This window comes from Pipistrellus hanaki (assembly GCF_964339955.1).
Source record: "Pipistrellus hanaki genome assembly, chromosome: 18".
Classification (NCBI taxonomy): Eukaryota; Metazoa; Chordata; class Mammalia; order Chiroptera; family Vespertilionidae; genus Pipistrellus; species Pipistrellus hanaki.
Genome location: NC_140520.1, coordinates 14,451,942 through 14,590,656, shown reverse-complemented (window position 1 = coordinate 14,590,656; position 138,715 = coordinate 14,451,942). Strand labels below are relative to the sequence as shown.

Below are 138,715 nucleotides of genomic sequence, written 5' to 3'. Positions count from 1 at the left end.
ACGGGAGGAAGGGATCGAACAAAGGGGGAGATGGGCACATGCACAATGAAATTGGGGTGATGTAGGGAAGGTGCTTGTCTGTCAGTCTAGCCTGGGGAAAAAAGGTCATCCGTGAGGAGGGTAGAGCCACTGCAAATGTACAAAATCATGGAAGGAGCCCTAACCGGTTTGGCTCAGTGGATAGAGCATCAGCCTGCGGACTGAAAGGTCCCGGGTTCTATTCCGGACAAGGGCATGTACCTTGGTTTCGGGCACATCCCCAGTGGGTGTGTATGCAGGAGGCAGCTGATTGATGTTTCTCTCTCATCGATGTTTCTGACTCTATCCTTCTCCCTTCCTCTCTGTAAAAAAAAAAATCAATAAAATATATTTCAAACAAAAAAACAAAATCATGGAAGGATAGAATCCCCAGAGTTCCCGCTCCCTTTTCCCTCTTGCTACATGGCCCGCACTCACCCACCACGCGGCCTTTCGCAGCTGCATGGCCCACGGCCAGGCGGACCCCACACACACACAATGGGCTGCAGTGGGAACACGAGCCACGCCAGCCAGATGCTGGGCTGGCCGGGGCTTGAATACGGAGCCGAAGTTCTGGGCAGTGGCCTTCCTCCTAGCCCCGCTGAAGACAAGATTGGACTTCTTTCCCGGCAAGATGGATGGAGACGGGACCTCGGAGGGAAACCCTCCTGATTTTACATCGTCCATAAAGCTTTCCGTGAAAGCCCATCCTCCCCTGGGGGCCTCGGGAGATTATCTTCCTTCCAGCACCCCACGAGCGCCACTTCCACCGGTAACCACCTCGGGGGCCGTGGAGAAAGCCACTTCTCGCTCCTCCCAACGCCACGGGCCCCGCGCCAAGGCTTTTCCAACAGCCGCCCAGGTGGGGAAGAGCAAGAGTTAGCGCTGTCTGCTCTGGAAAGCGGGGCTTGGGCCCCGTGTAGAGGGGCCAGCCCCAAGGACAGGGTCCTATAATGGAGACAATGTGCCCTCGGCCTTCCCCCTCCTCCTCCTCCTCCTCCTCCTCCTCAGTGGATTGTGGTCAGTGTGACCCCCCACATTTCAGGCCATGCTTCACGGTCACTGTTCTAACATCTCCCGTTTCCAGGGGATGCACTCTGCATGTTAGACAACAGACTCAGGTGGAGCAGAGCTCCTCAGCACAGCACTACTGACACTTTGTTTTTGTTTGTTTGTTAGTTAGTTTGTTTTTTTAAAAAATATATTTTATTGATTTTTCTACAGAGAAGAAGAGAGAGGGATAGAGAGTTAGAAACATCGATGAGAGAGAATCATCGAGCAGCTGCCTCTTGCACAGCCCCAACTGGGGATGTGCCCGCAACCAAGGTACATGCCCTTGATCGGAATCGAACCCGGGACCCTTCAGCCCGCAGGCCGACGCTCTATCCACTGAGCCAAACCGGTTTCGGCACTACTGACATTTTGGGCGGCAAAATTCTTTGTTGTAAGGGGCTGTCTGTACATTCTAGAATGTTCAGTATATCCCTGGGCCCTAGATAGCAATAGCACCACCCCAACCCCCACCTTTCCCAGACATTGTGAAATATCCCCTGGTGGGGCAGAAATCATCTCTGGTTGAGAATTTTATTTTTTTTTAAAGCATAGTTTATTGATTTTTAGAGAGAGAGGAAGGGAGAAGAGAGAAACATTGATGTGAGAGCGTAGCATCATTGGCTGCCTCCTGCATGCTCCCCACTGTGGATCAAGCCTGCAACCCAGCCATGTGCTCTGACCAGGAATCGAACCAGCAACCTTTCCATGCACGAAGGACACCCAACCAATTGAGCCACACTGGCCAGGACAGTTGAGAATCTCTTAAGCAGAGTACATACAGGCTTCAGCAACTCAGTTTTGGCCAAGAGCAGACCCAAGCGCCACAGAGAACTGTTCGTTTCCACATTGCAAGAGTGCCCTCTGGTGGCCAGAGTTAACATCAGCGATAGGAAGAGCTCAGAGCTCGGGACTAGCCTTGGCGGGTAGATCCCATGGAAAGCACTGTTTGAGGTGAAGGGGTGAAGGGCATCTTGGAGTCTTCTGCAAACAGGAAGCAAGTTACAGGATAAAAACATTTCATAATAGTCCTGCTGTTTTAAACTCCTTTTGCAAGTCGTGGACTAGTCACCCAAGGCTCAGCAGGTCTAATGTGTCAACAGACTGAGGGTTGTCAGTCCCTCTGGTGCAGTCGGTGCCGCTGTCAATTCCAGACCACACTTTCTGGTCATCTGTGGCCATGAGCCTCCCCTGAGAACACTGAGTGACCACTCAGCCTTCTAGGCAATGGGAACTGTGGACCCTGAGAAAGAAAACACCTCAGTGACTTAACTGGGCTCAAGTTTAAAAAACAGAGCCTAGCAGCCATTTCTACACCCGCAAACCTCTCAGGAAAACTGCACTTCAGGGAAAAGCCTGCACTAAACTGCCTGCCTCCTCCCTGAAGTGCCTGCCTGCACTGTTCCTGTCAGCTGAACCAGCCTTTATAAAGGAGTTCCTATTTCAACCAATAGGACTGGGGCTTTCCCCATCCCATTGGTGCTATGCAGCTGTATCTCCACCAGCATATTTACAGACCAATCAGGGTGATGCCTTTGGGGCCAATCAAACTGCAGGGATTTGGAGTCCTCATTTGCATGAGGAGCCATCAGGGACCAGGGGCAGGACTTCTGTCTATATAAGTCAGCTCACCTTTGGCTCTGGGACCACACTTTGCCTTTCCACCATTGACTGTCTCCTTGCTGGAGCTGAAGCAGAAACACCGAAGATGTCTCCGCAGACCAGGGCAGGAGCAGAATGGAACTATCCAGCCTGGTAGCCATGGTGTTCCACAAACTGTCCTGCGTCATCATTGAGTGGTAGCACCATTGGACTGCTCCGCAGCCGTGCTCTCTTCACAGCCTAACTGTGTCACAATTCAGTCGTCTGCACTGAACAGCTTCCTTCTTCACTGCACCCCAAACTAGGGATTCCTATTGGTGTGGAATTGACACCAACAACCATCAGTTGACGGAACCAAGACAAGACTCGGCTTAGTCAGCTCACCAACCACCCCTGCTCCTGGGCCCTCAGGTCTATCATGCCAAAGACAAAGGCGGAAACACTCACGCAGAATTTTAGGGAGCCAGACTTCCGAGCTTCATTTATCTTAGACAGTTGGGAGCCAGAGGGATCTTTGAGATCATCAAGTTCAACCCCCTAATTTTACAGGCCCAGAGAGAGGAATGGACTTGCTCAAAATCCACAAAGAGCCAAATTTAGAATGTAAATTTCCTAATTATCAGTTAATGTTCTTTCCATCTCACCATAATCACTTGGGTTGAGAGTTTAAGAGGTCCTTAAAATTCTTTAGAAATAAAAAGCACATTATATATTGAGAGAGAAATTTAAAAAGTCATTTCTTATAAACTGATGAACCAAAAGATAGATATAAAGACAGTAAAGCAAACAAGCAGACTGTCAAATTACAGCGGGGAGGGGAGGGAGATCTGGGGGAGATAAGAGATCAACCGAAGGACTTTGTATACATGCATATAAGTACAACCAATGGACACAAAACTCTGGGGAGGGAAGGTATGTATGGGAGGAGGGGCAATGGTAAGATATGTACACAGATAATAATTTAATTTTAAAAAAATAAAAATAAATAAATAAATAAAAAGTCATTCCTGTGTGATATTTTTATTGTTGTTAATCCTCATCCGAGGATATTTTTTCCATTGACTTTTAGAGAGAGTGGAAGGAAGAGAGAAGGGCGTGGGCTCTATTGGGGATGGAGATCGAACCTGCAATCCAGGTATGTGCCCTGGACCAGGAATCGAACCAGTCTGCAGGTCGATGCTCTAGCCACGGAGAAAACGGACCAGGGCCTGTGTGATTTTGAATACGACCATAGTAGCAAATATTTCCCTTTCTGTGTGCATTTTGGCATTGGATTACTTATTGTCTGGTGCTGCTCTCTAATAGTATAGTGTCCCTGCAAAGCCATGTTGTCAGGTGAGTGCAGCACATTCTTGTTAAATGGAAGGTGTTGTCACCAGAGCACGTGGAGATTTAAAACCAAAACAAAAGTACAGCATTTGCTGCTCTGAGGATACTCTCTACCCTCTCCCCACTTTTTTCCCCCAGTGAGGACCTTGGCCAACAGGGGAGGAAAATTCAGGAGCCATATATGATTTACACACACACACACACACACTTCAACAAATATTTCTTAAATGCCTACTACATGCCAAACGTTGTGCTGCCAGGTAATGAGGTGCAGGGATCTGTCACAGGGAGCATGACAGAAGTCAGTGCATCGTATAGGACGTAGTGAGTTTGCATTCAAGATGGAGGAGGGGTGGGCGGTGCAGGTACTGTACGTGGCCGTCAGGGGACTGAGTACAGAGCACTTGAGAGGCAAGTTTTCTTATAAGTGTTTAACTCCTCATTTGAATATAAATTTTGTTTATTTTTCGTAGTCAATCAACCTACTTTGAACACCTACAGGTAATTCTTAGGAAGCCATTTCTAGCCCTTGCCCGTGTGGCTCAGTTGGCGGAGCTTCATCCTAGGTAACAAAAAGTCACCAGTTTGATTCCTGGTCAGGGAACCTGCCCAGGATGCAGGCTGGATCCCCAGTAGGGGGTGTGTAGGAGGCAGCTGATGGATGATTCTCTCTCATCAAAATCTCTCTTCCTCTCTCTGAAATTAATTTTTAAAAATTTTAAAAAATAAAAACAAAGTAAAATCTCAAATGTCTATTGCAGCAATGTTTTTGCTGATATAATTTTGAGGGCAATGGAAACTCGGAAAAGATAAATGGTACTACATCAAGCTAAAAAGCTTCTGCACAGCAAAAGAAACCATCGACAAAATGAAAAGAGAACATATTCTGTATGGAAGAACATAGTCACCAATGATATATCTGATAAGGGTTAATTTCCAAAATATATAAAGAACTTCTAGATCTCAACACAGGAAGACAAACAATCCAATTAAAAAGCCACATTTGTGCACCCCTTACTTTGAGCCAGCCGTGTCATAAGTGTTTCACACACATCAACTCATCCGAGGCCCACCAGAGTTTTAGGAGATAAAGACAATTTTCTTCCCATTTTACAGACGTGGACATTGAGGCACAGAGAAGTAAAACAACTTGCTCAAGGTCACATTCCCAGCAATACACTCTTTATAAGCAGTTGTGTCTATAAACTGGCCCTCACCCACTGGCCTATGATTCCAGCCGTAAAGTCTGAGTTCTCCTGGAGCCTCCGCAGCTGCCTTCTCCCGCTTTTATTAATAAGAGCAAACTGCTCTGTCATTACTCCTTTCCGGGGTATGTATTTAGTAAACAGAGAGGGCAAGTGAATGGCTGTGTGCTGCTCATTTTCTTCTTATAACCTTGAAATCATACGAAGGGAGCAAGAACTACCTCACTAATTCCATATTTAAAAGACATTTTAAATTTATATTGTGGCCAGCTAAGGATGGAAGGAGGAAATAGAGATAGGTAAAGAAAGAGGAAGAAAAAAAGAGAGAGCTCTTTAGGAAGTTTCAAAAAAGAGGGGTGCCCTAACCGGTTTGGTTCAATGGATAGACCATCGGCCTGCGGACTGAAGGTTCCCAGGTTCGATTCAGGTCAAGGGCATGTACCTTGGTTGCCGGCACATCCCCAGTAGGGGGTGTACAGGAGGCAGCTGGTCGATGTTTCTCTCTCATCGATGTTTCTAACTCTCTATCCCTCTACCTTCTCTGTAAAAAAAAAAATCAATAAAATATATATTTTTTAAAAATAATTTTTTTATGGCGCTTTATTAGGATGGCTGGTGATCTGAGAAGATGATGGGTTATGTACCCTAAAGACGGTCTTATTATACATCTCATCTCAAGCTGACCTTTTTTATAAAGAGAAGAAAAGGGTAGGTAAAGGGGTTGGGATTCCAGAAAAAGTAGGTAAGGGGTTTGAAATTTAGGGAAAAGGTTAATCAGATAAAAGCGATTTTCTTCACATCCCTTCCTCTGCTGACCTGCGCTGCGATTCTTTATCTGTGTCCCAGGCAGGGGGTGTTCTCTCCCTGGAGCACAATGGCTCAGATACCATCTTGATTGCTTATGGCTCTCCTGGGGCACAAAGGTCAAACTGCTGGTGGGTGTCCGGGAGTCAGGGTAGGTCTGGTCATACACTTCAGTTCCTGGAACAGTAGCTTTCTACACGCATTAATTGCCAAGCCTAATCAATTCCCGATCACAAACACAATAAAAGCAAAAGTTGATTCAGAAGATTAATAAAATGTATGCATCTGTAGTCAGACTGGCTAGGGAAAACTTACAGATATCAGTAGAGAGTATACATCACTACATGTTTTGTACATCTTAAAAAGATAATAAAGGGAGATCATAAACAACTTTATGCCCATATAGTCAACAACTTAGGTGAAATGGACAGATTCTTGCAAGACTGGATCTATCAAAACTCACTCAATAAAAAAAAATAGATAATCCAGATAACCTTATACCTATTAAAAAAGAGTGATTTTTATAGTTAAAAACTTTCCCACAAACAAAATTCCTCCAAATGCCTTCATTGGGGGCAAACATTTAAAGAAGAAATAATGCCGATTCCACACAAACTCTTCCAAAAAATTGTTTTCAACTCATTCTATAAAGCCCACATAACTCCAAACCAGACAAGGACATTACAAAAAAGAGAAAATGGCAAAGTAATGAACATAGGTATAACAATATATATATATATATATATATATATATATATATATATATATATATATATATAATTATTATTATTATTGATTTCAGAGAAGAAGGGAGAGGGAGATGGAGAGAAAGAGATAGAAACATCAATGATGAGAGAGAATCATCTACTCACTGCCTCCTGCACTCCCCACACTGGGAATCGAGCCCATAACCAGGGTATGTGCCCTGATCAGTAATTGAACTATGACCTCTGGTTCATAGGTTGATGCTCAACCACTGAGCCACACTGGCTGGGCACAGCCGTAACAATTCTTAATAAAATTTTAGCAAATCAAATAAAACAATATATAAAAAGGCTAATACATCACAACCAGTGGCATTCATCCCAGAAATACAGGGCTACTTCAACAATGAAAATCTACAATATCAACAGACTAAAGAAGAAAAATCATACAATCATCTCAATCAATCCAGAGAAAGAATTGATAAAATACAAACATTTTATCTAACAACAACAAAGCTTTTCAGAATACTAGAAATACAAGGGAATTTCCACAATCTGATAGAAATGCATCTATGAATAATCTGCATATGACATCATATTTTTTAAATATATATTTTATTGATTTTTTTTTTTACAGAGAGAAAGGGAGAGGGATAGAGAGCTATTTTCCTGCATTGAGCGACTGGTTGTTAGACCATTTGGTCGATTTTTATATTAGGGTTTTATTATATAGGATTCACTTTAGTGCAATGTTCTGGAAACTCAACTGCAATGTCTCTGAGTTATGCCTGTAGTGATAATACCCAAAACATATATAGTGCTTCCTATGTGAATACTGTTCTAAATAAACCGCAAGTATTAATCATTAGGTCATCTCAGCAACCTTTTGAGGTAGTTATTATTATTGTTATCCCCATTTTCAGCTGGGAAACAGAGGCCCAGAGGTCCGGTAACTTGTTTAGGGTCACGGAGCTGGTAAGCCAAGCAGTCTGGCCCCAGAGTCTGTGCTTAGCTGTCAACAGTACTGCCGCTATGTTATAGTTGCTAAGTCAAGTGCTGGGGGGAAAAGACAGAATCAAAGAACAATGCAGAGGCAGAAACTTCTCAGAAAGATGAAGAGGGGCAGGGCTCATGGAGGAGACACGGGGGCCAGTGGCGCTGGAAGGAGAAGTCCACGGTGTAATGCTTCAGCTCCTCGGAGAGTTCTTTTTCCCAGGGTGCGGTCACCAGCAAATCTCACTGCAGTGCTCTCAATTCTTTGTCTCCCCTCTCCGTGTCTCTTGAAATATTACCCCCAGAAATTTGCCCCCTCGTGGCTTTTGAGGATCTCAAGGCACTTCCTGGAGAAGGGAGGAAGTCACGGAGGGGAAGTCTGTGTTGTCTGAGAGGTCACCTCCCAGGTATGCACCTTGAGTCTCCCAAGCTTGTTATCTTCCTGTCTGTGGTTACCTTAGAAACCAACTCGCTCCCGTCAACACCCTAGGATCTGACATGAGTTGAATAACAGGGAAGGTGCCAAGATAAATAAGGAAAATGTGCGAAAGAAAACCAGTTTTAGATTGAAGGCTACTATTTTAGGAAGTTGGGTGTGTATGTGTGTTATTTTTTTTCCTTGCAGATAAGAAAGAGTTCCCAGGATTAAATGTGAGATACCAAAAAGCTGAAATGTCAAAGGGGTGGTCAGTGCGTTCCCGCAGGGAGAGCGCCCCTTTATCAGAAGCCAGGATCACAGCTGGGGAGCACAGCCGTGGTGGTGGGAGCCTCTCCCGCCTCTACTGCAGGCAGGCGGTAAGAAGTGAGGGGTCTAGACTACAAGAGGGATGTCCACCTGCCGGCTTAGGCCTGATCCACCTGGGGATCAAGCCTAAGCCAACAGGCGGACGTTCCCCGAGGGGTCCCGGCCCGCGAGAGGGCACAGGCCCAGTGCACAGATCTCACGCACCAGGCCTCTAGTGTAACAATAAAGTGAGTCACATTAATTTTTTGGTTTCCCAGTGCACGTAAAAATTTATGTTTATACTATAGTGTAGTCTAAGTGTGCAATACAGCATTATGTCCAAAAAAAAGCAGTGTACACCCCAGGCTGTTTTTGCTCAGTGGTTAGAGTGTCGGCCTGTGACTGGACCAAAGGTGGCAGGTTTTATTCCAGGTCAGGGGCATGTACCCCAGTTGCAGGATTCCTAGCCCCGGTGGCACATGCGGGAGGCAACCAATCAATGTGCCTCCACTTTCTCTAGAAGTGGACGGAGCGAATATCCTTGTGTGAGGACTTAAAAAATAAATTTAAAAAATTAAAAGGAGCCCTAGCAGGCTTGGCTCAGTGGATAAGCATCAGCCTGCAGATTGAAAGGTCCCAGATTCAATTCTGGCCAAGGGCACGTGCCTGGGTTGTGGGCTCAGTCCCTAGTAGGAGGCATGAAGGAGGCAGCTGATCAATGATTCTCTCTCATCATTGATGTTTCTCTCTCGCTCTCTCTCTCTCCTCCCTTCTTCTCTGAAATTGATAAAGAAATTTTTTTTAAAAAAAATTAAAAGGCCATGTACATACCTTAATTTAAAAATATTTTATGGCCAAAACCGGTTTGGCTCAGTGGATAGAGCGTTGGCCTGCGGACTGAAGGGTCCTGGGTTCGATTCTGGTCAGGGGCATTTTTGGTTGCGGGCACATCCCCTGTAAGGGGTGTACAGGAGGCAGCCGATCAATGATTCTCTCTTATTGATGTTTCTGACTCTCTGTCCCTCTCTCTTCCTCTCTGTAAAAAAATCAATAAAACATATATATATATATATATATATATATATATATATATATATATATATATATATTATGGCTTAAAAATGGTAACTATCATCTGAGCCTTTAGGACGTCATGATCTTTTTGCTGGTGGAGGATTTTGCCCTGAATTTGTAAAAAAATTCAATATTGAGAAGAATGGCAGCATCGAGATCTCCTCGGCTTCTCCCCCTGAAACTTCAACAAGTTAATCAACTATAACTCAACAAAGGGTCTCCTGATCCATATGAAAGCACACCTGAGAGATCCGCACACGGAAGCATCTGAAAGTGGGCAGCTGGGAATAAACGGGAGATGAGACGGGAGGAGAGGCAGCCCTGGAAAGGAGAGGAAGCTGTGGCAGCAGGCGCCTCTGTGGGCTGGGAGAACAGAGTGTCAGGGGGCTCTCCAGCGTTGGGGATGGTGCAAACAGCTGCTGAACACAGAACAGGGGATCTTCTGGGATTGTTCACTGATGGGCAATTGAGTTTCAGAGAAAGAAATGGAGCCACAGAGCCCTGCTGTCCCTTGGAGAGCCCACTGAGACTCTGTTCCAGCTGCCTTTGGTGTTGGGTTAAGAAGTACGTTATCTGGAAACAAGGAACTATTGCAGTAGAATCGCTGCTTTCCCTCTGTGATCGATGCCCAGGTGGGGCACACTGGGGCACCCCCTGGAGGTCCCGGGGTGGCCATTATGGTGAGGGCAAAACAAATCCCATTACAGAGCACATGTACTGCCTGACGGGAGCTGAGGAGGGCAGCTTTGGGAGGTCACAGAGGAAAAAAATCTTGTGATTCAGTGCCACCTAGTGGAAAATAGTAGGAAGACCTTTTTACAGAAAGCTGCTAGAGGAAGGTCAGTAATAAAATAGATGCCTAGACAAAGGAGACCAGCAAATACCATGAATAACCGTGATAATGAGGAAACTCGGAAAGATGAACAATCCCCAGGAAGCAAGCTGGGACACATGGAAATATGTGATATATATGACAGAGAGTTCAAGATAACAGTTCTGAAAATACTGAATGAGATGCGAGAAAATAGACAGGCAATTGGATGCACTCCTGTAGAAAACAAAATAATGAACAAAATGAGCACTTTAACAAAGAGATTGAAACTTTTTAAAAGAATCAATCAGAAATCCTGGAAAGGAAGTATGCAATTAAGGAGATTAGGAGTAAACTACTGAGTATGGGAAACAGAGCCGACCAGATGGAGGAAAGGATTAGTGACATCAAAGGTAGGAATCTAGAAAAGACACAGAGGGAAAAAGAGAGAGACCAGAACATTAAATAAATAAATAAATAAATAAGCTCTATGAAAACTATCTGACTCCATCAGAAAAAGCAATATAAGAATTACAGGCGTGCCCTAGCTGGTCTGGCTCAGTGGATAGAGCATCAACCTGAGGACCCATGGGTTCGAGTCCAGTCAAGGGTACATGTCCAGGTTGTGAGCTTGATTCCCTGAGGGGAGCATGCAGGAGGCAGTCAATCAGTGATTTTCTCTCATCATTGATGTTTCTAGCTCTCCCTCTTTTTTCCTCCCTGAAATTAATAAAAACATATTTTTAAAAAGAATTATAGGTATACATACCAGCAGAAGAAGAGAGGGAGAAAGAGAGCCTATTCAAACAAATAGATGATGAGAATTTCTCAAACCTATGAAAATAACTAGATCCTCAATTCCAAGAAGCAAACCGAATACCCAGATACCTCAATCCAAAGAGGACCTCTCCAAAGTTCATTGTATTAAAACTGTCAACAATTAATGACAACCTTAACCAGTTTGGTTCAGTGGATAGAGCATCGTCCTGTGGGCTGAAAGGTCCCAGGTTCAATTCCAGTCAAGGGCATCTACCTTGGTTGGGGGCATATCCCTAGTAGGGGACATGTAGGAGGCAGCTGATCGATGTTTCTCTCTCATTAATGATTCTAACTCTCTATCCCTCTTCCTTCTTCTCTGTAAAAAATCAATAAAATATATTTTAAAAATAATTAATGACAAAGAAAAATTCTCAAAGCAACCAAGGAAAAGAAGGAAGTGACCTACAAAGGAAAACCCATTAGAATATCATACTACTTCTTGGCAGAAACTTTACACAAGCCAGAAGAGATTGGAAGCAACTATTCAAATGACTGAGAGACATTACCAGTCAAGAATAATATACCCAGTAATGTTATCCTTTGAATATGAAGGAGATAGACTTTCCCATATATACAAAAGCTGAGTGATTCTTATCAATAGAAAACCTCCATGCAGGAAATACTCAAGGGAGTTATTCTACCTGAAATAAAGAGCATAAGGTTACAACACTATGAGTAAGATCACCAAAAACAGACAGCATAAACAGGGATGATTTGTGATGACAAAAACATAAAAGGGGAAGGGATAAATGCCTCAACAGGGAAATGAGGATGGAGATCAGATGTACTCAAAAGAAAAAAATATTATTGTATATGTGCAACTTTATTTTTCAAAAACCTAAAACTAACCACACCAAATAAAACCCAAGCCAAAACTGTGGATAGAGCATCGGCTTGGGGACTGAGGGGTCCCAGGTTCGATTCCGGTCAAGGACATGTACTTGGTTGCGGGTACGTCCCCAGTGGGGGGTGTGCAGGAGGCAGCTAATCGATGATTCTCTCTCATCGATGTTTCTCTCTCTTCCTCTCTATAAAATATCAATAAAATATATTTTTTTAAAAACACCCAAATTAAGAAACATAGTTTTAAAAGTGAGGGAAAAAGTATGAAATACCACAAAACAAAAGCAACAGACAAAAACACAAAGGAAAAGGGCCAATGGATGCACAGAGCTACCAGAAAACAACAGATAAAATGGCTATAGGAAATCCTCGAACATCAATAATTACTCTAAATGTGAATTTGACTGAATTCACCAAAAAAGAGGCACAGAATAGCAGATTGGTTCAAAAAACAGAATCCAACCATATGCTGCCTTCAGGAGACACATCTAAGCTGCGAAGACAAAGATAGATTCAAAGTGAAAGGGTGAAAAATTAGTCTCCAAGCAAATAGCACCCACAGAAAAGCAGGTGTAACCATACTCATATCTGACAAAATAGATTTCAAGATAATAAAGGTAATGAGACAAAAATTAACATTTTCTAATGATAAAAATGATACTACATTAAGAAGACATAACACTTCTTTTTTTAAAAATAAATCTTTATTGTTCATATTATTACAAATGTTCCTCTTTTTTTCCCCCCCTCTATTGCTCCCCTCCACCAGGTTCCCACCCCACCCTCTGCCCTTTCCCCACCCCCCCATTGTCCTCATCCATAGGTGAACAGTTTATGTTCTTAATATATATGCACCCAACCAGGGAACAGGATGGTATTGCCTGGCCATGTGGCCCAGTGGTTGAAGGTCAACCCAACTATGATTATGTTTTGGCCTATTTCTCCTCTAATTCTGTTAGTAGTTGCTTTATATATTTCGGTGTTTCTATCTCTCTGTCTCCCTTTCTCTCTCTCTCAAAGCAATAAAAGCATATTAAAAAACAAAGCAACAAAAAACATCATGGGATTGGCAGAAAAACAGACCTATAGATCATTGGAACAGAACTGAGAGCCCAGATATCAAAACATACGTATACGAGCAGATTATTTTTGACAAAGGAACCAGAAACACACAATGGAGTAAAGAAAGGCTCTTCAGTACATGGCGCTGGTAAAATTGGAAAGCCACATGCAGAAGAATGAAACTAGATTATAGTTTGTCCTTTTATACAAAAAAATTAATTCAAACTGTCTCAAAGACCTGAATATGTGATCTGAAACAATAAAGGACATAGAAGAAAGCATAAGTACTAAACTAATGGACCTTCGTCATAGAGAACATATTATGAACTTGAACCCAAAGATGAGGAAAGTAAAGGCAAAAATAAATGCGACTTATATCAAACTAAAAAGCTTCTGCACACCAAAAGAAACCAACAACAAAACAAAGAGGAAGCCCACGGTGTGGGAGATGTTTGCAAACAATAGCTCAGCAAAGGTTTAATATCCAAAATATACAAAGAACTCATAAAACTCAACAGCAAACAAACAATCCAGTTGAAAAACGGGCAGAGGATTGGAACAGACACCTCTCCCAAAAAGACACGCTCACAGCCGACAGAGATATGAAAGGTTGTTCAGCCTCACTAGCAATTAGGGAAATGCAGATAAAAACTATAATGAGAAACCACCTCACACCGGTTAGGATAGCTATGATCAACAAGACAAGTAATAACCGGTGTCGGAGAGGTTGTGGAGAAAAGGGAACCCTCACTCACTGCTGGTGGGAATGGAGATTGGGACAGCCGCTATGAAAAAATGGTCTGGAGGTTCCTCAAAAAATTAAGAATAGAGTTACCATATGACCCAGCAATCCCTCTTCGAGGTATGTACTGAAAAACTAAAAAAAAACGTGTATTTGCAAACATATATGCACCCCTATGTTCATTTAAGCATTATTCACAGTGGCCAAGACAACAGAGGTGACCTTCAATAGAGGGTTGGATTAAGATGTGCTACATAGCCTTAGCTGGTTTGGCTCAGTGGATAGAGCATCGGCCTGTGGACTGGAGGATCATGGGTTTGATTCTGGTCAAGCGCACAAGCCCAGATTAAGGGCTAGATCCCCAATGGGTGGCATGTTGGAGGCAGCCGATCAATGATTTTCTTTCATCATTGATGTTTCTATTGCTCTCTTCCTCTCCCTTCCTCTCTGAAATCAATTAATACACACACACACACACACACACACACACACGTGATACATATACACAATGGAATACTACTCAGTCGTAAGAAAAGATGAAATACTGCCATTTGTGACAATACGGATGGACCTTGAGAATGTTAGCTAAGTGAAATAAGTCAGGCAGAAAAAGCTAAGAATCATATATGGGATATAAAACTGAAACTCACTGACACAACAGCAGTGTGGTGGTAGCCAGAGGGAAGGGAGTAGAGGGTTGGGAAGGGTGGGGTCTAATATATGGTGATGGGAAATGATTTGACTTTGGGTGGCAGGCACACAGTGCAATACACAAATCTTGTAACAGAAATCCACACCTGAAATCTATACGATCCTGTTAACCAATGTCACCCCAATAAATTTAGTTGAAAAAAAAAATTAAAAAAATTAAAAATGCAGTATCTGCAAAACACAATAAATCGAGGTGCAATAAAACAAAATATGCCTGTACTTCATATTAAAATTTTATTGGGAACCCAACAGGTTGAATGAACAGAATATTCTGAGTGACAATAAAATAATGTCTGTAACCCAGGCTTAATATTCTAGCTACCTAGAAGCATTCTGGAGAAATCTAAATCAGCTACAAAATAAACCAAAAAAGCATTCTCAGCCTTAGGACTAAACGATAATTAAGCAAGCTTTTCCACATCATTTTTCCAACTGATGAAAGTTAAAGAAAGAAGGTGAAGGATCTCCAAGAAACAGGAGCACTGTTCCTCCAGTCGTGACTATTTTGCCAGGCCTATCCCCTAATTCAGTGATCTGCAAACTCATTCGTCAACAGAGCCAAATATCAACAGTACAACCACTGAAATTTCTTTTGAGAGCAGAAAACCAACTCCTGAGCATGGGCCATGAAGTTTCAATCGCACTGTACGTGCATGCCCAGACGTGATATTTTGTGGAAGAGCCACACTCAAGGGGCCAAAGAGCCGCATGTGGCTGGTGAGCTGCAATCGCACGCCAGGAGAATGACTAAATAACTGCAACCTGAAGTCCGTTTTTCTATAAAATACACGTGTTTGGGGATATTTACCCATGCGTGAGAAGCTCCTTCTCTAGAACTCACAATGTGAACCATTCCAGTACCCCTCTGCTGTCCCTCAGCCACCCAGTTAAATATGCAGCTTCTAGAATCTGTCAAATAAAAGTTGGCCATACCTGTTTTTTCTTTTGCTTCTCACACTTAAAAATGAGGAGGCATGCATTCCATCAACTAATGGGATTTCATGCAAAGCACCTAAGATTCTTCCCTGCCATTGATTCCTGAGTGTGAATGAACTTAACAACTAATGACCATAAGGACTAATGTCTTACCACAGGATGTTGGGCAGAGAAAAAGATTCATTTGTAAAGAATTCTGTCGCAAAAAAAAAAAAAAAAAAAGTTAAAAGTGATTCAAAATCACTTCTTAACATTTATCCTGATTTTCCTGCCCAGGACTATAGTTGACAGAGGCCAGGCTTGACCTTAATGAATCCTTAGGTAACAAAGCTAGGAAAGTATACAGCCCAAAACAAATGCACTCAGTTCTTTGGACTCCTTGTTTAGTGCTCTTTCCATTAGCCAATAGCTGCTCCGAAATTCCTACCCATGTAGTCTGTGATGGGGACAATATAATCTTCCTTCTCCCTTACCTTGAGACTTGCAATTTGCTTACATAGCCAGCTAACGTCAGGGAACTCTATCCGGCTAAAGCCACCCATCCCCTACGCTGCAAAGCGGAGTGTATGAAGAAATGCACTCATGTTCTTGAGGAAAGTATTAAAGAATGCATTTACAATTGTATTTAACTATAGTAAAAGCAATTAGCTTTATTAACACTAATCTTTAACATACAGACCGACCAAGCACGCTTTCTGGGTCACCACTTTAGAAGCCATCTGTCACTGAAACCGGTTTGGCTCAGTGGATAGAGCGTCCGCCCGCGGACTGAAGGGTCCCGGGTTTGATTCCGGTCAAGGACATGTGCCTTGGTTGTGGGCACATCTCGGGGGGGGGGGGGGGTGCAAGAGGCAGCTGATCGGTGATTCTCTCTCATTGATGTTTCTAACTCTCTATCCCTCTCTCTCTGTGTAAAAAATCAATAAAATATATTTTTTAAAAATTATTTAGAAGCCATCTGTCTCGTGCAATTTTCCCAGGAAAATTGTGAGATTTCCCCAGGAACCAGTGGAAATGCCATTCATTTTCTTCATAATGCTCGCTCATCCACTGGACAAAATTGAGCCTATTAATTGCTACAAACTTTACAGGTCTTAGTCAAGACAGGGAGAATGACCATGAAAATCTCGATTCTACAGAAATTCATTGGTTATCTCCTGGGGAAGGGCCTCAAAAGAGATATTGAGCATTAAGGAGAGACACGTTTTTATTTTACAACCGGGGGCCCAGTGCACGAATTCGTGCACCTTGAAAAGGACCGTGGGCCTTCAGGCTGCGGAAGGCACAGGGGCGAATATGGCACCCATGCTCACCTGCTCCACCATCCCACCCAAGCCAAGCCCGCCATGTTCCGAACATGCTCCCTGGTGGTCAGTGCATGTCATAGCGACCAGTTGTTTGGTTGTTCCGGTTGTTCTGCTCTTTGGTCTATTTGCATATTAGCCTTTTATTATATAGGATAGTTTATTGATTTTTACAGAGAGAAAGGGAGAAGAGAGAAATGGCTATGAGAGTGTAAGATAGGTAGGTTGCCTCCCGCAGGCGCCCTCCCGCCCCCCCCACCAAATCAACCAAGTGAAGGTCTCTTTCCCCAAAGCCGCTGGGTGTTAGACGTGGGGAGGGCCCCAAAAATGGGAGGAAACAAAGAGCTCCTGACTCCCAGGAAGGTGAGACAAGTTTAAAAATATATATATATACTTTTACTTATTCCAGAGTGGAAGGGAGAGGGAGAGATAGAAACATCAATGATGAGAGTCATTGATTGGTTGTCTCTTGCATGCCCCCTACTGGGGCTCAAACCCACAACCGGGGCCTGTGCCCTTGATCAAAATCGACCCCGGGACCCTTCCCTCCGCAGGCCAATGCTCTATCCACTGAGCCAAACCAGCTACGGGCCGTGACAGATTTTTGAAAAATAAGATGAAAACAGAGGTGGAGACGGGGTGAGCAGTGGCGGTGGGAGCGCAGGGTGATGCTGAGGGACGCAGAGGCAGGACCGGGACCGTGGGGAGTGGGCGTGGGCCCGGCGGGGGCGGCACACAGGTCGGGTCTCGGGCGCAGGGCAGGAAAGGGGGCACCTCGGCCGCGGGAGAGGGCGGCGCGGCGGTGAAGGCGGCGGGGTCGGGGCCGGGGTCGCCGGCGGGGCGGAGCGGACGGGGCGAAGCGTCGGAAGCCGTGACACCGGGACCCGCTAGGCCGCGCCGGCCATCGTGGGCCGCGGAGGGGCGGGCGCGGGCGCGGGCGCGGGGTCGCCGGGCAGAGCGCGCAGGGGCCGGCCCAGCGGCGGGCGGCGGGGCGCGCGGTAGCCGCGGCCGCAGGCCCCGCGCAGGGAACGGCGGGCGGCCGGCGGGCCGAGCCGGGTCCGGCCGCGGCGCCGGGGGCCAGGCCGGCGGCCGCGCGGAGGAGGCGGAGGAGGAGGAGGAGGAGGGGGAGGAGGGGGAGGAGGGGGAGGCGGAGGAGGAGGAGCCTGCGGCCCCGCCCCCGCCGGAGCGAGGGAAGGAGAAAGGCTGCGGGGCCGGAGGGCGCGGAGGGGGCGGCGGGCTGGGCCTGCGCCGAGCCCGCGGGGAAGGGGCCCGGAAGGAGGCGAGGCTGAGGGAGCGCAGCCGCGACGCCGGGAGCCGGACGCCCACCGAGCCGGACGCCTCCTGCCGCCGCCGCCGCCGCCTTCCCGGCCGCAGCCGAGCGGGAGCCGCGGCGCCCAGGCCGAGCGCGGCGGGGGCGCGGGGCGAGCGGGGCCGGAGGCCGCCGCCGGGCTGCGCGCTGAGGCCGGGAGAAGCCGGCGGCCGGTTCTCCGGGAGGAAAGCCCCCCGGACCCAGCTCCGCGGTAATCGCCCCCGGGCCGCAGGCTCCGGGCGCTGGTCCCGGCGGGCGCGGGGAGCGGAGGCGGCGGCCGGCGGGAGCCGCGGAGGCCGGTTCATGGAGGCGGAGGCCGCGGACCGGCCCGGAGCCTGGACGCGGACCGGCGGCGCCGCACACCCCGCGCAGGGCATGGCGTCCAGGAGGCCGAACCCGGGCTGGGTCTGAGGAGCAGGCTGGGCAGCTGGAAAAAAAAGAAAAAAAAAACCCTGCAAGTTTCAAGGAAAAAAGGAAAAGGAGAGAAGGTTTTTTTCCTTCTGGTTGGTGGCTTATTGCTACCATTGCAAAGGTAAAAAGCATTGCATTTCAGGTGTTTTTTTTAAAAAAAATTTTCCCCTGGTGCGATTGGCTTCACTTGAAGAATTTCAGAACCTTTCATGTAAAAGCTTTTTTTTTTTTCTTCTTCTGGAAAAAAAGGAAATTCATCATTTTGATTCCAGGGTTATACTGGACTTGGAAGGAGTGCTTTTGTTTACATACTATTGTATGGTTTAATTTTTTTTCCCCTTTTTCTCTTTTTCTTTTTTTGCTGTGCAAATCAGCTGGAAGGTATTTTTTTTTCCAAGTGCCAATTCGGATTTATTCATTTTCCTTCCCCCCCGCCCTCCTCCCCTTTTCTCAAATGAATCTGTTGTCGTTTTAAGCATTGAAGAACGCAGAATTTCCCCCCTCTTGGAGCTGGAAGCTCTTGCCCACAGAAGGACAGCTGGGAAAACTGGATTAAAAGGATGGTTTTTATCTGTGTTTTGTAGTAAGACTGATATTTTTTAGGGCATATTCTTTGTGTTTCATTTTTTTTTTTTTTTAGCCTATAGCGCTAACCTTTTAGAGATTTGTGGTTGAGTTTTTGGTTTCTAAGGTCATAGTTTTTCCTTTTCCTTTTTCTTTTTCTTTCTTTTTTTTTTTTTTTTTTTTTTTTTTTTTTAAGAAGGGGAGGGGAAAGGGGGACTGAGAAAGCAGACCATGTTCACTGGTAAAGTAGAAGCGAGCTTCAGTTACTAGGGTCCTGAGAGCCGGAGAAGAAGAATTCCATCTTCAAGTTGGGAGGCCCTCCCTCTCATCTTTCTTAAAAATTGCAAGGATTCAGTCCTGATCAAGACACCAGCCCTGCAAGATTCTGGAACCGTGGAGACACCGAGAAACCATGAGTGTAAGGTTGCCCCAGAGTATAGACAGGTAGGTTTGCCAATATTCCACACTTTAGGGCAAGACTGGGAGGGAGGGTGCTGCATTTTGATAAAAGGTTGCAAAAGAAGGGCCGGGGAGGGCAGACTGGGAATGGTGGGGTAGGAGCATGCATTGATCTCTGGGGACTGTCTGGGCATGTGTGTTTATCTTCCCTGTTGTGTGTCCATATTCAAAACATCTCCTGATTCAGTGTGGTGGTGTTTTTTTACACAAGCAATAGGCAGTGAGGCCAGGAGTGGGGAGGAGGGGCAGATGCCTCCAGCCAACTTTGGCTTTTGCCAAGCTGGAGGCCCAATTTGCGTCCTTCACTTGCCAGCCCAGAGGGCAGGGAATGGGGAGAGCCTGGGTGAGGGTACGGGGATTTGAAAGGGTGGATTGGGACTGGCTTTAGGCGTTGGACTGCTGGAGGAAAGGGCCCCCACCGGACTGGTTGTTGTGGAATGGTGGGGTTTGGTGATGGGATGGATCCCATGTCTAGAACGGAGAGGATGTTGGTGGTCTGAATGATGGGACAGAAACACCCTTTGCACCCCAACAGGGCTGGATTTTTTTTTTTCCCCCCCTCTAAGGGCTCCCAAATGAATAGGTCACATTAGAATTTTTTCCTCTCCAAGGTTAGGGTTTAACTTGAGACTTGCCAACTGGCTAATGCTCTAGATTTAATCTTCCAAGGCATTTTTAATAAGCTTGACTGCAAAATGGGCCTTCCCTCTGCTGAGAGCCGGAAGGAGTTGTTTTGGGACCAAAGGCCTGATGGGCAAATAGATATGCAGTGGCCCTCAGAGGGTGAGCGCTGGATGCCCCTCCCCCTCCCCAGAGTCCGCCCAGCCTCCCCATTCCTGCTCATAATACAGTTTACAACTTTGTAAGGTGTGTCTGTCTGCTCCCTTTTCCCAGCCCCCCTTTAGCCTTTCTCCTGAGGATCTTGAGAGAGGGTTGTTTTTTGGGTACCGCACATCCATCCTAACAGGATGGAGGACTGAACAAGCAAATGGAAGGCCTGGGCCTGGAAAACATATGAAAGAGATAGGCAAGACTGTTTGCAAGGGAGCAATTGCTTTCTTCATGTCCAATTAACTGATAATTCATGCTAAAAAAAATAATATATGTATATATTGTTTTTTTTGCTATGGGATGTGTCCTAAAGTGCATATAGTCTCTTTCTCCCCCAAACAGTAACTCCTATTGCCTCGGAGTCCTGTTTAGCTTAGTTCAGTAGTCCTCAGAGGACTGACTTTGCAGTGAAAAGGAAAAGGCAGATAGTCGCAAAGAACAGAAAGGGTATGTCTGAGCCTCCATCCTTTACCTTTTATTTTATTTATTTTTAATATGTTGTTATTGATGTTAGAGAGAGAGGAAGGAAGAATGAGAGTGAGAGAGGGAGGGAAACATTGACCTCACATGTCCCTGACCAGGGATTGAACCCACAACCTGGGTATGTGCCCCGGCCGGGAATTGAACCAGCGACCTTTCGGCGTGCTAGGGCAACGCTCAACCAACTGAGCCACACTCCATAGTTGGACTCTTATAAAGGGAGAACAGGCATGTCAAGGCAAGGAGCTGAGATGGTTTACATGCTGCCCTTTTCCCTCCTCTTGGAATTTGCATTTTTGCGGTGTGGATGGCGGATGACGCCTCTGAATTCGGGGATATGAGAAGATGGGAACACGTGTTGAGGGAATACAAGGAGGAGGCAGGGAGGGCTCCTGGATGGAGAGATGCTCCTCGGGGAGTTGGTGTATCCTCCCTGTCCTCTCGGGGTTTGCAGAGCTCAGTTGTTTTCCTCAGTGCTCTCACAGAACATCTGCCATTAGGTCCTCACAGTATTTCCGTGAGGCAGATAAATCCGGTTATTACTCCATCCTACAGGGTAAAATTGAGGCTCATAGAGGATTCCTGGCTTGCCCAGTGCCATCTTGCCTGACTCTCAGCAGAACCTGGACTCAAACGCAGATCTTCTGATTCTGGACCCATGGCTCTTTCCTTGGCCCCGCTCTGTCTCAGTAGTTCCGTATGCAGTGGGGCGCCGTTTCATGCTGCTTTGGGCAGTGCGTAAGATGCTCTTCATCATCCTGTGGTTAAAGCCCCATTTTCTCCTGCGGCGTAATGCAGCTCTGAGAGTGAGAGTGCTCCTCACTTTTACTCCTGTCCCGAATCCCTTCCCCAGAGGATCGGTTCTGGGGCCTTTGCCTCCTTCAAATAAGTTATCTCCAGTTGCTTTGGATCTTACCCCCCCTTCCCTTTTTTTAAAAAAAATATATTTTATTGATTTTTTACACAGAGGAAGAGAGAGGAATAGAGAGTTAGAAACATCGATGAGAGTCACCGATCAGCTGCCTCTTGCACACCCTCTACTGGGGATGTGCCCGCAACCAAGGTACATGCCCTTTGACCGGAATCGAACCTGGGACCTTTCAGTCCGCAGGTAGACGCTCTATCCACTGAGCCAAACCGGTCTTGGCTGGATCTTAGCCCTTTTGCTGTAGATTCATCATGTTGGACTGTTTGACATCCCAGTTTCCCGACCCTGTGGATTTTAAATAATTCGCCATCTGTTGGAAAGCATGTACCTGCCCTGCATTCCTGAACTGAAGGAGACTGAGTCCCCCCTTGGACTTTCATGACCCCCATCACTGGGGACTGTTCATATGATGGTTGGTTTTGCTGCGTTAGGTACTTCTTTTTGCTATCATTTTGTGACATATGCTGATCCTTTCCCGTCCCCTCCTTTCCCTGGGAAAATAAAATGAATAAATAAAGACTTATCGTGCTGGATAAATGAATAAGTAAATAATTCACAATCTTATATCATCCTGGAGGGATGGAGTTGGAAGTAAATGCCCTGTTTACGGAGTTAAGGATTCTCTTAGTTTATCAATTTGCTGTGTAGAGAGCTTAGTGTAAGGTGCCATAAGAGCGATTTAGAAAATTAAAGTATGCAGTTCTTGCTCACAAAGAGCATGCAATCTAATCGGGGAGCTAGGAAAGGTCTCTAAGACTATTGAAAACCACTTAAAAGCAACATTAGACTACAAGCTCCATAAAGGCTGTGTTTGGTTTGCTCAGGTATATCCTGCGTGCCTAGCTTAGCACCTTGTAAGTGTTCAGTAAATATCGACAAGTGAATGTTAGAATGAACGAACATGGCAGCAAGTATAAATTCTTCACTTTCAGACTTTACATTCATGTATTAATTTCAGATGTAGTTAAAGTCGATTAGAGAAGGCTCTCCAGGTGATGAATATTTTCTAGGAGAGATGGAAGAGAGATGTCGTGGCTCAAAGGAAAGAGGGAATATTTATTTGACAGAGTCTTTCACCCCTTCTCGGGGAGTGATTCCTGGGTTCAAAGAAACATGGAGTATTTGTGACTATTATTTATCTTTAGTGTTAATCAGTTGTTACTGGAAAATGGGTTACTAAAACATACCTGTTCTTATTCCTTTCAGCTTTTGTCCATGAACAGCCCATTGTCCATTAGTATATAAGGTATTCTTCTCTAGAGTTTCTAAAAATGTGTTTGATATTGCAAGCAGAGGTAATGATACTGAATTATTTTTATAGGAATAGTGATGAATTCTACTGTCATCTATATCCCCTGGCCTCATTTTCAAAGGCAAATGTTTTGAGATGGTCAGATGGGTTAAAATTTTAATCCATAAAACAGCTTTTCTCTGTGCAGTTAGCTCATGTGAGGACCAAAACAGAGAAGTACTAGATTTAAGCCAAGAGTTTCTACAATAATTTGAGCCTGGCATGCCCCTTAACTGTGTGACCTTGGGCAAGTCACATACTGCCTCTGATTTCCCCATATGTAAAGCAATAGCTCATTCATATGAAATGCTTTCCAGTTCACAAGCATAGTGTGTCATTTGAGGATTATACCATTTATTGCATCTCTCTCACGGGGCTGTTGAAAGGAGTAAATCAAATAAGATAATATATTTCAAATTGTGTTCTAAATCGTAAAACTGTATATAAATTTTAGATGGTAAACACATGGACTTGATTTAGCTTCATGCACTATTTTCTGAAGTAGCCCAAAACAAATTAGGAGTAACTGAAAGAGCTTTCCATTGTTTTGGAGAATTTAACCGGAGTGAACGGGGTTTTTTGTTGCAGAAGCAGAGAAGTTAGAAGGAAGGAATGCTTTTGCAACGGTAAGGGTTGGGTGATAATACTAGAACATGAGAGGAGGTTATTGAATCTCCTTCCCAGCAATTTCGATGGAGGCTTCAGCTGTCTTGGCCCCTTTCGATGGGGATAGGAAAGATTTGTTTTGTGACCTCTGGGTGTTCCTTGTTTCAGAAGCATATGACTCTCCCTGATTCAATAAATCCAGACCAGTAATAGGGATCTCAGATTGAATGCAACCTTTCTCCAGTCTGTAGCCTTTTTTTCTAAGAGGCAAAATTTCATAGAAGGTGTGTGGAGGAGGGAGAAGGAGAAGGCAGAAGAGGGAGGGGAATGGAAGGTAGGCCTTTCCTAGGAAAGAGCCTCAGGCTGAGGGGAAGGTTGGTAGCTGAGGCTGAAGGGATGGCTTATCCGAGCAGGGGCGGGGCGTGGTTCCTGGAACGCTTCAGGTTCTTCTTGTTGAGCCCTGGAACCAAGAAATCGCCTTTCAGCTGAGTTTCTACCTAGTTTAGAAGGTTGGCTTCTCAGAACAGTGACAGCTATCCAGAGCTGCACAGAGTAAGTCCCCTGAAATACTGAGTTCTCTCCAAAATGTGCTCTTGTCCTATATGGGGATGAGATAAAAGATGACGGGATTTGCAGATGAAGCATTTGGCAGTTAATATCCATTATGAGCAGGAGCAAGCTAAGCTTAATTTTAGATACTCAAAAGCATTTCTGAAAGTGCACCCTTTGATTAACAAATTTATTTTTAATGGTCTTAAGTACTATCAATCTCTGCCTTCCCACTTAGACTAGACAAAAAAATATGAAAAGTTAGCCCTAGCTTGTTTGACTCAGTGGATAGTGTCAGCTGGGACTCTTGAGGGGTCCTGGGTTCGTTTCCAGTTGGGGGCACATGCCCAGTTTGGTTGGACAGCAAATATTGATTGAATAGCTCCATGCTCAGCTCAGTTCTTGATGGTCTGGGAAATAATTTGTAAGAATGTGGAGCTTGCAGTCTTGTTGGGAAGTGTTAACAAAACAATAAAAAGATAATTCTTTTTATTGCTGAATCTTGATGTATACAAAAAAGGTATATTTTGAGAAGAGTAGAAAGTTGGTGTTCATGAGAATAGTCAGGGAAGGGGTAGTCAGAAATTGTTTAGGTGAAAGAAGTTGAGTAGGGCATACCAGACAAGGGGAACAACATAAGCAAATGTTCTGGGGCAGAACCAAATACGGAGTGTCTCTAGATGGTCTTTGTTAAGCAGAGAGAAATTATGTTGTCAAGGTATGGGAGTCGATAAAGCTATTCACTGCACGTGGTAGGAAAAGGGGAGCCAGTTAGGTTTATGTAATATATGGTGATAAAAATCATGTTTAGAGAGATAATTTTGGTGTTAATACATATATGCGAAGAGAGCTTGGGGCCAAGAGGGCCAGCGAGGAGTTTTTGCAGCAATCTTAGCAAAAGATAATTGGGGGGGGGGGGGGGGAAGAGGGGCAGGATTAGAAAGGGAGTTTGGAAGGAAAATCAACAAGGCTGAATCCAATTTGATTCCCAAGTTGAGACTGACTGATGAGAGAAGGGTAATGCTGTTGCTGGAGAGAAGACCAGCATTAAAAAGTCACTCTGTCTCCCATGGTACCCAGCAACTCACTGAGTGCAGCATATCAAATGGTACTTAACTCGCCAAGCCCCTCAGGTTAGGCCATGTCTACCAGAAAGTTTTAGAGCTCCTCACTGCAGCCTTTTAAAGAGAGGAGAGAAGGGGAGTGAGTCCTGGGATATCCCTTAGGGATTTGAATCATGATTTGAGGAGATTAGCATATATTTGATAGATTCTGATTAATCATTCCTCTGTTTCACATAGCAGATCAAACTATTAAAGGAACCATCATAGTAGCATGATTTTTTTATTTATTGATTGATTTTAGAGAGAGAGGAAGGGGGGTGGGGGAAGAAACATTGATTTGTTGTTCCACTTGTGTATGAATTCATTTGTTGATTCTTTGATATGACCTGACCAGGGATCTAACCTGATGCTTTAATCAACTGGGCTACCCAGCCAGGGCCCCTCGTGGCATAATTGTGAAGAGTTTAGGATGTTGAGTAAGATCTTTGTGTGATTCCCAGTTCAGCCACTAACTAACTGTGTGATCAGAATGATTTGTGTAAAAACGTTTCGTGAATTTTATAGTGTTGTTAAGGCATTTAGTTTGACAAGGACTCCAGATTGGCCTGAACGCTCCTCAGCTGTGTTTGCGTGCTCAGGCCTGTGCTGGTTCTGAACCGAGGACTGCAAAGGCATGGCTCTGGGGACATAGCAAGCAAACAGAGTAGGTAAAAATCAGGTGCTTAAGTTCTCATCCTAAAGTCATCCTTTGCTGGAAACCCACAGTGTCTTTCCTTCTCAGCCTAGTCGCCCCGGCCTGGGATTCGTGATTTCTCCTTCAGTTCAGCCCACATCTCACTAATTCTAGGTCTGACAACTGCACCTGCCACCTCCTTCGGGTAGACTAACCTGCTTACGAGTGTTCTCCCCCTTCCCCAACTCCTTTCTGGTCATTACCATCAAACTATATATTTTATTAGTCAGCATTTCTTTGGCACATCACATAGCAATTCAACTCTTGTTTTGTTTGTGTAAAATCATTTATGTAAAAGTTCTAATAGAATGTCTAGCATGTGGTGAACTATTATAAATAAATGTTGGTGCTCTTCCATTCTTTGTATGTTTTTTTGTTTTTGTTTTTTTAAATATATTTTATTGATTTTTTAAGGAGAGGAAGGGAGAGAGATAAAGAGCTAGAAATGTCGATGAGAGCGAAACATCGACCAGCTGCCTCTTGCACACCCCCTACCGGGGATGTGCCCCCAACCAATGTACATGCCCTTGACCGGAACGGAACCTGGGACCTTTCAGTCCCCAGACCGACGCTCTACCACTGAGCCAAACCGGCTTCGGCCATTCTTTGTATGTTTTATGTTGGTAATTATATCTTGTTACTCAGGGTTCAGAAGTGACGTCTCTTTGTTTTTCTGGATTTCCTTCTAGTGCCCTATTTAGTTCTCCTTATACAAGGTATATTTCTACTGGCTGTTTCCTGACTTGAACTCTAGCTCGTTTTTGACATTTCAAATTCCCTCCATGTCTCCAGCCGAGGGATTGCCAGAAAGCAGCTCTAAACGTCGCTGCCAGGAACTGAGATCACGAATCCCCCTTGTTCTTCCCGGGTGCTAGGTCTCTGCGCACTTGGTATTTCTTCTAGGGACAGAGCGGCCTTGTTGGGGTTGCTTCTCTCCAGCGTCTCCGGGCTGGGGGGATTTCCCATTGGCAGCCCGATTTCCTGACTGCTTTTCCCCGCAGGAGTGTGAGGGCAGAGGGCCCACCCTGCTGTTGTCCCGCCTGCCCCAGGCTGGCCCCGTTTCTTTCCCTCAGAAGTTTCCCTCTAAGAGACTGCTGGGCAGAGAAAGGCCGCTGTTGTTCTGCGGGAGGTGCTAGAGAGAGTGTAGTAAATAGCGTTGTGAATGGGATCTTTTATGAGGCTAGAACCACAGACCCCTTTCTCCTCAGAGCCCTGAGGAGGGAGAGGGGCAAAAAACCACTAGGGTTTCCACGTCTTCCCAGGAGCAGGCTCTGAGGTTTCGGGATATTCACGTTACCCATCATATAAGAAGATGGGTCCATTTAACAGATGCTCGTTGGTGTGTTGCCGTTTAGGGCACTGGATTCCATGGGAATGAGTTATCTTCCCTGCCCTCGAGGAGAGTGTGGTTTGTGAGGGGAGGGAAAATGAGCGGGAGCACCCCAAATTCTCTTCTGTGAAGCCGTGAGACCAGCGTTAAAGAAGGCTTCCTGGAGGAGAGGACCCTGTGGGTGAGGCCTAAAAAGGATAGCCAGGTTGGAGAGGGAGAGTCCAGGCAGAGGGAATAGCACATCAGAAGAATGAAGACAAGAAAGGACATGGGGTGTGTGTGTGTGTGTGTGTGTGTGTGTGTGTGGCGGGGGAGGCGACGTGGTCATTTAAAGTAGCTTTGATCAGATGGCAAGATCATAGAGCAATTAATTAAATGAAACTTAAGAACAGGTAGGAGCTGGGGCCATAGGGCATGTAATCCCCCATGTTAGGGTTTGGGCTTTATCCTCAGGGCAGTGGAGGACCATTGCAAGACTTTAAGTAGGAGGTGACAGGATCAGAGGCTAGAGGGGATGTGTGACAGGATTAAAGGAAAGATGAGTCAAGGGGAGAAGTCCAAGTTTTTTTCTTTAGAATAATGATTTTATTGTTTCTATAAAAACAAGACATTCTTGTTAAAGAATATAGCGATAGAGAAAAGCGTGAGGAGGACAGCCGTGTGCTGTCAGCAGTGGTGCCATGCACGCTGCTGTGCAGGACTCCGAACATGTCTCCTGTTGACATGGACACTTTCCAAGAATGTGAACCTTGTCACACATGAGTGGCTGCTCTGACTTTCTGACCCTGTTTTTCGGAAGTGCAGACCCGTCCTCTCTGTAGTCTGCCAGCAAAGCAAGTGCCAAAGATTTCAGAAAAACATGGATTTACCCTCAGCCCTGAAAAACGCCACCAGTGCCAAAACCGGTTTGGCTCAGTGGTAGAGCGTTGGTCTGCGGACTGAAAGGTCCTAGGTTCGATTCCGGTCAGGGGCATGTACATTGGTTGCGGGCACATCCCCGGTAGGGAGTGTGCAAGAGGCAGCTAGTCGATGTTTCTCTCTCATTGACGTTTCTCGCTCTCTCTTCTCTCCCTTCCTCTCTGTAAAAAAAAAAATCAAAAAAAAAATCAATAAAATATATTAAAAAGAAAGAAAAGAAAAGAAAAACGCCACCAGTGATTGTGTTCCTGTGGATGCTTAGAACAAACCCCACCGTCGTCCGAGAGCAGGAGCCCCAGGGCGGAACTCACTCTTGGGCACAGTCATGCACTGAGCTCCTCACCATCCAGCTGTGCAGGGCCTCCCCAGCCTCGGCTGGAGTTCTTCCGTCGGGAGAGCTGTGGTCAGCAGAGGAACGACCCGAAGAAGTCCATGTCCTGGTCCCTGAACTTGTGAATCTGGTTTTGAGATTTGGTCCTGGATGACCCAGGGGGACAGGGACATCTTAGGGATCCTTATGAGAGGAAGGCAGGTGGGCTCAGGCAGCAGATGAGGTCAGGGAGGCAGGAGAATGCTGTGTTACTGTCTCCGATGATGGAGGACAAAGCCGCCGGCCAAGGCACGCGGGCGCCCCCAGAAGCTGGAAAGGGTGTGAAACAGGTGTGAGAAGTCAGCTGGTCTTCATGTTGTCTTGGCTGGTTCTGTAATTTAGTTGTAATTTTGATGTGGTCGTGGGAGGGGACGAGCATCGCGTTTATTTGTCCCATCATCTTGATCAGAAGTCCCCAGTGGTTTTTCATGTTTTCACAGAATTGTGCGATCATCACCACTATCTAATTCCAGAAATTTTTCGTCACACCATAAAGAAGTCTTGTACCCATTAGCAGTCATTCCCATTGTGCCTTTCCCAGTGCCAGGCCACCACTCACTGCTTTCTGTCTCTGTGGATTTGCCTATTCTGGACATCCCTGTGTGACTGGCTTCTTTCACTTAGCCTATTTTCAAGGTTCATTCATGATGTATCTGTGTACACGTATGTGTTTGCAGTCTCTTGGATATATACCTAGTAGTAGAATTGCTAGGTCATAGCATAGTTCTGTGTTTAGCATTTAGAGGAACGGACAGACTTTTTCAAAGTGGCTGCACCATTTTACAGACCCACTAACAATTTGCGAGGGTTTTTCTATTTCTCTACATGCTCCCCAACTCTTAATTATTTGTCTTTTTAATTATAGCTAATAAAAAAGGTACACTGTAAAGTATCTCATTGTTTTGATTTGCATTTCCTTAGTGACTAATGATATTGAACATCTTTTCATGGGCAGTTGATCATTGTATATCTTCTTTAGAGAAATGTCATATATTAAACCAACTTTGCATTCCTGGGATAAATCCCTTTGTCATGGTATATAATCTTTTTTACATAGTAATGGTTTGGTTTGCTTGTATCTTTATGAGAATTTTTATGCATATAGTTTAATTTTTACAACAACCCTATGACTTTAGGGTACTCATGGAGAAAACGAGGCATGAATTAAGCAGTTTACCTGTGACAACAGAGTGTCAAAACTGGAATAGGAATGGAACACTTTTTTTTTTTTTTTAATTAGGCTAATTTTCTTTCCCATACTTCACTTTGCCTCTCTTTTAGCATAGATTACTGACAGTTGATTTCATTTATTTGGCTCTTTATCTTCCCTGGCCCCCTTGTTTAATTCTCTCCCAAAGATCTTTTTGTTTTTGTTTTATTTATTTTAGAGAGCGGGGCAGAAGGGAGGTGGAGAGAGAGAGAAACACTGATGTGAGAGAGAAACATTGATCTGTTGCCTCTCTGCACTCCAGCCGGGGTTGAAACTGCGACCTTTCGATGTATGGGATGACACTGTAACTAACTGAGTCACACTGGCCTAGGCTGGGCTATTTTCCCTTCTTTGAGACCTTATCATTCTTGGCTTAGATTGAAAACTCCCAGAAGGTGGTCTCTCATCAGATGGCCACACAATTAGGACTTAATATTGGATACATTTTGGATGATAATGAAATATATGTCCTTGATGGTTATTCATTTGATTTTAAATGTGTCCATGTCATTGTCTTTTTTTTTCTTTTTTCTTTTTTTTTTTTTTCTTTTTTGACTCAGGAGCATTACAGAACAAAGACATATGTGATTTTTTTTTTTTTTTAAGTACTCAGCGTTTGCTGTGTCCAAGTAAATACTTAATAAAGGCTTTAGAATTGGAAGGATGCATCTCTATAGTGCCCTCTTTAAAGTGTCTAAGGAGAGTGTATACTGCTGGCTAAGTGTTTGTGTGGCCTGAAATCTCAGTATCTTTCTCTTCTACCTGAACTGTATACCCATCGCTCCTATCTCTCCCTCCTTCCTACATAACAGCTGGATCATCTGAGATTGCAATTGCTGAGGATTTATAGACAGAATCTCAGCATTAAATCTTTTGCTTTTTCCACCTTTTCTGATGTGTGCATAGGCAAGCTATAACACATTTTGCATGGAGGTATAAGCATTTAGAGGTCCAAAACACTCTTTGGGGCTGCTCAAAAGAGTTAGTGGGAAGCACATGGGCAGACGTTTAACTGTACGTATGTAACATTGGTAGACATGTATGAATGCTTTAGAAGTCTCAATGTCTACATGTAACTCAGTTGCTGTATTGATGTCAGTATTGTAATTTACCCTTGCCATCTGTGAACTCCTTGGCTCCTGCTCTAGTATAAAATAGAAAAAAGAATGACTATTCATTTTAATGTTAGTCAAAGACTAAGAATGTCTTCTGCAAAACAAAACCATGTATTAAATTGCAAAAGCAAATGAAAATGCTTTTTGGGTTTTCTGGTTTTGCTGATTATTTATGCTGTCTCTTCGTTGATGTGGGTATTTGGGACTTGCCGTGCACTCATTGATTGAACTATCATTTGTATGTACAGAAATATAGAATATGAGAAAGTGTGTAAGCCTTGTGGCTTTCCCCTGTTTTAAATCCAAAGGCCATTGCCTTGTTTTATGATCTGGCAGAGCTATGACCTGCATAATGAACAGAATGTCTTGGGACAGACTTGTATTACCAGTAGAAAGAGTCTGTGCCTGCATCTCTGTAATTAAGAAGGGCAATGTTTAGTTTCTAGTGTGGGCCTAGAATACTTTTCCCCTTCCTTAAGGCTGTTTTGTCTTTTTAAATAGTTTTATGGAGGTATATTTGATGTACAATCAATGTGTACATTTAAAATATATAACTTGATTTACTTTTTCACATGTATTCATCTGTGATGATATCACCAATGAGATAAGCAACATACCGATAATCCCTAAAAGTTTTCTTGTGTGGCTTTGTAATCTCTCTGTCTTCTCTTCTCCCTCATCCCCAGGGAAACCTCCTTGGGATTTCTTTTTTATCACTATAGATTAGTTCACATTTTCTATAATTCTTTATAAATGGAATGTCCTCTTTTCTTGTCTGATTTCTTTCACGCAATTTTGGGTTAATCTCTGTTGTATGTATGAATAGTGTGTTCCTTTTATTGCTGAGTAGCATATTTTCTGGATAATTTGTGTATCCATTCTTCTGTTGATGGACATTTGGGCTTCTACAAATAAAGCTGCTAAGAGCATTCATGTACAAGTCTTTGTGTTGATATGTTTTCATTTTTTCTTGCGTAAATCCGATGATAGAAATTGCTGAGTCCTGTGGTAAGTGTATGTTTAACATCATAAATTGCCAAATTATTTTCCAAAGTGGTTTTATAATTTTACATTCCCACTAGCAGTGTATGAGAATTCCTGTTGCTCTACATCTTGTGTCTTTTTAATATTAACTTTTTTAGTATGTGTGCACTGTAATGTCTTATTGTGGTTCCAATTTGCGTATCCCTGATGACTAATGATGCTGAACATTTTTTATGTGCCTATTTGCCATGTATATGTTTTCTTTGATGAGGTGTTTGTTCAGGTCTTTTGTTTATTTTTTAATTGGGCATAATTGCCTAGTATTAACTCAGTTATTAAATTGTAAGGGTTCTTTGTGTATTCTACATACAGTTTTGTTGTCAGATATGTTTTGCAATTGTTTATTTCTGGTCTATGACTTGCTTTTTCATTTTCATAACAATGCCTTTTAAAACTTGTTTTAAATTTGTGTACAGTGTCTTTTGAAGAGCAAAGGTTCTAAGTTTTGATGAAATCTAATATATTGCTTTTTCCTTTTATAGTTTGTACTCTTTATATTTAGTAAACAAATCCTTGCCAAATCTAAAGTCAGTAATATTTTCTCCTAGAAGTTTTATTGCTCTAGCTTTTCCCTTTAGATCTATGATTTATTTCTAATTACTTTTTGTAGAGGGTGTGCGATAAAGTTTAAGATTACTTATTTATTTAGACATATGGATGTCCAATTGTCCTAGCACTATTTGTTAAAAAGAATATTTTTTCCTGATTGAATTGCATTGGCACCATTGCTGAAAATTGATCATATATACGTGGTATGGACTCTGTTCCATTGATCTATATCAGTAACCCACTGGTTTAGTTATTATAACTTTATAGTAAGTCTTGAACTCAGATAATACAAGTTTTTCAACACTGTTCTTTTGTTTTCAAAAATGCTTTTAGTTATTCTAGGGCTTTTTCATTTCCATAAAGATTTTAAAATCAGTTTGCCCGTTTCAACAAAAAATGGCTTCTGGGATTGTGGTTGAGATTGTGTTGACTCCATAGATCAGTTTGGAGGAAATTGTCATTTTAACAATATTTTGTCTTCCAGTTTATGAACATGGTTTAGTGTTCCTTTAATTTCAGTCTTTAATTTCTCTCAGCAGTGTTTTGTATGTTTTAGTATACTGGTCTTTTATATCTTTTGTCAAATTTACCCCTAAATATTTTATATTTTGATAATATTTTAAATATCAATTTTCAATTATTTTTGTTTACATATAAACATAATTGATTTTTGTTATATTGACCTTATATCATGTAACCTTGCTAAACTAACTCACTAATTCTTGTAGCTTTTTTGTTAATTTCCTAAGATTTTAGAATTTGTTTGCCTGACAAATAATGACAGTTTTATCTCTTCATTTCTAATCTGTATATATTTTTAATTTTGGAGAAAACCTGGGTTTTAGAACTTTTTTCCTAGACCTGTGAAGCAGATTTTGGATTTCCTCATTAGGAATTCTTGAAAAACAAAAAAGATTATTAAATTCTGTATCCATTCCTTTATTCATTCAATGAATATTAGTGTATGCTGTATGTCAGACACTATCTAGTGACTAAAGGAAGAGAAAGACATATAAACAAGTAATTACAACTTAACTAGTGAGTATAGTAAGAGCCATAGTTATGCTTTGGGAACTTAGAGGCAGGACTGTTGGGAATGAAGGGGGAAGAGGCTCTCTGCAGGCCCTGCAGCCCTGGATGGGAGAGACTGACTCATTGTTGATAGGAAAAGGTTTAAACAACTCTGTTCTGATAAATTCTACATCCCCCCATCCAGGCTGTCTGTATTTACCTGATTATATTGAAAGCCTGAAAGAAATACATACATCTTTATAGATGTTTCCTTCCTTTTCCTTTTCCTTTTAATCTTAGATGGTATGGCCACCCTTTGCATCTATCCTTAAACCTCACTTACCTAAGGCCAGGGGCAATGCAAGCAAGGCTATTTGACCTGCTGTTAGTACTAAAATTTATGCTGCTATACTTATAAGAGTACTATGAATTGGGTACTGTTGCCCTATTTCTACAGTATTTTGTTTTGCTTTTTAAAAAAAACATTTTAGCTTGTATTCTCTTCCCCCTCCCCCTCATAGCAACCTTTGAAGTCTTTACATTTCTCCTGCCATATACATTTTAAAATTTTTCAATTTTAGAAAGAGAGAAAAAAACGTGAATTTGTTGTTCCACATATGTATGCATTCGCTAGAGGCCTGGTGCATGAATGTGTGCACCAGTGGGATCCCTCAGCCTGGACTGTGGGATTGGGCTGAAACTGGCTCTCCACCATCCCCCACGGAGTCTCGGAGTGTGAGAGGGCACAGACCAGGCCAGGGACCCCACCAATGCACTATTGGGGCCGGAGAGGGACATGGGAGGGCTCCAGGGCATGTCTGGCCCACCTTGCTCAGTCCTGAATGGCCGGACCCCAGCAGCAAGCTAACCTACCAGTCGGAACATCTGCCTCCTTGTGGTCAGTGCATGTCACAGTGACTGGTCGACCTGTTGACTATCTGCCTCCTGGTGGTCAGTGTTCATCATAGGGAGTGGTTGGGTGGCTTTACCATATCATTAGCATATTAGGCTTTGATTGGTTGAATGGATGTCCGGACACTTAGCATATTAGGCTTTTATTATATAGAATTGGTGGACTCTTGTATATGCCCTGACCAGGGATCAATCATGCAATCTTGGCATATCCAGACACTGCTCTAACCAACTGAGCCACTCCGCCAGGGTCCTGCCATATACATTCTGAGGGGGAAACATGCTTTTGACTTTGTAGCCCCAGGATATTTACCAGAGTCTGGCAAGTTGGAGGTGTGAAATAGACAATGTGTATGTTGGTATAATTGCTCTTTAGCCCTAGTTATCAGGCTTTGGGTTCCTCTAGGTAATATAATTAGATAATATTTAATTTTACAGGTAAGGAAATTTCTCCAGGCCACCGGAGAGTAAATAATTTTTCCCTTTGTGAAATCAGTATCCCCCCCAATTCAGTATTTTATTGGTTTGTAAAATTGTATAATTTTGGAAACACTAATCTAGACCAACACTCTTCATTTTAGAGGAATCTTGCTATCATAGAGGAAGATAGTTTAAAACAGTAATGTTAGGCCCTAACTGGTTTGGCTCAGTGGATAGAGTGTTGGCCTGCTGGCTGAAAGGTCCGAGGTTCGATTCCGGTCAAGGGCACATCCCCGGTGGGAGGTGTGCAGGAGGCAGCTGAATCGGTGTCTCTCTCATAGATATTTCTAACTCTCTATTCCTCATGCTTCCTTTCTGTAAAAAATCAATAAAATATGTTTTCTTAAAAAAGATTTAAAACAGTAATGTTAGAAGTAACTGTTTTATTGATTGCTTACTATGTGCCAGGCCTGTAATAGGTGCTGTGGATGCATGACTTCATTCAGTTTTCATGAGCACCACGGCTGTCTTATTTTTGAGGGGCTGGGTGGGTCATGGTTTCTGATAAACATATTTACTACTTAACCAGCTCTAAGAACCTAATCAGAAGTCTTCCTTCGTTGTTTTTCTTTAGTGATTGAAAACTTAGTTATCCACACTCTATTTATAGTTTCTAAAGCCATACTCACTCTTGCCGTCACCTTATTTTAAAAAGATTCTCTCCCCTTTCTGAACTGAGAATTCCAGAAGGTAGAGACCAGTATAGCAGAGCAACATGGTAGGAATTGAGTACGTGTTCTTGACCTAATAAATGAGTGTACCCAGCTCATCATGGGAAACAGGCCTGTCAGGCCAGCACGCTCAGTAGTATTTCTACTTCAGTGTTTCTTTCTCCTTCAGTGGCAAAAACTGACCTGCCCATAACTGTGCTGCATGTGTTACAGTTCTCACTGATCTCATGACTATTAGCAGACACGCCCTGCACATTACTGAGTGCCTAGAATGCAAGCTTGGCATTATGCCTTCACTTTGCAAGAATGAATAAGGTAATCGCTGCCTCAGGTAGCTCATAGATGATTAAGTAGATAACTACAGTGCACAAAGAATGCAGTGACGGGTGGGGATTTTCACTGTGAGTTCGTGGCATAAGGTAACGATAGTTCGCCCAGCAGGGGGAGGGAGTGGGCGGCACTGTTCTAAGCCCTTTGCACATAGCAACTCTTTTAATCACACAACCCTGAGCGTTGGTACTGTTGGTGTCCCTGTTTCACAGCGGAGATAATGAGAGGGCGAAGGTCAGACAGCTGGTAAGTTGTGGAACTGGAATTCAAATGCAGGCAGTGTGGCTCTAGTGTCTGCTCTTAACCACTGTACCATGCAGTCCCTTGCAAGTCTTGAAGTAAAGGGGAGAAAATGAGAAATATCAATATTTGTATCGGAGTGGCAGGATTTATTGTTTAACTGGCTATGTGGTCAGAGAGAAGGAAGAGTCCAGATTAGTTGCTAGAGGAAAGGTGTGGGGTTTACAGAGATAAGGTTTTCAGTGCATTCGATTTGAGTATTACAGGTTGAAGCACCACCTTCCCCAAGTTACAAAGAGGAGTCAGGAACTTGAGAGATACTCGGCACTGAAAACACGATTCGGGAGGAGTCAGCATTAAAAGCGTTGGCGAAAAGCACCAGAGTAAATATTGTCCCCTGCGAAGGGAGTGTAGGGTAAGAGCAGCAGGCCTGAAAGATCAGCATTGTCAGATGTGGGGAGAGGTCTCCTTAAATGAGATCTGGAAAAGAAAATCCTCTTCATTAGCATATTTCTCAGTCTGCTCTGCCAGCCGCCATTCCGGGGCCTCCGGAATGGCCTCAAGAAATTGCCTTGACAGCTTTCAGTTCTGGCCTCTGAAAAGCTCTATAGGACAGCAGTCGCCAACTGGTGTCCGAGAGGTTCGAAAGGTTGGTGACCACTGCTATAGGATGTTAAAGTCCACTCCCTAGGGTGTCAGCCCCCCCGTCCTCTGCACTGTCCAGCATTACAGGGTACTCCGGCCCACTGAAGTCCTCCGGCATTATGGTCATGGGGGTTGGGAACGACCCCGGGAGCAAGAAGGGACAATATTCTGTTTTGTAATTGTGTGTCCAGGGCAGTCATTGGAGCTAACCTGAGCGAATCAAACACCCCTCCCCCCTCCCCCCAAGTAATGGATAGTATCTGCAAGAAAGGAGGAAAGCACTGCACAAAGTCCCCCTGTGCTGGAACATGAAATAAAGGGAACATCAGTTTTATATTTCATGGTAGAAGAGCAGCATATTTAGTAAAGAAGGCAAGGGCTGGCATTCCTTCCCGTTAGCCCAGATTCGGAGGAGCTGTGCCAGGTAAATATCCCGCAGGACCCCTCCAGGATCTTGGAGATAAGAGAGGATCCTAGATTCCTTTGGATTTCTAGGTGTCACCTCTTTCCTCCCATCTGCAGCCAAGATGGTTCCCTGTCTGGAGAGACTGAGGTTGCTGTTTCTGGTTAGACCAGATCCCTTTCATTTTCACATTTGGGAGTCTCTCCCAGGAACCCCCTCATGATGTCATCTTTGTGGGAAGTAGAGAATGTAACGGAGGGAGGGGAGTCAAGAAGGCTTCTTTTCCGGTCAGTCATTTCCATCTCTTGCTGCCATTCAGTGTGTTCTATCCATGAGATGGCTTCTTTCCTCCCTCACCCCACCCTCCTTTAGTTTCCTGGAAATGGAGTAGGGTCTGGAAGAGAGAAAGGATGGAAATTCCCATTGCATCTCTCTCTGCAGCGGTTGAGATGAGGTTTGAGTGGGGGGGAGGGGAAGGGGAGCTGTAGAGAGAGGGAGTCAGCCCTGTAGGGAGAGGCCAAGAGACTGCTGAGCCAATGGTATGGGCCTAATTACTCCTCTGCCTTGAACTTGACTGTAATTGTGGTTTCTGGGAGCCAGCGCATCCTGGAAATCTGCTGGGACAGCGGAGATTGGGGATGGAGTTGAATTTTCCGCTTGGACCAGCTTGCCCAGCACCCATTTTTGGTTGGAAGATAGGGTGAGTTCCTAACGCTCAAAAGGGACAGTTAAGACAGCCAGGACTATCAGGCCTTGCTTTGGAACTGGATGAGAGGTTGTATACTCTGAAATCCTGGACACTTTAGAGAAGTTCAGAGAGGCAGCAGATGGCAGGGTCTGGGGAAGAGTTATATAAGCTAGAAGTTAGATCAGTTCTAACCTTGAGGAAGGGCCTTCATGTTCCTACACCTTAGTTTTACCATCTGTCATTTTATTTGAGCATCTGTCTTTATTTACAGGGATATTCCTAAACAATAGATGGGGAAATGCTAGACTAATATAAGAGAGCAGCTTAAGTCCCTTTTTCCCCCATGGTGTTAATAATAAAATAGCTAATATACATCACATTTGTTGTGTACCCTGTGCTTAATATAACAATCTAGTGAAGTTGTTCCCAACCTCAGTTACAAGGAAATCTGAGATGGAGAGATTACATATCTTGCCTAAGATCACAAAGCCAGTGTCAGCATCAGGATTACCAACCCAGTGACTTGATTCCAAAGCCTGTGCCTTTGGCCCTCAGACATAAATGGTAATCTGCTCTGTGTGTTACACTTGTTCCCAGAAACACCCAGGGCCAGACCGGCTTAGTGAGGTTTGGCTGTTGGACTTGGAGTCACTAACCCTGGGACCTCAGGCAAGTCCTTTGTCTTCTCTGAACTGCAGTTTCCTCATCTATAAAATGTGTATGTTCAGAGCTGTTCTGAGGATCAGGTGAGATGCTGCCCAGCACAATACCTACCACCCAGCAGATGCTTAATACATGTTAGCAGAATCTGAACTTACATAAGGAGAAATAGCAGCCAACCCCTGCCACCTTGAATTTGTGATCTGATATTTCAGAACGCTGACATGCTGTAAGAGTTGATCTATATAGCAAAGTAAAATGAATGGTGAGGACTCTCTAGGCAGGGAGCAAACGCATTAGCAGGGAAAGGGCTCTGCTTGGGTCCAAATACCAGCTTCATCTCACTCACTGGATGCATGAATTAAGCAAGTTCCTCAGCCTTTCTGTAGCTCAGTTTCTTCATCTAAAATTATGACATTATTAGTATGATCCCATGGGTTTGTTTTGAGGATTAAGTAAAATAAATAAGAATGGCTAATAACACTGAGTTCTTACTGAGAACCAGATCCTGGTCTAAGCTTTTTATTTTTATGTTCTTAATAATTTGGTCTTAATAATTCCATGAAACGGGTACTGTTATATCCCTGTTTTAAGAGTGAGATGCAGAAAAGTCCAGTAACTTGTATAAGATCACATACCTGATAAATGTCAGAGTCAGCATTTCTGTCTGGGCAAGGAGCTCAGAAACCCATATGCCTAACCATACTATCTTATCTCAGTAAGAGCTTAAAAACATTCTAGTTCTTTTCCTCATCATTAGTGTCCATCTATCAGTCAGTCACAGTGCTTCCTGAGAGTACCTGACCGTGCTAGTCATTGTGGTCTCTGTCAACAAAGCATGTGGCCGGCTTTCTGCTCTGACGTTCATTATTTTTTAGAGAGAGACAAGATCAGTGTGGATGGCATAATTTGCAAACAAGTGCTAAGGGATACAGTGTGGATTCAAAATGCAGTAGAAATTACTTTAGTTACTAAAAAGATCACTGGAGAAGGTGGACTAGTTCAGAAAACTTCCTAGAGAAGGTAGTGCATACTTGAGTTCAGCCCTAGAAACTGGGCCCATGGGCAAGAGTGCTTTGGAGTGCTTGAGTTGGGTGAGAATTTTAAGGTTGTCATTCATCAGTCAACAAGTTTTTAATGAGTGTGTACTCTGTGCCTGGCCCAGTGGAGAGGAAGATCAGTATTGATTGCTCAGTTGCCATTGTTTTTCTCCCGGTCAGTCCAAGTGTGTTTCCTAAAGACTATGTCTTGCAATCCAGTAATACCTATTGATAATTGGAATACTTTTATTGCTCTGCCCTAGGCGGCCCCTTGTTGACATAGTAAAACCCCATATAATATGATAAGGTGGTTTGTGCCTGGATATAACCAGGGCGCATTTTCCAGGTCCCCGGGAAGGAACTGCAGGGACCATCTGGTTCATCCATTCCTGTCCCCATCGCTTTGCCCCACACCTGACCCCATCACTCTGCTCCACACGCACACGTGCGCGTGCACACGCACACTCCCCATCATCCTCTTTATTTATGAGGAAACTAAGGCCTAGAACTAATCCACACCTTCAAACCCTGGGACACTTTATTCAAACTACTCTGTGCTGCCAGATAATAAACAATAAGCTCTGAGCCAGAGCAAGTGCTCCGAAGTGTAACTGCATAGAACAAATGCTTATCATTTCTCTTCACCCGGAACGGGGGTATAAGCCTATCTTCCAGCACCAGTCATTTCTGTCTTAATATTGCTTTCGCTGTTGTGCAGCCCTCTCGGTGTGAAAGACTTAATTTACCAGGAGAAGTAGAGAGACAGCAGCACTTGCTGGAAGTGGCGAGGGCCACTGCTCTGAAAACTCCTGTCTTCCCACAGAATGTTCTGGCACCTCCCCCAGTGGAGAAGGCTGCAGCTGGTTTACTCTCTTTATTTGTGTAAGCTCGATGGGCAGCCCCAGAAGCATCCCGATAGGCAGGGCCAGCGGAGCATTCTTTTGGTCTGTGGCCACTCTGCCTCCTGTGGGGGAAATGTTTGTGGGCTTGTTGCTTGGAGTTGCCTTAGGCGAGTGTATGTTTTAACAGCTTTGGCTGTCCAGCAGTCTTAGTCCCATCCGTCAACAGGAAGGATGGAGGGAGGGTCGCATGGTGATGAAACCGTAGTGACAGCTGCAGGGGTCTCTGGCTGTTAGGGAAGCCAACTCAGATTTTCTCTGGCTGGCCTTCTCTCAGTTTCCTAATCCCAACAGTGTCTGTCAAGTATACTTTGTAGAGCTCAGATTATTGAGGGAATTGGGGGGGGGCAGGGGTAGGCTAGGGGCTGGAGATGTGGGTGCTGAAGAAACACAAAATAGAAGACATAAGTCCCTCCTTCAGAACAGGTATTTTATTAGACAGAACACAGAATACTTAATGTGTGTATAGCCCAAGTCAAATGCTTGAGGGGTAGAAGGATGCAAAGAATAAGTTGATTACTCCTAAGTCATCATTGGAGGGTTAATTGAGGAAAGCTTCCTGAAGGGTGGGAGTTTCCAGGCAGTTTTTACAAGGATGGAACAAGGAATTTGTAGGGAGCCTTTTGCAAGCTGGGAAAGAACCTCCTCCACCCGCCCATCTTTCCTCTCTCTGTTTCTGGTAAAGCTTCCTGAAGTTACAGCTAAGAATAGCGAGGGTAGGGACACTCAGCCTGTGACACTTTAGGTCCCGCACCCCCATTACAGATGTTGTGACTAGATTTGCATCTCTGAGCTGGAGAAAGGGTGCTGCCTCCCTGAGGTGGGAAAGGGCTTACAGAAAGAGCAGCCATTCTATCTGCTCAGGTTACTGCCGCGAGGTATTGGCTTTATGGTTTAACCTCAGCAGTTTTAAAACTAACCCTTTGCACTCCGCTGCCCCCTCTCAGTGTCATCAGAATTCTAGCATATCACTCGGATGTCCCCTCTCAGGGGGGATATTGCAGTTTATTAGTGATTACAGGAAATTGAGTTAATTCAATGCACGTTTCCGCCACAAAGTAGTGTCAAGTAGCTGGTAGCCAATGTCCAGAATGGTTCGGAGTGCAAAGGGTAAACTTTCCTCTGTCAGTTTTGGTATGAAGTTGAGGGAGGCAACTAATTTAAAATCTACCTTAAATTAGAAGGGTCAATCTTCTGAGCCAAATGAAGACATCTTAGATTGGCCATTAACTCTGTGTTAATTATTTTATAAATTATTCTTTATTTGTGCAATAATAATAAAAAATGGACTCAAATAACAATTCTGTTTATGCAAAGTATAAAGCAAGGTATGCCTTGCTGGGATACAGAGATGAATCTAGCATGCATCAGCTCTTCGGGAGCTCACTAGTCCAGCAAGCAAGGGAGAAAAGTCAGCACCCGTGTGGGAAATGCTTTGGCAGAAATATGTACGAGGTGCTATGGGAAACAGGTTACTGGAGGAGCCGCTCGGAGCAGGCTTCTAGTTTCCTCTCAGGTCTGAGGGCTGGAGTCCTTGCCATGGGAAAGAAGGAAAACTGGGATAGCTGTGACCAAAGGAAGGAAGCCAGGCCAGCACTGTCCAATAGAGACAGAATGCAAGCGACATTGAACATTTTCTAGGAGCCACATTAAAAATAAAGAGAAGCAGCCCTGGCCAGGTAGGTCAGTGGTTGGAGCGTTGTCCCATACACCTAGGTTTCGGGTTTGACCCCTGGTAGGGATGTATACGGGAGGCAACCAATGGTTGTTTCTCAGTGGCAACCCCCACACTGAGATATTTCTCTGGAACTTCAGCTGCTGTCTTTGGGAGCTCGGCCAGCTCTTTTGAGCCTCCTCCCGTCCTACCGGTCTCTATGCGGTCTCCACTTTCCATCCTTGGTTATCAGGGTTCTCTCCAGCTAGTCTTCAGTTGATTATCAGCTCACATTATCTGTGTAGTGGATGTTTCACTGCTGAGTGTACAGAATTGAATACTGGAAATCTGGGAAATTGGAGGCTTTAGGAGCTTATTAACCTGTTCTTATAGACAGGTTAGGATGTTGCTCCCTGCTGTAAGTCTACAGAACAGGCTTAACCCCTTCCCACTCCAGTTAGTCTTTGCTAAAACTATGAAATTGTGAATTTAATCCTAACTTACATGCATTATGGAGGTCACTCAAAATTTCCTCTTGATGGCCGAAACCAGTTTGGCTAAGTGGTAGAGCGTTGGTCTGCGGACTGAAAGGTCCCAGGTTCCATTCCGGTCAAGGGCATGTACATTGGTTGCGGGCACATCCCTAGTAGGGGCTGTGCAAGAGGCAGCTAGTCGATGTTTCTCTCTTATCGACATTTCTAGCTCCCTATCCCTCTCTCCTCCTCTCTGTAAAAAATCAATAAAATATATATTTTTAAAAATTTTCTCTTGATAAGTGTATGCTTATGATATTTGAAGTCTGCGAAGTTTATTTGCATAAGCTATCTGATTTTATCTTTCAGCACTTACGTATTGAATATCTACTGTGTACTAGGTTCTGGAGCTGTTGCATGCTCTAGAGAACAAGAGACAATGAAGCTTGTCATTAAACAGGGAAAGCAGACATTAAACAAAAAAAAAGCACCGAGTAATTAGTTGCTATTGAATTAGGCACTGCAAAGGGAAATTAAATTAGAAGGGAGATCCAGCCTGGGGGGTGTCAGAGTGTTTAGCACAGGGCCTTCAGATTCTTTACGCTCTGTAGTAAAGAATGAGTATGAATGGCCTTGGCCAAGGTAGGAGAGAAGGCCTCTAGGGTTGATATATGGTGAGCAAGGAGGGGAATGGCAAGAGATAATGAGACTAAAGAGTAAGCATGAGGATGTCACAGAGGACCTGTTAGGCCATGTTAAGGATTTGGAACTTTATACAAGGCCAGTGGGAAACCACCAAAGGATGATGTATGTTCTGGTTTATTTTTTCTTAAAAAGATCGCTCTGACTTTGTGTAGAGAATGAGTGGGTTCTGGAAAAGTGGAAGCTGGAGAAGATGTGACACTAGTTGTAGGTAAGAGATAATGGTGTCTTACACCAGCCTGTGATGGGGAAGGCAGATGTAGGTAAATTCCAGAAATATTCACGAGTATTATCAGCAGGTCTTGGCCGTTGATTAGATCAGAGGAGGGGGATGTCAGAGATAACTCAGATTTCTGGCATGAGCATTGCATTGTTTCCTGAGAAGGAAATATTTGCATGGGAGAACAGGTTTGGGATGGGGAAATAGATTTTCAGTTTGAACATTTTCGCTTTGAGGTATTGCTGAAGGTGATTTGGTCATCCCAACCCCTCTTTGAGAAAAATGGGATAATACACATTTTTCATTGAGAAATTTAGGCTTGGAGAGGTTGGACAGCTTGCCTGAGATGACATATCCAGGAGGAGGCTGAGCTGAGCTTGAGCCTATACAGCAGTTCCTTGAATAAAGTTATTTAATTTGTTTGGTTACAATGTTGATAAGATGCTATAAGATCTTAGCTCTTATTTAGATCAGTCTGTGGTAAATTGGTTTAGTTATACATCGTTTCACTGTAGTCCCAAGAAACTATCAATAAGTAAGTCCTTTATGTGAGGACTTACTGTGTTTTATTCCTAAAGTCCTGCTTGCCAAACCACACCACACAGGCTAAGTATTAAATGTTAACTCAGGCTACCCAGCCCTCTTAACATACCAATTCCCTCTTCCTCCTGCACACACACCTGGCTGCCGAGTTGTCTGCTCTGACAGTCAGACAGTCCTGGACTCTCTATTTCTCGAAGAGGCCTCCATGGCAGCAGGAGAGAGCATTCCTGGCTCTGCCCTCCCTAGATTTAGAACACGCCAGGGATCGTCCCCGCTTTCTACTTATTGCTCACTCGTTCTCGTCCCACCCCGACACATGTTGAGCATAGGTCACCCCCATGGAATGAGCATTTGCACGGGACTGTACTCTGCTGACCGATGGTGATTGGTGCCAGTTCGATGTCAACATGAATTCTCACTGTCAGGTACAGTGAAGAAGGAAACTTCATTCAGTACAGACAGTTCAGCTGTGATACAACACAGCTGTGGGACAGCTCAGTAATGTCACAGATCGGTTATGAAACACTGTGAAATGGCCCCGAGGCGAGGTGGCCCTGCCCTGCTCCAGACTGCCCCACCTCCCGGCTGGTGTGTAAACCCTGCTGTGCTCTGCTCTGCTCTGCCCTGTTCTGGAAGCACTGGCTTTGGTGGGAGGGGAAAGAGTGCTTTCTCAAGCCAGAGGGGAGCTGACACATATAGAGACGTTCCTGCCTCCAGGCCCTGGCTGGTCAGTTCTCATGCAGGTGAGCTTTCCGAATCTTCAGTTTTATTGGTCTAAAAAGCTCTGTCGTAATTGGTCAGAATGGAGTAGTTCTGATTGTTCAGTGAAAATTCTGATGGGGCTCTGATTTGACAGGAAAAGTCTGTGTTTTGGTTGAAATATAATTCCAGGAACTGCTTTATAGGGGTTGACTCCAAATCACCTGCAGGTAGACTGGCAGTTGAGGGCAGGCTTTTCCTTGAAATGTGGCCTGTGTGAGAGGCCCCTGTTTAGAAATGGCTGCTGGGCTCTGTTTTTGTTGTGTGTTTTTTTGTTGTTGTTTTAAATTTGAGTCCAGTTAGCCACTAGGTGTCCTTGGTAGGTCTCTCCTTTGTCAGGCCCACAATACTTTCAGAGAATTTAACAAACATTGCCTCTTTGGTCCTCACATCAGCTCTGAAAGAAAGGACATGTATGTTCCTTCAGCAAACATTTTTGGAGCAGGCACTTGCCACGCACCAGTCACTATGCTGGAACTTGACTGGTGATACAAGGATGAATAAGATTCTGTCCTCATTCACAAGGAGTTTTAAGACTCATAGGGAAAACTGATGATAGACTCAGAAGTGAAGGGACTTATTTAGAGAGTTCCTTAAAGTTGTGGCCCTCTGAACAAGGAATCCCTTGGGCTGCTCGTTAAAATAAGAATAGATCCCACACCACAAACCTGCTGAGGTGGATCCCCAGGATTGGATCCACCAGTGATTCATGCACTGCTCTTCAGCTAGCATCGTCCAGTGGAGATATGAGCTTTTCTGGCCACATTGCCAGAGGCTTTTCCCCTCCATTTGTCTTCCCTTGTTTTACAGATGAGAGAGCTGACGCAAGTGGAAGTCAAGGGCCCACAGTGAATTAGAGACAGAACTGGAATTAGCGCCTGAATTTCCCGGACTCCTAAATCTAACCTGTTTCTATAACTCCATCTAGAGTGTTAAGTTTGCACTCTGGATCTTATTGAAACTGCTTTCTGAGTCCTTTCATTTCTAACTAGAGGCCTGGTGCATGGATTCGTGCACTGGTGGGGTTCCTCGGCCTGGCCTGTGCCCTCTTGCAGCCCAGGACTCCTTGGGGGATGTTGGATAGCTGGTGTCAGTCGATCCCTGTAGGCCCAATCCAGAGAGGAGGGAGCCCGATGCTGAGCATTGAGCATCTGTCCCCTGGTCAGTGTGGGTCATAATGACAGGGGTAATGGTTGTTCGGTTGCTTAGGCTTTTATATATAGAGATTGTACTCAGTAGTATAAGCTCTCAGGGAGCATTTGTGTCATGATCTATCAGGAGGGATTGTCTGCAAACAGGCCTCTTTTCTGTAGGGATATACAGGCCCAGGAGGCTGTTTGCGAGCCTCAGAGCACAGGGAAAGTCCTACCCAGGGGCAGAATCCTTGGAGAGTTAGGGTGCCAGGAGGCTGCCTAAAGCTCCACTCTGGTAGATAAGGGAAACCAGAGCAGTAAGGCTGGGTCATGGTTCAGTGAGTGTGGATTTTATCTGGATCTAAGGTCTTGGCAGCGTGGCTCCTTCCTGGTTAACTGCTGCTCCTGGCTTTGGGGAGGGACTCAGGAATATTACTCTGCTCCTAGGCCAGTCTTTGTATAGTATGCTTTTTGTCTCTATCATCTGCGTTCTTTATCATCTCTATATACACATATGCTGCAAGTATTCTATATGTCATGTATGTCATGTATGTGTGTGCACATGTGAGGTACACAAATTATGTGTGTTATGTGCATGTATGTGTGTGTATGTATGTTAAAAAGAAAATAGGAGAGAAGTTCTAATAAAGACCAGTTAGATCTACACATGGACACAGATCATATAACTTTTTGTTAAGGAGCACAGACCTTGAAGTCAGACCAACTTTTTGCACTTTTTTTTTTTTTTTTGTAGGATAACATTTATTGTGTAATCACAGAGGTAGATAAAGTAATTCCCAGAAGAAATGGGCTTAGGAAACAAGTTATAGAAATAAAGGAGGGCCCTTGGAGCTCGGTAGCGAGGAAGCTAATTGTAATGTACGGGGGGGGGGGGGGGGGGGGAGGCATAGATGTGCTCCTGGGAGGAGAGCGCCCTTCGTGTACACCTTAACCCTACTTTCTAACCTGTCTCTTCACCTATCTGAAAACGGATGTACTACCTACCTCACCAGCTCTTATGATGGTTAAATGAGGTAATGTATGTCAACTGTTTAGCACAGGGCCTGGAAGGTAACAAGAACTTAATCATTGTTATCACAGAACAGGATATTCTATACCTTTTCCTCGTTTACACATTTGTGGTGGGACAACGGTAAGGACAGAGAGCCCAGGAACCTCTGTTGAGGGGGTTGATACCACCCAGCTCAGCCAGTTGGCACCACGTGAAACTACAAGCCCTGGTGCCAGAGCGTGTGTAGCGATGGCAGTTTTATCCTTGTTGTGCAGCACAGTAGTCACTAGCCATCGGTAGCTACTAAACAGTTGACCTGTGGCTAATACAACTGAGAAACTGCTACCTGTGGCTAGTGGCTATTGTGTTAGATAGCACAAGTCTAGATTCTAGAACTTTTTTCCCATTTTTATTGAGATATAATTTACATACAGCATTGCACAAGTTTAAGATATACAGCATGACTTATGTATATTGTGAAATGATTACCACATTAAGTTTCATTATTATCCATATATTCTATTGATAGAACACTTATTAAATGATGATCTAAGCTGACTATTTACCTGGAATGAAGAGGAGGGAAGTGTGATCAGGAGTGATGGACAGGGTAATTTGAAAAAGAAAAAGAAAGCCAGAAGCTGTAGCTTCGGAAAGTTTACCTTCTTGTCTGGCTTATAGATGCGGTAATGAGGAGTAGAGTAGGAACGACATCTGGGAGAAGGAACACTGGGCAAAGACAAGAGCCAGAAGCCATAGCGAGTGAAAGGAGAACAGTGAAAGGCAGGACCAGGAATAGGACGGAGCCTGACACGGGGGACCTGTTCATGGATCCAGAACTTCATCTGTACAAGCCTACAAACAAGCAGTTCCATTGGGCATTCGTGCTGCAGGAAGCACAGGGCCTGGGAGCTGTGGCAGGCATGGGAGGCTGACCGGCATCAGGCAGCCTCTTCGATGCCATGGTCTAATGGCCTAGCTTGAAGACAGGAAGGCCTTTCTCTGGAGTGTAATAGGGAAGCCCTAAAAGGTTTTAAGCAGCAAAGTGATGGGGCAGATTTGCATTTTAGTAAGCTCACTCTACTCCATTGTGGTCAGTCTCCATACCTGGGTCCATGAAAGCTTGATTGTGGTTTTTCTTTGGAACTAACCATTTCCAGTGTCTTGTCTGGTTTATGTCTTGTCTTGGTTTTTTTCTTTCTTTTTCTCCTTTCCTGTGTTGCTCTCTCCTGGGCCCCACGCTCTCCTCTTCCTTGATGTCCTTCTCTCTCTGATCCAAAGATCAGCCAGTAAAAAGCAGTCTCACCTGTCCAGGTAAGAGGGGTGCCATGGTGAGGGAGGGGAGACACACCCCCCCTTTCTAAATCTCAGTTATTTATTTGAATTATATTTGTTATTTGGATAGCCAGCACCTTCACGTGGTTCAGGACTTAAAAGTTACACATGAAAACTCCATCCCTGTGCCCCCGGCACTCAGTTTTCCTTCCTCGGAGGCAGCCAGTGTACAAAGGGCTTGCTGTGTCCTTTCAGAAATATTTTAGGTATTTGATGCATGTATAAGCAGATACTTTAACATATAAAATATAATTTCCTTTTTTTCTCCTTTAGCCACTTTTTTTTTTTTTCTGTTCACGTAATTCTGCATCCTGCTTTTTTCACTCACCAGCGTGTCTTAGAGACCATTCCTTATGGTATATAATGAGCTCTCATTCTTTTGTAGGCTGGCTACTGTGTCCTCACATGGACGTTCTGCAGTTTATTTAACCAGTCACCCATTGTGAACCGTCAGATTCTTCCCAGGGTTTTGCTTTCACTTTGCTGTCGATTAAATAGGAGCTCCCCTGCAGAGGGGCAGCAGCTGTTGGTTAGGAACCGGCCGTTCGGACACTTCTCTAGAAAGGAGAGGCATAGCAATGATTTGAGCTTCTCATGGTCCTGCAGGGATCCTATTAAAGAGGAGATAGAGCAATAAATCTTCTAGTTTGATTATCTGATTGGTACATTGAGGTTTTAGGATCTTAATCGTATCTAAGCAAGCTGCCTCAGTCTGGTGGTAGGAATGGGGCTGAATGTGGGGTTAGCATACTACCACCAAATAGATAAGATTCCTGTTCTCCGGTGGTACCCACAAGATGAATGGAATTTTCAAAGGTTTTAGTCATTTCTGTCCCCTCCTTTCTAGAAAAATGTACAAGTTGCTGGTTACCCAACAGGTGAGAACCAAATACCCAGGGACACTGGAGAGAGGAAGTGAAGCTAGCGTGGGGAAGAGCCTCTGTTGCCACCGCTGCAGTCCTCTGCTGTGCTCGTGCAGCTGCTGTGTGTGTGTGACTCGCCATGTCCTTGCCCTCGTCTCCCCCTCCTTTACCTAAAACTAACTAGCTGTTCATTTTCCCCTGCCTTTTTCTTGCATTCATTTTCTCTGGCGCTCTGTTCTGTTCCATCAGCCCCATTGCAGCCTGGTAAGACCCAACAAGTGTGTGTATTTGTGCACATCTCGTTCTTGCTGTTGTCTCTCTGTCTCCTGACTCCAGGAAGGGCTGTTTCCCTTCTCACCTTGCTGAGTATTAAAGAGTCATGTTAGCCCTGCAGCCTGGGATGCCAAATAGGTGGTATTGCTAGTGGTGTGGACATGGCTAATCTCCCAAAGGTGGAGTGGGTTTCAGGTAGAGGGTTGGTGTCTTAGTGCCCAAAACGTGGGGCTGCTTTTTACAGGGTTTTTCCCCCCACTACTGTGGTCCCCCCTGCCCCCCTCACTGATGTGCTTTTATTTCTCCTTCTCCAGGTTAAGCAGCCTGTCTTTGGGAGATTCGGCACCTGAACGCAAGTCCCCTTCCCACCACGGCCAGCCCGACTCCTCTGAGGCAACAGGTAACCTCCCTCGTGGGGCATTCACACATTGACACAGGTGTGTGCTCATACAGACTAATCGGTTTACCCCGCTCCAATACCCCGTGTAAAACTACTTAGCCTTCATATGCGCTCATACTGTGTGCCAGGCATCATTACATGGTGTATGTAAATTTAGTCCTTATATCAACTGTAGAAAGTAGATTTTACTCTCCCTGTTTTATAGATGAGGAAGCTGAGGTTCAGAGGGGTTAAGAAACTTGCCCAAGTGCACAAGCTTGTAAGGGACAGAATCAGGACCTGAAACCATGCTTTATCCATTGCAAGAAGCAGTCACATATACCTGCACACAGGCACAAAGCCTAATACACACCCACAGGATGGAGATAGGTGGGAGTTATAGCCTTTCTTATTTTCTATGTTTGTGTATGGATGTCCATGTGAAAAAAGGTTTTCTCTTGACATTTACTCTTCCCTGGACTTGGCGAGGGGCCAGCCCTGGTCACCCTGCATGAGTTATCCAGCTCTGCAGTCAGCAGGCACCGGTGAGCCACCTGCTGCATTCGCTGGCTGTAATTCAACAGAAAACCTGCAGTCTCACTGGGCTTCAGTCCTGGGATTGCTTCTCTGTAACGTTAGTCTTCAGCCTGGAGTCGGCCCTGCCCTTTTTTCAACCAGTCTCACCCAAACAGAGAGAGACAGGCTTGTACCAGAGAGACAGGTATCTCAGAGAAGGCGATTTCTTGTACGGAGTACAGAATTGATCACTGAGGGAGGCATGCCGTTGCCATGGCATTTGGACAGGCTAAGTCTGGGAATCTGGTTAGTCTGGAAAGCCTTTCTGGAGGAAGAAACATCCGGGCTCTCCTGGGATGGTCTAGGCTTGTATGCACTGATCTTCCCTGACAGTGCTACCTAATCCCTTCTTTCTCCTTACCACTCCCAGGTCTTGTTCAGCGCTGTGTCATCATCCAGAAGGACCAGCATGGCTTCGGCTTCACCGTCAGTGGGGACCGCATCGTTCTGGTACAGTCTGTGCGGCCTGGTGAGCATTGCATCCCTCCTGCCGTGGGCAGTTCTCACACAGCCGCCCTGTATGTGACAATGCTGCATAACGTGGAGAACTTTCGTGTCATTTCTCTGAGGGCCTGGGACATCCTTGGGGGGGGCCCATTTGAATTACTCTAGAACTGGTTCCCCAGGAGCATTTGCAAAGGTCTCCACAATGTTAAGCCACAAGGCAGAGTTTCTGGGGTGACACTCTATGCTCACTTCCCCTCTTGGGAAGTATAAAAAATAGCATCAGTTAGCTGCCTGGCTGCCCTCCAAGGGAGCTCTTCACACTGTGTCAGAATCAAAGACCTGCTTTCTTCCTCCCCGCCTTCACATCACCTACCCAGTACAGAGGCCATCACCTCTGCAGCTGTTAAAATGGGATAGACACACTGGCCGAAATGTATTTGCAAATACAATGAACATTAAATATAAATTGCCAAAATGTGTACGATGGCTATTGGACAGCACAGGAGAGGAAATGGTGTTTGGAGATTTGTGGTTGGAGGTATATTTTTCTTTTAATCAGTTCCAGAAAAAGAAATAGGATTTTGCCCTGGCTGGTGTGGTTCAGTGGTTAGAATGTCGGCCCACACACAGGCACAGAAGGTTTGATCCTTGGTCCCTGTCAGTGGCGTGCGGGAGGCAATCAATCGATGTGTCTGTTGATACACATTGATGTTTCTTTCTTTCTCTGTCTCTCCTCCCTACTCCCTTCTACCCTCTCTAAAAATCAATGGAAAAAATATCCTTGGGTGAGGATTAACAAAAACAAATAAATGAAATAGGATTTCAGGAGTAGTTTGAAAGACGGAAGTGAAAACCACATTGGCAGGTAGGAATGGGGAAGTGAAGAGTGGGAGGACATGGTAAAGCAAATCAATCAAGTAACCAGTTAGGTATGAAAGAACTTCAAAAATTTCAAAGCCTGTTTATATGTCAGGTGAGAGAATCATTGTTATTAGAGACCCAGGCCGAAGAAAACAGGAAATGAGCACAGGGGAGAGTGTAAAGCAAGTGTCCCAAAGAGGGGCAGACAGCAGTGTAGCAAGTGGTTTTGAGCCCGGGGACATTGTTTAAAGAAGATAGGAGGAAAGGGTAGGAAGCAGGCTAGTGTGTCACCTTAAGTACAGTGCAAAGTGGGAAGGCAAATACATGCTAAGTAATTTTGGAAAGATTTGGGATTTGTTTATGGGAAAGACAAAAAGAGGACGTCAAACTTATGACCAAAATGAGGTAAATGAATCATGCAATAATATAAACAATTATTGCGACTTATCAGTGGGAAGTTTGTTTTTCATATCCATGGCTAGAGCTCTGAAAAGATACTTTTTTCTTTGCTTCCCTTGTTCTCTCAAGGTTCCTGGACTGGGTGAACAGCTGGTGGGACTGCCAGTAACTTGTACTTTGCCTTTGTGGTCTCTTTGCTATAGAAAGTTTGGAGATCTCCTCCAGCGAAGTAGGAATTCAGCACTCCTTCAGTTTTTCTTCCTCTTAGGTCTGAGTAGAGTCAGACCCTGAGAGGAAAGATCAAAAGGATGGGTTGTAGCAAAATAGTAGTTTTGGAAAATATGTGCATGTATGTAATTTTGGGGATGAGAAAGAAAGAGACTTAATTTGGATTGGCATTGAAATCACAAGGGTAACCCAGCATTATTGTTTTTTCAGATATTAGGTTCCTCTGGTTCACTCTTTCTCAGAGTGTAGTCTTTGTTCTGCCTGTATCAGAATCTAGAAAGGTTGAAGTCTGCAGTCCTGGACCCAGCCTCAGAAGTACTCAATCACTTTCTGGCAAGGAGGCCAAGGAATAGGCTTTGTAATAAATTCCCCCGGTAATTCTTGTGCTTAACTCTGAGAACTTCTGCTCTAAATAGTGACCCGATGCACATTGAAAGGAAGTTAATTAGAAGGTGGCCAGTGGGGCAGGACTGACACGCCCCAGTGACTACAGAGTGAGTTGGGTCCCTCTGCCAGGTGGGGTCCCTTGGCCTGGCCTGTGGGGATCGTGCCAAAACCAGCTCTCCGACATTCCCCGAGGGGTCCCGGAGTGCGAGAGGGCACTCTACAAAGTTGCCGTCATGCAGGGTGTGGAACGCAAACACAAGTGTGCAGTCAACCAGATTTGGGGCCAACAATGCCCCAGCAACAACGTAACCGACAGCTGAAGATGGAATCGTACGGCCCCACGAATCGGGCTCCTTCCTCTCTGGTTTCGGGGTGTGTCACCCAAGAACCGCTGCTGCCAAGTCCCTGCAGCTCGGCAGTTCCTGCCTTGAGTGTCTGCCCCCTGGTGGTCAGTGAATGTCATAGTGACGGTTGGAAGGTCGGACACTTAGCATATTAGCCTTTTATACTAGTATATATAGATTCCTTAACTCTGAAGGGTTCTTTTTTAATCACAAAGTTATTAGAAGTGACTTGCATTTCATACGTTCTGGCAAAATGGCTTTCTTCCACCTAGCTCAGACGCCAGACTTCGGAAGGCCAGGCCACAACAGGTAGAAGGGCCGGGCTCTGGGGAGAGTGTGTGTGCTTTATTTAAATGTTCTTGGATGCATCCCAAGATCAAATAAGAGTTACTTCTTATCCAGTGGGGAAAATGAGTTTACTATAATAATTATAATTTCTAATGTAATAATTCCTAAGAGAAATATAGAGAAAAGGATTAAAAGGAGTTTTTATTTTTTATTTATTTATTTATTTATTTATTTATTGTGGGTTTTTTTTTACAGAGAGGAAGTGAGAGAGACAGAGAGCTAGAAACATCGATGAGAGAGAAACATCAACCAGCTGCCTCTTGCACACCCCCCACCAGGGATGTGCCTGCAACCAAGGCACATGCCCTTGACCGGAATCGAACCCGGGACCCCTCAGTCCGCAGACCGACGCTCTATCACTGAGCCAAACTGGCTTCGGCTAAAAGGAGTTTTTAAACAGTGGCTCATAGGTTCTGAGAAGTTCATAAAAATACTTTGGGAGTTCATCAAAGACGATAATGATAACTTTTATTTTCTGTTATAAGAACTGTTTTAAACTATTTCCATTGTCTTCCTTTTAAAAAAAAAATGTATATATATATATAATTTTATTGATTTTTAAAGGGAGAAAAAGAGAAATATCAATGAGAAACATCTATTGGCTGCCTCCCGCACACCCCTTTCTGGGGGTCAAACCCGCAACCCAGGCATGTGCCTGACCAGGAATTGAGCCAGCGACCTCTTGGTGCATGGGTCCACACTCAACCAAGGCAATAGTTTCTTCCTTTTAAATGGACCAGATGAAGATTGTGATTGAAAGCCTAGGGCTCAGAATGTGCTCTAAAATTATTTAGCTGAAGACTGCAGTGGTTTTGACCACTATGTGGATTTAAATGACCTAGAGTTTATATCCAGGAAGCACAGGAACACTAACACAGGCAAATTAATGAGAAGCATAAAAATCAGATTTTTTTGTAAGTCAGCCCCCAAATGATCATTAAATCTGTAAGTTGCATTTTTCTGACCAAAACAAAACTCTCACAAAGCACAGCTAGATGTTTCTAGTCTTAGTGAGAGATTTCAGTGTTGACTGCATGCTCAGTTGGTTGAGCTTTATCCTGTGCACTAAAGGTTATTGGTTTTTTTATTCTGGTCAGGGCACATACCTGGGTTGTGGGTTTGTTCCTCCAGTTGGAATGATGGGCAACCAATCAATGTTCCTCTGTCACATCAGTGTTTCTCTCTCTCCCTTCCTCTTTCTAAGCATGTCCTCCGGTGAGAATTTTTAAAAGAGAGAGAGAGAGAGAGATGTGACCTGGTATAGTCCACTCTAGTTTAAAAGTGGTTTTGTCCCTGGAGCAAAGTAGGATGTACACATTTGAGGTATTTAACACAGAAAGGTGAGAAGAAGGTTTGGAGGGAGTGATCTAACAGGGACCTTGGTGTGCACTCAGTGACATCTGCAGGATGTTGGGCTCTGCTGACCAGGCCTTCTTCTTACAGGAGGTGCAGCCATGAAAGCCGGTGTGAAAGAGGGGGACCGCATCATCAAAGTGAGTGACCGTCCCTTTGCGCATTTCCATTTCAATACCAGCTGGTAGGTAGCCATGGAGTCAGGGAGTGGTACCATGAGAGTGAGCACGGTAGTATATGGTGACAGAAGGTGAGGGCTAATATATTCTAGCCCTTCTTGACTTTATAGCAGCCATGCTTCTAGAATAGGTTTTATTATTCCCATTTCACAAATGACAAAAGCAAGATTGAGAGGGAGGTGTTGAGACCAGTGAAGGGCCCAGTGCCTTCGGATTCTTGGCTTGCTGTTCACGTCCTTTATACAATGCTCACTTGGGTCCTTGCCGGTTCTAAACTACCATCATCTTCCCTGTGCATGCAACGTTTTCTTCTGGAATAGAGTCCTAGAGCCGTTAAGTCAGTTGACACGTGTACAAGGCTAATGGTTGAAAAAAACATGTACTAAAACTTTTAAATGAATGAATGAGCAAACGAATGAAGCTGCAGGCCTTATCCTTGCAAACTTACAGACTAGCTGGGAAGACAAAACACATGGCAGATGTGAACAGGAATAAATTCATAATGTGAATTTTGAGTAAATAAGTGACCAGAGGTGGTTAAAGAACCCTGGAAAACAGCTTGCTAAAGGAGTGCCGTTTTGAACTTGTACAGGGATCACCTAGTGTCCGTCTCCGTTACTCAGTATCATTTGTTCCCCCAACAGGTGAACGGCACCATGGTGGCCAACAGCTCACACCTGGAGGTGGTGAAGCTTATCAAATGTGAGTTGGAGAGAACTGACGACTAAAGAATTGAGGGGAGCAGCTGAGCTAGTAGGGAATGGGGGAAGGGCAGGTCCTGTTGACCCTGGAGGCTTCCTTTGTGGATGTGGGCAGCAGCTGAGGCCACATCTTTTATTTTGATGTGGAATGGCCCACTTAGACTGCCACCGCTTTCTATTATCATTTCAGATGGAGACACTGCTAGTCTCTCATCAACATCTTCATCTGCATTTTTACACCCATCTCTGCACTCACATTTAGACCATGTTTTACTCAGACCAGGTCTCACTCAAATACCATTGGCTCTCACTCACAGACATTCTTCCTCATTTGTTTATTTTGGTGAGGAAAGCAAAAATACATTTGCAGCTAGGAAGATACAACAATCGAGTCTTCCCAGGTAATCAAACAGAAGCAACAAATCATAAGGAAACAGTTAAAGGGTGTGGGAAGTTTGAGGAGGGTAGAAGGCTAGAATTTGAGTGCCTTCCATGTAGCAAGCGGGCAATATACTCGGGGCTTTATATTGTCCACTTAATTTAGTGAGACAAAGGAAGAAACGAGACTGATCAGGCAGACTGTCGGGAGAATTCCCAGGTATCTATGGGTGGAATTTTGGTTGAGGTCTCTGCATGAAGAAAGGAAAGAAAGGGTACTTGTGTTGATGCAGGGTAGATAAGCAGGAATTAGAGGGGGCGGGGGCATGGTAAGTGAGGAGAACTTCTCCTACAGAATTATAAGCTTAAAGAGAGGAGAAAGGGAAAGAAGCCCTCCCTTGTAGTTTGAATGTCTGCTGTCCAGAACAGGACCATGTGAGCAAGCCTTCTTGTATCTGTCCCTCCAGCGGGTGCCTATGTTGCACTAACCCTCCTGGGTTCTTCACCCTCAACTGTCGGTGTCTCTGGGCTCCAGCAGGACCCAGACCCAGCAGGAGCTCCCCAGGTCCCCCCTGTGATCCCTCCACCACCACCTCCTCCACCTCTGCCACCTCCACAGCGCATCACAGCACCCAAACCTCTGCAGGTATGGTCCTCCTGCTCCTCTCCTCTCCTCACTCTGTTGTCCCTCTAAATAGCTCCCGTCAGGGGAAAGCAGGTTAAATTGAATGATATGCTGATAAACAGAAACAAACCAAAGAGATGTTCTTCCATGTAAACGCATGTGTAGTTGTATCAGACAGCAATATACTGTGCATTTCCAAAATGTGTGGAATACTCAGGAGGCCCTTTGAGAGTACTCCTCCCACCTCTGCAGCACAGACAGAGGCACCTGTTAAACACTGCCAGTCATTGTCGGGAGGGCGTGGAACAGGAGCAGAAGGAAGGCTTCCTGAAGAACAGGCTGCTTGGAGGAATGAAATATGGAGCCCATTCTGTAGGGGGAGAGGGTCAGGAAAGGGAACACACACATAGGAAGAGAACCCGAGGACCAGGGGAAGCTGTGTGAGGTGTTAAAAGAGATCGAGATGCAGATAGAATGGGGAATGGGATTTCCCGGTTGGAAAGAAGGCTGAGCCAGCAAGGCCTGGGAGATTTTAGAGAGCAATTTGATACCAGAGGTGATTATAGCAAGGTCTCTAGGAAGTTCAGATAAAATCAAAATAAGATGATATGTTTACTGAATTCTAGCAAGGTTCCGAGTGTTAGACTTTTATGACACAAGCTCAATTCTCATCGCTTTCCTTGCCCATGAATCAGCTGGTAGAAGAGAATCAAACTGATACCCTGTTCTCACTACTGTCATGTTTTTCATTCTTAGGATCTTGAATTTCAAAAACATGCCACCCAGATCCTTAGGAATATGCTGAGGCAGGAGGAGAAGGAGTTACAGGTACGGTCTTTGCTGAGGGTAGACGGGCCATTGCCTTAATGAAATAAGAAACTGTTAAAGCAGAATGTGACCAATAGAGTGAATAGGGTAATAGCTCATAGATAATATATAGAATAGTTTTGTCTAATACGTAGACAAAACACAAACAAGTGAGGAGACAAGTGGACTAGATTAAAATGAGGGAACATTAGAATTGAGGAAAACGGAGTCAGTTGGAATTGATCTTGATGGTTTCCAGGGAAAGGAAGGGTCAGGGAGAAGGAAGGTGGGTGCATAGGGGAATGCCCAGCAGGCTGACAGAGAAGGGGGCAGTGTTGGTGAATGGTATGCAGAGAGACTTTCAGGCCTGGAAGTGACGTGCAGAGAGAGCAGTGAGATCCCTTTAGCTGGAGTGGAATCACCAGGTTCCGGTAGTAGCTGTGGCTTGCAGCAAGCTCCTCATTTCAATTCAGCAAATTTCGGAAAGTGCCCAATGTATGTGAAGTATTGTTTTAGTCCCTATGGTATACAGATATGAAAAAGTCTTGCCCTTAACATGGAAGAACCCTGAACACATTTTACTAAGTGAAAGAAGCAACTGTGGGAATATGCTCAAAACCAGTGAATTGTACATTTTAAAGTGGTGATGTTTATGTTATTGAAATTTTTAAACGCTGTGGGAGCCCAAAAGAAGGAATAATTAATTACGCAATGATGAGAAAAGTCCTCATGAGGTGATGCTTGAGTTGGAATCATTTTGTTTCCCTCTGGAAAGTACTTTGGGCCTTGATGGGCTTAGAGCTTCTTCTGGTGACAGTAGGAATTGATCAAAGGATCTTTGGGTAGGAGAGTGAACATACCTTCAAATCTGTGTTCTTAGTGTGTTAAGTGGATTATGCATAAGGAAATCATCGAGGAGGCTATTGAAATATAATAGGTAAAAATGATGACAGGTTTAACAAGAACAGAAATAAGAACAGAAAGTTGGGGCTGGCAATGGGAGACATAGCAGAAGTCATATCAGTAGAACTTATTGTTGGAAGGAGGGGTAAAGGAGAAGAGAGAATAAAAGCCTGGAAGTTGGGTGCCTGGGTAGATGGTGATGCCATTGAGAGAGTGAGACAGGGAGATGAGCAGGGTTTAGGGGAGAGAAATGAAGGTCAGCTTTGGGTGTCCTGAGTTTAAGGTGCCCCTGGGACACTCAGATGATAAGATTATCACAGAACATATGGAGGGAACAGGGCTGGACCTGGGTTGAAATAGACTTTGGGTATCTCAGCACTAAGGTGGCAATTGAGGTTGGAAATTAGAAGATATCACCCAGGGCACCAATGCAGAGAGAGAGAGAAGAAAGCTGAGGATGGAATTTTGGAACTTATTTGCTCTGTAGCACAGGGCACCAACCTCTAACATCACACCAGTTGTGTTATATTTCCTTCTTTTTTTTTTTTTAAGTATTTTTTTTAATAAGTTTTTATTTTTCATATTATTACAAATGTTCCTCCCCCCCCCCCCCACCATTGCTCTCCTCCACCAGGTTCCCACCCCACCCTCTGCCCTTTCCCCTCTCCCCATTGTCCTCATCCATAGGTGCACAGTTTATGTTCAGTCTCTTCCCACGCCCCCCTCTCCCCTTTTCCCCAAGAATCGTCAGTTCACTCCCCTTCCATACCTCTGATTCTATTATATTCAACAGTTAATATTGTTCATCAGATTTTTTTAATTTCCTTGGTTTTTAGATTCACTTGTTGATAATTACGTATTTGTTGTTCATAATTTTTATCTTTGTTTACTTTCTCTTCTGAAAGAACCCCCTTCAGTAATTCATATAATTCTGGTTTGGTGGTGATGAACTCCTTTAGCTTTTTTTTATTAGTGAAGCTCTTTATCTGGCCTTCGATTCTGAGTGATAGCTTTGCTGGGTAGCTTATTTTTGGCTGTAGGTTCTTGCTATTCATCACCTTGAATATTTCTTGCCATTCCCTTCTGGCCTGCATGGTTTCTGTTGAGAAGTCAGCTGACAATCGTATAGGTGCTCCTTTATAAGTTACTACCTTCTTTGCTCTTGCTTCTTTTAGTATTCTCTCTTTATCTTTTGCTCTTGGAATTTTAATAATGATGTGTCTCGGTGTGGTCCTCTTTGGATTCCTTTTGTTTGGAGTTCTGTGCGCTTCCTGGACTTGTAAGTCAAATTCTTTCACCAGGTGGGGGAAGTTTTCTGTCACTATTTCTTTCAGTATGTTTTCGATATCTTGCTCTCTCTCATCTTCTGGAACCCCCATAATTCTGATGTTGGTTCGCTTGAAGTTGTCCCAGAGGTTTCTTACATTATCTTCAATTTTCTGGATTCTCTTGCCTTCTAGCTTCTGTGGAGGAGTGTCTTCTGGCTCTTTATGTTCCAAATCTTTGACTTGATTCTTGCGATCTTCCCTTCTGTTTTTAGGACTCTGTAGAATATTTTTTTATTTCAGACAATGTATTCTTTATTTCTTGTTGATCCCTTATCATTTCTTGTTGACTCCTTATTAATTCTAGTTGATCTCTTTTCATATCCTCATAGGCCTTATCCATCTTTTCTAGGAAATTCTTGAAAAACCTTATAAGCGTAGATTTGAACTCTATATCCAGACGCTTTTTGTCCTCCATTTCTTTCGTTTGTGATCTATTTTGTTGTCGCATTTCGCAGTTACAGATGGGACGGGGTTTCAGGGTGGAGCCTGCAGCTTTGGCTTCCGTCAGCCCCGCCCTATGCGGGTCCTTCAGTGCTCGCTGCCGGCGCCTCTGAGAGAAAGGTGCCCTCGATTTTCGCCTGCTGCCAAACAGTCTATGCTCTCCCCCAATGAGCCCGGTATTGGGGTTCAGTTCAGTTGGAAGTGGAGTTGGAGGTGGCGTTCACAGCAGTCTGGAGCCCCAGTCTCCTTCCCGTCAGGGCAATCCCGCGGCACAGCCGACCGTCCCTTCTCTGGGGGCAGTGTGTGCGCCTCTGGGACCTCCTTTCTCCGCTACCCCGGGGTTCCGACTTACAGCCCAGCTTCCTATGGCTGAGCCTGAGTCCCCGGGGTCTGGCCCAGATCTGGGGTTCAGAGCAGTCAGGGGCCCAGCACAGTCGGAGTTTTATCTCCTTTCCGCTAGGGAACGCCCGCCAGGCACTCGGCCTCCCTCCTCTCCGGCTCCGTCCTCTCCGCACGCGCCGCGTGTCTCCGTACCTTGGGCTTTTACAGCTCCTCCGCGCTTCCTTCTGGTTTTCTCCTTGCTTCTTGTTGTAGGATTTCCAGTCAGTCGACTTTCCTGTAATTCTGGGTAATGCCCATTTTATATTTTAGTTGTATTTTATTAAAATTGTTGTGTGCGGCTGCGGCTAGTTGCCTACCGAGCAGCCATCATCTGTATTTCCTTCTTTCTTGTTAATCCTCACCCGAGGATATTCTTTCCCCATTGCTTTTCAGAGAGTATGGAAGGGAAGGAAGGAGAGAGACACGGGGGGGGGGGGGGAAGCGAAGCATTGATGTGAGAGAGACACAGAGATTGGTTGCTCCACGCACATGCCCCAACCAGAGCCAGGGATCAAACCTGCAACCCAGGTATGTACCCAAGATCCTTTGGTGCATCGGCAGGCACTCTAACCACTTAGCAACACTGACTAGGGCTTGGACTAAGTTCTTAAAGACAAGGACCTTGCCTCTATTTCTACATTTGAATGTATTTCCTGCACAGCTGGCACAGGACCTGGCATATATCGGGCCTTGTAAATGTTTGTGGGACTGAAGGCTCACCTAGATTTCAGAGATGAGGCAGGGATAAAGATATAGTTGGGGAAAGAGTGTGAGGCGACCCAAGATATAGTGTAGAGTTAGGAAATCAAAAGAGGGCAGCATTTTGAGAAGGACCTAGAAGAGACCATTGGATTTGGCAATTAGGTCATTTTGTTCTGTAGCTGTTTGAGATACTAGGGAGGAACTAGATTGAGGAGTGACTGGAAGGCAAAGCCATTTGGGGGTAAGTGTAAACTCCTGTTTTAAAATATGTGGCCACGAAAGAAGGGAGAAAAACCTGAGGCAGTGGCTTGAAGAGTAATCAGAGTTGAGCCCTGGCCGATGTAGCTCAGTTAGTGGAGTGTTGTCCCATGCACTGAAAGGTCATCGATTTGATTCCTGGTTAGGGCACATACCCAGGTTGCAGTTCAATCCCCACTCGGAGTGTGTACAGAAAGCAACTGATCAATATTTCTCTCTCACATCAATGCTTCTCTCTCTCTCTCTCTCTCTCACCCTCTCCCTTCCTTTCTCTCTAAAAGTCAATAAAAGTATATTAAAAATAATAATTTGAGTTGATGGAAAGGGTTTTATTGTAGTGGTTTAAGATTGGAAACTTGAGAAGGAGCCATTGGAAAGAGAAAACTTTGCAGATATGTGACTTGTGCCTAAGAAGAGCGTGAGGCAGTTGGAGGCATTAACTTTGTAAAAGATTCTGGGAGAAGGAGGAATGGCTGCAAATGTTTTGAAGTGAAATAGTTGAAAAAGTTCTTACCGGATGATATTGTCTGCTGAGACTAGGGAGAGGGTTGGAGGCTTGCTAGGCCTGGAGAAGATGGAAAAAGCAAGTGTGAGGAACTTGTAAAAAGGATTGGCAGATAGCAGCAAGGCCCATATGAGCTTGAGAATATGTGCATGCAGTTTTAAATTATTTAACCAGCCAGCTTTACTGAATATTTTATTATATAGTGAAACTAGAGGCCAGGTGCATGAAATTTGTGCATGGAAGGGGTCCTTAGGCCTGGCCAGTGACCAGAACTGTCTCATCCAGTCCTGATCAGGCCAGGCCAGCTGGGGCCTGCTACAAGGAAGGACGGGGGAGGGACCGAGGGAGGTTGGCTGTAGGAGCGCACTAACCACCAGAGGGCAGCTCCTGAGCATTGAATGTCTGCTCCCTGTTGGTCAGTGTGCGTCATAGCAACTGGTGGACTAGTTCCGGTCGGTAGGTCTGTTAGGTCGTAAGGGTCGCTTAGGCATAGATAGATAGATAGATAGATAGATAGATAGATAGATAGATAGATAGATGATAGATAGATAGATGATAATAGCTGGCCATATTCAGTAATATTAAGCACCAGAAAATCTGCTAAGCACTTTACATGCAAAATCTTATTCAGACCTTATAGCTCAGCTCTCCCAAGAGGCAGGTACTGTCATTTGCAGGTACTTTTATCGATGAGGACAGATGAAAGCTTGCCCAGGTCTACACAGCTAGTAAGTGAAGGTACCAGAATTCAAAGCCAGGATGCCCTGACTGACTGCACAGCCCCAGCTGTGCATGTGTGAGCTGCACTCCGTGTGCTGTGAGGAGTGTAGATCAGTGTCGGACTGCTTCCCAACTGCGGGGCTGTGAAGAGCGATGGCTCCCTCGTCCAAGCTTCTTCCTCTCACTGCAGGTGCTTTTCACTGTGTGTTTCCTCTTTGGCACCTTTTCGTGTGCTGACCTGGACAGTCGCATCTCCCACGAGTAGTGCAGTAGTCAAAGAGCACCTCTCTTAGGGTGTGGGACTTAAGCCAGCCTTTGAAGAGTGGGTCAGATTAGGACAGGCCTTTGTGCTGTGTCGTCTTTCTCCAGGTGTCTTGTGTTCTCTCTCTCACCATTTATACTTTTTCTGCTCCTGATTGATTGTGAAATAGTGTGTGTCTACTAGAACACAAAGATCGCGCTCTCTTTGTTTGGGAATGACTACCTGTTCCTCTCACTGATGAATTGTCTGTTCTCTACTAACCACCCCATCTGCCTTTTCCCCTCCTCCCTGCCCCGCCCCCCCAGAGTATCTATGAGGTGTATAGCCGGAACCCCACCAGCCTGCTGGAAGAGCAGATTGAAGCTGCCCGGCGGCGAGTCACTCAGTTGCAGCTGAAGATCCAGCAGGAGACGGGTGGCTTAGTGGTGAGTGATAGTAGGCAGAGCTCTAGGGTGGGCACCCTGCAGGAGGCCTGGGGGGGATTAGTAAGAAAGCGAGAGCAGAAGCTAAGAGCTTGTAGTTGTGATGGAAATAAATATGGAATATTACTATTGGCTTTAGTCTCCTAATTATCCATCTCCTTCTGAGTAATTGCCTCATAGTGACATATATATTTCTACATCACCTTCACTCAGCATTCATCTGGTAACTTTTCCAACACTTATTTCTCAGATCTTCTCAAATAAATACAAGTACTTTTAAAAGTCAGCCTAAGATGCCCGGCCAGGGTGGCTCAGTGGCTGAGCATTGACCTATGAAGTAGGAGGTCATGGTTCAATTTCCAGTCAGGGCCCATGCCTGGGTTGCAGGCTCCATCCCCAGTATGGGGTGTGCAGGAGGCAGCCAATCGATGATTCTCTATCATTGATATTTCTATCTCTCTCTCCATCTCCTTTCATCTCTGAAATCAATAAAAATGTATTTTAAAATAATAATAAAAAATAAAAGTCAGCCTAAGAAAGTATTCCCAGTCAGTTGAGAGGTTTTTATAGCAGCAGCTAACGCTACTTTGTGGAAAATCCCAGAGAGGAGACTCAGGTCCTTATCTGTTCTAGTAGGGAGTTTGCTATTGGTAGTGTCTTACCTCTTGCAGGCCTTAATTATTGGGGTACATAGGAAGTAACTTTCCAGAAACTTGAGGATCTCCAAGAGTGGCATTTGCCAAGGCCAATAGAAATTATTTGAGGATTATCCACTTTCTCCTTTAGAACATCAGATCCAACAAGTCTGGGAAACATAGGCTAATCAAATGTAAGCTGTTTTATTTTCTGAAGGACTTCTCAGTGTCACATGGTTGGTTGATAGGAGCTCAGGGTCTGGACTTAATACCATCTGGATTCACATCCCAGTGCCCGTGCTCACCAGTTTTGGACAAGTTACTTGATCCCTGGAAGCCTTGGTGGAGATCAGACAGGATCTGCCTGACGGGGTTGTTGTCAGAGTTAGAGCGTGTCCTTAGCACGTGGCCTGTGCATGTTGCTGCTGTCACTGCCTGTGTACTCGTGTGCTCTGTGAGGTGCGAGTCTGAATGCAGCCCTGGCTTTATAGCTCACTGTTGGGTAGTTTGGGCAAGTTACCTAAAATCGCTGGGTTCTGTTTCCTCGTTTATAACATGAGAGGTCAACATCAGAGTTGTTGAAAGACTACTTGAGAGAGAGAAAAGAGGGCTTTATAAACAGTGAAACACCATGAATATAATTCTCTCCACATTGGCGGGCCAGCCAGCGGAGGCCAGCACCTCAGAGATCTGTAGAGATGGGCCTTTCGCATGTGCGCTCAGCATCTGCTGGAGCGTTCCGTACCTCTTGATGGAAATTCTTTCCGTGTGTAGCCCAACGAAGGCAGTGGATGCCTTGATGTCATGGTTACAAATCAAGCGAATTTTTAGCATGTTTCTGATGGTAAAGTCCTCTTTCTGCCATTAGGGGTCACCATCCTCCTGAAACTGTACAAATAAAGCAATAGCTCTTGTTGCTGGGCATTTTTAAGGCAATAAAGCAAAAGAGGCCACTAACTGTAAGCAGATAGTGTCTGCTGAGACTACGGGAAGGGTTGGTTGGAGGAAGGAAATAGTAGGGAGAGAGGTTAATAGAATTTGCCCACCCTCTGAATCTTTCTTTTTTAGGACATACTTCCACTCCATGGTGACAACAACCAGAGATCATCAGAAGGTAAGCTCCCCACCACCCTTTCTTCTCCGGCATGTCTCTGTTCCCTCTCCATGAGGCAGATTCAGGGAAAGAAAACATATAGTATCTGCCTCTGGGAAATAGTGTTGTGAGAAAAAGCAGTGCCAGAGCACAGAGAAATTGGACACAATTCACTCAGAAGAAATGAATGCAGAGTTAGTAGCACTGAGTAGATAAGTGCCAGTAAGAGATTGGAATGATGGCCCAGATGCCACCTTGCCTACCGGCACCTGGCACTTCGGAGCTTAAGAAATACTGTTGCACCCAGGAGGGTGTTCCTCGGTGGTTAGAGCCAAAGGTTCACAGGTTAGATTCCCAGTCAAGAGCACATACCTGGGTTGCAAGTTTGATCCTGTGTCTCTCTCACATCAATGTCTCTCTCCTACTCTCCCTTCTTCCCTTCCACTCTCTTTAAAAATCAGTGTAGCCCTCGCCAGTTTGGCTCAGTGGAGAGAACGTTGGGCTGTGGGCTGAAGGGTCCAAGGTTCGATTCTGGCCAATGGCACATGCCGGGGTTGCGGACTCCATCCCCGGTAAGGGGCGTGCAGGAGGCAGCCAATCAATGATCCTCTCTCATCATTGATGTTTCTATTTCTCTCCCACTTCCTTCCTGTCTGAAATCAATAAAGAAATATATATATATATATATTTTAAAAATCAATGTAAAAAATATCCTCAGGTGAGGACTGACAAAGTCAGAAAACTGAAACAAAAAAGGAAATATTGTTGCAAGAGGAAATGAACAGGACCCAGAGAGAGATGCGGACGAGGTGACTTGTGAGAGAGAGCTAGGGAGTGTTATTTCAGGAGGCGACATGGCCTGGGCACAGGTGAAAGCTAGTTGTAAAGCGTCTGACTGGAGGGATCATGAGATAAGAGAGACAAAGGGAAACGGAGAGAAAGGAAGGTGGCAGGTTCACCCGTCTGCCCTGGGCAAGGTTCCCGGTTACGGTTCTCCTTTCCCCAAACCACAGCTCCTGCTTATGTTTGCTTGTCAGGCCGACTTTCTCTGGATTCACAGGACGGGGACAGTGGCTTGGACTCTGGGACAGAACGCTTCCCTTCCCTCAGTGAGGTGAGTGCCAGCAGGGCCGAGCCCGTTTAAAGCTGTAGGTTTAGTGTTCCTTCTGCGGTTGCCAAGGCCTCTGGCCTGTCGTCTGTGGGCCTCTTTGATAGTTCCAGTTCTAAGGACTTCAGTCACTCTGCTCTGGGTTCCAAAAAAGGGATTTCAAATGCATCCTACATGAAAGATCACCAAATCTGGCTTCTATTTCATCATAGCTCCGTGCTATGATGGAGCCCTAGCCAATGTGGCTCAGTAGATAGAGCGTCAGCCTGCAGATTGGATGGTCCTGAGTTCGATTCTGGTCAAGGGCATGTGCCTTGGTTGCGGGCACATCCCCAGTGGGGGGTGTGCAGGAGGCAGCTGGTCGATGTTTCTCTCTCATTGATGTTTCTAGCTCTCTATTCCTCTCCCTTCCTCTCTGTAAAAAATAAATAAAATATATATTTTTAAAAATAATTAAAAAATAAAAATCAATGGAAAAATATCCTCAGGTGAGGATTAACAAAAAAAAAAAAAGTAGGGTGGAGAGAGAGGTGTGCCATTATCTGTAGCAAGCCTTTGAGTGTAAGGGAGCAGAGACAGAAGTCTAAAATCGTGGTAGCTTGGCCCAAAACACATTTCTGCCTGGCTGCAAATACTAGTAACTCGTTCTTGATGAATGCAGTGGCCCCTGCCTAGCAGAAGCAGTGTTGCCTCTCTCTGTCTCAGATCCTTCTGTACTTCTTTTCTGGAGTGGTCAGAGGATTTCACCCTTTGGCCCCAAAGATCCCTCTTCCAGGTGTTCTCAGTTTGCATATGTAAACTGCAAATATAGACTTGCATATAAAAATACAAGTGAGTGAAAGAAGTCATAGTGATGTTCACAAAGTATATACTTAACCAGGTTAATTATGTGAACCAGTCATTTAAAACCTAATTTTAAATAAGAGTTGGAATTTCCTTTCCTAACTGCTCCTGTCCACTTGGGGGAAGATGATGCATGAATGTGAAAGGATCAGCATTCAGGAAAGACATGAAGACGGGGCCAGAGGATCCTAAATGCTCTACGTTATCTGGAGGGTTCGACATCTGGGAGGCATCCTAGCTTAGTGCAGAGGGCTTGGTTAATGCGGTGAGTCCTTCTGTGGGGTGAGACTGTCCGGTTGAAGCCGGGGAATACCACATTAGTAGCTATTTGACCAAGTCTTCTATCTGCTCCAAGTGTAAGAGTCCTTGTGTGAAAAATAGGAAGAATAATAGTATCTCCCTCAAAGGACTGTTGTGAGAACTAGTCAGGTACTATATAATCAAGTCATAATACAGTGTCAGGCACAGAATTAGTACTGAATTCATATTAGTGTTACCACCAAGTGAGCAGAGCTCTGAGAGTCTTTTGGATGAGTTTCCTTCTCACGGAATCCTCTGTTCCTTTAGTCATTGATAAATCGGAACTCGGTGCTGTCAGACCCTGGACTCGACAGTCCTCGAACCTCCCCTGTGATCATGGCCAGGGGGGCCCAGCACCACAGGTGGCAGGGCTCGGATGCTCCAGCTCCCCCTGCCAGCGACCAGGTGAGTGACTCAGAGCCACCCTGCAGTCTTCCTCCCCTCTTTCCAAAACTGGGTCACCAGTGCATGGTCTTAAATAATCAAACTAAACCTCTGTTTTGAGATACACACTTACCTAAAGAATAAATGGTAAAGAAAGAACTTGTTATCAGTAAGTGCATGAAAGTAAGACCATCGCCTCTGTGTGAAGAGTCAGTGAACACATCTGAAGCGAAGTGATGTCTAAGGAGAGGGTAGGTGATCTTTCAGTGTCTGTATAAAACAGGAAATAGGTTTGTTTAGTGTCTCTCCAGAATAGTAATAGCAAATTACTCTGTTTTTAGCAAACTCCTTTTGGTAAACATGATCTTATTATCTATCACCCTAATATGGAGAACAAATAAAAGCTCAGGTACCTGGGACCTTCCCCGATTACCCGCCCCTCACCCTCAGGGGCTCTTCCCTGGGACCTGAGCTTCCGCACAGCCTGACCTACAGCCACTGCTTTGAAGGGGACAGCTGGGTTCCAGGGAGGTTTCAGGAAGACAGGTGTCTGCTCCAGGCAGAGAGCTTTCTAGGAATCCGGGCTGTCTGACGACGGGAGGGCGGGCTGGAGAGCCAGGGAATTGCTTGTTGTTCAGGCAGGAGGCCGGTCCTGCCCGTTAGAGACACCGGAAAAAGAACTCTGAGTTTTGTAAAAACTGTGTCTCTTACAATCCATCTGCTACCACCATAATGATTTTTTCCATAGTCTCAAGCCAATTGTATAATGTTACATAATATTTTTCCTTAAGCTAACTCACTTGTTTATACTTCAGTTTATTTTAAAGCAGTTCTCTCATTCCCTTACATTAAAACCAGTATCACACACTATTTCATGCTTTAGTTATACCCCCAGGATAGAGTTTGGTTACTTTCAGCTCATGGAGGGAGAATGGTGGGGAAATGGGCCTTCCTTGTATTAAAATGCCTAGTGCACCAGCTGCTGTGCTAGATCCTTTAGGAAAAAATGCCTCACTTAATTTTCCCCATCAGAAAAGGAAGTAGGCATCAGTATCTCCATTTGTAAGTGAGACAAGTGAGGCCAGTAAAGGCAAAGGCACTGTTCAGGGACTCAGCTTGGTAATGGCAACGTCAGACAAGCACTTAGTTCTCCTGAGCCCCAGCCAGGCCGCTCCTCCCCCGCTGCTCTCTGAGGGGCCCTCCCCACCCCATGGGAGGCACTGCAGGACCAAGTGAGGGTCGGAGGGAGGTAGGTTCGCATGCTGATCTTAGGGAGGGTTTCTGGCAGGTGGCTCATAGGAGCAGTAATCAGTCTGGGATTCCGTTTTTTCTTCCTTTGAATCTGTTCATCTTCTGAAAACTATTTAAATTGCTATTTTTGAGTGATAAGAGCAAATATAGTATAGTTTCAATTTCTTAACAATAATCTATGTTAGTAAGAGTCTGGAGAAACCTGTACTGTCCATGAAACTGTCAGCAGCAGGGCATGGGATCAAAGGGAACTTTCTGTTACATAATCCTGAAATGTTTGGTTATTTTATAATAAGCTTTGTAATCAGAAAAACTACATATTTGTAAAGACTTAAAGAAAAAAAATCCTCCCCCAAACAAGCAAAAACCTGGTGCTTTCAGGTTCTGAGAGCCAAGTAGAGGCATCTAGCACCTCTCCTTCCTCCTCTTCTCCCCTGTCCCGCAGCCCCCGCCCCCATCCTCTGAGGTATACAAATATAGCACAGCAGGCTTGACTCTGCAGCTTTGCACTTGCCGTTCAGTCTCTCTGGGGCCTCACCTTCTCATTTTTAAATGAGTGCTAGACTCTGAGGTGTCTTCCAGGTCTCTCACATTTGTGACTCAGTGATTCTGGGCTTAGAGTCTATACAACCCAGGAGAACAAAGATGAGTGAGGAGTAGGGAAAGGCCCCCTAGATAGTGGATTAGGAAGTATCTGAGGCCTGGAAAGAGGGGGGCCTGAGTAATCTTAGGTGGGCTCCAGAAGCTGGGAAGTTGTTAGAAATGAGGTAGGTTAAATTGAGAGGAAAATATAATTGCTATAAAAGCTTTGAACTTGCAAGGAACCTGTAGGAGAAAGCCTTGTTCATTGCAGCATCTGAAAAGTGTGTGCAATTTGAAATACCGTCATATCTTATGTCGATGGCACACCAGTGAGAGTTAGGTGCTTAAAATTGGCATAAGAGGGAGAAAGAAAAGCCAATCTAAGAATTTGGGATTCCAGACAGGTAATGGACGTCTGCCATAGACCTTGAGCAGGCAAAGGACGTGCCCAAGGAGGTAGACATGGACTGCTAGGCCCTCCAGACAGGTCCGGCTTCAGGTGCTGTCAGTGACTATCAAGTAGACACAGTAACTATCAGGTAGCAGTGTGGTAGCTGCTGGACGTGGAGGGAGGGTGTGTTCAGTGTGGGGGGGCTGTTTAGGAGAACAACAAAGCCTGCACCCAACAGGAGTGAGGTTCTTATTTTGTTGGCGGAATTCCCTCCCCAGTTCTTTCGCAAAACAGGAAGAGAGCACTTTCTCTCACTTCCCATCTTCTATGTCCTGTGACCAGGTTCCTCTGAGTCGCTTCCCGACCCCCCCCCCCCCCAATGCACTTGACTTCCTGCAAGTGGAAATCCTATTTTCTGAGATTTGGGGATGGTAGTGAGATGTCAGTGTTTGCCAGACACATGTGGCTTTCCCTGTCAGCGCTGTGCTCTTACTAAACAGGCTTCATCAAGGGATTGGATCCCCTGTCCTCTAACCTCTCATCTCTACCCCTCGGCTCTCTCCCCCAGGGTGTAGATCAAAGCCCAAAGCCTTTAATTATTGGCCCAGAAGAAGATTATGACCCGGGTTATTTCAACAACGAGGTAACGGTTTCCTGGTTTTCTCCTTTCATCATTCTTTGTCATACCCGCTGCTCTCTACTGGGGGCAGTTTGATTACACGATCTGGGAGGGAATGAGGAGGAGGGAGCCACCGCTTAGAAACCCTGGGAGCCAAGAACTTGGCCACTAAGCTGGAACAGGCCCTGCGGCTGCGCCCTGCCACTGTGTCCCAGCCAGTCTCCTTCTGCCTTCCAGAGCGACATCATATTCCAGGATCTTGAGAAACTTAAGTCACGGCCAGCTCACCTGGGGGTTTTTCTACGTTACATCTTCTCTCAGGCAGACCCCAGCCCACTGGTAAGTCAGAAGGGTCCGTCTTGACTGAGTGTCTGCTTGTGCTTCACCATGGAGCTGGGGTCTCAGCAACATTTCCGAATGAAGATGACCCCTGGCCCTGCTCCGTGGCCCCGTTAGCATCTCCGGGACGTGGATAAAGTGTCAAAGGAGGGAAACTTCAGTGAAGGGAGGCTTCACTGCTGCACTCATCAACAACATAAGGAGAAGCAGCAAGAGCAAGGCCGGGACGGCTCGTTCTGGTCAGCGTGGAAGGGGTGGTCTGCTAGAGGTCTTTGAACAGAAGTGGGTAAAAGGGGGAGCTGAGAGTGGCCCTTGGGAATATACGGTGTTACTACAAGATAGCGTGGCAGAGGGACAAGACATAAAAGGGCCTTGGATCTGAAGGTGATAAGAAGGACTAGGAGGTGACAGGCCAGAGTGCCCTGGGATAGTGCTCAGAGCCAGCAGCCTCACCAGCTGCTCTCACTCTGCTCAGCTGCTTCGAAAGGAAGCGGAATGAAGGAGAGAGCTCGATGTTATGCTCTCCAGAATAACCTTGCCCAAGGCAAAGACTACTGGTTTTTCTTTCTGGGGATACCACTATTAGCAGCCAGTCAGGATCCGTTTGCTCAACAGATGCCATTGAGTACTTGTGTGTAAGTCCCAAGGGCTGTGTCTCAACCACATTCCTGAATGAAGGAAGCTCATCAGTCACAGAGAGAGAAGGCAGGGCCCTTAGAAAACCGTCTGTCAGCAAGTGCAGGACACAGAGTGTCCGTGCAGGAAGGGTACAGAGTTGAGGCAGTTGTGTTGACTATGGTGCGTGCAAAGGCAGAAGGGGTACCTTAGACTCCTGAAATGCCCTGAGCTGGGGTTCCTCCGCCTCCGCACTGCCTGACGTTCTGAGCTGTAGAGTGGTTGGCTGGGGGGGGAGGGGCGCGAGGGGGGCTATCGTGTGCATTCCAGGATGTTTAGCTACATCCCTGGAGTCTACCAACTAGACGGCAGTAGCACCTCTCAGGTGTCCCCAGACATTGCTAATGGCCTCCTGGGGGCAGAGTCCCTCCTGCTTGAGGACTAACCTCAACCCATCTTCTCCTCTCCTCCCAGCTTTTTTACTTGTGTGCAGAAGTTTACCAGCAGACAAACTCCAAGGATTCCCGAAGCTTGGGAAAAGACATCTGGAATATTTTCCTAGAGAAAAATGCGGTAATGACAGTCATGGGTTGGATTACAATTTATGACACTCTTTGGGCCATTCAGAGACAGGAAAGACTAAGCAAAACATTCAGGCCAAATGCAGACAGGTTCTTAAAGAGAAGTGTGGGCTGAGAGATTGAGCTCCCAGAACTGTTCTGGCTCTGCTCTCAGGGCTGATCTGCTCTGGAGACCTCTTTTGTTCCGCATGCGCCACAATGGAACACACATCCTCTGAGAGGCGCTCTCCTGGAACAGTGTCCCCAGCCCTTCCTGCCTCGCTCATCCCTGGTATTAGAAATAGGCTCAGCCGGGACCGATTTGGCTCAGTGGATAGAGCGTCGGCCTGCGGACTGAAAGGTCCCGGGTTCGATTCTGATCAAGGGCATGTACCTTGGTTGCGGGCACATCCCCTGTGGGGGGTGTGCAAGAGGCGGCCGGTCGGTGTTTCTCTCTCATCAACGTTTCTAACTCTGTCCCTCTCAATTCTCTCTGTGTAAAATCGATAAAATATATTTTTTTTAAAAGAAAAAAAGAAAAAGAAATAGGCTCAGAGACATCAGATGAGCCAGCTGACTTGCTCTGACTGTCCTCGGGCAGAGTCCAGAGGGAGGACAGCCCAGAGAACGGGCCACAGATGAGCACCGCATCTGGGCTTAGTTCCCAAGGATGCTGCAGGGACCCGGCTGGCGGCAGCTCCCTCTTAGACCTTCTAATCTGATTAATTGAGCCAGTTCAACATGACTCTTCCTCTGGCTGCTAGGACTAATGAGTGAGAAATGAACTGTTTTTCCTCAAGATGTTCGTTGTTGCCCCTTAGATGGGTCTTGAATAAGGAGATTAGAGCTGCAGGTTGTTCCCTTTGGTTGTTGTGGAATCGCCCAGCTGTCAGGTACTCGGAGCAAAGGCCAGAACATGCTCCCAGGAGACTGGGTCACAGCAGACCGGCTCCCTGGGAGCGCAGGCAAGGGCAGTAAAGCCAACAGCCTAACAAAGGTTCTCCTGCTGCTGTGCTAGCACCAGTCCTCCTGCTTAGAACATCGTCCCGTCCACTCTGATGTCCTTGAAATAAGAGTGAAGAAGCCGCATGTCCCACCCTCGGTGTGGTCCCGGCTCACTCTGTATTCTCAGGTTCAATTTCTCCAAACCCTAGCCTGGAATTCAGGTCCAGGTGGGGGATGGTGAGAGGAGAGCCGGATAGAGGTAGAAAAGGGAGAGAAGGCAGTGCTGTCTGCCACGTCCCCTGGGGGTGGGGACTCACCACTTCTGCCCCCTCCCACATCCCCTGGGGGTGGAGACTCACTACTTCTACCCCCTCCCCCTCTGTTTTTTAGCCACTGAGAGTGAAGGTCCCAGAGGCGTTACAGGCTGAGATCGGTAAGTTGGCTCATTGGTCAGTGAGTGCCCGTCCCGTCCTGGGTGCTCGGCGGCTGCAGAGCAGAGGGGCCTCGTCCCTGTCCCGGGCAGCTGTCCTCTAACAGGGGACATAGAGACAGTGCCTCCAGCACGCCTCAGCACACGGACAGCCCTGCCCGGAGCTCTGCCTGCTGGAGCGTCTCACAGGAAGGCACAGCTTGCTAGGAGACCAGTGCTCATTCCTCCAGCCTTCCATGTGACCTCCCTGGGCCTCAGTTGGGTCATCTGTACAAAGAGAAAGCTGGGTGCAGTGAGGGGTTCCTAAGCCTGGCCGGTCATCAGAATCGCTGGGGAACTCTCTACAAGCACAGAAACCAAGGCCTCACGCCACCCACCCACAGAGCGGGGTTTCGGGGTGCTGTATCCGTTCCTCAGCTAATGCTGACCGCAGCTGGCCTGGAATGACCTAGGTGAGCACTTCGCTCCCTTCCTCTGTCCAGTCCCAGCCAGAGGGTGGATCCCAGCCAGTTTTCCAGAAGATGGAATTTGAAGCTGCCTTTGGAGAGAGGGTGGCAGGAAGGAAAGCTCATGGGCACAGGCGAGAGGGTGAGCAGAGATTGCTTAAAAGCAGAGAGGGGGCCATCACTGCCAGGAACTTGGCCATGGCTGCGGGAAGCTAGGTGCCGGGCAGGAGAGCCAGTGTCTGGGAGTGGGTTTCCTACGAAGTGCTTATGAGCTGGCCCTGGGGCCAAGGAGGAGCCTCTCAAACGCACGCCCTGGTGTCAGAGCAGCATCTAGACAGCCCAGGAGAGGGCCTTAATGTTTTCTCCACTTAACAGAGGACATCCAGAAAGCGGTCTCGTCCTTGCCTTGGGGCTTGCACATCGGGATTCTAGTCCTGAACACGGGAATGCCTGCTAAGTCCAGGCCTCCGCTTCCTTTGGCTAGCAGGAGGACGGAAAACTAGCCTCCCTCCCTTTGACACGCTCTACTAATGTAATCTCCTCCTCCCCAACGCCCTTCCCCATCTCTGTCTCTGGTCCCACCGCAGACTTGCGCTTGCGGAGCGGCGAGGACTTGCGCAGCGTTCTCGGTGAGGCTCAGGAGGCGGCCATGCCGGAGATCCAGGAGCAGATCCAGGACTACAGGTGGCCTGGCCCTCTCTTCCCTCTGCTCCTCGCCCCTTTTCTTCCCCCCGGGGTGTGTGTGTGTGTGTGTGTGTGTAGCTCACATTTCTGGGTATCTGCTGTTAAGCATCTGTGTACAGTTGTGTCTCTCTGGCTCAGAACGAAGCGCACCCTGGGCCTGGGCAGCCTGTACGGTGAGAACGACCTGCTGGAGCTGGATGGCAACCCTCTCCGAGAGCGCCAAGTGGCCGAGAAGCAGCTGGCTGCCCTGGGAGATATTCTGTGAGTCTCCAGTTCCTATTACCCCCAGAATAGGGTGCCTTTTTTTAAAATCTATTTTTCAGAGAAAAAGAAAGAGGGAGAGAGAGATCGAAACGTCAGTGATAATAGAGAATCGTTGATCGGCTGCCTCCTGCATGCCCCCTACTGGGGATCAAGCCTGAAACCTAAGCATGTGCCCTGACCGAGAATCGAACCAGCGACCTTTTGGTGCACTGGACGCACCCAGCCGATCCACACCAGCCAGGGCCGTGAGCTTTCTGCTTCCCCTTCGTAGCCCTCTGCCTGACTGGTCTCCCTTCCTGTCCCTTAGATCAGATCTAACTGAGCGTGAGGGGCACACAGTCTCCAGTGGCTCCAGTTACTTCAGGAGATGGATAGGACTGGCCTACAGCAGACTGACCTGACTAAACGTACTAAAGAGCCTCTGGCAGAGTTGTGCGGTGCTCCTTCCCAGTCCCATTCTCTAAAGTAGGGGTGTCGAACTCAATCAGAGAAGGGGCCAAAATCTAAAATCCAGCCTAAATCGCGGGCCGAATGGTTTACTGAACAGTCATAAACTGACAATGTCATAAACTGACAGCGGAGTGCAGTGATGACAACACGGTGCGGGCCACATTGCAAGGCCTGGCGGGCTGGATTTGGCCCGCGGGCCTTGTGTTTGACACATGTGCTCTAAAGGGTTAGAGCTCCTGTGCTGGCTTTGTGGGGACACTTCACCCCAATGCTGCTGCTGAACTCAGCAGTTCTGGGACCTTGTTCAAGCCGTTCCATCTGCCTTAGTCTCACTTACAAAATGGCAAAAGTTGGGCTAGACGTTCTCCACAGTCCTAACACTGATTTTCCAATCCAGCAGCTGTTTCTGGAGTCTCCGTGTGCCCAGCACTGCTCTGTGCTCCTGGGATACATCAGTAAACCAAACAACGTTTCTTGTTGAGCTGTTGTTATAGTGGGAAGAGAAAACAATGTATAATAAATGAGTAAATTATATAGTAGATTGGAAAATAGTAAGTGCTGGGAGGTGGCAGGAGCTCCAGAGCTGGCGGGGGCGGGGGGGGGGGGGGGTGCAGTTTTAATTAAGAAAGTGGGGAATTATCCTTGAAGACGTTGGGGAAAGAGAGTCGCAGGCAGAGGCAGCAGCCAGGGCAAAGTAGGAATGTGCTTGGCATATTTGAAGAATGGCAGACCGGTGTGGCCAGAGCAGATTCAGAAAGACGGTCTGCGGGTAACAGGGAGATTGGCCACCTAGCACCTGTGACTGGGAAGCCTTTGGAGCTGTGAGAGACTCAAGAGGACGGGGGTGGGGGGAGAGCAGAAGAGTTCCAGACACTGAGGGACGTCAGTTCCCAAAACCATGCAGTGGGGCGTGGCCCATGGTGGTGGCCAAGGGAGTTGGGGAAAGATGTCAGTTCTCAGTCTACTTTGACAGAGCAGACGGATTTCTTTTAAAAAGTCAAGAAGACGCCATGGTTTTTTAACTTAAGCTACTAACAGGACAAAGGAAGGAGCCATCACTCGGGACAGGAATGACTGTGTGGGGCAGTTTGTAGTAGGCCGTCGGGGGCTCAGAGGGACAGGAGATGTATTTTTAGACATCAACCTGGAGAGCTGAGTAGCAGCTGCCTGTATGAAGCTGGTATTTGATAAGAGGTCTGGGCTGGATGGAGGTGAGACTAGATGAGATCAGACGGGGAAGGCATATTCTCTGACAACAGCCCTCTGACCTTCAGCCGAGCCCTGAATCCTCCTGGCCGTAGTTTCCCTCCCAGTCAGATGGCAGAAATCACCCAACCAGGCCAGGGATGGAGGCGAAACCTGACCGCCCGTTCTGAGATTGGAGCACCATGGAATTATTTGGGATTATTACAGGAGCATAAGTACTCCACTTCTAATGGCTTCCATTTAAAGCAGGGGAACTTCAGTCTCATTACATGGACCGTCTCATGGGTTATTTTTAGAATTAGATGAGTTAATACTTGTTAGTAGGTTAGGATAGGCCAGGCCCATAGTTAACACTCAAATGGAAGTTTCAGTTACTGTTTACTAACCTCTTTAATAGGTTTCTTTGAATCGGGTCCTAAGGTATTCTCTCGCTCTCTCACCTTCTTTCCTCTGACCTCTGTGTCAGCCCAGCCCAACCCCTCCTTTAGTTCCAAGCGGACAAAAGGAGGCGCCTCTTCCTCCATAATAACTTCAGAGGCAGAAACAGGTACCAGGCAGGAGCTGGGTTTTCACATTCCCCTCCGTTAGCCAGAAGGACATCGTCGTTAAAACTGTGGATGGAGGCCCTCGAGAGAACCAGAGCCCTCCTCTCCTGACCCCACACTGGCTCTAGAGCTGAGACCCAGAGTCACACCTGACCTTTTCACCATCCTCCACCCTCCTCCCCACACCCCCTTCCTTCCAGTCTGCACCGGCGGAGGAGCCGCTGCCCTTGCAGTCTGAGTCATCTGTTCTTTCTTTTGTTCCAGGTTCAAATACGAGGAAGACAGGAGGTGAGTGAGCCTGTGGTGTAGTTTCAAGGTGGGAAGGAATAAGGTTGAGCTGCTGTGCTTTTCCATCTCTGCTAATCACAGAGAGTCCCCAGCATTGTAGGATCGCCGCCCGTCCCTGGTGGCACCATCTGTGTCACCACCACGCAGCCAGCTCCTGAGGTCCAGGCCCTAATACTCAGGATCGCTGCCTGGGATGGGCGTCTGCTTCTCGGTGTGAGGACGCTGAACTGCCAGCGCTCACAGTATTCCCATACCTTGCATCCCTTCACCCAAATTAGCCCTGGTCTCCCTCGCACTGTTCTCTCCTAGCCCACCCAGAGAAGGAGGGTGTAGGACGGCCTGTGAGAGCAGCTCCTACAGAAGGGAGCTGACCCACAGCACATATCATTTTTGCAGTCCGGACACAGGTCTTTGTTTCTCAGCAGCAGCATGCATTCCCTGGGCACCCACACTTCCTCAGGGAGCGGGGATGAGGTTGGAAGTCTCTTTAGGAGGAGAGGAAAACCAGGGCAGCAGCACTTGCTGCACTGAACCCACCAAGTATAGATAATCTACCAAATTGAGAGCCAAATCCATTTTTAAACACAGAGCTCTGGACAGTTTCATCTGTGGCAGCTGAAAGCCACTTGACAGCTCCTTTCCGTCCTTTCTCTCTGTCCTTGGCTGGGGGCGGGTGGTGAGGGCAGTCTGCCTTAAAAGAGGCCGGTTGGTGCTTCTCCCCCTCCCTGTGCCACTCCACCCCCAAGTAAGTGCCTGAGGGCACGAACTGGGTCCTCCCCTGGGCCTCTAGGTCTTCCCACGGCTGGTTTGCTTCCAGTGTAGGGAACTGACATGTCCTTCCGCTGACCACCATCCCCGTGTTAGGAAGAATTCTGCTCATGAAAAGTCCAATTTCTGCTTGGAGTCATGGCAGCCCAGACTTCTCGCCAGCTGCTGCCTGCTGCCCTGTTTGAATATTCCAGGCCTCCCTCTTGACTGCCCTGGCCCCTGCCTACTGCTTTGCCATCCTACTGGGTGGTGACGAAGAACCAAAGCAGCATTCTTGCCCTTCCCCATGCTGGCAGAGACATGGCTGAGCTCTCTGAGACAGCACCCCACTCCTGCCTTCCAGCGCCCCCATGGACTTCGCCCTCAACACCTACATGAGCCACGCTGGGATCCGGCTTCGAGAGGCACGGTCTTCCATCGTGGCGGAAAAGGCCCCGTTGTCTGCTCCTGACAAGTGGCTGCCCTTCTTCCCGAAGACCAAGAAGGTAACGGAGCCACCCTGTCGTGTCTTCTCTCGGCTCAGCACTGAGGCAGGCTGGGAAAGCCCTTTGGGAGGTGTCTAGCTCGTCCCACCACCTGTAGCCATGGTGAAAGTCCTCACCCTCCAGCAGCTCTCTCCCTTCCTCCAGACCTAGCTAGGACAAGCATGACCCTGCTCTCCAGTTTCTTACTTAGTGCCAGTCTTCGGAGCAGCGGCAGAGTGATTAGTGGCCAAATCTGGATATTGGGATGGTCCCCAACCCCCATGTCTCTTTTCTCAGCAGAGCAGCAATCCCAAGAAAGAAAAGGATGCCTTGGAAGACAAGAAGCGAAACCCCATCCTCAAATACATCGGGAAGCCCAAAAGCTCGTCCCAGAGTAGTAAGTATTTGGGGAGCAGCAGCCTCCAGGGGGACCTCAGCCCCTTCATAGATCAGCATGATTTCAGGTCTTCCGGGGTTTCTGAGAGCCACAACCCAAACTCTGAGACGCAGCTTCCTCTTGGTGCCACTGGGTTCTCCCCTGGCCACACCACCACAGGCGCTTTGAGGAGCAGGGAACTGTGCCAGAGCCACGCGTAGCGCCGAGCAGCCATGTGGGGGACTGTCCCCCTTGGCAGGATTGCTCTGTTGACACCGAGTGCCGCCTTCACCTTCGTCTTACGCCCGAGGGCCTATGTGTTGGGAGCACTTATGGGCCCTTGATGGGGAATTGAGTTACTATTAAGCAGAACTAGTTGGAAAGAGGGCAGGTTTGGAGCCCAGAGGTTCCCTGAATGCCGTCAGTAACCCAACTCAGCGAGTCCCGCCATTGATTTCTTCCCCATTGTGTCATTTGTCTGGAAATTGCTGCTGGCCCTTGCAGTCATTTCCTGAGACCACTAATACTAGTCCTGGAAGTCTGCGAAGGGCCTGGGGTGGGACTGCTGCCTTTTCTGAAGTTGCTGGGGGGGGGCGGGAGAGGGTGCGGGGGGACAACTCCTAGATCAGCCCTGATTTTTGCCACAACATCCATTTTCCAGCTTGATGTAAATTTTATTTTAATTTGACTTTTCATGGTTTACTTTTGTTTTTGTTTGTTTGTTTTTTAGCATTTCATATTCCCTTGTCCCCTGTGGAAGGTAAAAGGACCATTTTCTTTGAATTTTTCTTTGCTTTAGCATTGAGTTTCCATTTCCCAAATCCCCTCTTTCCTTCCCATTTCTTTCTTCATCCTCTCCTCCTGTCCTGCCCCTCTTCCTTCCCTCCCTTTCCTTACTCCACTTCTCACACGCTCCTCCTCGCCGCTAACTCTGCTCTGGGACACACGACACTGTCTGCGGCTCCCTCTGCACTTGCCACCGCTCCATGGATGAGGCGCCAGCCGTCCAGGGTTTTATAGAAATGAGGGAAACCCTTGCACATTGAAATGTCCTGCACAAGTTCCTCAGATTTTTATTTTCAATCGAAATAACAAAAATCCTTATTTTTTTTTTTAGGTTACAGGGTTTTGTGGGTTTTTAAAAATAAATAATGGGTCTCCAGCAGTTTTTTTGGGTAGTTTTAATTTATATCACCTACTTTCAACTTATATCATCCACCTATATAAACTTTTAATTTATATCATCCACCTAAAGGGAATGCATAATCCCTTTAGTATAGTACCTCCATCTTTTTAACTCTTAATTTTATCAGCACTAATTATACAGCAGTTTTTTAAAAATGACCCTATCATAGCTGGTTTGACTCAGTGAATAGACCATCGGCCTGTGGACTGAAGGGTCCCAGGTTCGATTCTGGTCAAGGGCAGATGCCTGGGTTGCAGGCTCGATCCCCAGTAGGGGGCATGCAGGAGGTAGCCGATCAATGATTCATCATTGATGTATCTATATCTCTCTCTCCCTCTTTCTCTCTGAAATCAATTAAAAATATATATATTAAAAAGAAAAGAATGACCCTAATATGTAGAGTACCTATTATCTATCCTCTAAAACATGTATCTGAAAACATACATACATAATACACATTAACCCAAAGAAGCTAGAACTTAAAATTATACAAGTTCATTTCCCATCAGCGAGGGAATATTTAAGTGATTAATATTTCTAGGTTCTATAATAAATGTATGAAGATACCAGTGGAATGCAATCAAGAAATGATTCTGTTGCTAGAATTCATTCTATGTAAAAGTGTCAATTAAAAATAATCTACAAACTATAAAAATTTTTAAATTATTGAATGCCTAGATTCATTATGCTGTTTAAACAACAAAAATGATTGAAAAGGTGATTATAAAACAATATTAAAAAAATAAAAGAATGGCCTTGAAACCCAGGCCCTTAGTTTTAACACATACTTCATCCTGTCTGCCCTGCCCAAGGAAGGCGTGAGGCAAACATCAGCTTTAAGAGGCTGAGCAGCCTGCCCAAGCCCCGTGCCTTGTGTCCGCCTGAGGGGATGGGAACGCCCAGGGTGGAGCCACCGATCCTGGGGCAGGACGGGGATGCTGGGTGTTCACCATCTCTTTGAGTCAGATCTTTCAGTTGTGATATTATGATTTGGTTTGTGTTCTCAAATTCTCAGGACACCAGACATACCCATATTCATATCTAAAGACCATATATCCACCAAAGCTAGAAAATCTCAATATTGAGTTTTGCCATTTAGGATGATCAACTCTTGCTCGTTTATTAGTGAGAATATCGGATTGTTAGTAACATAATATACTTTATTTAGTTTTATTGTCATTCAGATAATGGAGGAAGGAGAACAAAGGCTACTAGTGAAACCTTGCTTTTTTATTTATATTTTTATTGATTTCAGAGAGGAAGGGAGAGGGATAGAGAGAGAGAGAAACATCAATGATGAGAGAGAAGCATTGATCGGCTGCCTCCTGTACACCCCACACTGGGGGCATGTGCTCTCACCAGGAATAGAACCGTGACCTCCTGGTTCATAGGTTGATGCTCAACAACTGGGCCACGGCCAGCTGCACAAAATGTGCTACTTCCCACCAACTTTCCCCTGTACTCTGGGTTTTCCTGTTTCTTGTCACAGCTGGGACATACTATATCCCAGGACAGAAGGCATGTTCTAAGTGGCCTATGGGAGAAGGAACAGTGGACTCAGCCGGGCTCCATCATCACCCAGCCAGGGCCACTCGGGGCTGTGGCTAACCAGCTGACCCTGGCTTCTGCTGCTCTGTTACTCCACGGCCCAGATGCACATTCAGTCCGGGCAGGCAGGTCTGGCCCTACGCTCAGAAACCGGAGTGATGGAAATACGCCTACTCCTGTCACATACACACAGCCCCTGTCGGACAGTTTTAGTTTCCTGCCTAAAGGATATGAAGTTGTGCGCTTTGAGGAGATCAACTAAATGTTATTTATCTGTTTCCTGTGGCTTGGAGATTTTCTTATGAAACTGAAATTTCGATATATAGGGAGATTTGTAAGTTTGTAGATATCAGAATCTGAAGCTTGGGCGGGACATGAGTCAGTTGGTTAGGATCAGGGCCCGCCCTCTAGAGTATCTGCCTTGTCCTGCCCCCCACCCCACCCCCAGTCCCACTTATCCTCTCTTTGGTCTCAGGCAGAGCAGCATTTCTGGCCCAAACCTGTTCAGATATCACTGAACTTGGAGCTGAGCTCATTGGCTTTGAAGACGAGAGCCACTGAGCCCTGAGCCAGAAATGTCTCCTCCAGGTGTCTGCACGGCATCGCACATGCCTTCTTACCCTGTTGCCCTGTCTGCTGCTTTGAACAGGAATAGCTCTTTTGTCTTAGCTTTGAAAAGGGGCTGGAATGTGAATGCCAGAAATGACATCTCTTCTTTGTTCCTCCTAAGACCCCTCTCACTGGTAATGAAGGGTCTGATTCTATAATGATGGAGACCAGGGATGGGGGGCGTGGAGAGTAGGAAGAACAGGAAGGAAAACTCAAAGAAGAACAGAAACCATGAACTCTAACAGTGATATAAATTTGTAAAGTGCTGGGTATAGTTTGGCACCATGGCCAGATGACACGTAGATACGTTTTTTGGTCCCCCTAGGTATTTTTTTAACCTATATGTGGAGCTTGAGAAAAACGCAGAAGAATCATTGTGATAAAGAATGTGGGAGTCAAAAGAAATATCCATAGAATATGTACTTCTGAACCCTGTCATTTTGCAGATCAGAAAGAGCAAACCCAGCAAGATAGAGGGACTGCCCAGGCCACCCTCGTGTCAGCAGAAGAGCCAGGACTAGACTGTGCCTCCTGTTCTCAGCCCCACACTGTTCTCCTCCATGCTTGCTCCTTGCTTTGTCTTTGGGGTTAGAGGGGAGCGAGAGTCCTGAGCCCTCGCCTTATACAGAAAGCAGAGTGCCCTCCGTTATCTTTCTCTTCTAGTCAAACCGGGCAACGTGAGGAACATCATTCAGCACTTTGAGAACAACCAGCCGTATGATGCCCCGGAACCCGGGATGCAGCGACTCTCGACAGGAAGCTTCCCCGAGGACCTGCTGGAGAGCGACAGGTAGCAGCGGCCGGATGGGCGCTGCCGAGGAGGGGGCCTGGGTAGGGTTCGGAGCTTAATTCCAGCTACGTTAGCCCCAGCACTGGACTGTGAGCCTCTCCCTCCCTCAACCTTCCCACCGTGCATCTTCAGAGGAAGACGTAATAGGTGTGGCACTCAGGCCAGCAGAAGAGAGAGCAGGGTCCCGACCTCCCAGCCCAGGAACCACAATCCCTTAAAATTCCCTTCAGATTCAACCCTGCCTTCTCAGCAGCCTTCGTCCCAAGAATGAGCTCGATTATAATATGAAGCAGCTGATCAGGAAACCCTAAGTGACAAGGCTAGCGGAAACTAGGAAGGGGGAGAAGGGACTTGTTCTTGACGACGGCATGACTACAGTCAACGCCTAAATGAAATTTGCTTGTAGTTGGAAATGTCCTTGCAAATTTCTTAAGTCACCCTTGAGATACAGGAGTGTGGTTTTATGTATACGAGAATAATGAACAATGCTTGTAAGCACTCGAGTCTGAGCCACTGGGCTAGACTAATTAAAGGCAGGCACAAAGGCAACCCAATAAGTAGCAGCCTTCATAACCTCTAAGATACCTAATGATTAAATCATATGTCAGACAGTCCTTCTTGTGTGCAAGGTTACTCCTTTTTGTTAAGTTTAATGCATGTTAAATGATTTTGCTAAATGAGAATTAACAAAGATTTAGGGAAGATAAAAGATTTGCACTGGGATGAGATTGAATTCTCATATTACTGAGTAAATTAAATATAGAAATTATGTAATTGCTGGGGTAGGCATAGTCATATAGATGACCAAATACACAATTATAAGATATATCAATATTTTGATAGAATATTTGAGACCAATTGCAAATTTGTATTCTTGAAGTTGCTGGGTATATTTGCCCTAAGATGTTCACTAGGATCCTAAGTTCACAGAAGCCTTTGGATTTGGTGACGAAGCTCACTGGCAACCTTAGAAATAGTGTCAGCAAGTGGGTCAGAGGTTGTCGTAGATGCTTAAAAGGTCTGAGAAGTGCCCAGTTGTAGAAGGCAGTCCCAGAGGTGGGTTATGTGCCTCACTTCCTGGTGGGAGTACGATTCACTTATGGGCACTGAAGGAAGTTACTTAGCTCTGCATCCCAGTAACCTCGGTGGATGAAGGTTGTCGAGCTAAAGTGACCCATTGGGGGCACTGGTGAAAGTGTTTTGAGTTAGTCTGTATTGGAATTGTTCTCACAATTTTTGGGGGTGAGAGGTTAGTAGGGGACGAGTGAGCAGTGTGGTTTCTAACCCTGCTGAGGATGGAGGCCCCATTAGATCCTCTGACAGTACTGAGACACTTGATGAATTGAGACCAAGCCATTAGGCTCCTGTGTAGCAGCGTGCTGTGCTCCTGTGGGCCTGGATGCATGGCAGGATGTGGTGTGAGTAATAAGCAGCCAGCAGGGAGGCGACATCCTGGGCAGTAAGGGTCCAGAGATGCTGCTCTCTCGGGGCGGATGTGCTGCAGGACCCAAAAGGGCCACACCCACTTGTCAGCATTTCGTGGAGCCCCAGAGACGCTCAGTGGCCAAACCAGGAAGCAGGTTCCTGATGGTCAGTAAGCAGCTCCTGTAAGTGAGCTTCCAAGCTGTCTGCTTCCAAGAAAGGAAATGGAAGCTTGGGAAGGATCCTGTGCAGTGAAGAATGGAAGAAATCTGCATTGAATGCAGGGGCAGTGCTCTGTCAGCAGACAGAATGTTCTGGCAGGCAGTGTAGAAAATGCTAGAATGAGTGTGTGCAGACATTTCCTCGTAGATGACCTTGTGAAAGGCAGGGTCTGGCTCAAGCGGGGTCTGCAGTGGGGGGTGCCTGTTCCATAGCAGAGGGCAAGATGGTGGCCAGGGTGGGACCTGGCGGTCTAATGTGTGCCCACAGCTTTCCTGGCATTAGGACATGAAGTCTGGTTTTGTTAGTTCCAGATTTCGCTTTCCTGTTAGGATTGCTTTCTGATGGGTCCTGAGCAAGGCGAGAGGCCCTGTCCTTCCCGGCCCGGTGGGGGAGAACCTTGTAGGGCAGCAGAAGTATTTATCGCTGGAAAGTGTCTTTCCTCTAGGAGTTCTCGTGTTTGGGTGAATCTCGGCGTTTGGCCTCTTGTGGGGCTGGGGTGGAGGACCTGCACGCTGAGGCGTCATTGAGATGGGCAGCAGAGGGAGCTGCCGGGACATCGGACCCCAGGTCTCTGCCTTTTCCCAGCGCGCGCTCAGAGATCCGCCTGGGCCGCTCGGAGAGCCTGAAGGGCCGGGAGGAGCTGAAGCGCTCCCGGAAGACGGAGAACGTGCCCCGCTCCCGCAGCGACGTGGACATGGACGCCGCCGCCGAGGCCGCCCGCCTCCACCAGTCAGCCTCGTCCTCCGCCTCCAGCCTCTCCACCAGGTGCGCAGGCTCCGTGCTCAGCCCCCTATTACTGCAGGGCGGGGCAGCGGGTCTGAGAGTTAGCTTTCTCTCCACAGGTCTCTGGAGAACCCCACTCCTCCCTTCACCCCCAAAATGGGTCGCAGGTGAGTGATGGGTGCGGCAGCACTTCCCGTAGGTGTCTGAGTTCCAGCCACGTCCCACTGTCGCTCCCACCCGCGTGGCTGGTTAGTGTGCGTCTCTTCCGTGGCCTGTGCTTCCCAGTGGGCACGGGGCAAGCAGATTGGGCAGGAGAGGGAGGGACAAACCCCAAGTGTGAGTTTTCCCTCCAAGTAAAGCTAAGCCGCTCATTTTCTCCCAGGAGCATCGAGTCCCCCAGCCTGGGGTTCTGCACAGATGTCCTCCTGCCCCACCTCCTGGAGGATGACCTGGGCCAGCTGTCCGACCTGGAGCTGGAGCCGGACACGCAGAACTGGCAGCACACGGTGGGCAAGGACGTGGTGGCGGGGCTCACCCAGAGGGAGATCGACCGGCAGGAGGTCATCAACGGTGAGAACGTGCTCCCCTCCCCCGCCCTGCTCACCCCATTTCCACTCTAACCCCTGTGAGGAGTAAAGAGGGAGGGCCCTGGGACAGGCCCAGGTCCTTGTTGATCCTAAGGAACATCTCGGTGCTGGCCCTTGGGTGAGAGAAAGTCCAGTCCATGCATGGTTTGAAAACAGTACTCAGTTCCCCCCAAATGAAGTGGCTTGGGGGTCACGGTAGTGACTCTAGACGCTTGCTCATGTTTTCGCCCGTCTTTCTATCCCCCTGTCACACTGCTGCTCAGAGTTGTTTGTGACCGAGGCGTCCCATCTGCGCACGCTCCGGGTCCTGGACCTCATCTTCTACCAGCGGATGAAGAAGGAGAACCTCATGCCCCGGGAGGAGCTCGCCCGGCTCTTCCCCAACCTGCCCGAACTCATCGAGATCCACAGTGAGGAGCTGCCCTCCCCGCCCGCCCTCCACCCCCTCTGGCCAGCCTCAGGCTTCGGTCCCACGTCACCCGCAGGCTGGGACCTCCCCGTGCGGAAAGCCCTGGCGATCCGCTGTGCATCCTGAAGCCAGCATCCCAGTTTCCCCAAAGCATCCTGGTTCCCAGACCCTTCCCCACAGCACTGCTGTCAGCTCCTCTGCCGCTCCGCCCAGCCTTGCTGCTTCTCCCCTTGCCCAGATTCCTGGTGTGAAGCCATGAAGAAGCTCCGGGAGGAGGGCCCCATCATCAAGGAAATCAGTGACCTCATGCTGGCTCGGGTATAGCTGCTTGGAGGAGCGGGGGGGTCCTGGCCAAGGCTGGAGGATGTGGCGGAGGAGGAGATGGGAGGGGCCGGTCCCAGGTCGGATGTGATGATGCCCGCCCGTGTCCACTCTGCCTCAGTTTGATGGTCCTGCCCGAGAGGAACTCCAGCAAGTGGCCGCCCAGTTCTGCTCGTACCAGTCCATAGCCCTGGAGCTGATCAAGACCAAGCAGCGGAAGGAGAGCCGATTCCAGCTCTTCATGCAGGTGTGCCCTTTGCTGTCCTGCCGCCTCCTCTCATTCTACTACACGTTAGCCAAGTCAGTCACATCTCCTGACCCCAGCTCCAAGCACCCCTGCCCCTTCTCTCTCTGGGGAGGACAATGCAAACTCCCTGCACCACCTGCACCCTCCCTCACGCCACCTCTCCCGAAACATTGACCCGTATCTACGCTCAAGACAGAGACTGCTGTTTGCTGGGAAGAACCCTGGATAAGCAGTCATTAGGTCCAGCTCACTCGTTTCCTGTCTGTAAAGGGGAGGAACACCTGCTCTGCGTGGCTCCTCTGACCATGTCCCTCCCACAGGCTTCTGTCTCCTGGCCCCCACATGCTTTGCCTTAAATATTCAGGAAAGAAGCTGCCATCACTGTTCCGAGTTTCCCTCTGGAATTAGGACCTATTGCCATTTTCACACCCACCCGGGTCCTGAGCCCTAAACCAGCTCCTCACCCTGTCTGTGCCTCCCTTCGTCTAGGAGGCTGAGAGCCACCCTCAGTGCCGGCGGCTGCAGCTGCGGGACCTCATCATCTCGGAGATGCAGCGGCTGACCAAGTACCCGCTGCTGCTGGAGAGCATCATTAAGCACACGGAGGGTAGGGCTGGGCGCGGGGCTGGCGTGGGAGGCACAGCCCTCATTTCAGACCCTAGTCCTAGCATGACGTACTTGGTGACCTTAGAGAGTCACTTGACCTCTGATCTTCAGGGTCTTCATCCTTGCCTTGTATGAGCAGTCTCACAGGAGGTAGTGATGGTCAGTGCACCTTGGGGAAGTGAGGTGCTCAGCAGTGGCAGGGTGAGGGCTACCTCTAGCCCAGGTGGGGCCTTTGTACAGCTAAGAGGACAGCATCTGAGTGGACACAGGTTGGTCCATGGAGGGCACCTTGTCTCCACTGAGGGCCATGGTTCCACACCAGGGCCATGGCTGGAGTTTAGTCCCCATTCTCTCTCACGCACACGCACACGCACACACACACGATGCCTCTGCAAGGCACAAAAGACACACCGCGTGTGGTAACAGCCGAGCAGGGGCCATGCTGAATAAGGGGCCTGGGATCCTGAGTGCCTTTCACCACTCTCACATTTGGGTATTGGAGTCAGGGTATGCAGGTGAGGAACCTCCATGTATAATAATTCAGCAGGTTCCTAGAGGCACCGCTACCGCACTTGCCAGTCTCTGTTCCTGCCCGTCTGCACAGCTGCTTGTGGGCCAGGCAGAACCCCAAGAGCTGTCCGTGTCTTCAGAGCAGTGATCTGAAATCCGGTGCCCCCCAGTGAAGATAAAGTCACCCTGAGGTCCTCAGTCAGGCCCGGGGGCGAATCTGCCACCCCTGCTGGTCGGTGGTGGGTGTGAGTCGCCGGTGATGTCGGACTCCAGGCTTCTCTCCTAACTGCCTCCTCTGCTGACTGGTAGGTGGCACCTCTGAGCATGAGAAGCTTTGCCAGGCCCGGGACCAATGCCGGGAAATTCTTAAGTATGTGAATGAAGCGGTGAAGCAGACAGAGAACCGGCACCGGCTGGAGGGCTACCAGAAACGCCTGGACACCACCTCCCTGGAGAGGGCCAGCAACCCCCTGGCAGCAGAATTCAAGGTAGGAGGCAGAGGGGCAGCATGGTCACCCCACACACACATATGCACGCACACGCACACGCACACACGCACACGCTTCTGGCGCACCCTGGAGAGCAGAGCTCTGGTCAGTGCCTGGAGAGGGGGAGGCAGGAGACCTGGCTGGCTGGTAGGATGGCGCGGTGGGGCCTGGAACACACATGCCTCCTGTTACCTTTGTCAGCCCATCCAGACAGACATGGGCAGACAGCGCCACCAATAGACCAGACGTTAGACTCAGCGGAAGAGCAGGGGGTGGGAGCTCCAGCGTGAGGTCGGTAGAGATCCTTTGGGAGGGAATAAATTGAAGGGACGGGCAAGTGAAGCAGAGCTCTTCTTAGGAGGGCGGATGGCACGTGGTGTGGGGTGGACGAGAGACCTAAGCAGAGCACAAGGCCCGTGGCTTCGTAGTGGCCTGTTCACTGTCTGTGTCCCTCTCAAGAGGGTAAGGGCAGGGACTACTTCTTGTCACCACTGATCCCGAGCCCTCAGCATGGTGTCTGGCACATAATAGGCTCTCAGATACTTGTTGAATGGGTGAATGAATGAACAAATGGTTTCTCCTTAACAGAGCCTGGATCTCACCACCAGAAAGATGATCCATGAGGGGCCCCTGACGTGGAGGATCAGCAAGGATAAGACCCTGGGTACGGGGGGTGCTGGGGCCACGGGAAGTCTGGGGGGGGCTAGGCTGGAGCATGTCTCCGGAGCCTGGTGCTCTCTGAAGAGGCAGTCAGGGAGCTGGGAAGCAGCTTAAACATAACTGGGCGAGTGCAGACTCCTTACGCACAGCACGGGGGATACCCACAAGAAAGGGGCCGGGCATCCCGGAGCCCCTGGCGCCCCGTGTGTGGACGGTGGGGCGGGAGCTGGAACTGCCTCACAAGCACCGCCCCCTGCAGACCTCCACGTGCTGCTGCTGGAGGACCTCCTCGTGCTGCTGCAGAAACAGGACGAGAAGCTGCTGCTCAAGTGCCACAGCAAGACCGCTGTGGGCTCCTCCGACAGCAAGCAGACCTTCAGCCCCGTGCTCAAGCTCAACGCCGTGCTCGTGCGCTCCGTGGCCACAGGTGCGGTGCGCGACGTCCCCGCGGGCTGGGCCCAGGGCCACGATCGCGGTCACGCTGTGCAGTGAGGCCGGGTGATGAGGGCCAGTTACAGTCCGCCTGTGTTCCTGTCCTCCTGTCCGGAGCCTTCTAAGGGGGATGGGGCAGGATGCTGGGGGTGGGGGCCGGGTGAAGGAAAAGAGCCAGGAGGGCGTGAGCACCGGGCCGGGCTGGGGAGGTGTAGGCAGGGCTGGGAGAATAGGATTGGGCAGAGAGGAGCAGGACCAGCCTTCCTGCTGCAGAGTGGCGGGAAGAGCCGGAGCCCCGCAGCGGAGGTGAGTCCCGCGGACAGACGTTTCTGTGAGGAGGGGCGTGTGCACAGGGGAGGCTCTGGCAGCCGCACGCTCGGGCTCTTCTCATCTCTAACGTAGAGGATCAGAGGCCTGGTGGCCTGAGAAGGTTTATAAACCCACCACACACGTCAGCCTGCGCTGTCAGTGTAATGGGGGCCATGACAGGTGCCATTAGGGGTTCCAGAGTCGCCTCTGTCCCTAGTAAGTAGGTCCCAAGTGGTTCTGATGACCCAGGTCTGTCTCGCTGCATCCTTCGTCCGCGGTGAGGGTCAGGGCTTTGAGTCCGCACTCCGGCTCCCGGCCCAGGCTGCAGTCGGGCCTCTGCTGCCCCCCATGCAGTGCCTCTCCCTTCGCTTTCTCACAGACAAGCGTGCCTTCTTCATCATCTGCACCTCCGAGCTCGGCCCACCCCAGATCTACGAGCTGGTGGCCCTGACGTCCTCAGACAAGAACACGTGAGAATGGGTTCCAGGGTCCCTCATGACTGCTGTCCCTTAGAGACCGGGACAGTGTGTGTGAGGACAGAGGCGAGAGCAGGCCCCAGAGCAGTCGGGGGCAGGCAGTGGGCAGGGCAGTTGGAGACAGACGGACTTGGAGAAGCTTGTAGGACCCTCCCTGCCTGTGGGCCGTGGAAGGGCGAGGGAGTTCCCACAGCCTCCCCGCCACTTTGCTCTCCTTCCCTGCCTCTGGCCCCAGCCCCTTCCCGCTGGGGTTTGCTCCCTTCCCAGTCGGGTGTTCTAAAGTCACATCTTCCATGTTTGCCCCCCATCCCCCCTGAGGCAGCTGGAGGTGGCACCCAGGAGAGACAGGTTGAGTCAGGCAGTGTCTCAGCTCCGGGTTTTCATGTGTAAACGGGGGTATTGAGTTTTCTTGAGAGAGAGCAGATATAGGACACGCAGCACGGAGTATACCAGAGGCTGGTGTTCAGTCATTGGAGCTGAAGTAATAGAGCTGCACAGCGGCAGCCAGAGGCCCGTGTGGGTCCCTGGGGAGGGTGTGGAAAGGCCTCCAGGCTCTGGGCAGGGTTTCAGGTGAGATAGTGTGCGCCTGGCTTGTGTTCCCTCACCGTGCTCTCTGCTCCTGTGGGGCTGCAGGTGGATGGAACTCCTGGAAGAGGCCGTGCGGAACGCCACCCGGCACCCAGGAGCCGCCCCGGCACCCGTCCTGCCGCCGCCGCCCGGCCCTCCGGGGTCCGCCCACCAGAGCCCCCGGTCCAGCGGGTACTTAGCCCTCAGGCCCCTGCTCACCCGCTCCACACCCTCGTTTCCTGCTGATCTCCAGCCTTCACTGGGGGTGGGCAGCCGCACAGACAGGGCCGTTCCCACCCTCTGCCTTCCCTCCTGTCTGCTCCCCGCAGCCCCCGGCGGTGTGGAGGCTGCGCCTTACGCGGGCGGGAGGTAGAACGGGGAGCAGGAGAGGCCTGGCCGGCACCCCCCCTCCTCTCCGGGCTGCCAGTCAGACAGCAGGTGCTGAAACCGAGCACCTTCCTTCCTGATCCTGCGCCCTCATTGCCCGTTCCCGCTCTGGAGGCCAGGCTGGAATTTCGTGACCTCAGACTCCTGAGGGGCGGGGAGCCAGCATTCCGCAGGTGACCTGCCCCTTTCCTCCCACAGAGAGCTGGACGACTCGGAAGTGTTTCAGAGGGAGCCAGAGCCAGAGGCGCTCCCTGGAGGTAAGTGCCCTGGGTGGTCTTTGTGGGAGACAGCCTCGGCCCATTTTTTAGAGGCCCGGGCAGGAAGGTGGTCCCGGCAGGAAGGTGGGCAGGAAGGGGGTCCGGGTGGGGCGGGGATGGGAGGGATCCGCAGGCGTGAGGTTTGGATAAGAACAGTGGGAGGAAGAAGAGCCGGACGAGGAAGGGAAACAGACTTAAGGGAGTGTAGACTCGCTCACCTGAACGGATTGTGGCCCTGGCTCACGGCGATAGGTGCTTAGCGGTGGGGGAAGAGAGGGGTAGTTGGGGGTCCAGGACCAGGGGTTACTGGTGGAGAATGAGATGCAGGCAGAAGCTGTGTATCAGGGAGTGCATTGTGCAGGGGTCATCGGGGAGTTGAGTTCAAAAGACAATTACTGGAATGAAATTGCAGAGGCAAGAGGGCCCCAAACGATTCTCATTGCTGGTCTGAATGTGAATTAGTTTAGGGTCTTGAGCTTAGAGAGGACTCTCCCTGGGTAGGCAACCTGGCTGTGTCCCTCATCTGATCTTTCTGCTTAAAATGCTTTTCCTCCTAACTTCCTCGCCTCCTTCAAGTCTTACCTTTGCGACAGTATGCCGCCTTCGACCCTCTGGTTAGCACGGTAGCCAGCACTCCTGATGCTCCATACCCGGCTCTTGTTTTTGTTCTTTCCTATAGCACCTCTCACCTTCTGATTTATTTCGGTGATTTGCTTATTTTATTATTTCTCTGTGTCCCTGCACTTGAATTTAAGCTCCACGGGGCAGCGATCTTTATTTACTGACGTATGCCAGAAGCCGGGCCAGTGCAGCCATAATAGGTGCTCAGGACACACTGTAAAATGAACCACCCAGTGTTCCCAGCCCCTTAAACCCAAAGCTGGGCCTGACATCAACCCCCAGTGCCTCCCTTTTCCCTGCCTCACGCTGACCTTCCGCCACCACAGGTACGGGGCCCCCTCAGAGGGCCAAAGGGAAGCACTCGGGCCTGCTGGAGGACCTCACGCATGAGGGCAGCATAGAGGACCAGGAGCTGGGTGCCCTGCCCCACCCTCCCGCATCCCTGGATGGAGAGAACAGAGGCGGCAGGACCAGAGACCCCATCGTCCTGCCCCTCCCAGGCCCCATGTTCATGGAAGGCCTCGCCGATGCTGCCCTAGAAGATGGTGAGTGCCTCTTGGACCCTGCCGTCGGCCCCCAGCCCCCAGCAGCTTGGCCAGAGTGAACTGGCAGCTGTCTGCGCCCTCCCCCGGCCTGGAGATGCTCCCTGGTTGTGCTGAGGCGGGTGATGCCGAGACACAGTTGTCATCCCCATTCCCCAGCCCCGCTGGCTGGCCGAGCCCTCCATCTGCACCGGTGACTGAGGGGCAGGCTCACCAGGTGGTGGGAGGGAGTCAGCCACCTGCCGCCTCCGCGCTCCCCTGCTGGCTGGTCCCGTGCAGGGAAGCCACGGCCCTGTTTCCCTCCAGTGGAGATCCTGCGGCACCTGATCCTGCGGGGCCGGCTGCCGAGTCACCCCAGGGAGCCGCCGGCTGCCGGGGAGCCCGAGGATGACCTGACGCCCACACCGTCCGCCGTCGGCATCACCTCTCACCCCTGGGACCCGGGCTCCCCCGGACGCGCCGCCCCGGGGGGGGCCGGGGAGAGCACCCCGCTCCCGGGGCCGGCGGGCGGCCAGCCCGAGCCGGGGGCCGCGCTCTGCTCTCCGGAGCACCTGCCTCCGCGGGCACGGAGCTCTGGGCTCTGGGAGCCTCCGGAGCTGGGCAGGGGCCCCGAGGAAGAGGCTTCGGGCACGGAGGCGGCAGGAAGTTACAAAGTCGTGAGGAAAGGTAACAAAGATGGGGGCCCACGGGGAGACAAACGCGGCTTTTGCTAGGGTACAGGCGAGTCTTCAAAGGCTGCTCCCTTCCCGCCTCGTTCCGGAGCCGCGTGTGCAGGGCTCGCCCGGGCCCCAGGGGACCGGGACGTGTTGGTAGCGTGCAGAGGGCAAAGGCTTAGGGGTCGGACAGCCAAGGGCCAAGCCCAGCTCCATCACTTCATGCCTGTGTGACGTTAGAGAAACGCTGAACTCCTTCTGTAATGGGAGGGTATTGCCTAGTTCCTGGCACCGAGCAGCCGTCAGTAAAAGTCTCTGCCGTGTCCCTCACTCGTCTGCCAGTCCTAAGGGAAGGAGTGGCTCTTTCAGAGCCTCAGGCCTGCGGAGACAAGGACTCCTTCTTGCGGCCAGTCCCTCCCGATGGCAGAGATGACGGACTGGCAGCATGGGATGGAGATGCAGCTGGACTAGAGGCTGAGCTGAGAGGGGCCGGAGGACGAGCCTGGGAAGATGCTCGGAGAGGAAGGGGTGTGGGGAGTGAAGGCGGTGGCAGGAGGGCACCCAGCTGTGACGGGGGGACGGCTTTAAGACAAGCACAGCTGAGCCTGGCCAGGACGGTGCTCAGGACGGGTTGGGCCAGAGCAGTGAGCCCAGGCGGGAGTCAGGCAGGGGAGGGGTCAGCCGGAGAGGGAAGCTGGTGGAGGGAGCCGCAGGCAGGGTGCTCCTGAGGAGTGGGAGGGGATTCCTCCCTCTCCGGGGGCATTTATCACTCATCTGCTTCAGGCCGCCCTCTCTGCTGGGTTTCTGGGAACTGACCTTCCTTCTCTCCCCTTCGGTGAATGGTGGGAAAGTTCTCTGCAGCTCCCTGGGGTAGAGTCACGTGTGAGCTTGTGTTCACTGTGTTCTTCCCTTTTTCTTTCTCTCCACCCCCTCCTTCCTCCTCTCCTTCCCTTCCCTTCCCTTCCCTCTCGTTTCTGCTCTCCCTGTGGTGGCGGTGGCGGCGGTGGCGGTGGCGGTGGCGGTGCAGCTGAGGTGGCAGGCAGTAAGGCTGTCCCTGCACTGCCAGCGGGTGGCCAGGCAGAGGCTGAGTCGCCCGAAGTGGAAGGCGGAGCAAAGGCTACGGGTAACGAACCCTCCTGGGAGCCAGACAGGCCAGCGCCGGGTGTGGGGCCCAGAGGGCAGACCCGGCCCGGGCATTAGAGCCTGCCTGTGGCCAGACAGGGCAGGCCTGTGCCACCCCCTTTCAGAGCAGAGGGCAGGCAGCTGGTGCTGTCACCAGTGGGCGAAGCCCGGCCCGGTGCCGTGTCAGCCTGAGAGCTGGCAGTGAGCCACTCGCCCACACAGCCGCCACTCTGTCGCGGTGGAGCAGGCTTCCGTGCCTCCACGGTTCCTTGGCGTTCGCCTACGCCTGCTGCCCGGTCAGGGACCCTCTGCGTCTTTCTCCAGCTGTCAGACCCCCTAGGATGCATGGAGGCGTCTCCAGGACTGTGAAGTAGATGGCCGAGGGGCAGGGGCCGGGAAGCTACTGCCCGTGGCTTTTCACAAGTTTCTAAAACCAGCCGCCACCACTTACCCTTCCTTCTAGGAATGGGAGCCCCTCCCCACTTCCCCAGTGAAACACACAACCCTGCCACCTCCTTAACTGTCAGCACCGAGTGGCCCCCTGGCGTGGGACACGCTAAGCAGCGGCCATCTACAATAGCAGGCTCGGGGGAGCGCTCGGGCGTGCAGTGGGCAGCAGGAGGCGGGTGCGCGGAGCTCGCCCCGGCACGGCGCCCTGGCCCAGCAGGCAGCGGGGAGCGCCGAGGGAGAGGGGGGCTTCCGCCGGCTCTGCACTTGCCTCCTAATCTCCCTCTCTCGCCATGGGCACAGGGAACTGTTTTTATGTCAGCATGCCAGCAGGACCCCTGGACTCCAGCACCGACCCCTCCGGGGCACGCACGGACCTCGCTCAGCCCGACGGCCTCCCTGCCTGGCTGACGGAGCCGCAGCCGCAGCCGCGGGGGGGCAGCGGAGAGCCGCGGCGCCCCAGCCTGGCCCTCAGGGACATGGGCATCATCTTCCAGACCATCGAGCAGCTCACCCTCAAGCTCCACAGGCTCAAGGTGAGGGCGGCGGAAGGCGGGAGCGTGGACGGGAGGCGGGAGCTCGGGCGGGAGGTCAGGCTCCCGAGGGGCCGTGGGCTCCCCGCCCGCCCAGGCCCTCAGCCGGCCTCTGAGCGCCCCTCCCGCCCCAGGACATGGAGCTGGCCTACCGGGAGCTGCTCCGCTCGCTCGGCGGCGAGTCCTCCGGCGGCACCACGCCCGTGGGCAGTCTCCACGCAGACGCGGCTCGATGGGCAGACTGCTCCCTGTCGCCTCCCCTGAAGGACCCCCCGGCCTCCGACTCCGGGGACAGCCACGAGCCGGGGCCCTGCCCGGACGACAGTGAGTGAAGCGGAGGGAGCGCCGCTGGCGAGGAGAAGAGGGGTCTGGGGGTCTCCTTGCCCCCCGAGTACGGATAATCCCCACCCTCCCCACTCCTTCCGGGCAGAACCTGAGGGGCTCACCTCCGGCCAGTGCTCAGTCCCCCTGCTCCCCACAGGCACCAGCAGCCCCCGGGAGCACAGCACGGCAGACGCGGCCTCAGCCCCAGGACCGTGACCACCGTCCTCGCACCCACTCCCCGCGGGGCTGGCCCAGCGGGCCCGGCGGGACACCCAGGCACGCGTGGCAGGCAGAGGCAGCTCAGGAGCCGCACCGAGGGAGCCGCATGCTGCTTGGGAGCCAGCTTCACTGTCTTGCTCATCCTCACCCGAGGATATTTTCCATTGATTTTTTTTTTAAGAGGGAGGGGGAGAGAGGCATCGAGTGGTTGCCTCTCACAGGCACCCTGACCAGAGGCTGGGGATCAAACCTGCAACCCGGTGACCGGGAATCGAACACTAACCACTGAGCATACTGGCCAGGACCAGTTTCGGGGTCTTTCCCCTCCCTCAGGCCACCGGTCCCGGGTCTCCTGTGCATGCTGACTGCGTCTTTAAGGCCCCCTTGTCCCACGTGCGCAGGTCCCTCAGGCATGCGCGTGGACGGGAAGGCTTCTGTGTAAACGCACTTTCTTCCCCCTCCCCCAGGGCCCAAGGCTGGGGGTGCCTCCGCCTCTCCATCACCTGGTTTCCTATAAATATGTATGTATTGTATGTGCATCTTGGCTGTTGTAAATAACCTGGACCTTCCTGTTCCTGGAGTGCTGGAGGCAGCCGCCGCCACTGCTGCCGAGGGAAGAGGCTCCGTGCGCCTCCCAGGTCTCGCCCAGCTCCAGGGTCGGGGCCTGAAGGTTGAGCCAGTCCCCTGTGGGCCCACCGAGCGCGGGAGCCCGGCCTCTGCGGCTCAGGGCCGAGCTACACCCTCCCCACTGGACTCCCCACCCTTCCCCACAGCAAACCAGTGTGTCAGGTACGGAGCTGAGCTGGGTGGGCCCAGAGGAGGGGGTTCAGATGCTGGAGGCCCTCCGTTCACCAGGACCATCCCAGGAGCCCCTGCAACGCTGGCCCCCCACCACATCCACGGCACTCCCCCACCGACTCGCAGAATATACACACTGTGCTAGGTGTATATATACATATATAAATATATATATAATATATAAAATACAGATATGGAAATGACTGTTCTGTTGTTAAAATAATGTATACTCTTTTATTTTCTTCCTTTCATGATTAAGATTTTTTTTTTTAAGAAAAGTTAAATATTCTTCAACTGTAGTGGTGTGTGTGTGATTCTTGTTAAACTGCTGTGATAAAAGTTTCTCCTCCTGCAGCTGGAAAGAGGGACAGAAGGAGGAAGTCCCCCCCACATCCGACATCCAGACCCAGCTCCCGCCATGTTCTCCCCCAAGCTCCAGTGCGTGCTCACTGCAGTGCAGCTGGGCAAACTAAGCGACACAGCCCCATGGCCAAGACACAGACACACTCCACCCTCTTAAACACACACACGCCCATACAGGAGGGTCCTACCTCAGACCTGAGCTGCCCTCAGGGAGCGGTGGGGTGTCTCAGCCTGCACCCCCTGCAGGCTCTGCACCCCCAGCCAGCGACGGCCAACAGCCACACCCTCACTGTCTGCCTTCGCCGCTGGACTTGGAGACAAACCCTCTCTCAGCCCTCGCCTTCCCCTCCTAAGCCTGTTGTGATTCCAGGTGCTGACCTCCGGTCGGGAGCCTATGGTCTGGTTGGGCATAGACTCGGTGCACAGGTCATCGGTGATGAAGTGCGGGAACGAGCCTGGGGGCTGGAGATGCTTCGCAGAAGCTTTACTTCGGAGCAGCGGTTCTCAACCTGTGCGTCGCGACCCCTTTGGGGGCCGAAGACCCTTTCACAGGGGTGGCCTAAGACATCCTGCATATCAGATATCTACATTACGATTCATAACAGCAGCAAAATGACAGTTATAAAGGAGCAACGAAAACAATTTTATGGTTGGGGGTCACCGTGAGGAACTGTGTCAAAGGGTCGCAGCACTGGAAAGGTTGAGAACCACTGCTTCGGAGGGATTCAGGCGGGAATGACGGGCGCAGCGGAGGTGGCTTCCTCGCCAAGCGCCTGTGATCGCTCGTGTTGGGGATCTAATGGCCGGTTCCCTGCAGCTCGGCCAGCGGCCCCGAGGCCGGAGGCCTGGACAGCCACTGAGCCTCACGAGAGAGTTCTCGGCAGGGAGGGCACATCTCTGTCGAGGCGACAGCGTGCAGGGACTGGCCAGGTTACCTGCCCAGGGGGGGAGGAGGGACACTCTCCTGGAAGCTCCCGTGACGTGGCTGCCGGCTCCCGGGAGCCAGCCCTGTGCGCGCCCCGCCTGCTCAGTGGGCCCGCCCAGGGAGCCACGCTGATGGGCCCCAGCTCTCCCGACGCCGCTGGCCCCTCGCCATTTGGATGCAGGATTTCAGACATGGAGGTGCATGTGCTCTAGGAAACGGGAGAGCAAGGCCCGGCAAAGGGCAGCGGTCCCGCCAGTTCTGGCCGTCACATGAACAGAGTCCGAATGTCCCGGGTAGTTCCAGAATAAAGCTTTAAACAACGTCAAGGGGGGAAGTACAGCAGCAGCCTTGGTGCCTGATCTGAGATCTCACTCGGGGAGCTCAGTCCACACCCGGACAGGAGGTGCTCCGGTGGCCGCTAGGTGGCCGACGCCATGGACTCCTCCTCCCTGTGCTTGGCCTTGCTGATGGGGTCCCTCGGCAGCATCAGGTCCTGAATCATGATGTACATGGGGTTTTGCGGGGAGAAGTTGTTTTTCTGGGGGAGGAAGAGGGAGGCCGCCGGCTGGCAAAGGGGATGGAGACGCGTTTTCTGGGAGGAAAACCTTCCTGGGCCAGGACGGGCGAGGGGCTGCGGGGCTGCTAACCTTGCAGCGAGTCCGAGTCGGACGGAGGGCGTGCGTGGTGAGAGGACCCAGAAACCACAGGCGGCACAGGGGACTCACCGCCAGGTTCAGCCGGAGCAGCCCCGTGGGGCCCTTGGGGGCGCTCCTGGAGGCCTTGGAGGACTGCGGCTGGGCCTGGTACCGCACCACGCCGAGGAAGCCCTCCAGCCCCACCTCCGTGATGCGGTTTCCTGGCGGGAGGAGCGACAGGTGCCTCTGACATCTCCGCCCCTCAGGGGCAGCCCCCTCCACGCCAGTTCCCAGCTCACCCGCCAGACGGCTCCTCTCCCCAGCCCGCCACTGCTCAGACGCCCCCTCTGGCTCCCTCTGCCTTTCTCTCCCCCCCCCCCGCCCCCGCCCCCACCTCTCCCTCCTTCCCTTCAAACTGCCCCGCCCGGGACCTGACTTCCTCTCACTCAAATGTCCCTCCAGCCGGGGGAGAACCAGGCTCTGCTCTGTGGGGTCAGGGTGGGGGCAGCCGTAGGGCAGCGTGGGCCCCCAGCAGCCCTGAGAGGAGGGCAGGGCCGGGCGCACGCACGGATGAGGTTGAGGTGCAGGAGGACCTTGTTCCCAGGCATGAACACTTTCCCGTCTCGGTGTTCCACGGGCTCCAGCAGGGGGTTCACCATCTCTGTAGCCTCGATGATCAGCTGCTGGGGTAATTGGAGAGGTTAGTCACCAGGCCACTCACTCACTCATTCATTCATTCATTCATTCATCCGACACGCATGTTCTGAGGGCTGGCTATGGTCCAGGCAGCGTTAGGTGCCGGGGACACGAAAGTGAAGATGCACCTCAAGAGGCACCTGGGCGTGGGGGCAGGAGGGGAGATGGCGGTGTGTGTGGCCAGGGGCAGAGGCCAGCTCCGGGTCCTGCAGGAGCTCCAGCCCCGGCTCCCAGGGAGGCGGCCTGGGAGCTGAAGTCTGAACGGTGCCCAGCAGGTACCAGATAAAGGTGAGAGGCAGAGAGGGCAGGGCAGGGCAGGGCACACGGGTTTTCCCCGTCTCCTAAGGGCTAGCGCTCCGAGGGCAATAATGGAGGGCCGGTGGGGAGAGGATGAGGAGAAAGCACCTCATTTCCTGGTGAGAGACAGCAGCCTGGACAAGACGGACAGCGGAGTGGGAGGCAGCCTCACCCCCTCTACCTGACCGTCCCCTTTGTGAGGTCTTGTCTCGGAAGCCAGAGAGAACCCCTAAAGGGAAGGCCGCCTGGTGGACAGAGCCTCAGAGAGGAGGGCTGGGGGCTGGCAGGTGGGAGCTCATCGGCAACAGTCCAGGAAGCAAGGAGCAGACTGGTCCCAGCGGGGAGGGGAAGGGAGGCCCCAGGGCAAAGGAGAGGGTCTGGAGGAGCCTCACACACAGTGGGGGGGTGGGGGGCAATGACTCTGAGATGCCCCGTTCCCAGGGCAGCTGTGCCAGCCAACGGTGGAGGTGGTGATGGTTACATCAGTGGCCTTTTGGGGAGCAAACTGACTGGAGACGGGGTCAAATGTGTGAGCTCCTAATAAGCAAGGAAAAAGAAGGGGAGGGGGTTCCGAAACCGGTGTGGCTCAGTAGATAGAGCGTCGGCCTGCGGACTGAGGGGTCCCGGGTTTGATTCCGGTCGGGGGCATGTACCTTGGTTGCGGGTGCATACCCTGGTGGGGGGGTGTGCGGGAGGCAGCTGATCGATGTTTCTCTCTCATCGATGTTTCTGACTCTATAACTCTCTCTCTCCCTCTCTGTAAAAAATCAATAAAATATATATTTAAAGAAAAAAAGAAGAAAGGGAGGGGGGCTCCTCAAGCCTGAAGGGAGGGCATCCTGGTCTCCCCCAGCAAGCCCAGGCTGGGGTGGGGTGTCCCGTGGAAGCGGCCGCGGCCACAGCACAGGGCATTCAGGGGGGCTCCTGGGACGTGTCCTATCCACACACACACGCCCCCCGCCTCCTCCGAGCCCACCTCGGACTCCAGGAGGAAGCTGCGCTTCTCTTTGCTCCCCGTCTTGGTGCCTTTCCCCTTGGTCGGCTTCTGCTGCTCGGGGATGGTCACCTCTGGGGCGGGAAGAGGGTCAGAGTGTGCCGTGCAGCCCTCCGTTACCACCCGGATCCCCCCAGAGAGGGGCTGGGCCAGGAAGGCCACCCCTCCCACCGGGTTTGGGTGCCACAGAAACAGAGCCGAGGGGGCCCTCTTCTCAGGGCAAGGCCAGGGGTCTGCCCAGGGAACCGGGGCGCAGGGGTCAGGACGTGGGGCGAGGCGGGGCTTCCCACGCCACCTCCCAGGGGCAGCGGACTGGCCAGGAGGGCACCCCGAAGGCCGGCCCAGCCCTCCCGCACCCCGCCGCTGCGGGGGCCAGCACGCACTCCCTTTGCTTGTCTTGGGGGCCTCTTCCTTCTTGAGGTTTCCTGGGATGGGGGACTGTCCGGACCCCGACTTCTCCTCCTTCTTCACCACTTCCTGGAAGGACGGAGGACAACAGAGGGAAGTCCTCCCTCCCTCCCCCGGGGCGGGGAGCGGCTGGGGGAGGCCTGTGCCTTGAAGGCCCCCTTCCCTCCCGCTCCACCTGCCCCCACCGCGCAGCTCCCCTTCCTCTGGCTCCCTCCAGACTCCCTCCAGACGGCCGAGGCCCACCTACCACTGCCTTCTCCTTTTTCTTGAACAGGCCCTTCGGGGCCTTCGCTGCCATCATCTTGTCCGCCTTGTCCATCTGCGCCACGCTGCTGACGCCCATCAGCTGCATCTTCTCCCGCTCTGCTTTGGACTCCCCATGCCGAGAAGAGGAAGGCTGTGCTCACAAAGGGGAGGGGATGCAGGCAGGCGCCGGTGGCCTTCCCCGGCGGGGGGAGGGGGAGCCTGTGCCCGGGGGGGGGGGGGTGGTGGGGGGGCCCGGGGGGGGTCCGACAGGCAGCACCCCAACCCCCGCTGCCTGCCTGCGCTAGCACAGCGCCTCTGGACTCCTGGGGAGGCGGTGCCAGCCAACGGTGGAGGTGGTGATGGTTACATCAGTGGCCTTTTGGCTGTGGGGAGAAATGGCCGAGGGCCCGGGGGAGGGGGGGGGCCTCAGACCCTCATTGCTGCCATGTTTCACATGCATTTAATCCTCTCAGCAACCCTGGGAGTGACCTGCCAAGGTCACAAGGGATTTTGGGTGCTAGCAGTCTCAAACGACTCCTTTCTCCAACATCCTCACCCGAGGATGTGTTTTTATTGATTTTTAGAGAGAGGAAGGGAGCGAGAGAAACATCCATCAGTTCCCTACTGCACCCACCATGACCGGGAATTGAACCCATGACCTTTGGGTGTGCGGGAAGATGCTCCAACCAAGGGAGCCACCCTGGCCAGGGCTACTCCTTTCTCTTAACCAATACGTCCTGCCCACGGAGGGATTCCGCAGGGACAGCCCACATGTGTGGGGGGCCAGCGCAGAAGCTGGGCAGGGCACAGTCAGGACGGAAGACGGACGGGGTCAGGGCCGGCGAGCTGAGAGACAGCGGGGCTGGGGTGCAGCTCACCGACCGCAGGCGCTCCTGGGTGCCCTTCTCCAGCAGGAGGCGCCGGCGCTCCACCACCTCGGTGTGTGTCAGCTCGAAGGGCTGCAGGACCTGGGCCCAGGCTCAGCTGTCAGAGCCCGAGAGCCCACCCACTCACCCAGGAGCCCACCCACTCACCCAGGAGGCCACCCACTCACCCAGGGGGCCACCCACTCACCCAGGAGGCCACCCACTCACCCAGGAGGCCACCCACTCATCCAGCCCGCAGCCCGCCCACCTCGGCCAGCTTCAGGGCGCCTTTGTCCTGGATGCGGTTGTGGGCCAGGGACAGCCACAGCAGGGAGCGGTTCAGCCGCAGGCCCTGGGGGGCGGGGAGGGGTGTGACCATCGGGCCGGAGGGCTCCGGGCTCAGCGGGTCCCCCCCCCCCACCCCGTCTCCCTCCCGGCACGCACGTCGGCGATGTAGCCGGCGCCCTCGTCCCCGATGTGGTTGAAGCCCAGGTTGAGGGAGACCAGGGTGCGGTTGCAGGTGTGCAGCGTGGACAGCGCCTGGCCCAGCAGCCGCGCGCCCTCGTCGTCGATGTTGTTGTTCCGCAGGGACAGGTGCGTGATCCTGGGCGGAGGAGCGGGGCTGGGCGCGCACCGGCTCTCAGGGAACTCGGGGGCACGGGGAGGGGCACGGGTCTGAAGTCCGGGGGGGCAGGCATGGAGGGTGCCTGAGGGGGCGCAGGGGGGCAGGGAAGGGCGGGACCAGGAGGGTTTGGCGCGGGGGCAGGCGGGCGGGACGGGGACTCACGTGCTGTCCAGCCCCATGAGCTTGTGGTAGGACTGCTCCGGCAGCGGGTTGGCCTCCAGGGACACCTTCCTGAGGGCGGAGTCGGTCTGAGCACCAGGGGGCGCCCCTGAGGCCCGGGGGAGGAAGGGACGAAGAGGAAGTGGGGGGCTCTGAGGAGCAGCTTGGAAACAGAGTTAAAGGACGGATCCCAATTTCAGAAACTACAGGAGAATTAAATTGTATTTAATCCTCCAGACTGAAAACCCAGACGTGTGGCCACGGGGAAGGGTAGCTCCCCAGAATTATTTTTTAAAAATATATTTTATTGGTTTTTTACAGAGAGGAAGAGAGAGGGAGAGAGAATTAGAAACATCGATGAGAGAAAGACATCGATTAGCTGCCTCTTGCACACCCTCCACCGAGGATATGCTCGCAACCAAGGTACATGCCTTTGGCCAGAATTGAACCTGGGACCCTTCAGTCCACAGGCCGACGCTCTATCCACTGAGCCAAACCGGTTTCGGCCCTCCCCACAATTATTGATCTGTGGTGAGGTGGCCTCTAGAACGGCCCCGAGGGCCCCTCTTCCCAGTGCCGCTATGCCCCTGTGGAATCAATGCCCTTCCCGGGAGGGCGGCCGGGCCTGGTGGCTCACACCTGACGGATGGGATGTGGCAGAAGGGAGGGGAGGTCACGTCCAGGGTCAGCTTCCAGGGCTGCCACCCCGAGCGCTCTCTGGGCCGCGGAGCTGCCCGGGGGTGAGGGCACTCAGCCCGCCCAGGAGCTGAGCCTGTCGGCAGCCACACGCGTGAGCCTGGGAGCGGGCACTCCAGCCCCAGGGGAGCTGCCAGCAGCCCCGGCCTCCCTCACTCACACCGCCTCCATTTACTCCACGGACACTGCGAGAAGCTTGTTGCTTTGCGCCACTAAATGCAGAGGTGATTTGTTCTGAATTTGTAGCCTACCAATAAATAACAAATATGGCTGAAACCTGTTTGGCTCAGTGGATAAAGCATCGGCCTGTGGACTGAAAGGTCCCGGGTTCGATTCCAGTCAAGGGCATGTACCTTGGTTGGGGGCACATCCCCAGTAAGGGGTGTGCAAGAGGCAGCTGATCAAGGTTTCTAACTCTCTATCCCTCTCTATTAAAAAAAAAAATCAATAAAATATATTTTTTAAAAATAAATAAATAATACCCTGTTTCCCCAAAAATAAGACAGTGTCTTATATTAATTTTTTCTCCCAAAGTTGCGCTAGGTCTTATTTTCAGGGGATGTCTTATTTTCGGGGAAACACGGTATGCATCCTGTCCACAGGCAGCGGCTTCTCCGACAGTGCTGCGAGGACAGAGGACTTCTCCCCGGTCACAACGCAAATGAATGGCCAGAAGCGTCTCTATTTAAAAACTGTCTCCCGTGGGGTAGCATTACCTCTCTGCTCCCCCTCCCTCCCCCTCCCCCTCCCCCTCAGGAACCACTCTTTCACCCCCTGAGCACAGCGCCAGGCCCCAGGTGGAGCAAACCCTCGGGGAAGCGCGGTGGGAGGACCGATGGCGGCAGGCGAGGGCCGAGGCCTCAGAGGGCAGCTCTGCAGGCGCTGGCAGAGGCAGGAAGAGGGCTCTGCAGCCGCACTGTCTCCCCAGGGGTGCCAGCCCCGGCCCCTGGGAAAGGGGACCTGCCGCGGCCCTCCCCCCCCAACTGCCCCCTCTGACCTGAGTGTGGGTGAGCAGAGAGACAGCAGGGCGATGAACGTGGCCAGGGTCTTATCCGTCAGCCCCACCTTCCAAAAGCTGTGGGTGGAGGCGAGAAGGCAGCTGGAGCATCCTGCTTCCCACCCCCTCCTCCCTGCCACCCCTCCTCCTCCCCCACCTCCCCAGGATCCTCCCTGTCTCTTCCCTTCCTTCCTCTGAGCCCCCCCAAACTCCCTCCCCCCCGCCCCCCCCTTCCCTCACTTGATGGCCTGCAGCTGGTTGAGGGCGGGCAGGCACTTGGAGAAGATGCCCAGGATCCTCTCCTCCACCTTCCAGCCTAGGAGGGGAGGGAGGGCGGGGCCTCAGGCCCGGGCGGGCTGGTGGGGGGCCGGGAGGGAGGGGGGGAGGGGGCAGGGCGGCAGGAGGGGAGGGGGCAGGGCGGGGATGGTGGGGGGCCGGGAGGGAGGGGGGAGGGGGCAGGGCGGGAAGAGAGGAGGGGGCAGGGCGGGACTGGTGAGGGGCCGGGAAGGAGGGGGGAGGGGGCAGGGCGGGAAGAGGGGAGGGGGCAGGGCGGGACTGGTGAGGGGCCGGGAGGGAGGGGGGAGGGGGCAGGGCGGGAAGAGGGGAGGGGGCAGGGCGGGACTGGTGGGGGGCCGGGAGGGAGGGGGGAGGGGCCGGGAGGGAGGGGGAGGGCGCCCACCGCGGATGTAGATTTCCTTCACGGTCTTGTCCTCGGGCTCCAGTTCCACCTGGATGGTGGGCCGGAAGAACACGTACTTGCTCTCCAGGCTGTTGAGGCTGCAGGAGCCTGAGGGCCGCTGGTCATCTGGGGGGAAGAGGCGAGGAGCCGGGGGAGGGGGGGGGGGTTGGAAGATGCTGGCCGGGGCCCTGAGGCCCCCCACCACTTACCCCCCCTGCCCTGCCCCCCGCCCCCCGCCATGCAGCCCCCGGTGCAGTGGGAGGCTGGGGTGGATGAGGTGGCCCCGGCGGGCACCCAGCTCCAGTCACTCACCCACCGGCTTCTCCGACACCGAGGAGGAGGGGACAAAGGTGGGGTGCGGGCGGGGCCGGGCGACCACTTTGGGGAAGTCCGCGTAGCCCAGGCGGGTGCAGAGCTCGGCGAAGTCGGTCTCCAGGGACCCGGTGCACTGGTACTCCTCTGCGGGCGGCGGACAGGGGGCAGCGCGGGGGGCTCGGCCTCGGGGGCGGGGGAGGCCCCCTCTGCGGCGGACGGTCTTACAGACCCACCGAAACCGGTTTGGCTCAGTGGGTAGAGCGTCAGTCTGTAGACTGAGGGGTCCCAGGTTCGATTTCAGTCAAGGGCATGTACCTTGGTTGTGGGCACATCCTCACTGGCAAGCTGATCGATGTTTCTCTCTCATCGGTGTTTCTTTTCTTTTTAAAAAAATATATTTTATTGACTTTTTACAGAGAGGAAGAGAGAGGGATAGAGAGTCAGAAACAGCGATGAGAGAGAATCATCAATCAGCTGCCTCTTGCACACCTCTTACCGGGGATGTGCCCGCAACCAAGGTACATGCCCTTGACCAGAATCAAACCTGGGACCCCTCAGTCCGCAGGCCGACGCTCTATCCACTGAGCCAAACTGGTTTCGGCTCATCGGTGTTTCTAACTCTCTATCTCTCTACCTTCCTCTCTGTAAAAAAAGTCAATAAAATATAAAAAAATAAAAAAGAAGCCTTCCAATAAACTCCCCTTTGTGGATCATTAACTTGGGTTGGGGTTCTATCACTTGCAACACACAGAGCCACACTCCCACCTAGACTTTTCGTGGTTTTTTTGTTTTGTTTTTATCGCAGAGAACGTAAATTCCATGCATGCGGGACTCTGCCCGTCTTTCTCTCCGTGTTGCTCTGGCTGAAGAGCAGGCACCTTCTCGTAGTCCATCCCCCCACCCCCTCCCATCCTTCCCTGGTCCTTCTTTTCTCACGCATCCCATCACAGCTTATTGTCTTTGTCAGCACCGCAGAGTGTGGGCTCCTTAAGGTCAGTTCCGTTCACACATCTGCCAAGCTGACATTCAAGAACTGTGATGTGAGTCAAACTGGGATCCACATTCCAGGACGGAGCGGCGAGCGGGGCACACAGTGGGTGTGCAGTGCATGCTTGCTGAGTGAACCAATGAGTTTGCAGTCTACAAAGCAGGTCTCCACCTCCATAGGCAGGGCACGCATGGCACATCTCCATTCCACAGGGAAGCGCCGTGCCCGAGGCCACACGCTTCATGCCGGTGACCACTTACCACACTCCCGCACGTGCCAGGAGCCGGCACCTTCACACGCTGGAGGTCAGCGGGTGGAGTCCTTTCCCTACAGCACTTCTCTGCACCAGAAGTCCTATTATTTCTTCCCGGATCGCCTGTCTGCCCCGCCCAGCTCTCCAGCTCGGTGCCGGGCACCACAGCGCACCCTCCGGCCTGGCCGGCCGATCGGAGCCGCACAGCCTCGGGCCCGGTCCCCCAGCCCCGCCGCCAGCAGCCTACCGGGGTTTTTGGGCTCCTCCTCGCCCACCGGCAGCAGCACTGTCGTCGTGGGCTTCTCCTTGGCCGCGCGATCCCCCTTCTTGGTCACTGTGCCCGACGACTTCTGGATCCCGGAACGCGTGGGCCTGGGGGAGGCGCCCTGCGTGCCCGACTCGACAGACATGCCAGACCCTGGGGACCCTCCCGCGGCGAGGAAGCGGGCGAGCGGTGACTCTGCAGGCGATCGGCCGGCTCAGGGGTCTCTGCTCCGCGCCCACCAGCCCGGCAGCGGCGCGGCTTCCGCGTCCCTCTCCATGGCAACCACAACGACGCCGGCGGGGCGGCCGCCCGCGGGAAGGGGCACCCGCAGTGCGCGCTGCGCGTGGCCACCAGAGGGCGCTGCTGGGAGGGGCGGGTGGAGGGGGGCCAGGAGGCGGGGGAGAAGGGAAGGGGGAGGAGCGGCAGGACCTGGGTGGCAAGTGAGATCTAGGGGGCAGGTGAGCCCTAGAGGGACCGGCCCTGCGAACCCTTGGGAAGGGTTCGAGCCCAGGTTCCCCCACCACCCAGGAAGAGCCGCGGCGGAGGGGACGGGGCTAGATGTGACCAGAACGAGGGGTGGGGGCTAAGGCCGGCGGGCGCTTCCAGCCATCCAAAGTCCCCCAGGAATCTGAGCCCAAGAAAGCGGAGCTGGTTCAGCCTATCAGGAAGGGGGTGTCTGAGGAATCTGGGGAGAGCCCGGGGGGGGGGGGGCAGATCCTCTCTCTGGGTCTGTCCCCCTGGCCTGTCAGGAGGGGCTCCTGGTGAAAAGGCCCAGAGAGACCACAGTGAGCTGGGGCGGAGCTGGGACCCTGTCCTCCACAGACAGCACCTGTTCGGCCTCCTCCAGGCCTGGGAACGTAGCTGATCTGCTAATGAGTTCATGAGTCTGGCAATGCTTTTAGAAATCTTGAGTTCTAAGTGCTCAGGTAGCCCGGAGCCTGCTGGACCCTCATTTGAGTATATCCTCTCCCGTCTGCCTGCCTGCAGCCGCCCCCACCCCACCCCACTCAGTGCCACTGCCCCCGTGCCACTCCCAGCCCTGCCCACCTCTCAGCCGGGGTGCAGGTCCCCTGTGGAGATGCCAGTCTGGGGTAGGCTCCCCACTGTGCAGACTATTAACTCAGAACACGCCATTTCCCCTCTGTCCGAGAGCACTTACCACAGGGGGACTGATATTTTAACTCGCTCAGCCACTCAGTCTTTCAGGGAACATTCATCGAGTGCCTACTATGTGCCAAGGGGAACCGATGTTGAGCATAAACGCAGGGGACTTACAGACTGGTGGGAGGAGCAGAAATCAATGAAGAATGGCATAAACAACACATCACAGAGGAGCCTGGTGCCCGGCAGGCCTCCTGCAGGCACCTGTTGGGTGCATGCAGCTGCGACCAGTGCTCTTAAAGAGGGGGGGCTGTGAGAGCCAACAGAGGTCCACAGGGGCAGGGGAGAAGGGCACCCCAGACGTGAAGACCCTGCAAGAAGCATGGCTGGTGGGAGGACTGGGAGCCAGTGCCACTGAGGCAGAGCGGCCGCGGGCGCAGGGCAGGGGGAGGCTGAAGACACAGGGTGAGGCCAGCGCAGCCTTTGCCTCAGACCTCTGCGCTGACTCTGGCCAGGAACAAGGGGGCAGCCTGGAGACTCAGACAGGGGCCACCTGATCAGCTTGTATGTGGAGCAGCTGGCTGGCCGGGGCCCTAAGTGGGTGCAGGGGCCAGTGAGGAGACTGTTGCTAGTTAACTGGTTTGGGGCCGCCTCTCTACTAACTGGTGAGCGCCACAGGAGCGGGCCTATCCCTGATGCCCCTCTGAACCCCCCCACTTCCCCCCCCACACACACACGCAAAAGCTCACACATACACACACACACACACAGAGCCCAGCCTGGAGCGCAGCGAAAAGGTGCTCAGTACACGTTTTTTACATCGATAGGAAGTCCGTTGCCATGCTCAGCCCGCAGTCTCCGTGCCCGGGCCCGGCAGCCGGGCGCAGCGGGCGGGGGAGGGGAGCCAGGCTTCCTGCCAGCCGGCGTCCCGGTGGGAGGGGAGCCGGGCTCCCCTCGCCGTTCCCGTCCTCCATCCACTCTGTTCATAGCCACGGTCACGGCCACGGCCGCCAGGCCCCTCCTGCTCCCGCAGGGCTCGGCCGGCCCCGTCCCAGCCCTGGGCAGCAAGAGCAGGTGTGCTGGCCTCCGCACGCCATCCGGCCCTCAGTGGTCCCGGGGCTGAGGCGGGGGGGAAGGGGGGTGCCGGACGGGAGGCAAATCATAGTGTCCGGGGATGTGGCTGTTCTTGGGCGAGTCGTAGTGGCCGGGGGTCGGGCCGAGAGGCTGGGGGTGCTGGGAGCCCACGGGGTCCGGGTCTGGAGACAGAGAAGGGACAGGATGGGGAGGAGGCGGTGGCTCCTCCCCTCTGCCTCCTCTCCCTTCTCCCCGCTCCAGCCTCCTCCGCCCGAAGCAGAGCTGGAGCCTGGCTACAGGGCTGCTGGTGCAGCGTCTCAGCTGCCCGTGGGGGAGGCCACCTTGACCTGCCCCCTCACAGGACACGAGGACACTGTCACCTGCCCATGTGCCCTCCCTCCCCCATGCCCGCCCCCTGCCCGGTTCCACACTTTTCTGGGGACCAACTGCACACCATAGCCAGGTGCCACACGACCGCCATGTCATCCTCAGCCCGGTGAGGGGGGTCCCCCGCTCGCTCTAAGCAGCCATGTGAGTCCCAGCATCCTGCCGGTCTGGGCCCATGGCGGACCCCACGGCCTTGCTCCTGCTGCCTCAGCAGGCCACCTCCATGTTCTCTTTCTCCGGCCCTTCCTCCTCCCTGACGCTTCTCCCTCCCACCTCCCGGCCCCTGGCTCACCGTGGGGCAGAGCACTGGGCCCAGCGGAGGGATGGGGGAGGGGTGGGCAGAGCACTGGGCCCAGCGGGGAGGAGGGGGGCAGAGCACTGGGCCCAGCGGGGAGGGGGGGAGGGGGGGCAGAGCTCTGGGCCCAGCGGGGAGGGGGGTAGGGGGGGCAGAGCATTGGGCCCAGCGGGGAGGGGGGTGGGGGGGGCAGAGCACTGGGCCCAGCGGGGAGGGGGGGAGGGGGGGCAGAGCACTGGGCCCAGCGGGGGGGTGGGGTAGGGGGGGCAGAGCATTGGGCCCAGCGGGGAGGGGGGAGGGGGGGCAGAGCACTGGGCCCAGCGGGGAGGAGGGGGGCAGAGCACTGGGCCCAGCGGGGGGGTGGGGTAGGGGGGGCAGAGCATTGGGCCCAGCGGGGAGGGGGGGAGGGGGGGCAGAGCACTGGGCCCAGCGGGGAGGGGGGGAGGGGGGGCAGAGCTCTGGGCCCAGCGGGGAGGGGGGGAGGGGGGGCAGAGCACTGGGCCCAGCGGGGAGGGGGGGAGGGGGGGCAGAGCTCTGGGCCCAGCGGGGAGGGGGGGAGGGGGCAGAGCTCTGGGCCCAGGGGGAGGGGCTCACCGTGGGGCAGGGCACTGGGCTGCTCGTAGGTCCCGCTGTCCCGCTGCGGCTGCGGCTGCGGCTGGGGGTGGGGGTTCCGCGGCCTCTGGCTGGCCGGGAGCTGGGGAGGCTGCCGGTGGGGCGATCCTGAGGGGGGGCCTTTCATTTCCACGTAGCTGCTCTCCCGGGGGCCCCCCAGCAGGCTGGGCAGGTCCCGGATGGTGGCGTAGGGGTTCTCGCTGCTCAGGGAGGCCGTGCTGGCCCCCAGCCCGTCTTCAGAGATGGGCCCTGAGGGGGGGGCATTCCAGCTCAGGGGCGGCCCTGGCTCCTAAACCCACTCCCGCGCAGCCCCTCCCCCCCCTCCCCCCGCACCCTCGTGCTCGTACCTTTTCCGTGGAATGGGCCTGGGCCCGGGCCATTACTGTTGCCGTAGCTACAGCTGTAGCTTCGGTCCAAGCGGCTGCTACCTGAGGAGGAGGAGGAGGAGGAGGAAGCAGCCCGCAGTCACACTCCTGGGCTCAGCCTCCTCGAACCCTGGTGCCCCGAACCCCTCCCGCAGAGGCGCCTGCTCAGACGGAGCGGGAGGCCGGGCTGCACCCCCCGCCCTCCCCAGGGGCCCGGCGCCTACCCCTGTCCAGGTGCTTCCAGTCGGCGGGCAGCGTGGTGTGGTTATCGGGCCCGTGGGCTCCACCTGGCCGCTCGGGGGCCTGCAGGCTGGCAAAGAGCTGACCGCCGGGAGCCTGGCGGGGGAGGGGCAGGGCTGGAGCTTTGCAGAGAAGCAGGTGTTTGCCTCCCCCTACAGGGCCCCTCCGCGGCAGCACTGACCTTGTTGGGGGGCGGAGGGTGGGGTGAGCACTGGGACAGGGTGTGGTAGCTGGGGTTGGAGTAGTAGTGGCTGTAGCTCAGAGGGATATCTGCAGGAACAGACACGGGCGCGGGGCAACCCCCGTCGGAGACAGGCCTGGGCCCAGGAATGCTATTCTGACCCCGGAGACCAGGAACCAGCCCCTCCGACGTCCCTTCCTCCTCCAGCTCCTCACTTCCCAGCTCCCGGTCCGGGGGGAGAGCCAGGAGCCCGGTGCCTACAAGCCGGCTCCTGGGAGGTGCCCCCGCCCCCTGCCCCCCGCCCCCCGCGTGCTCACCTGGCATGACGTACTCGGAGCCATCCAGCCGCCCGCTGCTGTACGCCACCGCCAGGTGCTGGTGCTGCTTGCCTTTTTGCCAGCGGCGGTAGCCGATGAACAGTGCCACCAGGGCCACCACCAGGGACCCCAGCACGGCGATGCCAATCACGGCCCCCAGTGAGTTGTAGGGCACTGGAAAGGTAGGCATCATGGTGAAGGGCTCCTGGCTCCCTGGTGGGTAGGGGCGGTCATTCAGAACAGGGTCTCGGCTCTGCTGGTGAGCGTGGGGGGCTTGTACGGGAGAGACCCCAGGTGAGGGGCCAAGATCCCGGCAGGTGACCGGGCAGGTGCCCATGTGTCCTTGTTCCCTGGGGATAGTCAGGGCCCAGAGGAGAACTCACCGATCCTGCAGGGGGCACCGCTGTGCCCCGGAGGACACACACAGGCCCCCGTCTCTGCGTGGCACCTCTCTCCAAAACCACACTGGCACGGTTGGGAGCAATTGGCACCAAACATCCCCGGAGGACAGCCTGGGAGAGCCAGGGGGTGGGCGGGGTCAGAGGCTGCCAGGACACTGGGCCGGGGCTGACAGGGCACAGGGGCAGGGAGCCCCGCTTCTGTGGGTACCTTCCAAGCAGAGGTGTCCGGTCCGGCCTGGGGGGCAGAAGCAGCTGCCGTCCTGGGCGTGGCAGGTCCCGCCGTGGTGACACTGGCAGGGCTGGGCGCAGCTGTCTCCCCAGCGTCCCGGAGGGCATGCTGGGGGGACAGGTGGGCTGCCTGGGTGCCGCCCCCCCCCCCCGCCCAGGTGGATTCTGGGCCAGCAGCACGGACACCCTCCCCGCAGCGCCGGCCTCTCCCAGGGACGCCCAGGCTTTGAACAGTATCCACACTCGGTGACACACATGCTGGCCGGCAGGCCCATGGGCTCAGCCGCCTCCTGAACGCCTGCCCGTGGCTGCCTAATGGCCATTCTGATCAGCGGGGCCGGGCCAGGCGGCCAGAGCCGTCCAAACTTCCTGCCCTGGGTAGCTCTAGGCTTTTTTTTTTAAAAAAATATATTTTATTGATTTTCTACAGAGAGGAAAGGAGAGGGACAGAAAGCCAGAAACATCGACCAGCCGCCTCCTGCACACCCCCTACCAGGGATGTGCCCGCAACCAATATACATGCCCTTGACTGGAATCGAACCTGGGACCTTTCAGTCCGCAGACCGACAAGTAGCTCTAGACTTTTAAAAAAATTGTTTAATGTGACAGAAGTAAATGTTCACCCTGTTTAAGGTGTAATTGTTGTGTCTCTGATACTAGCCAATAATCTAGTAGCAGTTATTACTGAATCCCACGGCAAAGCTGTTCACCAGGATGGCTTTTCTCTCCCTGCCGGACAGTGAGCGCCCATCCAGCCTGTTTCATAGCAATAGCTTCTCCTTTCCCTTTGCAAAACCTATTTCACGTGGTTGGTTTGCGTTCGTCTTTCCCATGATGTTCTTCACATGTTTACAGAGGCCGCTGCACGGAATCCGTGCAAGAGCAGGCCTCCTTCCCCGGCTGCTGGCACCGCTTCCCTCCGGCCCCGGGGCCCGGGCTCCCCTCCGGCCCCAGCAGGCACCGGGGCCCGGGCTCCCCTCCGCCCCAGCAGGCACCGGGGCCCGGGCTCCCCTCCGCCCCCAGCAGGCACCGGGGCCCGGGCTCCCCTCCGCCCCCAGCAGGCACCGGGGCCCGGGCTCCCCTCCGCCCCCAGCAGGCACCGGGGCCCGGGCTTCCCTCCGCCCCAGCAGGCACCGGGGCCCGGGCTCCCCTCCGCCCCAGCAGGCACCGGGGCCCGGGCTGACCCTGCCCTCCCGCCGCAGCCCGCTGGTTGGTGGCAGCTGGATTCGGCCCCCGCAGCCTCCACGGCTTGCCTCGGCCCTTGCAGCCCCAGCTTCATCCAGAAGGCCGTCTGGAAGGTTTATTCAGCTGTCTGTTCTAATTAGCATATTACGCTTTTATTATCATAGATGTGAGAATGAATGAATGAATGAATGAATGAATGAATTAATATAATAAGAAACTGAGCCGAAACTGGTTTGGCTCAATGGATAGAGCGTCGGCCTGCAGACTGAAAGGTCCCGGGTTCGATTCCGGTCAAGGGCATGTACCTTGGTTGGGGCACATCCCCAGTGGGGGGGGGGGGTGCAAGAGGCAGCTAGCTGATCAATGATTCTCTCCCATCGATGTTTCTAATTCTCTATTCCTCTCTCTTCTTCTCTGTAAAAAAATCAATAAAATATATTTTTAAAAATGATGTTTCTTTCTAAAAAAAAAAAAAAGAAAAGAAAGAAAGAAGAAAGAAAGAAACTGAACTTGTGGCCTGGCCGGCGTAGCTTAATGGTTGTGCACTGACCCAGGAATCTAGAGGCCGTTCAGTTCAGTCCCGGTCAGGCCACATGCCCGGGTTGTAGGCTCGATGCCCAGTGGGGGGTGTGCAGGAGGCAGCTGATCGATGATGTTTCTCTCATTGATGTTTTTATCCTTCTCCCTTCCTCTCTCTCTAAAAGATCAATAAAAAACGTGTGTGTGTGTGTGTGTGTGTGTGTGTGTGTTTAACTGAGCTTATGGCTTCCCTCACCCCCTTCCCTAGGTCTCCCAGGGAGAAGGTCAGGAAGCTGTTCTCCTGACCTGTTCACTGCTGCATCCTCAGCACCAGAATGGAGGGGACGCTCTGTCAGCTTTTGTTTACGTCATTTATGTAACTACCTGACTCGGCTGGTCCAGAGGCTTCTATCCCCAGCAGCAGGGGGACAGAGGCCGCCGGTTCTCAGCCCGCCCTCCGGCAGGCACCTGCTCTCAGACCCACGAGCCACCACGCACCTTGGGAGCAGTCTGAGCCGGTCCAGCCGGCCAGGCAGTAGCAGGTTCCATTGGAGGGGTGGCAGGAGGAGTGGTTGGCACACTTGCAGGGCACACAGCGTTTGCCATAGCGGCCGGGCTGGCAGGCTGGGAGGAAAGGGCTCCTGGTGACCGGGGGCCAACAGCCCTTGATCCCACTCCCTCCCCACCTCCTCCCCTCTGGCCCCAGGATTGGAATCGGTGGGAGAAGACAAGATGGCAGAGCGGAAGGCTTCTGACACCACGCGCGCCACCTGCTGGCGGGGGCGGAGGAAGGCAGCCTCACCTCTCTGGCAGGAGGGCCCCCGGAAGCCAGGCACACACACGCAGCTGCCGTTCTGGGGGACACAGGTGCCCCCGTTCCTGCAGGTGCAGCTGTTGCTGCAGTTGGCTCCCCAGAGGCCCTCGGGGCAGGGCAGGTGGCAGCGGGCACCTGTGGGAGAGAGGAACAGGGTGAGCCTGGCCAGCCCTGCCCCTTCCGTAAGGGTTCTTCGGGACACATTTCTTTCTTTTCTTTCTTTTAAAAAAAAAATATTTTTTTTTATTGTTTTTTTACAGAGAGGAAGGGAGAGGGACAGAGAGTTAGAAACATCGATGAGAGAGAATCATCGATCAGCTGCCTCTTGCACACCCCTTACTGGGGATGTGCCCGCAACCAACATACATGCCCTTGACCGGAATCGAACCTGGGAATTTTCAGTCCGCAGGCCAACACTCTATCCACTGAGCCAAACCGGTTTTGGCTGGACACATTTCTTGGAGTCTGCTGGTATACCCCCAACTCCACAATGGTCACCCAGAATGCTCACCTGTCCAGCCAGCCTGGCACCGGCACTGCCCATGGACAGGGTCACAGCCCTCCGAGTGGTCGCAGTCACAGCGATGGGCACAGCCTTCGCCAAACTTCCCCTTCTGGGGAGGGAGTGGAGGGGAGGGCAGGCTGGTCAGCTGAGGGATGCCATGCCCCCCTCCCCCCAGGCAGGAGGCTGTGGGGCACTTACCGGACAGGGGAGCTGGCAGTGGACCCCGTGCCACCCAGGGGTGCAGGTACAGGCTCCGGTTTGGGGGCTGCAGGCCGCCTCGTGGGCACACTGGCAGCTGGCATTGCAGCCGAACCCCCAGGTTCCAGGCGGGCAGGGCACCGAGCAGTTGCCGCGTTGCCAACCTAGAAGGGAGGCTTGCGGGTAGGCATGGGGGCCGGCTCCTCTCCCGGGGGAGCACACGCTAAGCACTGACTGCACCAGGCTCTGCGCTACGAGCTGGGGGTGAAGTGGGGGTGCTCGTGGTCCCTCACAAGAGACAAGCATCTACACTGTCAGATGTGTCACGGATGCCTCTTCTGCAAAATGAAGGGGGTCGGCAGCAAACCGAACGCTCACAGAGCCCCAACAGGTACCTAAGTGAATTCTCCCCCTCCTGTGGAAGAGCGGGAACTGGAGATGGAGGTTTGTAAACATACGAGAGAGCTAGCCTGTGTCAGTGCGCAGCCTACAGGCCGCCACCCTGCACCCCTGGAGATCTGGGGGCCCTGCCTGGCGCTGCCCCTCCGTGGTTATGTATCGCGGGGGGCGAACAGGGTCCCCAAAGAGGGGCCTTCTGGGCTGGGTCTTTAAGGTAAGGTGACCAAACGTCCCGCTTTTGGTGGGTCAGTCCCGATTTTTAACCATTTGTCCCGCATTGCCGAAACCGGTGTGGCTCAGGGGATAGAGCGTCGGCCTGTGGACTGAAGGGTCCCGGGTTCGATTCCGGTCAAGGGCATGTACCTTGGTTGTGGGCACATCCCCAGTAGGGGGTGTGCAAGAGGCAGCTGATCGATGATTCTCTCTCATCGATGTTTCTAACTCTCTATCCCTCTCTTTTCCTCTCTGTAAAAAATCAATAAAATATATTATATATATATATATTTATTTATTTATTTATTTTTAATTGTCCCGCGTCCCGCTTCGGGACTTTTTGAAAACGCCACGGGACGCGGGACAAATTGTGAAAAATCGGGATGTCTGGTCACCTTCCTTTGAGGATAAGTGGGCTTTCTGCAGCTAAAGAAAAAGCAAAGTGGAGATTCCAGGAAGGAAGGAAGCAGCCTGGCTCCTTTCCCACGTCCCCGCCGCCGCCCAGAAGCTCCCCCTTTACCCAGCCGCCCCCCTCCTCCCCGGGGCCCGCCCCTGCCCGCCCCCGCCCGCCCCTCCCGGGCGCCCCGTTACCTTCCTTGCAGACGCAAGCGCCGTCCACAGGGGAGCAGGCGATGGCGTTCTCGCAGGAGCAGCGCGAGGAGCAGTTGAGCCCGTAGGTGTCGGGCGGGCAGAGGCTGGCGCAGTGCGGGCCCTGGGGGCCGCGGGCGGACCGTGAGCGGGGCTCCGCCCTCCCCGCCCCCTCCCGGGTCCGTTAGCTGGGGCTCAGCTCACCGTGTAGCCGGGCGCGCACCGGCAGAGGCCGCTGTCGGGCTGGCAGAGGCCGCCGTGCAGGCAGAGGCAGTGCTCGCGGCAGCCCGGCCCGTGCGTGTCGCGCGGGCAGCTCTCGTTGCAGCTCAGGCCGGCCCAGCCCGGCTGGCACGAGCACTCCCCGCTCATCGGGTGGCAGCTGCGGGCGAGGCCGGGGCGCGCTCTGAGCCGGGGCCTGGGCCAACCCAGACCCCTTTGCTGGGGAGCGGGGACAGCCCGCAATGCCAGGGGAGCGGGCCAAGAGCGCCCTGCTACCCCGGCCCCAGGCCCCTTTTCCCTCCTGTGGCCCCATCCCGCCCGTGCATGTGCCCCGGATAGGACCCAGGTCCCCGGGCCCACCTGAGGCTGTGCTGGGGGTCGCAGGCGCAGGGCAGCTGGCAGCTGAGGCCGTAGAAGCCGTCGCGGCAGAGGCGCTCGGTGCAGCGGTGCCCGGTGAAGCCGTGCTCGCACAGGCAGGCGCCGTTGGGGAAGCAGCGGGCCCCGGGCGCGCAGTCGCAGGTCTCGGCGCAGTCCTGTCCGAAGTGGCCCACCGGGCACTCCTCCCGGCACCTGGGCGCCCGGCGGGGTGAGCCTGGCCGCCGCGGCCCCCCTCCCCGCCCCCGCCCCCTCCCCGCCCCCGCCCCCTCCCCGCCCCCGCCCCCCTCCCCGCCCCCGCCATCCCGATGCCACTCACCTCTCCCCCGTGTAGCCGGGGGCACAGCTGCACTGCCCCGTCAGCGGGTCGCAGAGGCCCCCGTTGTGACAGCGGCATTCCTGGGAGCAGTTGGGGCCGTGGAAGCCCTGGGCGCAGGGCAGGGTGCAGATGGCGCCCTGCGGAGTGAGAGGTTGGCAGACTCCCCGGCACCGGGTCTCCCCCTGGTCCCAGGACCCTCGAGTACTCCCACACCAAGAGCCCTCACACCGCTCCGGGGCCCACAGGCCCCCCGCTGCACGTGCACCCTCCCCGAGCCCTCCCAGCCCCACCCGGCCCCACAGGCCCCCCTCATACCATCCAGCCAGGCGGGCAGCTGCAGGAGCCGCGGGAGGCCTCGAAGACGCCCCCGTGGTGGCAGGGAGAGGTGCTGGGGCAGAGGAGGCCAGCGGGGCCCTGCACACAGGACACCTCACAGCTGGCGGGCAGAGCAGGGGAGGTCAGAGTGGGTTGGTGTGAGCAAGCAGGACCTGCTCCCGTGGCCCTAAGGCCTGACTGCAGGGCTCAGTGAGCACACCCCCACACACACACACCCCCCCACACACACACCAGCCCCCCGTAGGGGACTATGGCATCAGAAAGCAAAACTTGCCGAAACCGGTTTGGCTCGGTGGATAGAGCCTGGGCCTGCGGACTGAAAGGTCCCGGGTTCGATTCCAGTCAAGGGCATGTACCTTGGTTGCGGGCACATCCCCAGTAAGAGGTGTGCAAGAGGCAGCTGATCGATGATTCTCTCTCGTCGATGTTTCTAACTCTCTATCCCTCTCTCTTCCTCTCTGTAAAAAATCAATAAAATATGTTTAAAAAAAAAAAGGAAGCAAAACTTTCCGGGACTGGAAATGGCAGAGACACAGCACCACCAGGTGCGGCAGAGTGGAGGCCCCAGACACCCGGTCTGCCTCCGCCTCGGCTCCTGCTGCTCCTTCTGGGGGCCTCTCCCTGCGTGGAGGTCTCAGCTCGGGGTCCTCCATGCGGCCAGGCTGTGGCTCCCACCTAGTGAGCCTTCTCCCCTCCCCCCCTGGGCTCCCAGCCCTCCCTGTCCCCGGCCCTGCCCGGGGCTCCCTGTCTCCGCCCCACGTGATGACATGCTTCCACACGCATGCTCTCTCGTGTTATCTTCACAGGAACCTTCCCACGTGGTAAGGCTGTTGCCGCTGCACCGACAGGAACCAAGCTCACAAAGCCAATGACTGGCTCCAGGTCACTCAGCCGGGGGCGGCGCGAGGACTGGATTCTGGGCCTCTGGGCGCCGCCCCTCCCTTCGGAGCCCGGCGGAGTCCCCGCACACGCCCGTGGGTGCCAGCGGGGTCCTGTGCCTGTGCCCCACCACACACACCTGGGCCCCGTCCTCTCCGGGGGGCAGGAGCAGGCTCCGGTCCGGGGGTTGCAGGGCGCCCCGTGGCAGCTGCAGGGGAGCTGGCAGGCGGGGCCGTAGCGGCCAGGGGGGCAGGGCAGAAGGCAGTGGGGGGGCTGCAGGCCGGCGGGGCAGGAGCAGGCCCCGCTCTTGGGGTCACAGGAGCTGCTGTTGCCACAGCGGCAGGGCTTGTCGCACTGGGGTCCCCACACGCCCGGGGGACAGTCTGTGAGAGGAGGAGGGTGGGAGAGGTCACCGGGGTCTCCCCCTCCCCCCCCAGCCTCCAGCTAATCCCTGTCCCTGTCTCCCATCCCCCACAGAAGCCACATCTGGCTTGGCCCAAACTCTGCCACGTCCCCGGCAAAGGCAGTGGAGAGCAGCGGCCGCCCACCGGCAAGCCCTGGTGGTCCGTGAGGTCCGAAAGGGAGGGCGGGTACCTGCCAGGGCCCTGGCCCCTGTGCCCGGCTCGGAGGGCGTGCCCCAGGCCCTGCCATCGCTCACCACTGGAGCAGTCGTCGCCGCGCCAGCCTCGCACACACTGGCACCGGTTGGGTGCCACGCAGCGGCCGTGGACACACTCCTGGACGCAGAGCGCTGGGCGGAGACGGGAGGGGAAGGGGCTTGCCAGCCTGCCCTCACCCCCTGCACACTGAGCCCGTCTCCCTCCCCCACCAGGGCCCGGCCCTCTGAGCAGCACCCGCCTCTAACACGCAGAAAGCTGAGGATTCGGGCTCCGGGCCCCTCCGGGGAAATCCTGGAGGCACCCGAGGGTCCTCTAAGGGGAGAGGGTCCTCAGGGAGCACCCAGACAGGGGCGCTGTCCAGAGACTGGGGTCCAGGGCAGGTCAGGCGAGGCAGGGGCTGATGGCGGGCCTCAGGGTGTTGAGATGGGGGGAGCGGGGACAGGAGAGACCGAACAGCAACAAGTCAGAGACAGAGAGACAGGGGCAGATGCAGACATCACACACACACACACACACACACACACACACACAGTGAGAGACACAGGCAGACTGGAGCCGGGAGAGCCAGGACGCCGGGAGGCGGACAGACTGCGGAGGGGCATGCGGAGGGGCGAGGGGAGGGGGGTGTCCCTAGGGACGCCGCCAGGTGAGCCGGAGGAGGGGGCCCCCAAAGGGCAGAGGAGTCCCCCGCCCTCCGGGCCGGTGGCTGCAGGGAAGGCCTAGAGGGGCGGGCTCAGCCCCTCCCACGACCCGACCCGCCCCGCCCCGCCCGGACTCACGGACGCAGGCCCCACGGCTCTCGTAGAAGCCCTGGCAGCACTTGAGGCGCTTCCGGTGGTCCATCTTCACCACCTGGCGGTAGACTGTCCTGTAGACAACCCTGGGGAGGCCGAGGGCCGTCAGGCTCCCTGCCGAGGCCCAGCACCGCCCCCCCGAACCCCGCCCCCAACGCAGAGCAGCACTGTGGGAGGCCTGGGCCCGGCCAGCGCTCTGGGCTGGGAGAGCGCGGACCACCCCACCCCGGAGGGCCCGGCGGCCAGATGCTTCCTCCACACCCCGAGGGTCCCGAGGAAAGAATGAGGGTGTGTGGGCGCAGCCGCCCAGGAGGGGGCAGGGTACTCACGTGGGCTGGGGGCAGGTGTGGGGGCTCAGCCAGGGCTGGCTGCAGGCCTCCGAGGGGAGCACACTGAACGGGCGCGAGTGGGACTCCTTGGTGGTGGTGGTGAAGCTGCAAGACAGGAAGGGCCGGGGCCGGCCCGGGGCCGGGGCAGGGAGGCCTGAGCGGGCACGGGGCCGGAGAAGCAGGGGGGAATCTTTGGGCTGGCTCCCCCAAACCTAGAACGAACCCACATCCTGCCCTCCGGTCCGAAGGGATCCTCCCAGAACTGGAACATTCCCGGAGCCCCCTTCCCCCCACATCAGAGCCCCTTCTCTTTTCCTCCCTCCTCCTCCCCATGCAGGGAGATGGAGGTGGCGCCCACGTGTGGGTTGCGGCATTTCTGGCCAAATCCTGCCTCCTGCCCTAGGCCTTGTTTCCCTGCCCTGTCCTTTATGCCTCCCTGGGCCAGCTCCTCTGCTTACCCCCCCCCCCCTGCTGAAAATGGCTCCTATTCTGTGCCCCGTCCTGCAGCCAGACTCCCACCGAGGCCAAGGGCCTGCGATAGAGAAAGGACAGACAGGGGCAGAGCTGGGAAGGAGACTGAGACAAGGTCAGAATCAGAGGCAGCCATGGAGGGGAGGGGAGCGCAGAGCAGAAACAGGCAGGAGGCGAGGGCTGGGGAGAGGGCGGGCGGTGGGAAGAGGGGCCCGCCCTCGGGGGGAGAGTGGGGAGCTGGGGGCCTGGGGCCCTCCAGGTGCAGCAGGGCCCCTCTCACCTTTCCCAGAAGCTGCAGGTGTTGGGGTCGTTGGGGTTGAGGGTTCCGGCCAGCCCCAGGCCCAGGGCCAGGAGGAGGGAGCGCAGAGGAGGCGACATGGCGGAAGCCTGCGACATGGCGTGACCGTGCGGGGCCCGCAGCCACAGCCTAGGCTCTGAGGACCCGGTCTCCGCGGAGGCCTGAGCAGGTGAGAGGAGACAGGCTGCTGCCACGCCTCCTGCCCCGGCGCCTGGCCCAGCTCCCAGGCTCGTTCCTACAGGGTGGCGCACCCAGCGCTCACACCGCCTGCCTGGGTGCTGTACCCAGCGCTCACACCGCCTGCCTGGGTGCTGTACCCAGCGCTCACACCGCCTGGCTGGGTGCTGTACCCAGAGCTCACACCGCCTGCCTGGGTGCTGTACCCAGCGCTCACACCGCCTGGCTGGGTGCTGTACCCAGCGCTCACACCGCCTGCCCGGGTGGGGCACCCAGAGCTCACACCGCCTGCCTGGGTGCTGTACCCAGAGCTCACACCGCCTGCCTGGGTGCTGTACCCAGCGCTCACACCGCCTGCCCGGGTGGCGCACCCAGAGCTCACACCGCCTGCCTGGGTGGCGCACCCAGTTCTCACACTGCCCCCCTGCCTGGCCGTCCTCCCTTGACTCTTCACCTTGAGTTCTCACCTTCAAGGTGGAGCCCCAAGTGCCACCCTTGCATCTCTGCTCTGCTCCTTGACCCCCACTAGCAGACTGCCCCCCCCCATTCCTTCCGGAGCCCCGGCACTACCCCCCCCCCCGCCACACACACACACACACACACACACACACACACACAAACACACCACTGTTCCCGTGCCTATTTCCTGATCATGCCTTTTCTCTCCGAATCTCCAGCCCCAGCCCAGCCCTATCCAGGGCACTTCAGTATTTACACCAAGGTTTGAAACCAGAGCCAATGCGGGCAGGTTAGAGGGAAGCCCCCCGGGCTCAGCTGGAGGGAGAGCTTTCTCACAGTCAGAGCAGTCGGCAGCCTCGGGGTGAGCTCCCCATCCCGCGTGTGTGCAGGCCGAGGCTGGGACGAAGGAGGTAGGCTGGGTCCAGGTAGGCTGGGACCCCACAGGGACCCCACAGGGACCCCTCTCCTCCGGGTGGCCTCCCTCCCACGCCCTCTGGCCCTGCAGAGCTGCAGCCCCCCACACACCCAGCCTCTCCATGGACCGGTGAGGACCGATGATGCTCAGCCCGCAGCTCCTGATGTCGTGTAAGTAGCTTGAGATCCGGCACGGGGGGGTTATTCACACCATGGAAATGGAAACACACACACACACACACACACACACACACACACACACACGCCAGGCCGGCCGCACACAAACACATCAAGTCAGTCCAACACTGGCCAGTCATCACTGCACCCAGCTCCAGGAGCTGTCACCCGAGGGGGCCCCCCCACCTGGCCTCGGGTTTAACGAGAGCACCCACCGTCCTCGGGTCACCCGTCAGCCATCCGGAAGTGGGCTCCTCTCCCTCCTCCACCCCAGCCTCGCCCCATGGGTGGGAAGCGGGTCAGGGTCCAGATGAAGCCTGTTCTGGGAGGCTGAGCTCCGGCGTGGCCGCCCCCGCTGCCGGTTTCAGATTCCATGTTCAACGTTCCTAAGATCGGCCCGGTTCCCGCTCTGCACCTCCCGGGGCGCTCACATCTGCTTACGATTTGGGAGCAGCGAGGTCGGCTGCTGGCCCCCTGCACCCCCGAGTATCTCTGGAATGCTCAACGCCCGGCCCCACACATGCCCCCCACCCACACACTCCCAGGGGCCCCGGAGCTGCTCCCAGCTCCCAGCTCCAGCCAGAGCCTCGCCCGCCTCACCGGAAGCAGAGACCCCACAGGGATCCCTCTCCTCCCAGGTGGCCTCCCTCCCACGCCCTCTGGCCCTGCAGAGCTGCACCCCCCCCCCCAGGCTGTCCATCACAGCTCCCTGCGCCCACAGCTCCGCCTCTGGCTTTGTGCTTCCTCCCCCGAGGCTTCGGCCGCTCACTCACTACCAGTCGCTCACCAGGCCCCTGCGGCATCGGCATCGGGAGCTCAGGTGAGCCCAGCAGCCGCTGGGTGCTGTGTGTGGTCGGCAAGGTGGCCTCCAGGCCAGAGAGGGTCCCGGGGGACCCTGGTGCTCAGGGTACTGAGCCTAGAAACAGGAAGTGGAGCTGAGATGGAATGTGTATTTGGGGGAGGCAGCAGGGAGTGGGGTGACTCCATTTCCCCACTGCCCTCAGCTCCGGTGGGATGTGAGGGAGACCTCTCTCTCCAGCGGCTTGTCGCTCACGCTGAGGAGGTGAGGGGATTCGGCCTGTCCTCCGGGACCAGCAGTGTCCTTCAGACCCCATAGCCCGTCCCAGGGCCCCACCCCACAGCCTCCCACTCATGCTGCCACCCCCTCCCAAACAGCTCCTTCCCCCAACCTCCAGCAGCTACGCCCTCTGCCCCGCCCCCAGCCACTGCCCCAGGCCCAGGGCCTACCTCCAGGGCTGCCCTGTCTGCTCCCAGGGGGCCTCCCACCTCTCCCTCAGGGCTCAGCGGCCAGGGCCACGGGCAGCCCCCAGCCCTCCACACATCACCCTGCCCACCTTCCTCCTGCTGAGCCTCCCGGGGGGGCCTGGCAGGGGCCCCTGTCCTCAGGCTGGAGCTCCCTGTCTGGGTCCTGGACCCCCCCTGGCTAAGCCTCATCTCCAGCCACACCAGGACCCAGGCTTCCCCTGGCTGGGACCTGCCTCAGGCAGAGGCCCCAGTGAGGTGGGGAAACCTGCAGCAGGGGGGATAGCGCAGGAGGAGGGGCCGAGCAGATAGGGCTCCTGGCCCCACAGAAAGTCCTTCTTCCATTCACATCAGCCCCTCCCACCGTCAGCCCCGCCCACCTCCCCTCCTCCCACCACCAGTCCCCCCATCTCCCTCCTCCCATCTCCCTCCTCCCACCCCCCTCTCCCACCAGCCTCCAGAGGAGCCGGTTCTCCAGGGGCTCTGAGGGGCCTGGAGGTGGGCAGGGAGGGTGAGGAGAGCCGGGGGGCATGGCAGAAGGCTCAGTTTGCCAAAGGGCCTCCTGGTAGCTCGGAGTTCAGAGGAAGTGTCAGCTACTTGGGAGTGGGGCTGGAAGCAGGGTGCGGTCTGGGAGACCAGTGGGTAGTCAGCAGGGAGCAGGGAGATGGGATGGGGAGCCTTGAAGGGAGGGGACGGGTTTGGCCGAACCCTCCTTCAGCCCCTGAGGGGGGGGAGGGGGGTGCACAGGCCTGACCAGGAGCCCAGTGAAGCGAGTCACTTCTCTCTCCTCAGCGTTTCGTTCCTGAGGGGCACGGGCGCCTGAGGCCCTGGTCCCTTCTCTCCCAGCCCCTCCAGCCCCCGCAGCACTGGACCCTGTGATCGCAGGAGCCGCTCAACTGCTGGCACCCCACCCCACCCCAGGGGCCCTCAGTTCATTCACGGAGATGTGTCCCCAGGCCCCCCTGCTCCTTCCCCTGCAGAAGGCCCCTCCCCCTGGCGTAACCCCCTTCCTCCCCCGTCTCTGGCGTGAGGCACCGGACCCCTTCCCTCACAGGAATGATAATGGAGCCACACGGGGGCTGAGGGCTTCGGTGTGGAGGAGGGCGGGATGCTGAGCGATTAACTCGGCTCCTCTAATTGAAAGCTCCGATCAGCCCACGTGGCCGGCATGATCACTCCTTTCACAGATCAGGAACCGCGGGCACCAAGAGGGCGAGTCGCTGGCCCAAAGCCGCCAGCAGCACCAGGGCTGTGTCCCAGCCTCTGCGGAGCCCGGCGGGGCTCCCAGGGGCTCTGTCTGTATTGGCAGCCTCGGTGCCGGAGGGGAGCAGCCTGGCGGGCGGGCGGCGAAGGGGATGGGCCGCAGCGAGAACGCTCCGAGGCGTGGGAACGGGATGTGTTTACAGTGAAGAATGGGCTGACACTTCTCTCCCCTCCACCTCGAGAGGCAGAGCAGCTGGGCTCCCGGCCAGGCCCCAGGTCCCAGGCCCCCAGGCCTCAGCCCTGTCTGAGCAGCCCCAGCACCCCTGCCCTCTCCGCCCCCCCTGCAACCCCAAACCCCCACCGAGCCCAGCTCAGCCGCCCCTGCTCTTCCCCAAGCTCAGCCTGGTTTGGGGAGCCCGCGAGCTCCCCTCCTGTGCCACTGCCCCGGCTGGGAGGAGGGGGTGCGGAGGCCCCGGGGGGTTCCCAGCAGACAGAGGATCCATTTCCACAGACAGCACACACACAGCCAGAGCGGGACCTTCCACGCTGGCCCTCCCTCCCTCCCGGCGTCTCTTCTCTTCTCAGATGCCCTCTGAGCTCTGCATCCCCTCCCGCCCCACCCGAGCCTGGTTCGAACCGTCTGTAACCCGGGGAGGACAGGAGTGCCTCCCTGGCGGGGCTGCTGGGCAGACTGAGGTCTGAGTTAGTGCAGATACTGCGGAGAGCGCATAGGTAATGAGCTCGGTGAGCGCTGGCTGCCTCAGCCCTGCACCCACCCCTGCCCCTTGGCACTGTCCTAGCCTTCCAGTATTAATTCAGGAAATGCCGGGTGTGTTTCTGAAGAACCCCGGGGTGGTCAGGAATAGGAATAGGGCCTTAGATGCTGACGGGGAGAGAAGAACTGGGGATTGCGGGGCGGGGGCGGGGGGTGGGGGGCGGGGGCTGCCCTGATCCCCCAGACCTAACCCCCCAGAACAATGGGCTGGCCACCAGATCCTTCTTCAAGCCAAAGGCGGCTGACAGCAGGCTGCCTAGATTCTGCTTCCCAGGCCCTCGGCCTGAAAACCACCTCCACCTCCTGGCTGGGTTCCGCTGGCCCCTCCTCTCTCTCTCTCTCTCTCTCTCTCTCTCTCTCTCTCTCTCTCTCTCTCTCTCTCTCTCCCCCCAACTCTGGGTGTGTGTGTGTGTGTGTGTGTGTGTGTCCCCTCCCCATCTCGGAGTCCACAGGTTCTGTACTCACGAGCTGTCACACGCGATGTGACCTCAGGCGGCAGCTGAGCCCTGTGAGTCCACTCACACTCCCAGGCTCAGTGAGGGCTTCCTTCCTCCACCGGTTTCTTGTCTCTCTCTTACCGCCCCTCTCCTCCCTCTACCCCCAGGCCGCCATGTGCTGGTGCAGCATGCTCCCTGCCCAGGGGGAGGCAGGAGTGGAGCCAGCCGACCCGCTCACTCAGCGTGTGTCCAGCTTGGTGCCCTGCCTCGCATCTCCGCCTCTGCCTCCCTCCCAGGCTCTATGTCTGTCCCTGCCCTTCCCTAACGTACCGTGGCCGGAGAGACAGGATCCCTCGTCCTGTCCACTCCGTGAGATCCCCGTCTGAAGACCCCCGCTTCCTCCCGCGCAGGAACGCGCTCCCACCCAGCTCTACACGCCACACGGTGCACACATACCCATGCTTGCACACGCAAGCTCAGAGCCCCTCCTGTGTGCGGCCAGGCCGGGCCTCCGGGACACCAGGCATGTCTGCCGGATGGAGGGACAGGAAGCCTGCATGTTCGCGTTCGTGCCAGAGGCGGGCGGGGAGGGGCAGGGGTGAGGGGCCGCCTTGCGCTCTCGGTGGCTCAGGAAACAGAAGCTAGAGGGTCCTCCGTCCGACCTGTTTACTCATCAGGAAACAGGGAAACTGTGGGATCTGATTCACCGAGCTCCTCCACGCCCGCTGGAGGTCGGCGCCGGGGCCCGGCCCCACCCTCGCCACCACCCGTGGGTGCGAGTGACCTGCCCAGGGACTGGCTGTCAGCGGCAATGGCAGGGCCAACCTCCCCTCAGAGAACCAAAGAGGAGCCCAGGCCAGGAGCCAGCTTCCCAGTGGAAAACTCCCCTCTGGCCCCCCGCCAATGGGTGCTCCTCGCCACCCCCGGCCCCTCCGAAAGCACAGCTCCGCCCTGGCCACCGCCCCTCTTACTGCCTCTGAGGCCCACCCCACAGGAAAGGGCTCCAGGGCCTGAGCCCCCCCCCACATGCCCAGCCTCAGGGCCTCTGCCCTGTGCTCCCATCACACTGCACAGCCGCTGTCCACAGGCCTCTCACCACTCAGCCGCCTCTGCCCAGGCCACCCTGACATGCCCGGTCCTGCCATCCTTCAGGCCCGCCTCCCCCAGCCAGCCCCTGCAGTGGCTCCAGACCTCACCCACTCCCGCCTGCCCTCCTCACCACAGCCCCCGCTCCCCACCCAGTCCCCTGCCCAAAGGAGACCTGGCTGCTCTCCCCCTCTCCCCCAATTCTTGCCTAAGGCAGCTCCACACTGGACACGGGTCCATGCTTCCTGAGACCCCAGCCGAAGGCTGGGTACCAGTGTCCTCCGCTGAGGGCAGGGGGCCTGTCCCGGGCCAACCCACAAGCCCACAGCCCCCGGAACACCCAGTGCTGACAGGCTGAGCAGGTGGTGAGTCCCCACCGGTGAGACTGGGCCCCCCTCCGACCTGACTCCTCCCCGAGGCCCCATTAGTGCGCCATCGTGCTGGCCGGGCCGGCGGAAACTACACGTTTGGCCGGTAAGCCCCGGATCCTGCCGCCCCAGCAGGACTCCGCCTCCGGCGGGGGGATGGGAGGAGGGAGAGGTGTTCGGAGGCTGCGGCTTCTCCCGGGCGGGGCGGGCGCACTGGGCAGCCGAACCAGGCCCTCCAGACCCAGCCCCGGCCAGACGACGAACTTCCTTTGTTACAAAGTGAAAGGGAGCTTCAGACCTGACCCCCTGACCTCCGGCAGGAACTCCTGGGGCTGGCCTCCGAGTGCCTGTGGGAGGAGTGCCCCTCAGTCACACCGAGTCACCCGTGTCCCCCGCAGCCCAGGGCAACGCCCCCCGACCATCCACTCCGCCTCCGAAATAGAGGGACAGGGCGAGGCCCAGAGGCCACGGCTTTGTGGGGGGGGGCGGGGGGCAGAGGCAGGAGAGGGGACCAGGAGGCCCTAAGCCCCCCCACATGCTGTTCCTCTCTGGATTCCTCTATCGTGCCCCGTGTGGGGCGGTAATACCAATCGCTGTCCCATGTTACATGTACCCTGTGGGCTGGGTCCTTGCTTTCCCTCCTCTCAGCAATCCTAGAACGTGGGTGCATCTGCCTCCCGCTTTGTAGGTGAAGAGACAATCCGGGGAGTGCAAGGCGTTTGTCCCAGGCCAGAAAGCCAGCCAGGGCCCTGGGTTTGGACCAGCCGGGGCAGCCCCGTCGAGGTCCTTCTCTCCTGGGGTTTCTTTCTGGTCTTCGGCCGCTGTCTTTCCTCTGTCTCCCCCTCCCTGCTCTTCCTCTCGGCCTCTGCTCTGTTTTTCTAAGTTGGCCTCTCTCTCCAGCGGGCCCCCCCCCCCCCCCCCCCGCCGCTCCCTGTCCCCCTCTGAACCTTGTTGTTTCCGGGAATCTCTAAGGCTCTTTATTTCCTTATTTATGTCTCTCTCTACCTCTTTCTCTGCCCCTGCCTCCTCTTCCTTCTCCCGCTGGCCTCGTCCCAAAGTGCACGTGCCACGCATGCGGCCAGCACCCTCCTCGGAGGGAGAACGGGCCCCAGCACCCCTCGGGGCCCCAGGAGTCCTCTGCCCCAGGCTCCGTGGAGGCCGGGCCCCTCCCCGGCAGCACATGTTGGTGTGGGAGGCAGACAGAAGCCCGCGACCTCTATCTCTGTCCCGGCTTCCGATTGGTGGAGGGGGCTGCCCCGCGTTTCCTCTTCTGGGAACGGCTGATAGGGAATGGTGGGGGTGGGAGCCGCGGGGAAACCAATGCCAGCCGCCGCCTCATCCCCCGGGAAAGGGGAAGGCAGAGGGGTGAGCTGGCCACCCAGCCGGCTGCCAGGCGGCAGGGAGGGGAGCCCCATCGGCAGACTGGCAGACTCGGGAAGACCTCAGAAGTGGGAGGGGCAGCAGCAGGGGACAGGAGAGCCGGCCCCACACCCGGGCTCCCAGGGGCACACACACAGCGGTCCTATGTCATGGACTAGGGTGGGATGGGGTTCAGAGAACAGCTCCCTGCCCGCCCCCCGCCCCCCAGGCCCAGCTTAGGCCAGGGAGCAGAGCTGACCCCTGCCCAGTCCTGCCCGGAGCTGAGGTCTGGCTGGTCCTGGGAACCAGCACAAGCTGTTCCCGTCCCCGGGGACTGGGAGCTCAGGCCGCCCGGGGAGGCTGCTCGGAGAAGGCGGGAGAGCAGAGTCCACCCTGGCGGCTGAGCATGGGCCGAGGGGCGGCCCGCCGGCTCTCCGGAGCCGGCCCTGCCACTCCCCCAGGCTTGCTGTTGTCACTACTTCAGACCATGCTGAGCCCTCGGGGTCCCTAGAGGACCCGGTGCCCGTGACCTTCGGTCAACTTCCCGGTCCTCCCAACAGGCAAAGCCCAGAGCGCCAGGAACGGGCACACCGCCTCCTCTTCAGCCTCCTCACAGGCAGTGAACACTGACCGGGGGCCACCCACCACCCAGGAGGCAGGCACTGCGTGTTTAGAAATGAGAAACGGAGGCAGGAGCGTGAGCCTCTGGACAAGGTCCTACCGCTCATCAGGAGCAGAGGAGAGACTCCACCTGAGCTGCCTGACTCCGCTGTGCTGCCCACAGCTCCCTGCGGCCAAGCAGGGGACCCGGTGCTGGTCCCTCCCGCCCGGGAGGGGGGCAGGTGGAGGCTGCCCTGGCCTCAGGGGGCGCAGCCTCCTCTGCTACCCGGTGCCCGCTGTTTCACCATGCACAGCGCCCGTGCCCCTGGGCCCCCTCCTACAGCCACCCATGGCATCTCCCCCTCCTCTCCCAAACCACCCATGGCATCTCCTCCCCTCCTCTCCCAAACCACCCATGGCATCTCCCCCTCCTCTCCCAAACCACCCATGGCATCTCCTCCCTCCTCCCCTCCCCGCCCGGAGCGCTCAGACCCCGGTCCAGGGGACCTCCCCGGGGCGGCGCGGCCACTCACCTGCCGGGGCCGCCTCTCCGCCGGCCGGGGGCGGGGGCCGCCCGGGAGGAGACGGGACGAGGGTCCCGCGTGGAGCCCCGGCCGGACTGCGGCGGCGGAGCGAGGCTGCGGCCGGCGGGGCGGGAGCGGGGAGGCGGGGGCAGGAAGGAGGTGGGACTCGGGCCGCCGCGGCAGGAAGTTTTCACAAGGAAGCGGGAGCGGGAGCCGGGAGGGGAGAAGCCGGGAGCCGGGAGGGGAGAAGCCGGGAGGGGAGAAGCCGGGAGCCGGGAGGGGAGAAGCCGGAGGGGAGAAGCCGGAGGGGAGAGCCGTGCTGCGGGGACGGAGAGGCCGGCGGCCCCTCGGCGGGCGGCGGGGACCGGGGTGCGGACCGGGGAGAGCGGCTCCCGCCGGCGGGGCGCGGGGCTCCCGGCTGCACCGCGCGGACCTCAGCTTTCCCGTCTGCAAAGTGGGCTCGCGGGGGAGAGGCCGTGAGACCGCCAGCGCGGCCGGCGGCCCCGATCGCAGTCAACACCGGCAGGGAGAGCCGAAGCCGGTTTGGCTCAGCGGATAGAGCGTTGGCCTGCGGACTGAAGGGTCCCGGGTTCGATTCCGGTTAAGAGCATGTACCTTGGTTGCGGGTACAGCCCCGGTGGGGGGCGTGCAGGAGGCAGCTGATCGATGTTTCTAACTATCTCTCTCCCTTCCTCTCTGTAAAATATATTATTAAAATAAAAATAAAAATACCTGCCGGGGAAGGCTCTCCTCTCCCGTCGGCCCTGACCCCTCCGGGGTGTGATGCTGGGAAGCCGCCCCCTGCGGAGCCTCCCGCGGCCTCTGCTGGGCGGACCTGGCGGCCGCACCTGCACAGCCCGCGGCGGGCCGGGGCCGATGTGCTCGCTCCGGAGGCCGGCCACCTGCCCCACCCCCCCGAGGGCTCCTTCCCCTTCTCAGTCGCCATCTGGGGGGACAAAGACAATTTTATAACATGTGCCGTCATCACCAGCCCTTTGAGCGCGTGGCTTCCTTTCATTCTAAAGTCGAGCTTGATGCTTCTACCCGATGAGACCCGTGTCCCCAGTGGTTAGAACACTAGGAGTGGCCGGAGCAGAATTTGAAGCGAGGTTTGGGAACAGTCTGATTCCGGGGAAAACCTACGAATGTTCAGGAAGAGCAAGACAGGCTCGCTCCTCCTTTGCGACGTTTAGAAACCAACTTTATATTGTGGAGGTGTAACAGATATGAGGAATAAGTCCCCACTTAAGAGTGTACAGTTCGATGATGGTCTTTTAGACTTTTCTTAGTGTGGTAAAATATGCAGACCATAACGTTTACCATGTTAAACGTTTTAAGTGCGCAGTTCAGCGATATGAAGTTCACGGAGTGTGCCACAGCCGTCATCATCACCGTCTCCAGAGCTTTCTCATCATCCCAAGTGGAGACTCTGTCCCTAATCAACAGCAACTCCCATTCCTCCTCCCACAGCCCCGATGTCTCTTCCACTTCCTGTCTCTATGCATTTGACTCCTCCGAGTCCCTAAAATGTGGTATTATACACATTCGTCCTTTGGTGTCTGGCTCATTTCACTTAGTTTGATGAGTCTGGGCAAATGTGTTCATCTATGTAACCACCAGTCCAATCAAAATGAAAAAATAAAAATAAACAAATAAATAAAAAACAAGCCTGGCCAGCTTGACTCTGTGGTTGAGCATCAACCTATGAACCAGGAAGTCATGGTTTGATTCCCGGTTGGGCCAAATGCCCGGGTTGGGTTGCAGGTTCGATCCCCAGTGTGGGGTGTGCAGGAGGCAGCTGATCAATGATTCTCTTTCATCAATGATGTTCCCATCTCTCTCCCCCTTCCTCTCTGAAATCAATAACAAATGTTTCTTTAAAACCACACTTCCCTCCCCCCAAAAAAAACTTCCTTCTGGCCCCTTGCAGAAAACACTGCACCCCCAGCTCCATTCTCACCTCCCAAAACCAGCCCTATGAAATCTCTGACATGCTTTTCATTACTGTGGATTAGTTCTAGAATTTATATAAATGTCTCACACAGTATTTGCACATCTGTGCCTAACTAGATCCTTCCCCTCACTGTACAGCCTTCCAGTGGTTTGTTGCTGTTAATGCTGAGTGATATTCCATTGTGTGAATTTACCCCAATTTGTTTTATCTCTACACCAGTTGGTGGGCACTGTTTTGTTTCGTCTCTTTGAAGTCACTATGAATAAAGTCACCACGAACATTTGTGTAAAAGCTTGTGTGGACATACGTGTTTCTTTATCTTAGCAGCTACTCAGGAGTGGGATTGCTGGGTTATAATGGTTATAAATTCTTTATGAAGTCTGGTTTCAAGTCCTTTGTCAATAATATATACTGAGAGAGAGATTGAAAATGGCAGCAGAGGAAGTGGAAGCTGCAAGGACACTCTCCTAGGACCGAATTGTAAATACAACTCAGATCCAGAAAAGCCACCCTGAGAAATCAACTGAGGACTCGCTAGAGAGGCCCCTGCTAACGAGGGACGGGGAGTGGAGACCGCGCAGAGGCTGGTGGGAAGTGCGGAGGGGAGGAAGGACCGGCCGGGCTCCCGCAGACAGCAGCTGAAGGTCCGGAGGAACAGCGCAGCAGTAGAGGGTTCCCACTGAGAACTCTGGGGTCTAAACCCCAAGCCGGCTCCCCAGCCCTGCACGCCAGAACCGATAAAGGCGCTCACAGCACACCTGGCTATGGAAAGCAGCAGGGTTGCTGTCTGACAGCGAGAGGTGGCTGGAAATGCAGGCACCCTCTTAAAGGGTCTGTGCACAAAATTCTGTGTGCAGCCACTCACTGTGGGCTCCGGCAGAGAGGGCAGAGTGGACTGAAGCTGTGTGAGGAAAGTCCGGGTTTGGGGGCCCTGGGGTTGGAGCTCAGAGGGCAGCCATCCCAGGCTCCTGTGCTGAGCCATTCCTTCAGGCCTCAGAGAACATCTTTCTTCTCCAAGGACCTTTGCTCTCCAGGTGGCTTTTGCCTGGGGACAGGGCACTTGCCCCACCCTGTGGGGAGACCTCTTGCCCCATCCTGTGGTCTGTCGCCTCCAGCAAGGTAAGACGTAAGACGGAGAATAACTATCAGACTGCAGGCAGAGGTGGATTTCTGGAGGCTTTGAGTCTTTTTTTTTTTTTTTTAATATATTTTATTGATTTTTTTACAGAGAGGAAGGAAGAGCTAGAAACATCAATGAGAGAGAAACATTGACCAGCCGCCTCCTACACACGTCCTACTGGGGATGTGCCCGAAACAACCAAGGTACATGCCCTTGTTGGGAATCGAACCTGGGACCCTTCAGTCCCTAGGCCGACACTCTATCCACTGAGCCAAACCGGTTAGGGCAGGTTTTGAGTCTTTGGTCTTCTTCTGGGCCTGGGGCTAGAAAAAGCAGATCCTGGTACTCAGCTTGATCTTTTCCAAAGGCACCCAGCCCAGCAGAGGGAGCCACAAGCTGTGGATTGCCGACAGCTCCAAACAGAGTACTCAGGGCCAGTCAGAAACAATGTCTGAGGCTGCCTCCACATAGCAGATCTACCTAATACATAAACACAAACACAAACAGGCAGCCAAAATGGGGAGACAAAAAAACAATCCCCAAAAGAAAGAACAAGATAATTCTCCAGAAGAAGAGCTAAATGAAATGGAGATAAGAGATTTATCAGACCTGGAGTTGAGAATAATGATGGCAAAGATGCTCAACAGCTTAGAAAAGACATAGTAACTATGAAGAATTACATAGCACTAATAAAGAATAATTTATAGGGATTCAACAGAAGGTTGAGAGTAGAGCATTCTGGGAATCAATAAACAATTTGAAATATGAGGGAAAAAAACCACACACACACACAATCAGAAGATTAAAAAAGAAAAAAGAATCCAAAAATATGAAGATAGTGTAAGGAGCCTCTGGGACAACTTTTAGAAAGGGGGAGTGCCAGAAGGAAAAGAGAGCAAGATATTGAAAATCTACTTGAGCCGAAACCGGTTTGGCTCAGTGGATAGAACTTCGGTCTGCGGACTGAAGGGTCCTAGGTTTGATTCCAGTCAAGGGCATGTACATTGGTTGCGGGCACATCCCCGGTGGGGGGTGTGCAGGAGGCAGCTGGTCGATGTATCTCTCTCATCAATGTTTCTAGCTCTCTCTCTCCCTCCTGCTCTGTGAAAAATCAATAAAATATATTAAAAAAGAAAAAGAAAATCTACTTGAAGAAATAATGACAGAAAACTTCCCCTACCTGGTGAAAGAAATAGTCTGACAAGCCCAGGAAGCCCAAAGAGTCCTAAACAAGAGGAACTCAAAGAGGACCACACCAAAACACATCATAATTAAAATGCCAAGGGTTAAGGACAAAGAGAGAATCTTAAAAGCATCAAGAGAAAAGCAGTTAGTTACTTACAAGGGAGCGCCCAGATGACTGTCAGCTGATTTCTCAACAGAAACTTTGCAGGCCAGAAGGGAGTGGCAAGAAATACTCAAAGTGATGAAAAGCAAGGACCTACAACCAAGATTACTCTACCCAGCAAAGCTCTCATGCAGAATTGAAGGGCAGATAAAGAACTTTGCAGACAAGAAAAAAACAAAGAGTTCATTACCACCAAATCAGTATTATATGAAATGTTGAAGGGTGTTCTTTAAGAAGAGGAAGAAGAAATAAACAAGGAATCTAAAGAACAAAATAAACTAAGGAATAAAATAAAACTAGAGGCATGGGAAACATGGAACAGAACGACGAATCTTGAGGGAAGGGTGTGTGTGTGTGTGTGTGTGTGTGGCAGGGGGTGCAGGGGGAGACAGGAAGAGATTAACCAAAAATCTTATACGCATCTATGCATTACCCATGGACAGAGACAAGAGGGTGGTGAAGGCCGGGGTGGGGTGGGAACCTGGTGGAGGGTGTCAATGGGGGTGGGGGAAAGGGAGAAATCTGTAATACTCTCAACAAGAAAGATTTTTAAAAATAATATGTACTGAGAATATTTTCTATATGAGAGATAAGCAAATGTCTAAATTATTGGAGAGGGGGAAGGCTCTTTTTGGAGGGGGTGTGGCGGATTGGAGGGTGTTGGCCACTTTGGGGAAGAAAGGAAAGGAAAAGGTGAGGTTAGCTGTTGTTTTTTTTTATGTGCCACCAACAGCCTCCAGCAGGGGGCAGCAGAAACCAGGGGATAGCTCCAGGGTCCGGAGGCCAAAGACCATAGAGTTGCAGCTTGTCAAAAGCCAGAGGGACCTGGAAAGTCGTGATCCATCACCTTCAACAAGGAGCAAACGGGAAGCCTGAGAATCAGCGAAGAGGAACCTGAGCTTTTCCCTGCTTTCACCCGGCTCAGCTGTTCTCCTCCTTCCACAGTCAGCTCCGCTGCCCCTCCTCTGGGAGTGTTCCAGCCCCTGCCTCTCCCCCACCCCCCTCACCTATGCAAGTCTCACTTGCCTTTCTCCCTATACTCTGAGTTCTGCAAAGCCTGGGGCCAGCTTGAAGTCATCTTTGCAATCCCATGGCCTGGCACAAAGCGAGTCCTCCAGAAACATTATAGAGAACGGCCGCCGCCTGTGCAATGCTCCTCCGGCAGTCTGAGCCCCAGCATGCTCCTGGGTCTGGGCCTATAGCTGGAAGGACCGAGGGAAGTACAAGGAGGGCCCATTTCCATTCATCCTTTTGTTGTATTTACGCAATGTCCAGGACACAGGAAAAGTGAGCTGATGATGTTAATGGCAACTACTGACTTTACAAAAAAAAAAAAGTATTGATTTTTAGAGAGAGAGGAAGGGAGAGGGATTGAAAGATAGAAACATCAATGAGAGAGAACCTTCATCAATCGGCTGCTTCCCCCACGCCCTCTGCTGGGGATCAAGCCTATAACCTGGGCATGTGCCCTGACAGGAGATCAAACCACTGACCTCTTGATTCATGGGTTGAAGTTCAACCACTGAGCAATACTGGCCGGGCTAACTTAACTCTTTTAAGATGTCTATATTTAATAATTTATTTAGAGCTCACATGCTAGTTGGGGAAAGGATCAATTATTCATTCATGGAGTAGACTCGTTGAGCACCTACTGTGTGCAGGCATTGGGGCTATGGCTATGAGTGAAACAGACAAAAAGCTCTTTCCAAATATGGAAAGTAAAATAGAGCCAAAACCGTTTTTGGCTCAGTGGACAGAGCGTCGGTCTGCGGACTGAAGGGTCCCGGGTTCGATTCTGGTCAAGGGCATGTACATTGGTTGCGGGCGCATCCCCGGTGGGGGTGTGTGCAGGAGGCGGCTGGTCGATGTTTCTCTCTCATCGACGTTTCTGGCTCTCTATCTCTCTCTTCCTCTCTGTAAAAAATCAATAAAATATATATATTTTTAAAAAGAAAGTAAAATAGAAAGCTTACATTCTAGTAGTGGTGTCAGTGGAGAGGTGATAAATAAACCAAATTAGTGTGATGGTGACACATTGGATGATGGTAAGTCCTATCGTGAAAAATGCAGAAAAACAAAGCCTAGAAAGAGGATGGGGAGTGCTGGGGGTGCAGTTTGGGGAAAGTGGCCGAGGAAAGCCTTTTGCTAGAAAGGTGACCCCCCTGCGAAGGCCTAGAGGAGGCGGAGGAGGGAGCCGCACAGATTTTGGGGGGAAAACAAGTACAAAGGCCCTGCGGCCGGAGCATGGGCCATGCTCAGAGACCAGCGAGGGCACTGGGAGCCCGGAGTGAGGGGAACACGGTGAGGGATGCTGAGGACAGGGGGGAAATGGGGGTCAGATCCTGCAGGACCTCGTCAGCGGAGGCCGGCTATAGAGTGTGCTGCCTCGGATGGGAGCCCCTAGAGCACATGTGTCAAACACAAGGCCCGCGGGCCAAATCCAGCCCGCCAGGCCTTGCAATGTGGCCCGCACCGCACTGTCATCACTGCACTCCGCTGTCAGTTTATGACATTGTCAGTTTATGACTGTTCAGTAAACCATTCGGCCTGCGATTTAGGCTGGATTTTAGATTTTGGCCCCTTCTCTGATTGAGTTCGACACCCCTACCCTAGAGGGTTCTGGACAAAGGGGGGCGTGATGCTGCTCAGGTGCTACAGGAACGACTGCTGTGTCGCCGACGGGGGACGGGCTGCAGGGAGCCTGGCGGCGGCAGGAAGGCCAGTGAGGATGGAGGCTCCTGCCGGTCCGGTGAGCAGTGAGGACGGCCTGGACCAGCAGGGGCGCCTGGGAGTGCGTGGGCTCAGCACACAGCAGGTGCCCCCAGGGGGAGCGAAGGGGCCGAGTGTGGGTGTCTCTTTCCTCTGGGAGTGGAGGGGGTGCTGACAAGCCCCAGAGGCAGCGGCCTTGGAGGAACTGGGGCGGCTGGAGGGGGCTCCCTGACCCCACGTGGAAAGAGGAGGCTGGTCTCTCCCTGGATACACACTTTGCCTCACACCCACCTGCCTCCGCCGCAGCCCCACTGCGCGTCCCCGGAGCACGGGCGGAGGAGGGTGGCTGCCTGGGTGAGAGCTGGGAGGAGCAGCAGGTCCTCTCCGGACGGCCTGAAGGATGGGGACTCCTGCCTCTGTCCCTGCCTCTGCGGCCAAGCTCCGCACAGAGGCCCGGCAACAACGCCGATGGCCAGGGCGACCCGCTCCCTAACGCTCCTGGTCTTAAGTGTGTGTGTGCGGGGGGGGGGGGGGGGGGGGGAGGCGCTAAAACACAAGCTAGAACCCCCGGTTGCCCACCTTCCGCCCGGCCTCCCCTCCCTATTTCAAGCTCTCAGGTCCCTGTGCTGAGTGGTCCCTGGCCTGGATCTGCCCACAGGCCCCCATCCCCTTCCCCTCCTCCCAGCCCCGCCTGCAGCCTGCCCACCCGCCTTCCTGGCACTCAGGCTCCATCGCCCACCCCCTCCACTCAGCTGTAATCACCGCTCAGCCCGCACCCCTCCTGTGGATACGGCTGATTTAGGGGCTATCAGGGAGGGGAGGCTAATGGAGCTCTGGGGGCGCCCGGTGAGGAGGGGAAGGTTGAGAGGCAATTAGCAGGGCTGACAGCCTGGGGAATCACCTAATGCGTCCCCCTCCCCGCCCACAGCAAGGACTGAGGGGGGGGAGCGGACCCTCCACAGCCAGGGTGGACTTGGACTTGGGGAGGGATGCTGGCCCTCCCTCGGCAGGCGGCTGGGAGGCAGATAGCAGGAGGGACTTCCAGAAAAACAAAGGCGGGGCGGGGGGCTGGGGCCCTGTGGGGGGGGTGGATAGATCAG

The 138,715-nt window shown here is 52.4% G+C and overlaps 3 protein-coding genes across 13 annotated transcripts; 1 reads left to right on the top strand and 2 right to left on the bottom strand.

Moving 5' to 3' along the window:
• Positions 1–17,909: 17,909 nt before the first annotated feature.
• On the top strand, positions 17,910–97,272 carry ARHGEF11 (Rho guanine nucleotide exchange factor 11). Of its 7 annotated transcripts, none has more exons than XM_084865749.1 (41): positions 17,911–19,459; positions 49,753–49,838; positions 50,764–50,862; positions 54,851–54,900; positions 55,584–55,641; positions 56,486–56,664; positions 57,400–57,471; positions 63,256–63,375; positions 65,076–65,121; positions 66,138–66,214; positions 67,619–67,756; positions 70,528–70,602; positions 70,816–70,917; positions 72,007–72,105; positions 73,428–73,470; positions 74,501–74,597; positions 74,736–74,858; positions 77,327–77,350; positions 78,462–78,603; positions 78,883–78,979; positions 79,689–79,718; positions 82,965–83,091; positions 85,321–85,500; positions 85,578–85,625; positions 85,841–86,028; positions 86,309–86,455; positions 86,693–86,772; positions 86,897–87,022; positions 87,512–87,629; positions 88,448–88,626; positions 89,215–89,290; positions 89,546–89,713; positions 90,407–90,497; positions 91,137–91,262; positions 91,656–91,714; positions 92,662–92,880; positions 93,184–93,543; positions 94,558–94,653; positions 95,403–95,635; positions 95,767–95,956; positions 96,114–97,272. In XM_084865749.1, the coding sequence occupies exons 1-41, from the start codon at positions 19,428–19,430 to the stop codon at positions 96,170–96,172; spliced, it is 4,659 nt and encodes a 1,552-aa protein (XP_084721875.1). In that variant the 5' UTR covers positions 17,911–19,427; the 3' UTR covers positions 96,173–97,272. The 7 variants fall into 7 exon arrangements, with proteins under 7 accessions (XP_084721879.1, XP_084721877.1, XP_084721876.1 ...); XM_084865748.1 differs by having other exon boundaries at positions 78,880–78,979; XM_084865753.1 differs by lacking the exon at positions 63,256–63,375 and having other exon boundaries at positions 17,910–19,459; positions 78,880–78,979.
• LRRC71 (leucine rich repeat containing 71) lies at positions 96,494–107,675 on the bottom strand. Of its 2 annotated transcripts, none has more exons than XM_084865755.1 (15): positions 107,363–107,675; positions 105,872–106,018; positions 105,560–105,685; positions 105,121–105,196; positions 104,881–104,958; positions 103,191–103,259; positions 102,848–103,007; positions 102,672–102,755; positions 102,416–102,505; positions 101,539–101,688; positions 101,267–101,360; positions 100,866–100,957; positions 99,465–99,579; positions 98,987–99,117; positions 96,494–98,799 (listed from the first exon to the last, which is right to left on the bottom strand). In XM_084865755.1, exons 1-15 carry the CDS (start codon positions 107,523–107,525, stop codon positions 98,680–98,682), a joined length of 1,695 nt encoding a protein of 564 aa, XP_084721881.1. In that variant the 5' UTR covers positions 107,526–107,675; the 3' UTR covers positions 96,494–98,679. The 2 variants fall into 2 exon arrangements, with proteins under 2 accessions (XP_084721881.1, XP_084721882.1); XM_084865756.1 differs by having other exon boundaries at positions 99,465–99,576.
• Positions 107,676–109,274: 1,599 nt separating this feature from the next.
• PEAR1 (platelet endothelial aggregation receptor 1) lies at positions 109,275–130,620 on the bottom strand. Of its 4 annotated transcripts, XM_084866740.1 has the most exons (24): positions 130,494–130,582; positions 128,300–128,348; positions 121,625–121,803; positions 120,874–120,978; positions 120,530–120,630; positions 119,789–119,881; positions 119,270–119,513; positions 118,231–118,351; positions 117,916–118,052; positions 117,582–117,791; positions 117,207–117,381; positions 117,006–117,126; positions 115,803–115,966; positions 115,611–115,713; positions 115,088–115,234; positions 114,784–114,909; positions 112,562–112,690; positions 112,336–112,464; positions 111,953–112,165; positions 111,636–111,724; positions 111,439–111,550; positions 111,197–111,277; positions 110,832–111,098; positions 109,275–109,737 (listed from the first exon to the last, which is right to left on the bottom strand). In XM_084866740.1, exons 3-24 carry the CDS (start codon positions 121,738–121,740, stop codon positions 109,586–109,588), a joined length of 3,135 nt encoding a protein of 1,044 aa, XP_084722866.1. In that variant the 5' UTR covers positions 121,741–121,803; positions 128,300–128,348; positions 130,494–130,582; the 3' UTR covers positions 109,275–109,585. The 4 variants fall into 4 exon arrangements, with proteins under 4 accessions (XP_084722866.1, XP_084722863.1, XP_084722864.1 ...); XM_084866737.1 differs by lacking the exon at positions 128,300–128,348 and having other exon boundaries at positions 130,494–130,620; XM_084866738.1 differs by lacking the exon at positions 128,300–128,348 and having other exon boundaries at positions 111,953–112,126; positions 130,494–130,620.
• Positions 130,621–138,715: the final 8,095 nt, after the last annotated feature.

What these genes read in the sequence shown, in the direction of transcription:
- ARHGEF11 (XM_084865748.1), top strand. Translation starts at nt 19,428, where the DNA reads ATGAGTGTAAGGTTGCCCCAGAGTATAGACAG. An exon ending in TTGCCCCAGAGTATAGACAG is followed by an intron (nt 19,460 to 49,752) that starts GTAGGTTTGCCA and finishes CTCCTTCTCCAG; the next exon opens with GTTAAGCAGCCTGTCTTTGG. An exon ending in CCCTGGCAGCAGAATTCAAG is followed by an intron (nt 88,627 to 89,214) that starts GTAGGAGGCAGA and finishes TCTCCTTAACAG; the next exon opens with AGCCTGGATCTCACCACCAG.
- LRRC71 (XM_084865755.1), bottom strand. Translation starts at nt 107,525, where the DNA reads ATGTCTGTCGAGTCGGGCACGCAGGGCGCCTCCCCCAGGCCCACGCGT. An exon ending in AACCAGCTGCAGGCCATCAA is followed by an intron (nt 104,959 to 105,120) that starts GTGAGGGAAGGG and finishes CTCCACCCACAG; the next exon opens with CTTTTGGAAGGTGGGGCTGA. An exon ending in CCCCAAGACAAGCAAAGGGA is followed by an intron (nt 100,958 to 101,266) that starts GTGCGTGCTGGC and finishes TTCCCGCCCCAG; the next exon opens with AGGTGACCATCCCCGAGCAG.
- PEAR1 (XM_084866737.1), bottom strand. Translation starts at nt 121,740, where the DNA reads ATGTCGCAGGCTTCCGCCATGTCGCCTCCTCTGCGCTCCCTCCTCCTG. An exon ending in ACCTGCAGCTTCTGGGAAAG is followed by an intron (nt 120,979 to 121,624) that starts GTGAGAGGGGCC and finishes CCTGTCTTGCAG; the next exon opens with CTTCACCACCACCACCAAGG. An exon ending in GCCCAGTGCCCTGCCCCACG is followed by an intron (nt 109,738 to 110,831) that starts GTGAGCCCCTCC and finishes CTCTGTCTCCAG; the next exon opens with ACCCGGACCCCGTGGGCTCC.